General features: G+C 43.2%; 6 protein-coding genes across 8 annotated transcripts in view; 1 reads left to right on the plus strand and 5 right to left on the minus strand.

Moving 5' to 3' along the window:
• prrc2c (proline-rich coiled-coil 2C) overlaps positions 1-23,208 on the minus strand; it is a 44,832-nt gene extending 21,624 nt beyond the window's left edge. For all 3 annotated transcript variants that reach the window (XM_080723144.1, XM_080723145.1, XM_080723143.1), the window contains exons 1-17: positions 22,731-23,208; positions 17,837-18,009; positions 16,980-17,154; positions 16,292-16,404; positions 14,767-14,892; positions 13,967-14,262; positions 12,943-13,022; positions 11,942-12,078; positions 11,634-11,721; positions 11,397-11,538; positions 10,354-11,128; positions 9,784-9,956; positions 8,755-9,016; positions 7,687-7,897; positions 4,772-7,354; positions 2,027-2,190; positions 115-269 (exon numbers count right to left, since the gene is read on the minus strand). In XM_080723144.1, coding sequence (XP_080579270.1) covers positions 115-269; positions 2,027-2,190; positions 4,772-7,354; positions 7,687-7,897; positions 8,755-9,016; positions 9,784-9,956; positions 10,354-11,128; positions 11,397-11,538; positions 11,634-11,721; positions 11,942-12,078; positions 12,943-13,022; positions 13,967-14,262; positions 14,767-14,892; positions 16,292-16,404; positions 16,980-17,154; positions 17,837-17,954 — 5,598 coding nt within the window. In that variant the 5' untranslated portion in view covers positions 17,955-18,009; positions 22,731-23,208. The remainder of the gene's footprint in view (positions 1-114; positions 270-2,026; positions 2,191-4,771; positions 7,355-7,686; positions 7,898-8,754; positions 9,017-9,783; positions 9,957-10,353; positions 11,129-11,396; positions 11,539-11,633; positions 11,722-11,941; positions 12,079-12,942; positions 13,023-13,966; positions 14,263-14,766; positions 14,893-16,291; positions 16,405-16,979; positions 17,155-17,836; positions 18,010-22,730) is intronic.
• Positions 23,209-26,667: 3,459 nt separating this feature from the next.
• On the minus strand, positions 26,668-39,309 carry LOC308292220 (flavin-containing monooxygenase 5-like). The gene is made up of 11 exons (XM_080734516.1): positions 39,223-39,309; positions 36,897-37,035; positions 33,654-33,842; positions 32,153-32,318; positions 30,002-30,075; positions 29,502-29,570; positions 29,175-29,371; positions 28,855-29,002; positions 28,317-28,524; positions 28,138-28,210; positions 26,668-28,034 (listed from the first exon to the last, which is right to left on the minus strand). The coding sequence occupies exons 2-11, from the start codon at positions 37,026-37,028 to the stop codon at positions 27,617-27,619; spliced, it is 1,674 nt and encodes a 557-aa protein (XP_080590642.1). The 5' UTR covers positions 37,029-37,035; positions 39,223-39,309; the 3' UTR covers positions 26,668-27,616.
• Positions 39,310-54,479: 15,170 nt separating this feature from the next.
• On the minus strand, positions 54,480-65,127 carry LOC308288491 (flavin-containing monooxygenase 5-like; the record flags this gene model as incomplete). Its single annotated transcript, XM_080729944.1, has 10 exons — positions 65,087-65,127; positions 64,822-64,960; positions 60,605-60,793; positions 59,037-59,202; positions 58,611-58,753; positions 57,758-57,954; positions 57,107-57,242; positions 56,262-56,481; positions 55,569-55,641; positions 54,480-54,882 (listed from the first exon to the last, which is right to left on the minus strand). Exons 2-10 carry the CDS (start codon positions 64,951-64,953, stop codon positions 54,480-54,482), a joined length of 1,659 nt encoding a protein of 552 aa, XP_080586070.1. The 5' UTR covers positions 64,954-64,960; positions 65,087-65,127.
• A 213-nt stretch (positions 65,128-65,340) lies between these two features.
• Positions 65,341-89,764, minus strand: LOC308288500 (uncharacterized protein). Its single transcript, XM_080729956.1, has 21 exons — positions 89,703-89,764; positions 88,674-88,823; positions 88,141-88,329; positions 87,159-87,321; positions 85,726-85,868; positions 85,220-85,419; positions 84,913-85,048; positions 84,571-84,790; positions 84,019-84,091; positions 83,301-83,553; positions 82,637-82,792; positions 79,195-79,329; positions 78,027-78,215; positions 77,240-77,405; positions 76,923-77,065; positions 76,246-76,445; positions 70,724-70,957; positions 70,514-70,635; positions 70,305-70,377; positions 69,054-69,123; positions 65,341-68,487 (listed from the first exon to the last, which is right to left on the minus strand). The coding sequence occupies exons 2-21, from the start codon at positions 88,803-88,805 to the stop codon at positions 68,131-68,133; spliced, it is 3,354 nt and encodes a 1,117-aa protein (XP_080586082.1). The 5' UTR covers positions 88,806-88,823; positions 89,703-89,764; the 3' UTR covers positions 65,341-68,130.
• A 4,122-nt stretch (positions 89,765-93,886) lies between these two features.
• plpp6 (phospholipid phosphatase 6) lies at positions 93,887-108,369 on the minus strand. Its single transcript, XM_080734771.1, has 2 exons — positions 107,388-108,369; positions 93,887-98,133 (listed from the first exon to the last, which is right to left on the minus strand). Exons 1-2 carry the CDS (start codon positions 107,881-107,883, stop codon positions 97,766-97,768), a joined length of 864 nt encoding a protein of 287 aa, XP_080590897.1. The 5' UTR covers positions 107,884-108,369; the 3' UTR covers positions 93,887-97,765.
• A 135-nt stretch (positions 108,370-108,504) lies between these two features.
• prdx6 (peroxiredoxin 6) lies at positions 108,505-118,329 on the plus strand. Its single transcript, XM_080734783.1, has 5 exons — positions 108,505-108,661; positions 112,638-112,794; positions 115,247-115,393; positions 116,554-116,700; positions 117,484-118,329. Exons 1-5 carry the CDS (start codon positions 108,570-108,572, stop codon positions 117,607-117,609), a joined length of 669 nt encoding a protein of 222 aa, XP_080590909.1. The 5' UTR covers positions 108,505-108,569; the 3' UTR covers positions 117,610-118,329.
• Positions 118,330-144,179: the final 25,850 nt, after the last annotated feature.

The following is a 144,179-nucleotide window of genomic DNA, read 5'->3' on the forward strand; positions in this document are numbered from 1 at the left end:
CATAGTGTTTGTGGGGTTAGGGTTAGGCGTAGTTTTTGTGGAAGTTAAATGTTAGGGTTTAGACGCCACCTGGGCGACACACCAATGAAAGAGAGAGCCCCCCTTTTCTCTCACCTGGGTGGTTTGCTCCTCCTTTTTCCGTTTCTCCTCGTCCTGCAGGCGTTTCTGTTGTTTACGCGACACCACCTCGGTGAAACCGTCGTCGTTGGGGTTGGACTGGGAGTCCTCCATGGTGGTGACCTCTGGGTGGTCGTCAATAATCACAACACCTTCAGGGAAGAGACAGAGACGCGGACAATGGGGTCATGTTCACATAGTTTTAGGTAGCAGCAACAGATTATCAGCATGCACTTCAGGCCTTGGAGAGAAGCCCTAGTTCCTGCTGGCAGCGCTTAATTTCATTAACTGCGTTCACCTGGTATTCCTAAATGCATTCACCTGGTGTAACAGTTCTAGCTGTAAAATCCAAGCCCCCAGAAAACACAGTAGAACAGTGAAGCTGCTGTCGCCGGGTGGTCAAATCTGGGATAGCAAGCAGTGTGCCTGCTTGGTGCTCAAGCATTCCACATTCGGGCACAAAGATTTGGCGCTCAAATCAAGAAAAACTTTCATTGAAGTGAATAGCTGGGCGTGGGGCAGTCCATCATCTAGATATAAACTCTATGGTATAATTCGGGATTGTTTGAATCAACGTTAGCTGAGACCCTCGCAGTTGAGTGTGCTGGAATGTGGCCTAAGTAACGCCCTAATAAGTTATGTTGAGGCTTTATGGATCCGTTTACATTCCCTGTGCATGAAACCCAGAAGTCCCAGCCTATAGACAGACTCTCTGCATTAAGTCATAACCAGGCTTCTCTCCTCAGAGATGGGAAAGGATGGGAACGAGAAATCTGCTAGGTAACTGTAAGCACCAGCGGTTCTTGCATGATTTAAAAGAAAGTTGCTTTTTAAGAACCTAAATATAATTTCAGACCCACAAATTTCAAAATGTCAAAACAATTTCTCCCCTGTCCAAGCAGGGATTCCCTCTTGAAAGACCTGTAGAAATTTGGTCTCACTCGCTCAATGTTTGCGGTTTCACCCACTTCCTCATTATTCTAACCAAGAAGGAAAAAAATGTAACTTCCCGAATACTTTAAGTTCACTTTCTCCTAAATATATTCATCGCTAGCAACCATGAAAGGATAATTATGCAGCCGTGAACATTAGTCGCTACCGAACTTTAATATAACGTGATATAAAAACAACAAAGAACAAATTAATCAAATGCATTCTTCTTCCCATCATCAACCATCTGAATTAACGTCTGAAAATATAAAAACATTAATATCCCTGATTCTTTTCTAAGAGCTTTGAAGACTTCATTAAGGAACAACAGGAACCACTGATGCAAATGCTCATGTCTTGGTTTAGTTCTTATATACACACATGCATGATGAAAACAGAACACAGGTGTCTGCGTAGGCCACTGAAACCCACGCTACTTGTGAAAATGTGTCATCGTAAAAAAATGTGAATAAACTGAATTATCTACCATTCTGATCTTTTTCAAGAGGAAATCATGGAAGAAAATATGTAAACACTTGTATAAAGTCCACTCACTGGTAGGGCTGTCACGATATGACATTTTACATGACGATTAATTGTCACTCAAATAATTGGCGATTAACGATTTAATTGTGTTTTTGTCGTTGACAATTACATTTCTGTTTGGCTTTTATGCTTTGAAGTTGCACATGGCAGATATGACACATAACCTAAATATACAAAGAAATTGCTGACATATTTGACAACTTTATACTTTAAAAAGAACATTGATAGTGGAAATAGCCGATCTACAAGCTCACAACGCGTCACGATGCGACGCGTTGTGAGCTTGTAGATCGGCTATTTAATATATATGAAGATTTTTCAACATGGAAACGATTATGAAAAATAATCACGATTATGTCAAATAATCACAATTAGACGATTATGTAATAATTGTGACAGCCCTAATGTAAACACTTGTATAAAGTCCACTCACTGGCATAGTTGTTGAGGTCAAACTGCGAGAGTGCGTTCTCCTTAGGTTTCTTGGCAGCCTGCTTGGCTTCGTCTTTGCGGCGTGAAGACTGATCTTTAGCAGGCCTCTGGCCCGCGCCGCCTGCTGCGCCGCCCTGCGCTTCTGGGTTCTGCTGACCTCCAGCGCTGTAGGAGACAAACACAAGAGTTGAGTAGGGCTGTCACAATTATTACATAATCGTCTAATCGTGATTATTTGACATTATCGCAATTATTTTGTCATAATCGTGAATGTTGAAAAATGACCGAAATAGTGGAAATAGCAGATCTACAAGCTCACAACGCGTCGCATCGCGACACGTTGTGAGCTTGTAGATCGGCTATTTCCACTATCAAAGTAATTTTTTAAGTAGTCATATCTACCATGTACAACTTCAAAGCCTAAAAGCCAAACAGAAATGTAATTATCAACGACAAAAACACAATTAAATCGTTAATCGCCAATTATTTGAGTGACAATTAATCGTCATGTAAAATGTCATATCGTGACAGCCCTAGAGTTGAGCATAGTTTACACATCATAATGTATAAGCTATAGCTATGACTAGGATTGGGAACATTGGAGGAACCAGAATCTGTTCCATCACATTTGGATTTTTTTTTTTTTTATCACTCAGGAGCAGGTGGTTCTCAAACTTTAGAATTTCAAGGACCACCATAACTCTGTGAGTGAACTAATGGTTCCATGTGTACACTCTGAGTTACAGACAGACCTCTTAGGGTCCATTTGAAACCTCCCATAGGAAACGTTAAACGGAACCGTTAAGGAATGGTTCAAATAAGGACCCCAACCCTAGCTATGACTCGTGGCTTATCATAGCTCTGAACATTCATACTCAATGCTATGACTCACTGACCAGCATCCTGTCTCTTTGTGTTGGGGAAATCTCAACCCATGAATTAAGAGCTTTGTGATCAGCTCTATGGGAGTCGTACACACGGTTAAGTGTACTTCCTCACCTCCTCCGCCAGTCTCTCTTGGAACTGTCTTGTTATTATGACAATATCTAGGCTCCGACCAAGTACAGAAGCAGTTTATGATCTCCTTGAGCAACACAGAATTCTCCATATCCTCAGGCCAGTCAACCAATCAAAGCTGTAAGACGAGGATGAATAACATGGTGTGAGCTGCTAGAAAACTGTCAGGACACAAGAGCCAAGTAGCTCACAGCCTTAGATATGTTACAAATTACATCTACTGTATGAGTCTTCATCAGATCAGTGGAGCTCCATTTTGAATTAATAATTCTACAACCGTCTATAAACAAATTCACAGCACGCTGCCGTGGCGTGGTGCAAGGCGGTGCTGCTTGAAACTGCAGTTATGATTGCCGCGCTCTATGGATTCTTCTAGGTGGACGCAAACATGTCACGTGTTAAACCCAATTGAAAAGATATGGGGGATATTATATATTTTAAGAGACAGGAGAGATTGCAATTAATGAGGAAAGCAATTACAGACACAGTCATTAGCATGTCAAACAGTCAAATTGGATTTGGCAGAATGGACCTTCAATGCGTCTCGAGTACATTTAAAAATAGATTTTGCGCTCAATAATTTATCCACAGGATGAGTTACCAGGTGGAAACTGGCCAAATAGGTTCTTTGCTGTGGGTGAGGGTTAATAGTGTAGGAATTTAAGGAGACAAAGAACTCTTTTAGACAAAGAGGAAGTTGTTAAGCAGTAGCACATGACCTGAGTGACATTCATGTGATCATGAGAATAATTAAATTAAAACATAGGTCACATATACAAACACAAATCCAATCAGCCATTTTAACCAGGGTTAACCACTCAAAGAAATAACAAATACAAAGAGTATTCTATGGGCTATGGCAGTTTTTACTGTATTAATTGCCCCTCCCCCTGTGCAAGTGAACTTAAGTACACAGTATGTAACCGGAATAATTAGCTTAGTTTAATGGACATACAGTTCTACAGCAATGTTTACATTGCTATAGCCCTGCCTTTCCTCCGACTTCAGGGTCGATTTATGTTCCATGTCTGGTTATTTCCTTTCAGGAGCAGAAGATGACAAGCAAGGCACTGTGGCAAAACAAGAGCGTTGAGACGAGTTGGCCGAGGCACCAAGTGTTTTCATTCTATTCTCCAGCAGAAAGGCCACGGCTGAGAGCAGCAGTCTAAAAATAAGCACTGTCGACTATATATAACAAGACGAAACACTTTGATGGCCATTTATAACAGCAAACCCTGGAGAATGAGATATCGAGGGGGATCAAGAGAAAATGTTAAACAAACAGGGATGAAGGGAAATGTTGAGGGAGATTTATATTTTTGGCTTTCTGCCTTTGATAATACACAGTAGGAGATGGACACGAAACAGAGAGAGACGGGGAGCGACACGCAGCAAAGATTGCCGGCATCGGGACTCAAACCCGCGACACGCCACCAGGCATGTTCTACACAGCAACTTAAAGGCAAATATCACCGACAGGCAACCTCCATAGAATGTATGGAAAACATTAAATGAACGAAACTCGTGTTCTTCAGAGTAATGAAATCCATATGAATAACCTACAGGGAAATGCACTGCATGAACCACTATGCACTTGCTAATGTGGCTGAATAAACCTACAGTTGTATTCAGTGTACGCTGCTCAATGACTCTACTTCATTGTGTAATGTCAGCAGACAGTATTAAATGCTTTGGAAGAGACAATAGCACATTTTGTTGTGTAACTCACCCTCTGCGGCCAGCCCTGCCTCCTCCTCTCCTCTCTCCCTTTGCGCCCGCGTAGCTGCGGCCGCTTTTGGCCCCGCTGTTGCCTCTTCGGTTCGGTCTCTCCGTAGGCCTCTGGTTGGAGAAACTCCTCTTGGCTGCAGCAGGTCCAAGTTCACGTTTGGGAGTCACCCCACCTTCAGGTGAGGTTTTACTCGGGGTCACAGTTCCCTGAGGAGGTGCAGGTGCAGGAGGAGAGGAGGCAGCGGCTGCTGCGTTAGCAGCCTCTAGTGCACCCCTCCTCTCCTCGCGCTCCCTCCGCTCGTTGAAGTCACTGCTCTCCGAGGCAGTTTCCCACTCCTCGTTGGCTTGGTCTGAGGAGTTCTGATTGGACAGGTCAGGCGACTTGGTGCCGACGGCAGTGACAGTGGGGCTGCTCGTGTCAGGCAAGCAGGCTTCTACAGCGGAAGTAAGGTCGGGAGCAGAGGCAGTGGCCCCTACTTCTGCAGGCACAGTGACGGGGGTTCCCGGAGCTCTGGAAAGTGTCGGGGAGAGTGAAATGGGTCCAGCAGCAGAGGCGGCAGGCACCGGGGGCAGAGGGGCAGGGGGACCGGCGCCAGTCTCTCCAGCAGCCAGCCCCGCAGCCTCCCTTTCCTTCAGCCGACGGAAGCGAGGCGGTTTGTCTTGCCTTGGGGGGCGTGCTGGTCTGGGCCGCCGGGGCCTCTCCCTGTTGCTCTGGGGAGCTCCCTCACCAAACTTCTTGCTGTCATATTTGGGGGGTCGTCGGTCACGGTCCGGGTGAGGGTGATCGTATCTGGAGGACGTGGACTCTGCGTCCTCAGGTCTGAATGTCTCCATGGGTTTAGACGGCCATTGAGAGGATGACTCTCTAGCCGACGTCCGCCGGAGAGGAGCCGAACGAGGGGCGCCGCGCTCCCTGGCCCCTCCTCGTCTACTGTACAGCCCTCCCCTGCCTCGCCGGGAGGGCTCTCCTTTAGCGAGGAAGCCTGGCTTAGGCCTGCTTTCATCATCCCCTCGTGGCCCACCTTTCTCCGCCATGTGAGGAGGGCCAAAGCCCGGCTTGTGTGGGCCTGCAGGCCTCGCCTCCCCAGGCAATTCCCGCCTGAGTGGTCGGCTGGGTTTGGTGCTAGGCTCGCGGTCGGAAGGCCCGGTGTCGCTGGCGGACTCTCTCCCGCCTTCGCTTTCTGAATCCGTGTCAGAACCTCTGCGTCGCCTGCGTTTGGGCATGACCTCAAAGTCTGAGCTCTCGCTCCGTGTCTCGCTCTCCTCACGGTTGCGGAAAGCAGCGGAACCTCCAGGAGCCAGATCTGAGCGTAACCTGGGCTCCCGGTAAGGGTAGTCCCCTCGGCTGCGACCCCGGCCTCCCCTGCTCCTCCCCCCGTATGTCCCTCTATAGCTCCGCCCCCTTGAGTAGTATTCCCCTCGACCACGTGCCCCCCTTAAACTGGCATCAATTGGCCACTCCCTCTCTCTGTCCCTGTCCCTATCTCTCTCTCTGTCCATCTCCCTGTCCCTGGGATCTCTGTTCATCTCCCTGTCCCTGGGATCTCTGTTCATCTCCCTGTCCCTGGGATCTCTGTTCATCTCCCTGTCCCTATCTCTGTTCATCTCCCTATCTCGGTTCATCTCCCTCTCCCGTTCCCTCTCTCTCTCCTCTCGTCTGTAGGAGCGCGGAGGCAGATTGGACTCTTTCCTGGAGGGCAGTTTAGGCTCATGGTGCTTGTCATTGCTTGGTGGCTTGTCTGGTTTCTCTTCTTGAGAAGAGGAGGTCGGGGCTCCAGATGAAATCTGAATGTCTCTGGGTCTCTGAGAGATGGAGGGCGTTTCCTCTGCCTCAGCAGCCTCTCTCTTCCCCTCACCCTGAGGCCTGGAGCCCTCGGACACAGCCGCGGCTGCAGAGGGTGCTTTGGCCGCCATTTCCTTCTTAGGCCTCTCCCCCCTTTCCCCTCTCTCGTGCCGCTTCTCTCTCTCCTCCCTCTGCTCCCTCTCCTCTTTCATGTCCCTTAGAACAGGTTTCTTTATTGGCCCAGACCTGCGGAGAGGTCTCTCTCCCCCAGGTCCTTCCCTACGCCCAGTCCCAGACCTCCCACCCCAGCGCAGCTCAGCTTTTTGCTTATTAGGAGCCGGCAAGGGAAGCTTCTCGGCTTTGTGGAGGCCGTCAGCAGGAGGCGTAGCCCTGTTGTTGGTCACAGCAGGCTGGGAGAAGGAGTCATTTCGCGACTTATCGTCTGCCCTCTCCCCCGAGTCCTGGAGCTCAAGTGATTTTGCTCCCAGGGCAAGGCCTTCGAACCTAGGCTCATCCAACTTGAGGGAGTGGCTGGAGCCATGAGAGACACTCCTCTGGAGCATGGCCTGGCCGAGGGCTTCCACCTCTTCTCCACTGGGAAGGCCTGGCTCCTCGGGGTCAAAGCCAGAGCTGACCGGCGGCCTGTCTAGGGGCCCAGTGGCATCCTCTGGGACCTGGCCGAACACAGACAGGGACTCTGTGGGGTCCCGAAAGAAGTCATTTTTACGCGAGTCCATTGAGCTGTGGTCCTGTTGGTACATGGGTGGAAGTCCCCTGTCCAGATCTAACCCAGAGTCCATCCTGCAGACAGAAAAACAGGGGATGAGATGAGAGCTGTATTTAGAGATCTATCAAAAGGAGCAATCATTGACCCATTTAGACCTGGAAAGAATCTGTGTAACTTTAGATTTTAACTTGACCTATTCAAAAATAGCAGATATACAAGCTTATAGCGCGGCACCGAGTGTCGCGCTTTGAGCTTGTAGATCTTTTTTTTTATCATGAAAATTCATGCAAATCTTTGAGTATACATTTTTGAATAGGCCAAATACATATAATATTGGGGGTCCTTGACATGAAAAGGTTTGAGCAACACTGAAACAGAAACATTACGTTAGGATTAGGTTTCTCACCTGGGTTCCTTGCCGTCATCCCGTCCCATAGGGGGAGTGACGGACGGTAAGGGTTCTGAGGGAGGGTACGGGTCAGAGCCCCACACCATGCGTGGCTCCGAGGGCAGACCGTGGTCTCGGATGGGGCGGGTCAGGTGGTCGAAGGAGTCCGAACTGGAGCTGGAGTTGTCCCCTGGTTCCCTGCGCACAATCTGCTTAGGAGGCATCCTCCCTGTAGAGGACATGTCAGGACAACGGTATTTAACAGAGGATAACATTTACACACATTTCTTTGGTAGTGAGTTTCTACTGGAATGTCTGCTTTATTTTATAGGACAGTGTAGGATAGTGTGAGAATGACAAAATAAACGAACAGTTCGGGTCACGAGTTACGCATTATTATACATGCAAACTCTTACAGCTACCAACCAGGACTCACTGAATTTACCCTCAATGGGCTATCTGTACAGCAGCCATATTGGAAAGAAATTGGGACACTTCTTACTTCCTTCACAGGTGATGCTGATTAAGGTTGTGTTCCGTTGTGGTCAAAGAGTCAGGGTGCACATATTTTGAATGTTGACTCACTGGAAACACTCTGCTACACCAGTGGGTCTCAAAGTGTGGTCCAGGGACCCTCATGGTTCCTTGGGGGGTTCCAGATGGACCCTTACGGGTGTGTAACTCAACCAAATGGAAGAGTCCATTTGGTTCCATTTTACACTCAGAGTTATGGGGTCCTTGCAAATTAAAACGTTTGAGAACCTCTGTGCTACACTATAAGGAACAGAGCCTTCATTAGAACGTTGATAACACCTGTGAAGGAAATAAGGAAGGGGGCCCAATTCTGCCACTGCACAACCATGCAGCAAATTGTCGTTGTCGGGTGGAAACCTTGTATGTCCAAAACCTTTTGTTTTGTATTTATCATTTAAAAAAAACGTTTGTTTTGTATTTATCATTTTAAAAAATATTTAAACTAGTGAAAACAGCCGATCTACAAGCACACAACGCCTCGCACATGTACAAATCTGAAACTTGGAGATCCAAGGTTTCTGCCCGACAGTGACGATAGACTGTATCACTAACCGGGATGCATGTTAGGTGGCATGTCCATGGGCGGTCGGCCCGACATCATGCGGGGGTCCATGTAGGACTGCATCATGATCCAGCGGGGGTCGAAGCCCATAGAGGCCAGGTGTTGGTGGTGGGGACCCATGGGCTGGTACATGGAGCGGTGCTGCTGCTGCTGCTGGGACGGCGGGGCTACTCCACCACTAGAGGGCGAAACGGAGCGTCCAGTCTGCTGCTGCTGCTGCTGTTGTTGCCACTGCTGTTGTTTCATCTGCTCCTGTGTGACCGAGAGGGAAAGTTCAAGTTAAGATCCAAGGTAGAGCACTAAACTAAGGCCTAGGCCAGACGGAGCTGGATATTTCATATATCCCGGTTTTTCAGATATCCACATAGAAAAATATCTAGGTCCACACGACAAAGATATCTAGGTCTAAAATAATCTGAGTCCCCAGACCTTCACTAGGGGGACAAGCACACACACAGTAAAGTCTTCAGAGATATCCGGGTTACATGTCTACACGGATCCAGTGATTTGGATATTTTTCAATGTCTCCACTTATTTATCCGGTTTAAAAAATATCCAGCTTTGCGGCCAAAATATCCAGCTTTGTGTGGCTGCAAGCCCCAACCGCACAAAAAAGTTGTCTAGCAAATGACTAGCTTCAGAAATATCCAGCTCCGTGTAGCCGGCACCTTTATTGTAAGTAGCCACTAAAGTAAAGATTTAAAAAAAGAGAGTTATACTACAAGGAAGAAACAAAAACAAGTGCGGACCACTTCACTTCAGTAGACAATTTACAACTTAGGCATTAAACTTATATTCTTATCCAGAGAGAAAGTAATAGATCACAGTAAGTGGCATGAACTCTAGTCAACCAGCAACAAAGTATTATCTAAATGCCAAGAACTGATACAAAGAAATAAGGAGTGCTAGGGGGTGAGGTTGAGTCAGAGGAGTTTTGAGGGAGGGGGGGGGGGGGGGGTCATTCCGCAGCCAGGAGGTAGATAATAGTATAATAGTGTTGCTCTAAAAGACACACAAACCTGCTGCCTGAGGAAGCGAGGAGGCAGGGACTTCTGGAATTGTTTGGAGTAGCCCGAAGTAAGAGCGGGCCGCATGGCAGCCCCCGCCTCTCCCTCTAGCTCTGGAGGCACCACAGGGCCGTCCTCCCCGGTAGGGGGGTCCATACGCGGCAGGGACAGGTGGGGCTCATCCACTGTTAGAAGGAACACACACAAATACAGGTAACATAAATGTATTTTGGAATCAGTACAAGTAATATACTTAAATATATACTGATAATAAATATTGTATATCGTCGCTGTCGGGTGTAAACCAACCATGTCCAAAACTAACTTTTCAGGATTGAAATTCATGTATAGCAAAAGTAGCAGATCCACCAGCTCGAGACATGGCGCCAAGCATTGCGTTTTGAAACACATAACTCCGCGCCACATTTCGAGCTTGTAGATCTGCTACTTTTGATGCTTTTGTGTGACTCTGTAGTATGATCAAGTAGCGTATTCATTTAAAATGTAAAAGAGAGAATATAGAGATGGAGCAACAACGTATAAATCTTTCACAACAATGTCAGACTCCATGAGTGGGCTAACCTCTGCCGTCGTCCATGTTGAAATAGTCTCGGATAGGCATGGGTGTCCTGTCAGCTTGGTTCTCCTCCACCAGAGGCCCTTCCTCGGCCAGGGGGCCCTCGGGTCCACTCGGAGGCTCCGGGGTTACAGCGACGGGCCTCTGCACCGGGTCAGGGACAGGGAGAGGGGGGCTGGGCTGGCAGGGGACGAAGTGCACCTCCTCCTCCACACTGGGCTCCACTCTCTCCATCTCCCTCTCCCTCTCCATCTCCATCTCCATCTTCTCCCTCTCTCGCTCTGCCCGCTCTCGCTCTGCCATCTCCCTCTCTGCCATCTCCCTCTCTGCCCTCTCTCTTTCCACCAGCTCTCTCTCCCTGTCCGGCAGAGGAGCTTGCATGACTGGAGGCTGGGGCTGTGAAACCGGCACAGAGGGGGGAGAAGGGCTGGACACGGGTGCCGGAGCCGACAGCGGGGGCGTTTCCTCTCGAGCTGCTCCGCTTTCCTCGCTAGCGGCGTCGGTGGCGGCGGGCGTGGGTTTGGTCTCGGATACCGCAGGTCTGTGTTTCTCGTTGAGGCGTTTGAGTTTTTCGGCGCACGCGGCGAGCCGCTGCTCGTCCATGCGTCTCTCCTCCTCCTCTCGTCTCCGCCTGGCTCGTTCCACGGCTTCCGAGAGGTCTGATTGCTTCTTGCGCTTCAGCCGCCAGGCCTCCGAGTCCTCCTCCCCGGCAGGTGGCGCGGCGGTCAACGGTTTGGCACCGCGCGATGCAACACCACTCACCGAACGACCACCCTGACCCTGAAGAAGGGAAAATTAGTCAAAACTACTGATTCAAGCCGTCGTTGAAGTCTAACATTCGGAATTGCAGAGGTATTTCCAGCATAAAAGTCCGAATATGTCACAGGACATTTGGCATGTTACACAAACTAAGCCAACATTACCATTCACCTTCCCATTCACTGTTTTTAGAACATTTGAGCATCAAGGGGAGAGAAAAAGCAGTGATCACATTAAGTACATAATTGCTGTGTGCTATTTTTGTCAATGTTGTGCACATCAGTCCCACCTGATAGTCCTGTGGAGGTGCAGTCTTATTGTACTGCCCCATGCTGCCTGGAGATGGCCCTCGGTCCTCTGACCCTTCCTTCCGACCCTCCTGGTTTTCTGAGGTCCGAGACCTCATACGCTCCATTTTACCCATCCACTCCCTGGACGAGAAATAATTCTCAGTTTAAACTCCACCACCTAAAAAATGATCTGCTTTATGAGACAAACCGTAAATAAACAAGGCCAAATGGTTTACCAATTTTCTCCTTTCTCCTTAGCAGCTTGGTTCTCCTCATCATCACTGAAGTTAAGTTTTTCTGTGTAGTCCACCTCCATCTGGGCACCTGGACAGAAAGGGAAATACGAAATGGTATAAGACCAGAGGCCAGTTCCCCATCAACCTGACACCATTTTTTTGTATCAATGGGAAATGTACTGCTTGATTAGAACATTGTTACCCAGAATTAAATCCAGAGTATGCCTAGCTTTGTGTCTATTCACTAACCCAATAGTGGATAGAGATAATAAATATGCAAATGAATCAATCAATCCATAGCTACTGACCAGCCCAGCCCTCGTCAGCCTCCGTGTCCAGGTTGTCCAACTCTTTGAGCTCGGTGGCGCTGATGATGGAGGGTCTGTCAGGGTCCTGGTGCCAGGACTGAGGGGGACCCTGGGGAGGCCGAGTAGGCCGAGGGGCCCTGAATAAACAGCACAGAAGTTCTCATTTTGATGCAGCTTTTGTTTGGAATGAACATGTATATTAATTTGCCACAAAACTGTACAGCATGATGCCCCACACTAAGACAGGGGTCCTCAGAGTTACTAGAAGGGGGGGCCAACAAATCGTTTTGTCACAGGATTCTCTTTTTTACATTGACTCATTGTTGGCCACGTGACGAGTTTGACGAGCATAGGCTAGCTGTTCGCTAGCCTATGGGTCACCAATTATTTTCCGATTCTCCTGGACGTCACCGGACACGTTGATGACGTACAAAAAAAGATTTCCCCTTTTTTTGGAATTTAAAAAAAAAAAAAGTCTGGATGTGTAAGGGAGAGGGTCTGGACACTTTACTGGGTGGAACTTTAGCTAAAAATAGCAGATCTACAAGCTCACAACAACGCCTCACGCTGCGATGAGCTGCGAGCTTGTAGATCGGCTTTTCTTTATCGGCAATAGGTTTGGTGTAGAGGGGGGAAAAAAGAGCAGACCAACAACATGTTTTCTATATATTGAGTGTTTGAGTGGTTTACTGTCTGAAAATACAAATTAACATGAATGATAGTGCTGTCAAACAAGTCTATGTGTAGTGTGTGTGTGGGGGAGGTCCCTGCTTCATCTGCCTCTCTGCTAAGGGTCCTTGGCCTGAAGATCTTGGCAGAGACAGGCTCCTGACCAATGGGCCACATGGCTTGGGAACAGTTTGTTCCCAAGGCTACTTACTAGACGACATGTTTTCTAACATTTGTGTAATGGGGGCAGAAAGAAAAACGTATTAGTGTTCATTATGTAACAGTAGTTATCAGGTTAGGGCATTTGAATGTATGGAGGGCTGTGAACTCACTTGGCTCCATCTTGTTGCGAAGGGAATCTGAAGTTTGCTTGGCCTGGGGCAAACGGCATTCGAGGATAGGCATGGAACATCTACGCAAAAGCACAGGAACACCAATCTTTAGACCATCAACAAAGAGCTGTCAGACTGAGAATATGTACAGTACAGAGGTCACGCTAGGACTTTAAACTGCCAGCCAGAATGTCTAGACATTTGTCAGTTTTACTGGCCATATCAATTTTCAATGCATGCCATGAAACACACTGTAGTGCTACGGTGGTAAATAACCCATTAGAGCTTGAAGACGTTACATAGCTCAACAATGCGCTTAACTGTGGAGCTTACAAGCATCGACACTGTACATTCACATGAGTTCAAATTTGAGAAATCATTGCAAAACACGCATATTACCACTGCACAGCATGGGGGTTTACAAGATACACAAAGCTAAGCAAGGTCAAAGAGAAGTGGTTCCAAGGGGTGCCCAGCAAAATGTGTCAATACATCATCACAATCATTTTAACCACTTCATTCATTTCTTGAAAATCTTGAAACTAGGGATGTGAGAGTGGGGGAGGGAGAGCGAGTGAGACCAAACCTCCATGTGTGATACACTCGCCTGGGTACCAGCCTGCTTGCTAACGCTACGTTCCATGTCACTACGCTTCTTAAGTTCTAGTCTCTCAAGAACAGCCTCCATGCTAACGCAAAGAAGAGCAATCATTTATTATCTGCGTTCTAAACCTGATGGCATAAGTTGTTTTGATTAAAGTAATGCGCCGTTGTGCTCTCCTCTCAGCTGCTGCTTAGCGCAAAAAAATAAAATAAAGAAAAAATAAATCGTTTGACATGTCGATTTTCGGCTTCGACACGTCAATTCGCAAATAATGAGTCGTTTAACATCCCTACTTGTCATAAAAATGTTAATAAAAATCCAGAAATGACCGGCCTAAAGTGACATCTGGCACAACATATGATATGATTTAAGAACTACCTCACACAGGAGAACCTGTTAGTTCATTATGTTGCCACTTACGTAAGGTGGCATCATACTCCGGAACGGAGGGTGGAGCTGTGGTGCTACACCTACACCAGCAGGAGGCTGCTGCCCCCCGTTGAGTTTGGGCTGAGGGGGACCCGACGGGGGCATCCTCTCCCTGGCCTCCCTCTTGCCATCACTGGCCAGGGTCCGGCCCTGCTCGTCAGTCTCCCCGGGGGGCGAGGAGGTGCCGGGGCCTGTGCTGACCTCCTCCGGTGCCCTGCTCTCCATCTCAGGGGTGCTGGGTGCAGTGATCAGATTCCTCCCGCCTCCCTCGCGCCAGCTGCCCACATCTAGGGAGAAATTGAGAATGCACAGAATATTGATTTTTGCTTGACCTAATCCCATTGTCAAGGAGAGAGCACGGTCCCCGAGCAGCAGGCAAATAGGAAGCGATCAATAAACATGCACTGAGACAATGTTTATGTGAGACAATGTACATCCTGTGTGTATTGCGGGTAGGGATGGGACGATATGAAAATGTCAAATCACAATTATTGTGACAAAAGAAATCGTGATTTGCGATATCATTTTTTGGCAAAGACATTTGATAGAGTGAAAAAAAGACAAGTACGTATATTATAAGTACCTTTACCAATTATAGAAGGTTTAAGTGGTACCGGATATGCAGCTTGGCAAATAAAAGGTGAATTGATCCATGACGGAGGACGCTATCACAATAAATTAAATCTCCACAATACGATTATCGTGAGTGTTTTTTTATCACGATACACGATAATATCGCTTATCGTCCCATCCCTAATTGCAGGTTTGTGTGCAGATGTAGGCAGCCATACTTTGAGGTCTAAGGCTGGGGCCAGGTCCATAGGGCTCCTCGTCTTGACCGTCCCCTTTCTCCGCCTCACCGGCCGCCTGCAAGCTGGGGAACTCCTGTTGGAACTGGCTGCTCACACGGGGAGCCCCTGTACAAGACAGCCGTGACAAAAGTAGAAGAATCACACAACACTCACAGAAATATGCTTTGGCTACGTTTTTATTTAGTTGGGTAAAGGCAGCCTAGAAATGCCATTTCGGCCATTTCGGCCTCAGCATTGTGTTATGAACACAGCACTTGAGATTTAAATTATTTGGCATTTGAGCTGATGCAATCATTACACACCGTTTGGTATCCAGTGGAAAAATGTAGCCGAACTCCAACACAGGTAGTCATTGTTTAAAAGATATCTTTATGGCATTTCCGTTTCATGATGCAATAGAGTAGCGACAGGCGATAGAGCTAGGCTTTAGGCCTGATTCAAATCCATGCCATCACAACAGTCACTATTGTGAGATTGAGCACCATTTTCATGATGAACAATCCATGACTAGGGTTGGACACGGTAACCGCCGTACCGCCGTACCGCCGTACCGCGGTAAACCGAGGTCTACCGCGGTGTCAGTGTGCTTACCGCGGTAAAAAAAGACAAAAAAAAAAAACAAGCGAGTTTTAAAACAGGGGAGAAGCGAGGACCGCATGCGCTCCATGCCGCTCTGCTCTGGGCCGTGTACCACATGTTGGAAGCCACATACGTCACTCTCACTCTCAGAGACACAGAGTCAGGCCAGGGCACCACAGCAGCCGCGAGAGGAGTACAGAGCAGCGTAAACTTTCTCTGTAATCCACACAACACAAGGATGTTAAATGTACATACCTTGTGTTGTGGCATATGTTTTTTTATTCATACGGATTACTGGCGGAGCGCGGGACGCGTGGACTAAAACCGAAAATGAAACTATTTTACTTTTTCCACCGCGTCGCACGTTTTGCCCCGTCCGGCGGCGCGTCGGCGATTTTATAACCTTTTCTTGTAACTAAAACCTGTATATAGCAGCACTCAATCACTGCGATTTGAGAGTTGAGACGTGACGTGAGTTTACAGAATCACTGTACACGATCTGACTACCCGTCCTCTTCTGGTTTGTTCACACAGCTGTTTGTGTCTGAAAAGCTAAGTAGCTAGCCTACGTTACTATGGTAACCCGACAGTACAGATCTAAAAGCTCAGAATGCGTCCCGGATGCGATGTGTTGTGAGCTTGTAGATCTGCTCCTTTCAAAGCCATACCCGCTGTGCTGTACGGAGAAGTATAACTCGGGCAGTCAGGCTGTGAGGCGACTTTAGGGAAGATGATTGCAATATTTTGGCTTATCGCCGAACCTTAATTAATAGATACGGGGGTGCGGTAATTACCGCAGTACCGGCGGTAAATGGGAAGACGGTAATCGCGGTAACAAAATGTTGATACCGCCCCAGGCCTATCCATGACGTTATGTGAGCACTGCAGGTTTGACACCGGGGGAAGAATTCAGGATGCTACTCACCTTCTGGCTGTGTCTGTGGCTTGCTGTTGGCCCAGGAGCGGCTACCCCCAATGGAAAGCTCCTGAGGTGGGGGGGCTGGTGCTTTGGTCGGGGGCGGGGGAGTCTCCGTCTGCCTGTGGTGCAAAAACAACAATGGGGGTTGGAAGTCAGAGAGAAATAAAGAAGGGGTCGCATTTCCAGTGGGGCAAGAGCTGCATCGTATGTAGGTGTGTTTGTGTGCGTGTTAATATGGCCCACTTCAGTGCATACACACATACAAGTTGTCTGCTGCCTCAGTTTAGGAGGTACAGTATCAGGGCTTGGTCGACTGCATGGCAAGTAAATAAAACGTTTGGGTAAGTGGAGTTTGCTTTCAAGTTTCCCGACGGGCAAGTGCATCCCGTCTACGTTAAATATTAGAGACCATTTATGCAAAACGCAGCTACCTTTTTACAACTTGCATTTGCGCCACTCAGCAGTTAGCAATTGGATTTAACATTAATTTCTTCTTCAAGCGCAAATATTACCTATCATTTTATAACGGATGATTTACTTTTCGGGCAAGTGGGCATGACCTTTGGTGCAAGTGCCATGACCTGTACTTGCCCGACAGGCGAGTGCCTCTGAGACCTCAAGTGTCAACCCCTGTACAGTATATGTGAAGGTGTTTGGTTTCGTATTGTATACGTGTTCATGTCATTCATGTCACCTCTCCTCCGCTCCCTCAGGTCGAGATGCCCAGCCGCTGCCGTCCTTGGGGACGATGTTAACGTTTGGGTCGTTGCCCTTGTTCTCCGCCTTTAAGCTGGGCAGGCTGGCCGGAGGGGGCATGCGCCGGCTGCCAGCAACTTTGCCCAAACTCTGGAGCCCATGTCTGGCAGCCACTGCAGTCAGGGACAAAACAGATTAGAATGTAAAGAAAGACGTTGCGTGAGATTACTTCATACTTGTGCCAAGATTTCAACCCGATCCAACTGCCTTTGACTACCATTATAAAATGAAAGTTAGGCATTTCATAAAATAAAAAACCTAAGTGGAAAGAATTGTGCATACAAAATGTAGTGCTTATCTGTGGTTTGCGAGATTAGCCCCGGACAAACAAAACACACAACCAGACAGTCAGACACATTTGTAGACCGCTCGCCTCCTACAGAGCCACACCGTAAAGATAACTATCCTTTTTCTTGATTTCATGCCATTTTATAATATTATCCAGCAAGGCAGTATACAGTGAGGATTGTGGATAGAGTGACGTGCATGTTTGCAATGCGTACAAATAGATGTTCTATCTCATGATTCATGACTATGCCTTATGAGTTGAGCAAGACAGGCTTCTGACATTGAATGTGTGTAATGAAACAAAACCAGGGTCTACACGCCATCAATGAATGCAAGCACGGGGTCACGGTTCACTCACTGGCAATTGCTATTCTGCCATTTCTAGTGTGTGTGTGTGTGTGTGTGTGTGTGTGTGTGTGTGTGTGTGTGTGTGTGTGTGTGTGTGTGTGTGTGTACAGTATGCATGCACATATCCGTGTGCAGATAAGAGTGGCAGTGTGAACTCACCTGCAGTTTTCTGGGTTTCCAGAGATTTGCCCTTGTAGGTATTGAAGAGGCTAAGGGTTGCATACTTTGTCTTGCCATCCTTTGCCTTGGTGCTGCTCTGCCCTGACTTCTCTGACATTTCGCTGGAAACTCATCGAGTCTGGTCCTCTGGTCACACCCCCAGAACCAGCCTCCTAAAGGCACCAGGTGGAAGACACACAGGAGGTAAGGTCAGATAAAAGTGTAGACATGAAGGAAGACTGGAATTAGTTCCCAGCCAGCTTCTTATATTCATGATTTGGCAGACTTTTCGGTCCATATACTTTGCTTACAAGACCTCACTGTAAGAAAAATGTACACTGGAAGGTCAGGCAATAACAAAATATGCACCCAAGAAACGATATCAGTTGCCAGCCGCTTTCCATTCAAGCTGTGCTGAGACCAGGCCAACTTAAAACCACTTGCTCTGCTAAGAACACACAGGGCTGAAAAGCCACACTGCATGGAGATATAATACGGAGTCATACAGCTGCAGAGAAGCTGCTCTGACTGAGTTATTGTGGTGAAGGAATGAAACAAGTACGATGGGAGAGGGAGAGAGATAGAAGTGATTCTTCCCATAACCAGAATGATACCTTCTCTCTGCTCATAGGGGCATGTCCTGTTGCCATGCCTGCACAACCTACGACAACAGGCAGAGTAGCCAATGGAGAGAGGCTGGGAGGAGGAATAGAGTGAAAACCAGCAGGGGATGAGAAGGAAGAGGAGTTTGTGTGTGTGTGTGGAGTGGGCAAGAGGTAGAGCAGACGGAAAAAGCCTGAAGCAAGACAGAAAGTGAGCATTAGAGTACACATGAGAAAAGTAAAAGGACAAGAGATGTTGCATTTGGAGCTTCCGTCTCTTTCCCAGAGTCACACAGGGGTAATTTATAATTGATGGAGAGTGGTCCTGTTGGCTAGGAGAGACAGTGGAGCACCTGATAGTCTTTCTCTGAACAGTTTGCCCATACAGCATGCAAGTCCTCATACAGGAGGCATGGGGACTTCTACTCAGATGTAGGGATGGGATGATATGAAAATGTCATGTCACAATGTCAAAATTGTGATTTACAATATTAATCAAAACATTCATTAACATTCATTAATAATAGCGATTAAAGATTTAATTGTGTTTTTGTCGTTGACAATTGCATTTCTGTCTGGCTTGTAGGCTTTGAAGTTGCATAACCTAAATATACAAAGAAATTACTGACATATTTGACAACTTAATACTTATAAAGAACGTTGATAATGGAAATTGCCAATCTACAAGCTTGTGACGCATTGTGAGCTTGTAGATCTGCCATTTCCACTATTTTTGTTCAGAATGTTTGAAAATATGTGAACATTTTTTATGACAAAATAATTGCGATCATGTCAATTAATTGCGATTAGATGATTACCGGTATGTAATAATTGTGACAGGCCTATGTGACTTAACAAAAAAGGTCAGCCGGTTTGTGCCAAAATGTTTGGCGTGTGTTGGGAGGTGTTATGGAAAGAGGTTGATAAGATGCAAGGCAGACAGAGTCAGTGATAATGGTCCACGTCCGTTCTACAACCAACAGAGGAACCACGGCCGAATCCTGGGTACATGGGGTCAGCCAAGGACATGCTGTGATTGCCAAGGTTACTTAACATCAAACCTCTCCTCTACTTCTCAGACGGTTTTATCAGCTCAAACCTTCTTGGGGGTGCAAGGGAAGAATCTTTATCAAAACAAATACCACTTCCTGACCCTCAACTGGTTAAGTCCAACCTCTGGCTGTTAGGGATGGGACGATATGAACATTTCATGTAAAAAAGAATTGTGATTTACGGTGTTATCGCGACAATCAAAATATCCCCAACAAGCCAACATCCATGACCCCGGTGCAGAACATTTGCCAGAAATGTGTAGATATCTACAAAGTCACAACGCGTCACGAGCTTGTAGATCGGCTATTTTTTGGCAAAGAGATTTGGTAGAGTGTGGAACAAAAGACTATCAAGTACGTTATTTCCAGGTCCGTTTTACCAATTATAATGTGTAAATGGTACCAGATATGCAGCTCGGCAAATAAAAGGTAAATTGATCCCAGTGCATGACAGGGGATAATTTCACGATAAATTTACATCTCCACGATACGATTATTGTGAGTGTTTATCACGATAATAATAACGATTATCATCCCATCCCTACTGGCTGTTCCCATTGCCCGATACCTAGATTGACTTCCTCCCAGCAGTCACTCCATTACATTAAAAGTAAACCTTTCTTGGTGTCCTCCTTTCTTCCCATGTCCAGCAGCCAATACACATCAAAAAGGTGTTTCTGCTAAGGAAGATCTGTTAAGCGAATAGGAGTGTTTTTGAGTGTGTGTTGACTTCACCTCCTCAGCCACACACTGGCACTTATTGGCGACAAATTTGGTCCATTTCAACCGCAGTTTGGGAGCCCACTTTGGAATTTGAAATGGCTGGTACAATTTCAACCCATTAGCCTTGGCCACTGTGGCAAATTAATTAAAACATTGGTTTCCTGCCCTGGTCAGGATGCCACCCCTCTACAGGAAGGAACCACATATCATGTGTCACACACCATCACTGCTCACTTCACAGGGAGACTGGTCAGCGAGCGAGTACCATTGTTGTCTGAATAGGCTCCCTCCACACTCTGTTACAACTAGCAGGTTTAAAAAAAAATGCATTGATTAAAAGTTTTTAATAATGACATTTTGAACTACATGGGAGTCAGCCAATGACATTTGTTTCTACATTTCTAAACAAATGACTGCAGACGATGCAGTGAAACAGAGACAGTCGAGAAGTCCAATATCTCCAGTTTATATTCTTCTGAGTCATCTACTGTAAGTACTAAGTAGGTGGATATTATCAACTGAGTCACTCACCAGTCCCTCTCATTCTCTCTCCCATACAGTATGATGGTCAGAAAGGGACAATGCAGTGAGTGACCGCCACTCCAACTTCCATGTATAAGGCTCCATTTAGTCTATTGCTCTATGAAGATTTTGAGGTTGGACACGGTAGAAAGTACCATGTACTGCCATACCTACACTCCTCTTAAACGTTTTTTTATTGTCCCATGCAGAAGGACGGGGTGGTGAAAGATAAGGACCCTCAGCCAAACCTCAAACTATTGTGGTTCTGCCCTACCTGGCCCATCAATACCCCCGAGCGGGAGAGTCCCTTGTGAAGGGACTGTAATATCTCACTGCCTACCCAGATAGAGACAAGATATATAAAGGCACTGATGATTTAACCTCCTGCACTAATGAAAAACATGCTATGAAATATGAATGCCAGAAAGGAAAAACGCCAAAGAAAACAAAGTTCACAGAATGATTCAAATGGAAAGGCTGTCAGCTGCTTGATTTACATACTCGACTCAAGTTTAAATCCATTTTAGTCAAAAGGAAATGTCTAGCAATCTTGATTTTTGGCCCCATGTTTCTATATTTAATTAGGCCAATTTCTATCTCCGGCTGTACATCTATGATCTGATTAAATACAGTAGCTGACTTAAATCAATAACTCACTTCCATCAAATCACTTGTGCATTAAAAATGTTTTAACCTATAGATAAAAATCAAAGGCAACCCCTACATCAAAAAAGCAGGAAACGGCATAAATTCACTCATTCTCAAAGTTTACTGATGGAGATGTCATAATGATTCAATGACATTCACATTGAATCATTTCAAGACATCCACTCCCCAGTCTCCCTAGGCCTGGGGCCAGACTCGTGAGCTGTTCATTAATGCACTAAAAATGTGCCCCCCGTGTAGGGAAATCTTGAATGCTTCCTGTACCATCTTGAGGGATTGTGGGATTGACAAATCATAGTGCTCATCAATAATACAGATAATTATGCCCAACATCCAAATGTGGAAATCCAACAGCAACGCAATAGTCGGAGACAGACACCTTTAGGTCTGGCCGCTCATATGACTAGCTCAAAATTCTATTTTCGTTCATGTTTCTGCAAAATCAGTGTCATTGATGAGTCAGGCCATCTTGCTTCATGGACTACTAGAATCTAGATTATACTGGGGTGGTGAGCACTGAGCAGGGTGGTTCACAGACACAGGGGCCTCTCCTCCTCTCCGCCGGGAACTCACCCGGCCCAAAATAATGCCGACACCGCAGCGACGTTATCAGCAGACGGCCAAAACGCCTCAGCCCTGCCGGCAAGCCACACACACACACACACACACAGAGGCAGGTTTTGATTCCAGATGTGCAACGTGGTGCTGAGCGGCAGGCAGAGAGCAGAGGCCAGGCGGCGTGCATCGCTTTTTAACATCCTTTCGGTTTTCTCCCGGTCGCCATCACATACACACACTCCTTTAGCTCTGTGGTTTTCAAACAGTGGTCCGGGGACCACCAGTAGTCCCTGAGGGGGGTTCCAGGTGGTCCTCAGCTAAATGATGGAGTTGGTTACCAAATGGATCGTTATAGATCTTTAACTCTTGAGAAGAGTAACATTGTTAAACATCTTCATTACTTACTGTATAAGAAGTCTACACAATTACAGAATGTAAAAGAATTTACCTGTATCTATCCTATGAGATGGTACCACATCAATACAGTATGGAATTGTGGACAGAATCAAATCCAAACGACAACAAAATCGTCTAAAGGCTTTGGGTCTGACAGAGGCTAAATCTCATCAGATGGTGTTCCGTGGCTCAAATGCCGAATAAATAACGGGCCTTGAGATGTGAAAAGGGTTGAAAAACCACTGCATTTAGCTCTCATCGCGACCACCACAGCAGGCTGGCTAACCAGCTAGCATGAGGCATTTCACCAGAAAAGAAACCCACCGACACAACTCAAGTCAGTACAACATCCCTGACGTGCCAACGCCAACCCACCTGCAGCCGCCGGTCTCTTCTTTCTTTGTCCGCTTGTGTCTCTTGTTGTTGGCCTGTTGGGACTATAGAAGTCTGAATGTTGGCCTGGGGTTTGTGTCGTGAACAGTGTGTACGTGTGTGACTATGTGTGTGTGTCACACACCGTGTGAGTGTGTGTGTGGCCGGCGGATTACAAAAGCTGCGGCTAGCCTGCTAGCCTGGCTCGGCTAACGGTGGTTAGCTGGTTTAGCTCGCCGCGGTGCCACCAGCAAGCTTTTGCTCTAGCTTCTAACGACTCGTCCTCGTCCCCAGCCTTTCTTCTTGTCGTTATAATGCGTCCCTTTCGGACTGCCGCTCCGTCCTCTCGCTCGTTCGGACGGACGTTTGAACGCCGGGGGAATAATGGGGTACGGCTCGGCTCTTGTGTCTTCCCTCCGTCACCCCGTTGTTATCTCGTGCGAGACGAGTTTGTCTCTCCTGGTTGAGTGAGGCCCCGCTGCTCGCGCCGCGGCCTGTCTGTCTCACAATCAAAGATGGCAGACCCAGGGTTGCCAGATTTATCGACCGTTATCGCCTTTTCTGGGACGCCAAATCGTACACAGAAAAGGGGATTTGTTTATTTTATTATATTATGCCTCGTTATTTTACGCCAGTGGTTCTCAAACGTTTTCATGTGATGTCAAGGACCCCCATATTGACACTTATTAGCCCGTGGACCCATTTGAATAGATAGAGGGACCCCCCCATAAGAGAAGATTTTTTACGCCTCTATTTTAATATCAAGGACTCCCAGTTTGTCTATCTCTGAGACCCCGATTTATATTGTAAACTCAATGTTAATTTAACTCTGAGAGTGTACCGTTAGGGTCCATTTGTACACTCTGAGTTACATACCACAATGATCCATTTGTTCCTAACTATCATCAAGGACCACTGGGGGTCCCCGGACCCCACTTTGAGAACCAATGTCTTATAGGCTACCTTTAGTTAAAGTTTAACATGGATCTGTCTGCTATGATAAATGCTGATCACACTAATAGTTCCCTTAAAGTGGACCTGGACATGTGATGATGTTACCCCAGTTTAGGAGACACTGACAGTAGGCCTAGTTTAATATCACAAATAATTAAATATAGGCTACTGTGTCTTAGAAAATGCCAGAAGAACTGTATCCAAGCTCTGACAGTCACAGTTTACTTTGACAGTTATGCCTGGCCTGCATAGTTTGATTGAACAAACGATCTTTTCAGATTGCTACTGTAACGTGTAACGTTTCTACCAATTAAGTTTTTAGACTATTATCTTAACAGAGACGCTATAAAAATAGATTATAGACCTATCTAATTATAATATGTCTATGTGTAATTGGCTAAATTAATACAATGTGTAAATAAGCTATAAATAATAAACATTTTGTAAAACATAAGCGCACTTATAAGACCCCAAAACGCTTTTTACCAAACCTGGCAACCCTATGCCGACAAGTTATGCGTGGACGGTTCCTTTTCCGGGGTCCTTGCAAGGAATATCTACAAGGAACAGACAACACCCGGAAGTTGGCACGCCGGGTGGCCACTTTTGGGTGGCGGAAGTGACGAAGTGCTCATAGACGCTAATGTTAATTTTGGGTGGCCAAAGTGTCATGGCGGCGTCCCATGGAGCCTGAAATGACGAAAATGACGTTGGTGTCCGTTCCTTCTTTGATCTTCCTTGGGTCCTTGGGTCCTGCTTCTGTGCGGCGGTTCATTTGAAAACTGTTCCACGATCAAACCTTTGGCCTTTGATTGATTGACTACTTTATTTGAAGTTTGCTTAGGAAAAGTACAAGACAGTACGCAATTCAGATAGGTCTACTAATAGGATTTAAACCACTGGTTCCCAAACACTGCATGGTCTGGAGTCTCGGGACACATTTGTGGGTCAGACAAATTTATAGGGGTCATGTCACAACTCGAATAAAAATCCCATTTCCTTTTCCTACATTAAAAAAAACATATAGGCCTGTATTTCAAAAGAACAAACAAACAAACAAACCCACAAAATACCATGAAAACAAAATAATATTAATTAAGAAGTAGTGAATAGCTGATCTACAAGCTCACAATGCGAAGCAGTAGTGAGCTTGTAGATCTGCTAGTTTCACTAGTTTGAGTCCCATGGCAAACATCAAATTTCTCTTTTGGGTCACAAGCTAAAAAGTTTGGGAACCACTGATTTAAACCACAAGAAAGCACAATGGCTTGTTTACATTGTGGTCCTTTTGTGCTCAATTCATATAAACATTAAGACAAATAAACACAGTAGGCCTACCATGCAAAAATAACATCATAAAACAGTAAAAAAAAATAAAAAAAATCCCACCATAATAAAAAGTAAATAGAAGCTAAATGTTCCTAAAACATTACAATATATATATATATACACACACACACACACACACACACACACACACACACACACACACACACACACACACACACACACACACACACACACACTAGTAGTCTTCTACATGGGTGTGGACAGTATATGAGTGACTGAATGTCCTTGAGGAGTCTCAGAAGTAATGTTAGAGAACCCAGACCATTGACGTCCAGTTGTGCAATACCCGTTGTATCCGTCTGTCTGTCTTTGTCCCTTTCATGCCTATATACATCATATGGAGATCTCTTATCTCTGTCTGTCTGGCTCTCTTTTGTGCCCATATATGCTGTTCCATGTTCAGGCCAGTCTGTGATGTCATCTCCACATTTGGGCACTTGCTTCATCATGTCAGACAGACATTATTTGGGCATTATTTGGGCATTGTTTCAGCATGCGGCTGTTTGTTTTTTGATTGATTGAAGACTTTATTAGAAGTTTGCATAGGAAAAGGTACAGTTTCATGACGGTACAGTTCACTGGTACAAGGTCTACTAAAAGGAGATCCTAGAAAAGACCAAGCTTATTTCCACAGGAAACCATTTAAGTATCTCATATAACATTGAATGACTGACCAATAGAACACAGTATGCAGTAGATATAGTCAGTAAAAAAAGAAAGAACAAAAAAACAGTAAGCCTATACAAACAGTAAGTATATACAAAGAAGGGGCAGAGTAGGGTAGGGCTGGGCTAGTACCAGTTGCCAACGGCTGCTGCCTGTGGTTTTTCAGGGCGATTTTAAAGGATGCTAGTGATCCACAGTCCTTTAAGACCTTCGGTAAGGCATTCCACATTTTTGTGGTATAGCAGAAGAACGAGTTTGACCCTTTCTTTGAGGTGACTCTGGGTTGTTGTTGTTACCATGGTGGCGACACTGTTTAGTATCAGTCAAGTCAGCATGTGGACAGATGGCTGACAGACATTCTGTAAATTGTGATTGCACCTGAAGCATCAGTGAGCATGTGATGTTACTGTTGTATATGTTATGTTACACTATGGGGGTATTTTCTCTCATCTCTGATTGTTTGTGAAATATTGGATTATTTTAACATTTATATTTGTTGGATGAGTTAACTCATCTGAAATATGACCTGTAGCCAGGCCTACTATTCTACACTGTAGACATCAAGACAACACATTTGCCTGAAAATACAATAATACAACAGTAGGCCAGTCGTGGAAGAAGTAAGCTACTCGGATATTTTACTTAGCTAGCCTATACTACAAAATACATTGTTACTCTGTCAAAATGTAAATGTACAAAGGTATTGGCATAAAAATGTATTTACAGCACTAAATGTAAAAGTAGCATATAGGACTCATCATGGATAATGATGAATGTTTTCATCACTTTTATGTTGGAATTGGTCCAGATGGGGATCTCTAAACATCAAAGAAAATGTGGTAAATAAAAAAAGTAAAATATTTGCCTCTGAGATGTTGAAGATATTTTGTGATGCGATGCCCATTGCCTTGTGCTATTTCAGGATAAACAGAGAACACATTAAAAAGGACATAATATATTAGACCGCAAATGCTTTATTTTCCACAGTGTATCTAGCTATGATTATTAGAAGAAAAAACACTTTATATTAAGTTCCTTCTAAATTGTCTTCTAGAATCTGTGATACAATGGCTGTGGCTGAAAACATCCAGGAATGGCTACATTACAATTTAGGCAGTTGGCAGATGCTCAGAATAACTTATAAAGTGGAAGTAAAAGGCATTAACCCTATAGTCAACAAATGACAGGATATTGCTTCATACAGTGTACCGTATATACCAGTGTACAATAAGACACCCTGAATATTCTTTGATAAAGTGGTTCTTAATTATATGTGACTACCGTATATGACCTGTAATGGTGACCCATTGTCTGCTCAGTGATTTCTTTGTGAATTATTAGTGTTATAGTCTTATAGTCAATATTGGTGCCATTGCATTGGTCCGAAGGTTCATTAGTCCGAAGGTTCATTAGTCCGAATTTACATTACATAAATGTCAGATTAGAACAAAAGAAAAATCACAACAATGTTGCTGAAAATTTTACCAGAGAAGTAAATTGTGCCTTCCATGACACAGACAGGTAAGAATCAGAAGAACCTTAAATAATTTAATGTAGCTTATATATAACATTTGCAATCTGTAGAGAGCAAGTTATGCTGAGTTTGATGTAACACAAAACCATTGACAAGATGGATGTTCCCTTTAAAATATCGTATTTATTAAAATAGAATTTCACTGTAGCCATATGCTACACATTGAAGATTTGCAAGCATGCACAGGATTGATCAGACTTCACACCTCTAGATGGCGACATTTCCTTGTGTATTATGATTTTTACAGCACGTTCAGGCAGATTAATGTAATGTTAAAGGGAACATTAGTCAGTTAATTATTAAACAAGTTGGAGTTGTCAAGAAACTGAGCCATGTTATACAATGAGAATCATCTGGGTTCATCCGAGTCAAGCAGGTTAATTAATTACTGTCCAGGCAGATAGACCTTTAACCTGTCCAGCAGAGCACTTGGCTCTTGTAGGAAAGTTGGGAGGCCGTTTCTGTTGTAATATGCAGCCAGGCCAAGGGCAGTGGCTGCCAGAACCAAAGGAAGCATCACAGAGCGCTTAGGCTCATGTAATTGATCAGTTGGTCTCGTCTTCATGGGTTGAGCAACCCTCTCCCACTGAGTAAGGATGGCCTGACGGGCCCCTGCCCACTTTCCTGGCCCTCTTAGCCGGTAGTGGTATGGGGTGCAAGGACCCAGGAACAGACTCAGGCCCAGCCTGGGATCCATCAGTAGCGACCAAACAATATTGGGCCGAACCCCTAAGAGGTCTGCCAACTCATCCATGTAGGAGATGTAGTCAACCTGGATGGTGTGCCTGTTACTAGTGACGTACCTGAAATAAAGTTCAGAGGTAGACCTGGGTTAGACAGGACCATTTCATCAGACATCTGTTTGGTCCTGAACAGAAACGGAATTTAGTAAATCCACTGTAGTACCTTTTAGCCATGGTTTCCTGTTTGCATTTCACATCCTTAAGCATGGCAGCCACTGAGGGAAGCTTGTTGCAGCCTGTGTGTATTGAAGTCAGAATTTACATAATTAACTTCCCCATTACTCCTGAAGCATTCTTTGAAGCATAGTAGTGTGATATAAAAAGAGGTACATCCTGTATCACCTTTAAAGACACGTGTGGCCAATCTAGCTTGCATCTCAGAGATGGGCATGATGGCTCCCAGCGGCTGTACCAGGCCAATAATGGCCAGTGTAGGGCGATCCAACTCAGGGGGGAATACATACTTGTACAGAGATGCCTTGTTTCCAGACACTGGGAGCACATGTGATTCCAGGAAGGGAAAAGAGAAGTTGTAACCTGTGGCAAATACCTGCAAGACAGAAGGTATGTACAGTACATCAATGAACAGCAGTAGCGCAGTTCCAGTTCAACCCCTACTCCTCCTGGCAGTAGGTACCATGTCAAGGTGTCCTTGAGAAAGACACGGAATCCCTAACAGTTCAGTCCAATTCAGGCGGCCTCTTGACATACTGTACTCATCTACTGCCGTTTGAAGGAGAGAGACAGAAAGGGAGACATTACTGTATCTGTGTACTACCAAAGACTCCAAAAATGGGACCCCATGCCTCCCAGGAGATAAGCTCCTGCCCTATAGGCTTCAAGGCTCGGCAAGGCTTACTTTTGATACTATTACACTTACCACCAAGTCAATGTCTTCCACCACACTCCCATCATCAAATTCCACAGTGGATCCCTGAATTCGGCGGATGTTGGGTTTCACCTGAATGGTTCCAGATAGAATACGGTTGGGCAGCTCATCGTTCACCGTGGGATGCTGACTGAACAATCTGATATTAATATTCAGATGTGTGTTAATAAGATACTGAGCAAGATACTGAGCAATGACAATACTTTGAGGGGAAAAAAATGTGGTACTAAAACCCTTCGTTTTCACAAGCTTTGTTGTAACTGTTATGTAATACATAAAAGCATGCATAGGTAATACACATTTTAAGATACCTGTGTTTTGGCTTCAGGTTGTACAGACTGTGGCAGAATTTTTGGTTGAGTCTGTTCTCCACTAGGCCGCAGAAAAAGTTAAAGGGGAGAAGATGCTTCAACATTTCTGCCAACCTGTTGAACTGCATGTCTAAGGGGATCCCGTAATCCCCCACTCGGTTTAAAATCCAGGCACCCCTCCGAGTGCTCAGGAAAACCTGGGAAAAGATGGTGAGAAGTGGGATCAACCAGAATCGCCACAAATATCTGAATGAATTGAATCAGATTAACATCACATTATTAGTGTGCATGCCTGGGGAAACATGCATATTTTACAAACTGACAAACCTGCTTGGTAACTCTGCTTAGCTCAACGGCAATGTCTCCTCCAGAGTTTCCAATTCCAATCACCACAACCTTTTGGTGATACAATATTTTCATTCGATTTTGAGACACAAACTAATTTACAATTAGCGACGCTCCAGAACGATTTACAGTGAGCAAGGTAAACATGAGGTAATGCATAGAGATGGTATCTAGGATTATGTCCAGGATCAGGTAAACCAGGAACCTATCATCAATCTCTAAACAGTAATATAAAAAAAGATTACGTACATTGAAACTATACTGTACAAACTGTAGGTCAACAGATTAACCTGGCGTCTGTCTAAATAACATGTTATTTAATTACATTTTAATCTTTGCATAAGCCTGCAAGGTCATCAAGGCTAGGGCAAGTGCTACGGGCTAAGGGGTGGAGTCAAGAGGTGAGTCTTCAGATTACGGCAGAAGTAGGACATTAGGAAATAGAACATTGGACACAACAGAAATCTAGGGGGAAAAATAACCTTTTTATTCCGCCATTCCTCAGCAGTCTTGTAGTCCCGGCTGTGAAAGTACTTTCCTTTGAATGTGTCAATTCCTGAAAGATAAACGCATAGTTGACGTTTCATTTCTTTCCAGGGCTGTCATTATTTATTATAGTGTTAGTTGTAAATTAGTATTAGTGTAGTAGCCCTGCCCATTTCAAGCTTAATTTATACTCTGTCCTACAACGGTTTAAAAAATAATTCACAAAAATAGCATATATAGAAGCTCACAACACGTGTCATTGCAACACATTGTAAGCTTGGTCATTTTTGGCATGCAACACTAGTGCTCAAGTATAAATGAGGCTTCAAAAAACACTTATTATGTTAGAGTGTCATCAGGGGCCTGAGTAAGAGTTGAACTGAATATGAAACAGTTCATCTGAAATATTGTCAGACAGAATCATAAATCAAGTTACCAAACACCATACTTGGATTTCATCATGTGTGGCTGACATACACCTGCTGTAACTACACACAATCCTCATCTCAAATGGGGAAATCATTGACTATTACAGGGTGAGATTTCACACTGGATCCCAATTTAAAACAAGTGTTTAGTGACTTCATAACAGCATTGTAGTCTTTTATGTGACAAATTTATGCTACAGTTGTAATGGAGAATCTAAGTTAAAAGATCAAACCTATTAGTTTCAGCTGATGAAATCGTTTGAATTTATGTCGTGCACTTCCCATGAAGCATACAGTTTCAATTTGTATGACATGCAGTATACAAACAAACTTTGGACTTTGGATGTTATCAACAAAACCATGTCTTTGTTTTTATTTTGCACGGTTTGTATCAGTGATTCCCAAACTCCAATTTTAAGGGTTGCGAGTAAATATTCCCCTTTTTGCATAAAATAAAATCATTTTCCAGAAGAATTACAGAAATAAACTAGAAGCAGTGCTCTTCCTAGCACAGGTCTCCACCAGGCCAGGCGTCCTGACTCCTGATGGTGCTATAATAGGCCAATGTAAAAAGCGTGGCATGTGTTCTTAGACCTTTCATGGCAGTCGGACGCTGCATGCATAATTTGAGGCATTGTGTTCCAAAAATGTGTTTGGCTAAAGTTTACCTGCTGGTGGCGCTAGGGTAGCATTTGTTCCTTGACGTAGTGGGAATATGTGTGGCAAATTTCACGGTAATAGCAATACAAGCTGCGTTGATGATTTGAGGCATTTTGTTCAAAAACAGAGCAATCCTGCAAACTTTGGAAGCCAATATTATCCAATTAGGATGGAATATGAAATATCAGACGGATCAGACTTGACTATAGAGATACTGTGTACTGATTTGCATGATTGTTGGAGAAACAATAATAGCAAAGAATGTGTTTTACATAAGTTGTCCTCCTGGTGGCGCTATAAAGGCAAATGTGAAAAATGCAGGGCAAAGGTTTATCCTTAGCCTCTAGGGAGTGCACATACAAAGTTTTGCACTTATCGGTGGAGTTAAAGGTAAAAACACAAATTGCCCTGTTATAGCGCCACCATGAGGCTGATTTGAGAAATTTGAAGTGGCATTCTTTTCCTCAGCCTAGTGGGAACGTGCGGCGCGCCCAATTTCACCAAGATTGCACGCTGTGTTCATGATTTGAGGCATTTTGTTCAAAACGGAGCAATCCTGCAAACTTTGGGAGCCAATTGTAGCCAATCAGGATGGAATATGGAAAATCGGACAGATCCATGTTGATCACATGACTGTAGAGATACTGTCTATCGATTTGTAGGATTTGTGGACAAAATCTCTAAGAGTAGTGTACAGAAATGTGTTTTGCAAACATCGGCCGATCTGTGTGCTCATTTTGGCAGCGACCGGGCCAACGGCGCCGGAGATTAGGGGTAACAAACTGGATGGACGGACGGAGGCGAAAACATACTCTCCCCCATGCCTTCGGCTGACAGATGGACGGACGCATGCACCGACGGACGGAGGCGAAAACATACTCTCCCCCATGCCTTCAGCTGGTGGAGACAATAAAAGATCTACAAGTTGCATCGCAACGTTTTGTGAGCTTATAAATTGTGTGTGTGTGTGTGTGTGTGTGTTTTTTTTTTTAAATAGGGCTTAAAGTTATGGGTCCCAGGGAGACAAACAAACACAATTCTCTTTTGGGTCTCAGATACCAGGGAAGTCTTGGAGAGGCATGTTGGGGTGACAGTGGTGTCCGATGCAGATCATCACAGCGTCGTAGATGTGCCTCTCCTTCTTCCCATCATGGTTCTCCGTCTCCACGTCCCACTGGCCTGAACGAGAGAAATCATTTCTCTGCTTCACGTGCAGGACTTTGGTCTGACAACAGAGAGGCAGAATAAAGAACACTCAAGACCTTGCTGGTTATACAACACAGTGATTCTCAACCCTTCTCATTTCAAAGACCACCAGTTTGATATGCATTAGAGGGGGGCAGAATCCCATTTTATATCTCCTGGAGACCCAGAATCTACACTGTAAAATCGCATTTATGCTGTGTTAATTTAGGGTCCATTAGGTTCCATTTGTACACTCTCTGAGTTACAGGTCCATAATGGCATCAGATTCCTAATAGAGCATTAGGATAAATAATATTACACAGGAAAATACAGAATTTGAATCTGTGCAAAAATGCATCCGTTTCTTACACATTTGGTTTCCCATGTTCAACTTGTGCAACATTGTTTAGTTGGTTGCCGTTTCTTTTTCTCTCTCTCTTTTTGTAAACAATAAAACAAAACAAAAAGTGTAAATGTACAGTAGATTAAAAGACTATAAGCAGGCAAGTAGGCAAAACGGTAAACAACAAACCAAAGAATTACCTGCACACTGCCAGCTTGCACGACGCATGAAGCAATGTTTCGGTCCCGTACAGAGGTAATTTCCCTTTTATTTGAAAGCAATCCAGTCCAACCTTCCTCATGCCTGAGGAAGGTTGTGTTTGACCGAAATGTTGCTTCTAATAAATGTACTGTGCAAGCTGGCAGTGTGCGCCTGTGCGGGTAATTCTTTTAGCGTTGCTCCTGGAAGCTATAGCTCCAACATCTGGCTTTGTCCGGTCAAAAACCAATGGGAAAACGCGTTCAAAAATGTCCTGGCTTAAGTAAACTGAAGCCTACATCCTGGCACAAATAGTTCAAAGTTTTGTTGTCCGGTCGAAAACCTGTGGGGAAAAAAACGTGTTCAAAAAATGTCCGGGCCAAGCTCGGGTCCCCATTGGCCAAGCTTCGCAGGAAACGCTGTGATTGGCTAGCGGGACGCTTGATGAACTCATACATAGCACTGCTCATTTCACACTAGGGGCTATTACTATTATGATCCAGGTCTTATGCCTTATGCCTTAACTTCTTTGCCTTTTTTTACTATATATACATATTTTTTTTAAATATTTCAAATAGCTGATCTGCAAGCTCACAACGTGCAGATGTAGATCAGCATTTGAAGTATTTAAAAATGTTTTTCAAAATAGTAAAAAAAAGGCAAAGAAGTTAAGGCATAAGACCTGGATCATAATAGAGCCCTAGGTGTGATTTTTTATAGTTTTTACTTTAAAATACATATTCTATATGCTATTGGAGAACTACAGTATTTCAAGGGCATAAAATAGCTCTCGTCAAACTTGTTACTGCAAGATATTCAATGTGGCCTCCTCACTTTGAAGCGTATGTACTTGGTGAGCTGGAAGTGAGCCGCGTACATCCGGAAGTAGTCCATGATGAGGGAGTTGTGCATGTAGTTGGGGTAGTGTGCAGGGATAGGATAGTCACTGAAACACATCATCTCCTTGGAGGTGTTGATGATGACGGAATGGTAGATGCTGGCCCTGTCCGCCTCTGGGTTCTCCTGCAAGTTAGGACAGAGAGATGGGAGATGGTTCACTTATAAAGAGAGATCACAGTAACATAGATTAATATACATCTAAATCAGTTTAACCAATTTGACTGTCAATAGAAAATAGACAATCTACAAGCTCACAACGTTTTGCATCGTGGCACGTTTTTAACTAGTAGATTGCCCATTTTTATGAATCTTGAACATTTTGGAATATTTTTTAACCCATTATGGACGGGTACACATTTTTGTGTATTACGCCCTCAGGCCGGGAACACATTTTTGTGTATTACAGTAGGTACAGTATGAAGTACAGTAATTTCTGATTTTTTTCCCCTTTTTTTTCTGATTGTTTTCTATGAAAGCCAAAGGTGTAAGCTATCAAATAGTTTGGAATTTTGTTTCTAGCTGCTACAGAGGCTGAGTAATAGTTTTCCAGAAAACAGTGGGTAATTTTCAAATCGGACATAGGTTTTTATTGCTTTTTTCAAATCGGACTTAGGCCTAATATATCCAAATCTTGATAGGGGGTCGCTGGCATAATTTCTTTATCTGCCTGTTGACATAAGAATCATAAAATAAAGTAAGTGAGTCAAGGGTCAAGATACATTTTCAGATTCAGATTCACTTTATTGTCACTTAGATGCACTGTTTTGGTACATGCATGTGAAAAACCTATGCTCGGAAGCTCCAATACAATAAAAACATCATCATAAAAACATAATAATAAAACACTAATTACGCCATAAACACAGGGCAAGAATATCGGTCAAAGAAAGTGCATAGTGCAGAATGCAAGGGTTAATGTTGTTTTCACTGTAATAATTTAACAGTCTGATGGCCTGTGGGGGGAAAAACACTGTTGCTCAGCCTGCTAGTGCGCAGATTGCGCGCTTTGAGGATCTTGTATCCCTTCACCATTTTGGACTTTAGAGGGGAGCAGTGTTGCATTGGTGATTCATTGTTTTGGGGGACACATAAAGGACAAATTAGTTTTTTTTACAATAAGGGTTCATAGTTTAGATTGTAATTAGAGAAAAGAAAAGATTAGTGTTTCTATTGTTTTAGCGATTTTAACGATTTTGATTTTTGTATACTTTCAATCATGCACAAATAGTACATTATGAGATACTAGAAGCTCGGCCGCCCGAAGGCCAACTCGGGAACAATGTAAATAGGGGATGAATGCCCCGCCCTTTAATGCAAACCCCATTATACCTGTTGTCATAGGATCTGTTTTGACCATCTGTTTGCGTGTGTCCATTTATGCCCATATATGGGGATATCTGTCTGTCTATGTCCATTTTATGTCCATATATGGAGATCTCTGTAGGACCTGTTTTGACCATCTGTTTGCCTGTGTCCATTTATGCCCATATATGGAGTTATCTGTTTGTCTGCGTCCATTTTATGCCCATATATGGAGATCTCTGTAGGACCTGTATTGACCATCTGTTTGCCTGTGTCCATTTATGCCCATATATGGAGATCTCTGTATCTGTTTGTCTGTGTCCCTTTATGCCCATTATGGAGATCTCTGTATCTGTCTGTGCCTCCGACTGTGTTGCAGACACAGTGCTGGTTCCCCCTTTAATGCAAACCCCATTATACCTGTTGTCATATGACCCGTTTTGACCATCTGTTTGCCTGTGTCCATTTATGCCCATATATGGAGATATCTGTATCTGTCTTTTTGCGTCCATTTTATGCCCATATATGGAGATCTTTGACCATCTGTTTGCCTGTGTCCATTTATGCTCATATATGGAGATATCCGTATCTGTCTGTCTGCATCCATTTTATGCCCATAAATGGAGATCTAGGGTTAGGGTTATGGTTAGGGTTAGACATCAGAATCCGAACCTTTCGTGCTGGTTCCAGAAAATCACAAAATGTTTTCAGATGGGGGTCAGTCAGTCATTTTAATTTAGTGGTCCTTGACATGAAAGTTTCAGAACCACTGAACTAAAAAGAAACAACTTAAACAGGGGCAGAGGTCATCGCCATGCTAGCTTGTGGTCGACATTTTTGTCAAAATTCTATTTAGCCATGGACATGCAGGTCTATAATTCTGTGTACAACCAAATGGACCCATTTTGTTCCATTTGTACACTCTCAGAGTTATGGGGGTCCTTGCAAATAAAACGTTTGAAAACCAAAAGTACTCGTGGACTCACAATGGGCCATACATAGTTTCTAGCCGCAAATTGCAACACTAGATTGTTTTTTAATCGGATGAATCTAGGGTTTCAATACCTCCCATTGGCAGCCAATGCATCAAAACAGTTTTATGCTATCTGATTGTATTAAACGACATCAAACTCACCAATATTGGGGCTGTATGGAAAGCTTGGAGTATCCGCTTTCTATCTGCAAAGTGTTTGTTTCATAAAAACCTAGCGTAGACATGTTATGAGTTATATCTGTCAATAAATCCGAGCAGACATGTTTTTTTTCTAAGTGTTGAACTTCGGAAGCGCTCGTCTTCTACAACGCCATGTCAAACTGCCTCCTGCATTAGGCTATGTGACATTTAGAACCAGCTGGTACACAGGACCACTGAGTGACTTCCCACGAGCGCTTCCAAACTCTAGCACTTAGAAAAATAATCACCTGAACAGGATTCTTTTGATAGAAAGGAGCTCATAACATGTATACAGTGGATTTCTCTGAACAAACACTTTGCAGATAGAAAGAGGATTATGCAAGCTTTCCATAGAGCCACAATATTGGTGAGTTTGATGTTGTTTGGTTTAATACAATCAAATAGCAAAAAAAAAAAAAAAAAAACGTTTTGATGCATTGGCTGCCTATGGGAAGAATTGCAACCCTTTCATCCGATTAAAAAAAATCTAGTGTTGCAATTTGCGGCTACATAGTGTCATAGTAAATCAGTGTCATACATACATAAGAAAACCCGGAGACTTGACATTCAGTATTATGGGTCTTATGATCAAAATAAGAACATTATAATGGTGTGTATGTAAAACAGAAAATCTTTGCCACGGACACATCAGTCTGTGTATCCTACGGACATATTGATGACCCCTGGTGTGGTGGACTCACCTTAAACCTCCACAGACCACCAATGTCATCACTGCTCTCAAAGCAGACAGGTTCCAGTCCCTCGTCCAGACATGTCTTGATGCAGGTCAGACCTGAGCTGCCGCCCCCGACGATTGCAACGCGCCGGACCATCGTGGACCTGTTCAGGCAAGGTGAAGTTGGTCGTACATTAGAGCAGTGGTGGAAGAAGTACCGTTTTACTTAAAGGAGTAGTTCACCACTTTTCAACCTGTCTTCATATAATAGGTCCTCACTAATGTTCATAATAAAATAGCACAATTATTTTCTATTCAGTCTGGGTCTCGTAGGAGAGCTGTCAAATCCTTCCTACAGGTGACATCATCGTTTGACAAAAAAAATACAAATAAATAAATAAATATATATATATATATATATATATATATATATATATATATATTATCACGAGAACAATGGCTTCCACTTTAACATTGCAACTTTTTCAGGAATAGAAAACCTGCAGTTTCTATTAGCTTGCATTTCCCATTGATGATGCCACCGGTAGGAAGGATTTGACCCACCCACAGCTCTCCTAAACTGAGTAGAAAAAAAATTGTGATATTTTATCATGAACATTAGTGAGGACCTATTATATGAAGATAGGTTGAAAAGTGGTGGAGTGCCCCTTTAAGTAAAAGTATCAATACCACAACGTAAAAACACTCTGTTACAAGTAAATGTCCTGCGTTCAAAATGTTACTCGAGTAAAACTACAAAGGTAGCCTATTGGCATCAAAATATACTTTCTATTTTTATAATTAGAAAGTACTAAAATGTTTGATAATAGCCGATCTACAAGCTCAGTTAGATGGGAGCATATTTTCAAACAGCCTATGTTTACATAAAGTGGTTAATACACGTTTTATAATATACTAATGTATATCTGCAAAGTAACTAAAGTTTTCAAATAATTATAGTAGAGTTAAGTAGCCTAGGCCTACAATATACGACTGTACAGTTCAGATACAAGGTCTACTAGGATTTAAACCCAAGAAATCACAATCCTTTTGTATTCAATTAATTGAGACATTAAATGACAGACATATTCTCTCTCTCTCTCTCTCTCTCTCTCTCTCTCTCTCTCTCTCTCTCTCACTCTCATAAAGTTTAACAATAATCCTCAAAAGTGTACTTTTCACCACTGCATTAGAGAGACTTTCACAAGAAGTAAAACATTTCTGGTTTTGGACAGCTATGTCCATTTGAAGTAGGCTACATTTTGACACCAATAACTTTGTACTTTTACTTGTAGCCTACATTTTGAATTCCGGAGAATCCTTGACTTGCTTGTAGCATAGTTTTGATTGATTGATTGAAGACTTTATTAGAAGTTTGCATAGGAAAAGGTACAGTTTCATGACGGTATAGTTCACTGGTACAAGGTCAACTAAAAGGAGATCCATGAAAAGACTAAGCTTATTTCCACAGGAAACCATTTAAGTATCTCATATAACATTGAATGAAAGACAGATAGAACACAGTACTATGCAGTAGATATGTAAAGAAAAACAAACAAGAAAACAGTAAGTCTAAACAAACAGTAGACTATATACAAAGAAGGGGCAGGGGAGGGTAGGGTTGGGCTAGGTTCGTTTTTTTCAGGGCAATTTTAAAGGATGCTAGTGATCCACACTCCTTTATGGCCTTCGGTAAGGCTTTCCACATTTTGGTGGTATAGCAGAAAAACGAGTTTGACCCTTTGTTGGTTTTGACTCTGGGTTGGAAGTGATATGTATAGCGCTGCCTCTGGTGTTGTAATTATGGAGATACTAGTGATACTTTTACTTACAGTAAGTAAAACGTTTGAGTTACTTTTTCCACCACAGCGAGAAAGCACTACCAAAAGAACTCACGCGAATAACAATAATCAATCACACATAGACTAACAATAACATAAGGAATTGCAAATATCGATATTGATGTAAACAGCCCTGCAGCCCTGCATACATTTTGATTCGCAATGTATGTTTTCAAGCGCATGGTGTCGCCCTTTGTTTGGTTGTAAAAGTTTTGTTTTCGCGTATAAACCACTAAAGCTAAGCTCGACGCAAGTTTGAGCTCATCTAATGACTTAGCCATAAATTATAACTTCCAGCAGAGATCGCTAATATTCGGACGTTGTGTCTCTCACAACGTCCGAATATTAGCGATCTCTGCTGGAAGTTATAATTTATGGCTACTAATGACTAATGGTACGAACAGTCACTACACTTGATATTAGCCAAAAGGCACATTTGATTATTGTGCACTAGAGGTGACTGAAATCGGACCGTGACGATATGTCATACGTTTATTTAAGTTATCCTACCTGTTGCTCCGCTGCAGTCCGAAGAAAACAACGTTTCTTCCTGACCCAGATGGTGGGCGGAATAAGGGAAAACTTGGGGGAGGCCGAACCATAGGGGCTGAACTTGACAGAACAACACGATCTAATTAGAAGACTCCCTGTTTCCCAAACACTGGGTCGGGACCCATTTGTGGGTCGAAGACAGATTTGTATGGGTCCCTTTGTTTTTTGTTTGTATTATTATTAAAAATAATAATAATAATAATATTTTAAAAAAATGATTAATTAAAGGGATATTCCACTTAAAAAAAACTTTTGGTCATTTTATGGATTAGATGATAAAACGAGCAAACGTTTTTTTTTTTAAAGTGAAATATCCCTTTAACCCTCTAAGGCCCACGGTTGTAATATTACAACGTTTGTATTTTATCCAAAAAAAGGTTTAAATCATTTTATTTTAGCTCCCCCTACCACCTAAACACCACCATTGGATTCTATTGTTTAGTATTACAATGCCATTGGCCACAATATTTGCATATAAATACCCCCCACAGGGGCTGACATTCACACCCGCCACACCCGCTGAAATTCCAGAGTTTTGACGAACAACATCTCACTTTTTCATGGAAGCTATACCTAAAAAAAACATAAGTAAAATGCCTGTACTATTTTTTGGGTGATCATTAGAATGTCTAGAACATGTACATATGTTATTATTTTGAAAAATATCCCCCATATGTAAATTAGATCATGATTTATGATTTTGGATTTATGGCTATAAAATCTTACAAAAACATTTTTTTGAAAAAAACATTACATTTTCCTCTTAATAGGACTCCTACAACACCATCTGATTTTTTTCAATTTTTTATTTCAAGTATTTCTTAATGCGGGCCTTAGAGGGTTAAAACCAAAATTCAATGATTACCCCCCCCCCCCCCTGTTACATCACTGCAAATTGGGTCAATGTCCAAAACTCTATACATTTACCCTATAATGAATGTAGACGATGTCAACAGCGACATCTTGAGGCCGTAAAACAACAACAGGAATTGACCTAAAGTGCTTTCCAGCTGAGGATGACCAACAACAGCAACATTGATTGATTGATTGATTGATTGATTGATTGATTGATTGATTGAATAATTGAAGACTTTCTAAGAAGTTTGCATAGGAAAAGGTACATGACTGTACAGTTCACTGATACAAGGTCAACTAAAAGGATAAACACCACAAGAAAGCATTTTGTCTTGTTTAGATTAGGGTCCTTTTTTTAACTAATACACATTAAATGACAGACAAATAGAACACAGTGCAGAAAATATTATCAAAAAAACAGTCTAAAAACAAAATAAAAGAAGGGTTAGGTATTTACAGAAAGGTCAGGGGGAGGTAAGGATAGGCTTTGTCTTTTTAGTTTACCAGTTTTGAGTAGCAGGCAGCCACCTGTAAGTGACTGTTCAGAGCGGTTTTAAAGGAGGGTAGGGATTTACACTCCTTTAAGGCCTCCTATAGGGCGTTCCACATTTTTGCGGCATAACAGGAGAAATGTAAACCTTTGTTTGAGCCAAATCGGGGTTGGATCAGATGTGATCTGTGGAGCTGCCTCTGGTGTTGTAATTGTGAACATCCTTGACATTTTGGAAGTAGGCTACTTTGTCAGGTACACGGGTATGTTAGTGGTATGTTAGTGGTGTGGCGTATCTTGTACGCCAGGCCCATTGCAAGATGCTGTATTGGGCCTACTGTAAGCTACCGCGAGCCACCCCACATACATAGTGCCGTTTCAAACTGTTTTCAGCAAGACCACGTGACTTACTGTATCATAACATGTGTTCTTTAGAAGCAGCTGAACAAGAACACATTAAAGGACAACTTTAGTTTTTTACAACAAGGGTTCATATTTTAGATTGTAACCAGTAAGACTCCCTAATCGGGAGATGAATGAATGAATGGTTTTTATTTCGGTTCAAGGTTAAAATAATTGTAAAAACAATAACAACATAAAATAAAAAAATAAACAATAATTCAACCGAAGCTTATAGTGCCTACCCTTTTTGTCCTTTCTATAATTTTACATTCTTAAATCATAAACAAAGTCTTTGTAATGTTATAACAAAACAACACAAAAAACAAAAGAAAAAATTTAACAATTTGCATTTCTCGCATTAATAAAATATTTCATCTTTTACAAAACAGTTTTTGCGACCGTAGGTCGCATTTACTACCAAAACCTCCACGGGCTGTCTGTCTGTCTGTCAGTGAGTGAGTCCGTCACACTTTTGCCCTGCTCATATCTCCACAACCGTTGCCCCCATCCATGCCAAATTTTGCACACACACTCCTTGACTGCCAAACTACAACCTCAAAGGACCCCCGGAGCCCCAGGGACCCCCAGGTCCCTGGGGGACCCCCAGATGTAAAAAATTACCAAATGTGCTCACACGTCACACGTCACACTTTTTCCCTGCTTATATCTCCGCACCCGTTGACCCGATCCATGCCAGATTTTACACACACACTCCTTGCCTGCCAAACTACAACCTCCAAGGACCCCCGGAGCCCCAGGGACCCCCAGGTCCCTGGGGGACCCCCAGATGTAAAAAATGACCAAATGTGCAAAAATGACCAAATGACCACCCCAACGGGGCTGCTCACGGGGAATTCCCGGGGACCACCGACTCCTGGTGCTCCAGAACGGATGCAAAAGTGGTGGCGCCCCCAGTGGAGGACCCCCTGCCACTGCAGCGCACATAAAATGCCGTAACTCGGGCTAGGAGCGTCCGGGAGAGCCGGGGCCGGTACCTATTCGTCCGCCAAGGCAACGCGGAGACCCCACCCCTCATTTCTCACATGGCCCTATTCTAGCGCCACCTTCAGGCCGATTTTTAAAACACATTTTTGGACACTGCTCCTACAGTTTTTGCCCTAAAATCACGAATATCACTACACAGCATGTCTACACTCATGTCATCAACATGGATCAGGAAGATTTTGGAAAAACACATTTTTGCCCTATTTGTGGAGATAAGCCACCTACGGTCGCTTATCTCCCGATTAGGGAGTCTTACTGGTATACATATTTACTACATTATCTTTAAAGTTTTTCTTGAACAGGTAAATAGAACTACACATTTTAAGGTCATTATGACAATTATTCCATATTTCTCGTGCTCTAAATGATGTACATCTCTTCTTAATGTTTGTTCTAGGAGTCTCCATTTCAAACATGCTTTTGGCCCTCAGCTCATACTTGGTTTCTTTGATTTGGAACAATTTCTGAATGCAGAATGGCAGTGATTAAATAGTGATTAGATAAGCGACCGTAGGTCGCTTATCGGCATTTTATGTGAGCTGCAGTGGAGGGGGTCCTCCACTGGGGGCGTCACCACTTTTGCATCCGTTCTGGAGCACGAGGAGTGGGTGGTCCCCGGGAATTCCCCGTGAGCAGCCCCGTTGGGGTGGTCATTTGGTCATTTTTGCACATTTGGTCATTTTTTACACTTGGGGGTCCCCCAGGGAGCTGGGGGTCCCTGGGGCTCGGGGGGTCCTTGGAGGTTGTAGTTTGGCAGGCAAGGAGTGTGTGTGCAAAATGTGGCATGGATCGGGTCAACGGTTGCGGAGATATGAGCAGGGAAAAAGTGTGACGTGTGACCACATTTGGTCATTTTTTACATCTGGGGGTCCCTGGGGCTCCGGGGGTCCTTGGAGGTTGTAGTTTGGCAGTCAAGGAGTGTGTGTGCAAATTTTGGCATGGATGGGGGCAACGGTTGTGGAGATATGAGCAGGGCAAAAGTGTGACGGACTCACTGACTGACTCACTCACTCACTCACTCACAGACAGCCTGTGGAGGTTTTGGTAGTAAATGCGACCTACGGTCGCAATTAGAGAAAAGAAAAAGTGAGTGTTAAAATGGTTTCATTTGCTTCGTTCTATTGTTTTATCACGTTTACCGTGCTAAAATGTGGGGCATGCGTACAAATGGGGGCATGCGTACAAGTGGCTGAATATGTCTTTTTAGACATAATAAGCCAGCAGTTTCTTTATTGCTATTTACAGTAACACTTCTAGCCCCCATAAGTCACATCCAACCATGAAAGGTTGCGTTGTATCTTGGGAATGGGCTTATTCTGTGTAAAATGGCATATTTAAGCCACTTGTACGCATGCCCCCAACCACTGAGATAAGAATCTCTAAAACAATAGAAAGAATTAAATGAAATCATTTTAACTCTCATCTTTTATATTCTTTAATTACAATCTAAAATATGAACTCTTGTTGTAAAAAACTAAAGTTGTCCTTTAAAACTTTGCACACTCTCTGAGTTACAGATCCATAATGGTATTAGATTCCTAATAAACCATTGAGATAAAATATTACTGAAAATACAGTATTTGAATCTGTGCAAAATTGCATCTGTTTCTTACACCTTTGGCTTCACATATTCAGCTATTGAGCAACATTGTTTAGTTGGTTGCTCCTTCTCTTTTTTAACTGTTTATATACAAATGTCAATATATTTTTCTTAAGGTGTCACAAACTGAAAATGTATTGCATTTTTTTGTCTCATTTCAGGCTGTGACAACAGGTTGTGGATTTTATTTTTGAGAATTAGTCACCATCATTCAAGGCAAACAGGAATGCATGTCTTTGTTCATCTCCCATAGACAGACGTTTTTCCTAAAGTCTATGTTGCCTTGCCATCTAGTGGTTAGGCCTACTGGTGGTATTGCTATGTGAGGTCATGTAGCAATACATATCGTTCTGTCAATGCAATGTGACCTGCCACATTACAAGATCAAGTTAAGAGGAAAATATCACTCAGTTCTTAAATCCTTTCCTTAGACTGGAAATCAATTGATTTACTACTGTTGTCTATAAAGATTTGAATGCCAAAATACATTTCTGATCTTGTGTGATATTACGAACCATCCATCCAGACCTCTTCGGTCATCTGGGAAAGGTCTGCCTTCCGTCCCCAACACAGAGAAGCGTCATTACGTTTTCATGGACCACGGAACAAACTCCCAGAAAACTGCAGGTTTGCTGCCACTCTTATTTTCACAGCCAAAGACCTTTGTTTGATGCTGCCTTTCAGAGTTATTTATTTCTCTGCCCTGTAATTGTAGTTATTGTTATATTGTTTGTATCCCATCATTTAATGTGTTACCTTACTTTGCTTGTTGTGTAAAGCACAATGCATTGTAGTTAAAATGTGCTGTACAAAATGCCATGCCAAAGCTGCCAACCTAACCTGAGGTCCATTGACCTTATTGGGTGGCTGGCTCACCATTAGTATACGCCCAGATGGAATCCCAGCCATTAGGTCTTATAGGCTACATGTGGGCATGTTGGCCTATGGGTGGCACTAAAGGCCATGGGGAATCAACAAAATCAATGTCTTTTCCAGGGAGCATGAAGGAGCTCAGCAAGTTCCATGGCAAGCTGACCATTTTAGACAAGGTTGTTTTGGGACCAAATAAGTGATGAATGGACTGCCCATTATTATAGTGTCCCACTGCTGGGACTCAAGGGCCCCCTACCATTTCACCAACCAGAAGCCACATAAAAATACTACAAATAAAAATAAAGTACAACCATAGGTAAATATCCTTGGTGTTGCCATAGTCAATAGATAGTACACAACCCAGTATTATGGGTGGCTATGTAGTGCATTTTCAAATGTCTTAGCCATGTCAGCTTTAGTCAATAAGGCACTCTCTGACCCGAGTCTGAACCCCAATACATGGATGGCATTACAATGAAACACAAAATACTAAACCAGTTAGACTCCCGAGATAAGCGACCGTTAGGTCGCATGTAAAAATTGGCCTGAATCCCAAGACATTTTTATGATTAAGTAAATACAAAATACCCTTGGTATAGCGACTCTCTGAATGAATGCACAGCCAAGGCAGAGCAATGTAGAGCTCAGTGGCACATGATGTAATGAAGGCATGATGGCCTTGGTTTAGAACTACTCTGACCAACTGCTGGTGTGCTAGGTCTTTACTGCTGCCTTGCCAGTGGTGGATCTTTACCTGCTGTTGGGGCAGCCCCCAGTTTAACACAACAGACTAAACCCAAGAATAATGGAAAGCACTTTTATTTTACAATATACTGTACATGGTCCAATAATAGCATTTGCATTGTAGGAACCTCCCAAGTTGTTCATCTGAAAGCAGATAAAAAAAAAAGTAGTTTGTGCATAATCAAGTGCATAATCATAATCAAGTACACTTGAACATCCATACAGGCCTACTGCCTGCAGCAATATTTACCTACTTTCTAGTCATTTACAGACATGCCTTGCCATTACATGCATAAAAAGTGGATAAAGTGAAGAAACACTCACCTATCTGCCATAGTGCAGATCACTTGGATAACCATAGTAGCCAGATAGGGGCACAAAGGGCCATGGCTGCACCGGCACCTTTTCGTCGTCAGGCTGTTTGGGCAACTGGGGCTTTTGTGGTTGGGGCACCTCTGGCCTTGGCTGAGGCTGGTAGGGCTTAGCCGGCTGGGGCACCTCTGGCCTTGGCTGAGGCTGGTAGGGCTTAGCCGGCTGGGGCACCTCTGGCCTTTGCTGAGGCTGAGGGTGTGGGCGGTAGTAGGGCATCTCCGGCCTTGGCTGCGGCTGAGCCGGCTGGGCCACCTCTGGCCTTGGCTGCTGGGGAAGTGAGTGGGGATAGTGGGGCTGCGCAGGATTGTAGCCAGATGGCAGCTGCTGGACAGGCTTGGGCACCGCTGGACCTGGCTGGTATGGCCCTTGCTGGTATGGCATAACCGGCTGGGCCACCTCTGGCCTTGGCTGCTGGGGAAACTGGGGATATGAGTGGTGGTAGAAGGGCACCTCTGGCCTTGGCTGCGGCTGCTTAGCCGGCTGGGCCACCTCTGGCCTTGGCTGAGGCTGGTAGCGGGGCACCTCTGGTCTTGGCAGTGGCTGCTGGGGCTGGTAGGGATTAACTGGCTGAGGCACCTCTGGCAGTGGCTGCTGGGGCTGGTAGGGCTTAGCCAGCTGGGGCACCTGAGGCCTGGGCTGAGGTTGGTAGAGGGGCACCTCTGGCCTTGGCAGTGGCTGCTGGGGCTGGTAGGGATTAACTGGCTGAGGCACCCATGGCAGTGGCTGCTGGGGCTGGTAGGGCTTAGCCGGCTGGGCCACCTCTGGCCTTGGAGGGTAGTAGGGAGGCATCTCTGGCCTTGGCTGCGGCTGCTGGGGCTGCACAGGGGGCCTGTAGGGAGACGGCTGCTGAGGCTGCACAGGGGGCCGGTAGGGAGACGGCTGCTGAGGCTGCACAGGGGGCTGGTAGGGAGACGGCTGCTGAGGCTGCTGAGGCTGCACAGGGGGCCTGTAGGGAGACGGCTGCTGAGGCTGCACAGGGGGCCGGTAGGGAGACGGCTGCTGAGGCTGCACAGGGGGCTGGTAGGGAGACGGCTGCTGAGGCTGCTGAGGCTGCACAGGGGGCCTGTAGGGAGACGGCTGCTGAGGCTGCACAGGGGGCCTGTAGGGAGACGGCTGCTGAGGCTGCACAGGGGGCTGGTAGGGAGACGGCTGCACAGGGGGCCTGTAGGGAGACGGCTGCTGTGGGGGCCTGTAGGGAGACGGCTGCTGGGGCTGCACAGGGGGCCTGTAGGGAGACGGTTGCTGGGGCTGCACAGGGGGCCTGTAGGGAGACGGTTGCTGGGGCTGCACAGGGGGCCTGTAGGGAGACGGCTGCTGAGGCTGCACAGGGGGCCTGTAGGGAGACGGCTGCTGAGGCTGCTGTGGGGGCCTGTAGGCAGGTGGCCGCTGGGGCTGCTGTGGGGGTTTGTAGAAAGGTGGCCCCTGGGGCTGCTGCGGGGGCTTAGACGGCTGCAGGGGAACCTGAGGGCTCGGTGGCTGGGGTTTGCCCGGGCTTGGGGCCTGGGTGCTCTGATTCTGAGACAGTATGTCACAGTTACACAGTACAGTAATGGTGGTCTGAGAGCGAGAAACAGGAGATTTTGGGACACCTGGGTGATCCTCAGGCAGTACGTCACAGTTACACAGCACAGATACATCATCAGACTGTGCATCCACACCCGGAAGAGACGGATGAAATTTGATGCGGGTGACTTTAGTTTGAGCTATGAGAAAAAGCAAAACGATTTGATTTAGTCAAAACCAGTGGTTGAAAAAGTACCCACATACTCAAGTAAAAGTATCAATACTATAATGTAGAAGTTCTGTTACAACTTACAAGTATAAAAGTCCATACTTCAAAATGCACTTGAGTAAAAGTACAAATGTATTTGTATCAAAATGTACTTGTAGTAAAGTAAGTAGGCCTACTCATTATGCAGAATGTCCCAACTCATGTTCAAGTGTAGAAATATTTTGAAAATAGCAGATCTACAAGCTCACAATTCGTCATGCATTGTAAGCTTGTAGATTGGCCAATTTCAAAGGGCTGGAACATTATAGGGCTGAAGTGGTTAATCAAGGTTTTGTAATAAAAATCCAAATCTACAAAGTAACTAGTAACTAAACCTTTCAAATAAATGCAATGTAGTAAAAGTACAATCAATTTGGATCTGAGATGTGGAGTAGAAATAAAAGTACAAATACCTTAAAATTGTATTTAAGTACAGTACTTAAGTAAACATATTTAGTTACTTCACACCACTGGTCAAAACTCAACACATTTCCCAAAGGGGACACTAGAGTTTAATCAAGTTTAAACTCACCATGTGCGGTATAATGTCCTACAACCAGCAATGCGAAAAACACCACCCTAGAGAAAATTAAATGAACCAATTATACACTTAACCAATACATAAACTCTGTCAAATCTGTCAAAATGTTAAACTTTAAACACAAAAAAATGTAGGCCTACCTCATGAAAAGCCCCATGGCTGCCTGTGGAGCTGTGGTCCAACAAAACAAATAAAAGAAGTGCTAACTTGCTTCCACCAAATGGAGACCTGTTGAGCAGTCACACCAAACCAGCACTTTAAGCTTAGCTCTGATGTCCCTTAAATGAAACGACAGCCAATCACCTTCCCTGCTGAGTAATTGGCTAATTGGAAACAGGTTGGTCAAAAGGGGGTGTGCCATTGGATATTTGTGCCACACAGAAGTTGGCATTGAATAAGGCTCACATGATAATACAACCAAACATTATTCATTTTATAGATTGCCCTAATATTTTATCAGATTACCACTGGGATGTTTTAACATGCAAATCAAATGATTTGGTGAAAATCTATTAAAGCTTCACATCTACAGAGAATATAAAATGTAAATATATATTTTGAAATAATATGTAGGGAAGTTACTGAACCCCATTTCTGTCCTTTTTCTTTCTTTCTTTTTTTCAAAATTTTCCCCATTTCTGAGCATAGTTGTGTATGATTGCAACCCCTGTGTGCACTGCACAGCAACCACCACAGAGGCAATGCCTGACACCTGTGTTTGATGTGTGGCTTGGGCCAATGTGAAATGGCCCTTAAAGGAGTAGTTCACCCCCAAAATGACTATTTTTCTATTGATTACTCATGCCATGGAGACTTGAGTTCAATAATATTTTTTTGTATTTGTTGCATTCCTAAGACAAAAATTTGATTATAGTAAATTTACCCCCATTTATTCCGGATGGGGACCCGGATGCAGTCAGGTCCCCATCCAGAATCAATGGGGGTAAATTTATTCCTACTCCTTTAAAGGCCACTTTTCCCACACTGCCTGGCAATTTATGGATTGATACCGGCATAATTATGAAAATAAAGAAGATATTTGTACATATCAAAAGGATAAAACGCAAAAAGCCAGAGACAAAGGGCCCTGCCGGTGCCTAAACCAAAATCGTATTTATTTTGAAAAGCATTTTTAAATAGTTCAAATAGCCAGCCGATCTACATGCTCAAAATGTGTCAATGATCGGAGGTATCTTAACCCTTAAGTGCTGTTCGGGTCATTTTGACCCGTTTTACATTTTCATTTGGAAAAAAAAGGTAGAAGTTAAAAATGTTTCCACCTGAAACTCACTGGCCTTAAAGATTCTTCTGAGATGAACATGTAAAAAAAATATTTTTGCACTACACCCATGCTACACCCCCCTCATATTTTTTGAACCTTAAGTGCTGTTCGGGTCATTTTGACCCGGAAGCACAGAAATACACAGTATTATGCCAAAACACAGACACACAGTCACCCCCACTTCTAACACCCCCCTTCCGAAGCCCCATTCCGAACCCTCCCCCCCTTCCTATAAGCATGAGCAATATTGCCCAGTATTAAATGAAGTAGTTTTTTTACATGGATTTCAGCTAAATCAGTAAAAACGCCTAGCTCTTTCAGTGTTTAATGTGATATAGCAAAGCAGAAATGCAAACATTTACCAAATATATCATATGAATTGTTTGGTATTGAGTCAAAGTCAATGTATCATGATGATTTGTTAAGTTAAAATTTATATTAGTGTTGTTTTTTTTAAACCAAATATCCACCGGGTCAAAATGACCCGAACAGAACGAAGGTGTAGTGAATCTGAACAGAACTTAAGGGTTAAAGTGTTTTTCTAAATAGTAAAAAAAAAAGGCAAAAAGGTTTAGAATAGCTGAGCTTGTAGATCAGTCATTTTCACTTTTACATAGGGCTAAACTGATTCATGAAATTAATGTAACGGTACCAATACCAGTGTTTGATTGAATCCTTTATTGACAGTTTGCAAAAAGTACAGAGGTACAGTTATTCAACAATGCTATAAAAGGATAACACAAACAGCCCTGCGGGCTTGTTTCCATTGTGGTCCTATGTATTCAATTCACCACGAGCTACAGAGGAAAAACCAGATAACCACTGAACATGTTGTGGTTGCCTTCATCATCATAGAGCTTGAACCCCACAGGCAAACGCATGTCAACGTTGTCTCCCGTCTCCAGCTCTACGATGATTCCATTGGTAATGTATTCATACCATTTGTGGCTGTTGAACCCGAAGTTATAAAACAGTCTCTGCTCGTTTTTGTACATCTTGATGTCTATCGACATTGGCGATATACCGGCAGCCGCAGTGAATCTGAAGTGGTAGACTCCTTTCACAGGTGCAGTGAAGACGCCTATAGGAGAGGAAGAACAAAACAGCAACAATTCAACCAATTCAATGAAATCTCAACCCATTTAGTCCAGTCCACGACAATGCAACCAACTCCTTGGCAGCTCCTTGCAACAACACCATTTTAAGGCCATTCCACACCAATGCAATTCATTTGCAACTGCCATTTGGGATAATGGTTGCAAGTAGTTGCAAGGAATTGCATGTTGCATCATTTGGGGTGCACGGAATGAGAGTATCAAGGGTGTACTGTATATCAATATGTCTCTGTCTCACAATGCAGTAGTAGACCATAATGGAAACACACACACACCACACACACACACACACACACACACACACACACACACACACACACACACACACACACACACACACACACACACACACACACTATTGATTTAGATGGGAAACACACAACTTTTGTCTGATAGCCTGATATACTGTAGTATATCGTCCTGGTGGAAACCAAAACAGTTCTACAAGCAGATCTACAAGCTCACAATGCGTTGCATCACGACACACTGTGAGCTTTAGATCACAGCCTTTTTTTCACAACTTTTACGTGACGCTGTTTGACAAAGTGCATTAAGGGCAGAAAAAGCAACATAAAAAGTTGAAGAAATTGAGTTGGAGATGCATACAAGTTTTCTAGTAACAGTTGGTAAAGGCCAATTGATTCTGTAAAGTTCATTGACATGACTTAACTGCCACCTACAGTACCTGTAGCTGGATTGTATGCCTTGCCGATGTTAGTGAAGACTTTGGTGTAGACCAGAGTGCGATCGGAATCAAATGGTCCAACGGATCCAGAATCAGTCAAACCAGCAGAGAAGGCCACCTTTAGTTTGTCTGTCAACACAAGAGCATTATCAAATCGTTTTTAATAATATTATATAAAACCATATTATACTATTAAGCCAATACACCAGTGTTTCCCAACCTTTTTTCTGCCAGGGCACACCTTTCATAGCCAAAAGATCCCAGGGTACACATATTATATGGTGTGTGAGTGGCTATTTTCAAAATGTTTGCCTCTTTCTTATATTACGATATTTTACAATTTGGCCAGTGTTGTACCAGTTTTTATATAGTTTGTTGATTACTTTTGATGCAGTGTTGTCTTTTTTCTTTTCTTTATTGAGGTATTAAAAAGTCCTTAAATTGTGATTTCACTGTCAATTTTCAAAGGGAACACCAAAGCATCTCAAAGGGCCCACCAAAGGTCCGCAGCACACTGGTTGAGAAACACTCCAATACACCAATCACATTATTAATCTGTTCTCTTGCTGTAGCAGATGGACACTGATTACTAGATTCAGATATTTTTTTTGTTTTTTATGCAAGTCCGAGGAATATAATCACAGATATTCACTCTGCATTTTAAAACATGAATGTAGAATACCTGCATTCTGTCTCTTCAGTTCGGCCACTTCACTCTCGCTGGTGGACAACCTCATTTCTACCATGGACAGCTTGGCAAGATGGGCTGAAATCAACAATATAAGCGGTCAAGGTCAAGTCAGTCATAAATATTCATATTTCTTTTGAGTGGGAAAGATTTCCCATGTGTATTAATTGGATCAGATATACAGTAAATTGCTTTATCTTTCTACTCAGTATCTATATTCTCTGAGCTCAACTGATAACTAGCAGATGTGTATAGTACATGTACTCAATTACTGTACAATTTTGAGGTATTTTTGCTTTACCGGAGTATGGCTTATTTACAATTTTCTGTACTTTTACTTCTACACTACCACTACATCGCGAAGGCAAATATTGTACTTTTACTCCACTACAATTAGTTGAAAACTTTAGTTATAGTTAGTTTGCAGATTTTGATTATTATTACAAAACATACATTAACCACTTCAGCCTATATACTATATACATTTCGGCTATTTGAGCCTTGTAGATGTGCTATTTTCAAAAGATTTGTATACATTTTTTGGGATTTGAAAACCGGTGAAACAGAACATTCTGCATAATGAGTACTTTCTACTTTTGGTACTTTAAGTACTAATACTTTTGTACTTTTACTCAAGTACAAACAGAGTATTTCCACATTGCGGTATTGATACTTTTACTTAAGTAAAAACAAATAGTACCGCTACTGTTAATAAACACCAAAGGAAGTCATTTGTCAACACTACCCTCTGCTACTGTACCTGCAGTCACTGAACATTATTCCACTTTTTTCACAGCAAGCATGCAGCCTCTTCTTGACCATTCTGACCTGCATTTTCCTTCTCTCTTTCAGTTTTGGTGACGCTCAGCTCTGCCTGCAGATCAGTCACCATGTTCTTCAGCTCCTTCAGCTCAGTAAGGAATGATGCCAGGTGTGGAGGAGTGGAGACCTGGTCCAAACTCTCTCCCAGAACGCCGGGCTCAGACAGACAGAACAGTAAGGCAAACAAGGCCAGAGAACCCTTCATTCTGAAACTGCACTGTGTAGTGTCTGAGTCACTACAGATATGCAGCCACCTTTTATACTCACACACCCAACTGGACACGCTGTTGATCCAGTGGAAACTAGATGCTAATACTTGTAAAGTCATTTGGGAGCTCCAACATGTGGCACGTGATAAGAGCTGTCAAGGTTGCATGTCTTGGCTCTGAAAAGAATGGGTGCGAATGTATTTAATGTAAACAGCTGTTATTTAAAAGAATGTGTAGAGTTTAGAGAGTGTGCCTTGACATGTTCAGGCGTTCAGAAATATTGATGCAGGCTATGGAGCCTGTCTCTGAGCAAGAGAATATTGATAAGTGTCATTATTTAGGCTATAAAAGAATCAATACAAGCAACAAATACATAGAGATATGGTTAGAAAAAATCTTTCTGATCCTTTAAACTCCAAAAGTCTCTGACAAAATATACAGCAAGTATGGGCAGTGAGTTTAGCCTTGAATACACTTTTTTAATAGAAAAATCTTGAAATCTATGTTGTATGCAGACTACATACATACTATACGTGCCATCACAAGTGTAAAAGTAGCACCGCCAAACCTTCTCACCAAGCACATTATGGTGCATACTTTATAACTGTAACCAAACTTGTGCAGGACCCTTCGTTATGCTAATTATTGCAGTTTTCAGTTATAATTCCCCAAATGTTGCTGAAAGATCACATGTCTGACATGTGTCAGAGGCTAATGCATTTAGACATGAATGGATATTCTACCGTAAATCGATACTGAAGCATTTGCCTTTAAATTATTGCACAGCCCCCAAAATAACATTTTGCCCCTCTTGGAAGAAAGCCCAGAAAGTTGTTTACCTTTCCTGCTTTTTAGCAGCCAGCAGCAAGCAGATAGAAGAGAGTATAGTAGGTCATACCCCTCGGGCTGCCAGCATAAAAAGTACATTAAAAAGATATTTTTTCTCTCCTCATGAACATAACATAATAATCGTCCCCCATCAAGAGCAATGTAGAGAGGATAAATGTAACAAAATATGGGAAAACATGAATGTATACTGTGTCATGATGCTGGGTGCATTTTGTTGCGTTTAAAATATGTGATAAATAGGTCTATATTGTGATAGTAATCATTGTTTAGTGTGTTCAGTAACTAGGGGTCTGTCAACCTGTCTCTCCAGCTCTTCAGTAACACAGGAAATGGGTTTTCATTTACGAATACCAATTTGATCTAATCAGGAGAGATTACTCACACAGGATAACCAAGTGAGCTGACGGATCCAGAACATTAAAACTGAAGCTGATAAATGGTTATTCTCTCATGTATTTTCTGTTTATTAAAGAGCTGAAGAAACAGGGAAACACTGCAATGAATAGAATATAGAATATTGGTTTTATTTTAACCAATATATATATCACTTAGGCTACTCTCTTTAAAATACCACATAAAGTAAGATGTCAGTTAACTGAGCAGTTTCCATACAGTATAGGAAGCTCCTTTCAAGCAGGGACAAAAGCTGTCAAAAGTTCAATATTGCTGCCAACATGCTGTGGCTGTTCCATTCTGCACACTTCCTGTGGGAACTATCTTCCTATTCCCTTTAAATACCACACTAGCCAACTCAACATGTTAATCCAAATTGTTTATTTGTAAGACACACTTTAAAAAGATGTAAAAGTACATGATCAAAAACAACACCAATTTGGCATTAGATTCCCAAGCAAAAATATACCCAACCCTTAATTTTATCCTTGTTAAAATGTCTTTACAGAATCATGGAGCTTATTGAGAATATCTGTTGAATGGGACAGCTGAGAGGATAGAGGAGAGGCTGTCTTTGGTGTAGAGGGAACAGCACAGCAGCAGCGCTATCCCCGACACAGCCAGCATCGTGCTCGGTCTAGAAGAGCGCCTGGCTTCTGGTTCTGGTATCACTCTTGTGTGGAAAGGCTGGGTCACCCGCTCCCACTGAGTGAGGATGGCCTGACGGGCTCCGGACCATTGGCCCGGCCCGCTCAGGCGGTACTGGTAGGGGGTGCAGGGCCCCGCGAACACCTGTAGTGCTAGCCTGGGGTCCTTTATCAAAAGCCAATGAATGTTGGGTAGAGCCCCTATTTTCTCTGCCAGAGAGTCCATGTAATACATGTAGTTCACCTGAAGGGGGTTCCGGTGAGAGCAGTTAAATCTATAGGAAAAGAAGACACACATTGATCAACAGCTTGAAAAACCTCAGCATGTTAAAATGGTTAATAGTACCTCTAGCTCCAGAAATGTACTGTACCCTGAACTGGTTTATGGTTAAATCCCAGTAATAAACCTCTCATCTCTTCATTTTTTTTAATTCTTTTTTTGTAACCTATTTTTCCACACACTTGCAGTGAATTATTTTCAGTCATTTAAATATGTTAGTAGGGGTGCAACAGTTAATCAAACAAATCAATGTAATCAATTATAAAATAAATAAATACATTATAATATCATAAAATAATCCCTATTGATCACTATTTTGGTGATGTCATTATATGCAAAGTTTGAAAGTTTGAAAAACAAAATAAAAACAGTTAATCAACAAGCTCGCAACGCAGCTTGTAGATCAGCTATCTTCAATATGTTTGCATGACACCCTTGGACTATGAAGCATAACATAAAGTGGTTATTCGATTTGCTGGTATAGAACAAAAACATGCTTCTAGAGTCAAATCGATTAACCACTTTATGTTATGCTTCATAGTCCAATGGTGTCATGCAAAAATATTGAGTCTAGAATCTCTAGACTATTCGATAAATCAAAAGAATTATCAATAGAATAATCAAAAAATATATATATATGTAATCCTTACTAATAATTGCCAAGATGACACTATTGCCTACCTCTGATTCATGATTTCGGTGTCTTTCTCAATGTGTTGTAGCATAGTTTCCTCTGCTGGCAGAGTCAATAAACCTTGGGGAAAATTTATTCAGAAATACATTGACATGCAATTACTACTGTATATACTGTTACAGCAAAATCCAGGGTAAGGACAACATCCACCATATACTGTGTGTGTGTGTGTGTGTGTGTGTGTGTGTGTGTGTGTGTGTGTGTGTGTGTGTGTGTGTGTGTGTGTGTGTGTGTGTGTGTGTGTGTGTGTGTGTGTGTGTGTGTGTGTGTGTGTGTTAGGGCATTCACGAATAGTGATTTTTAGTATTCAAATTATTCGACCTCAAAGTAAGACAGGACTGGCCAAACTGTCAAATATTAAGTAAGCAAGAGGCAAACATTGTGAAAATAGCCGATCTACATGCTCACAACGCCTCGCGTTGGGAGGCGTTGTGAGCAAGTAGATCTACTATTTTCACAATATTTATCTGCGGAACCGAGTCACATTAAATGTAATGCCTACAATTCCAAGTGCTTGTCAGGGTGGGGGTCCCCAGTTCAAATATGTTTATTTTGGGGTTCACGGCCTAAAAAGGTTTGAGAACCCCTGGTATAGAGCATTAACAAATTCAACAGCTTATTCTTATGACTTCCTATCTAGGAAGGTGTGTGTGTGTGTGTGTGTGTGTGTGTGTGTGTACCTTTAAATACTCTGGTGACCCAGCGAGCCTGCATCTCAGCCAGAGGGTTGATGGCACCGAGGGCATGGATGAAGCCCACCACCGCCAGGGTAGGGTGGGACAGCCCTGGAGGGAACACGTGCTGGTAGAGACGCAGCCGGTGAGCGCTCTTAGCTCGCAGGGCTGGAGGCAGGAAGGGGAAACTGTAGTCGTATCCTGTGGCGAACACCACCACGTCCACCTTTATGACACGGATAAATAGACTGCAACAATGAGGAGTTTGGAATGTAAAGCCAAGCGCCAGATTTATTTGTAGAGCACATTGCAATTTACGCTATACCGGTACATGCAGCGAAACTTAACTCAATGAAATTTCCATACAGATGAAAGAATGCATCATATCGTCGTTGTCAGATGAAAACCTTGTATGTCCAAAACCGTTCGTTTTGCATTTATCATTTTAAAAATGATTAAACTAGTGAAAACAGCCGATCTACAAGCACACAACGCCTCGAGGCGTTGTGTGCTTGTAGATCTGCTGTTTTCACTACTTTTGTGCGATGACCTTGTATGATGAAGCAGGGCTTTACTTTGCGAAAGAACGTACAAATTTGAAACTTGGAGATACGAGGTTTCCACCCGACAAGGCGATATATAACCCTGTGCAGTTTGGTGTATTTTTAAATTGAACTGACTTTGAACCTAGATCCAGCAGCCAATAGAATGTGTATAATATGGAAACAGCATCAGGGGGTATCATTATCCATATACTTTCAGTGTTATAATATCCTCTTTGTAATATACAATATAACCCTGACTGCTGATCTAATACCTGGGGAAATGATTTAATACTAATAGTTACACACCTCATTTACAACACTGCCATCATCCATGATCACACTGGAACCATGGAATTGCTTTACATTGGGCCTTATCTGAACCCGACCTGAAATGATCCGTCCTGGCAGCTCATCGTTCACAACTGGGATCTGTGCAGAAAACCTGCAAATATGACAGTAAAGAACAATACTACCGTATTTATACAGCATGTATGGGATCAGCCTCACATTTGAACCAAAATACATCCATAATTAACAACCAAGGCAATGGGAGTCCATGATTAATAACAACCAATGCAGATGATGTTTTACACAATTATTAATTGACCTGCTATTGTAGTGAGGTAGTCAGCATGTCACTGGCAGATTTTGACACCAGAGTTCAACTATGCACACCTCTAGGTTGTCTTGACAGTTTTAGCCCAGTTTTATAGTTTTTATAGTTCCCCTTCACAATCCTTAAAAAGTATAGTTCCTTGATGATGGAGTTTAACTATCAATCATTTTGCCTTGGACCCCCGCAAGGACTTAATGGAATAGCAAATGAAAAATCTTATACTTCTTGATCACATGTCGGAAAGATAATTGTGCTTGCTTGGCCTGAGAAAGGTTACTTTATCGGTTACTGTTCCATAACAAATGGTTTGTCCTTTATGTTATGATATTTTCCATCGTTACCCATGTTTAGGCTTCAGGCCGTAGAGCCTATGGTCAAATCCTTGGTTCAGTTTCTTCTCCAGCATCTTTGCACTCCATGAGGGGAGGAGTCTATATATCATATTATCCAATCGGGACGTCCCCACCAGGTCACCTGGGAGCCCACGCTCCCCTACACGGCCGACGACCCAAGCCCCGCTCCTGGTACTGAGGTACACCTGTGTGTAAAGTTCAACATAGAAAAACTGTCTTTTATTTGTATTTGTTTGTGTTTAAAGTCCCTCTCCCCTGAAAACAACAACAAAAACTTGTTTGCTACATTTACCTACTCTTGGGGTCATGATTTTGACTATACTGTACATCAAATCTACATCATAAACCCACATTTTATATAAAACCCTTATTTTGCCTACACACAGAACACACCATGTGACCAGGATTTAAACAAAGGCTGCCTGTAAGGTCTGATGATCTTTTCTTCTTTCACCAGGAAAAGAAAAATGGTATCCACTATCATCCGTACTTATGGTCTGTTAATGAACTACACAAGTCTTGATTCCTTCTCAGTACATATCATTAGCAATTAGCAAAATCGGCAATCACATCAGAAATCACTATGCTTGTGGTGGTGGGCCTGAGATATTCGTGTATTTGAATATTCACACAGTACATACGGAATTTCTCAACCAGGGACAAAGAGTAGATGTGCTTCCAAACCCTTTTCAGAGTTTCTTTTAACTTTTTATGTGGGAAAACCATTTTAAACAACAACTTTTTACATGTGGCTAACTCAAATAGATTTCTGGAGGGGGGATTTAAGGATTGGTTTGTGTTGGAAACAACCCAGAGATTGGAACTCATGTAGATTGGGTACCTTATCAGCAACTCGACTGATATCCACAGCAATATCTCCTCCAGAATTTCCAATCCCAATCACCACCACTCTTTTCCCTTCCAGGCCCTCAGCATTGCGATATTCCCAACTATGGAAATATCTGCCTTTGAAGCTCTCAATACCTGAAGCAGGGAATCAGAGACAACAACCCAAACAAGAAGTTACTCACCACAATATTACCATACAGTTAAATCCTCACTGTTCATTTACAAATATGGTTCCATCTGTGCTATTGAGGAAAACTTGAAAACAACAACAAAATGTTTATGTTGTAAACAGGAAGTGGTTAGTTTAAGGTTCAAGGTGTTTATTGTCACAGAAATTAATCACACAATCACCTGAATATGTATTTGAAAGTATACTACTTAATAGCAGGTAGGTACATGTACACTTACAGTACATTACCTGGGAAGTCACTGAGTGGTAGGTGAGGCTTGGTGAAGTGTCCAGTGCAGCATATGACTGCATCGAAGACATGAGTCTCCATCTGCTCATCTCTTCCCTCTGTCTCCACCTCCCACTGGCCTGTCACTGAGAAGTCTGGACTCTGCCTCACACTGACCACAGTTGTCTACAACGTGGACGCGCACATGCACACGCACGCACGCACGCACGCACGCACGCACGCACGCACGCACGCACGCACGCACGCACGCACGCACGCACGCACGCACGCACGCACGCACACACACACACACACACACACACACACACACACACACACACACACACACACACACACACACACACACACACACACACACACACACACACACACACACACACACACACACACACACACACACACAATAAATGTGACGTTCATGCACACAGTTGCTAAACATACGGTATATAAGCTGGTCATGTTACTATCATATCATAAATTATATGACTTCTGAGGTTTTTACTGTAAAACATTTCTGGAATTTACACTATGTTTAGGGACATGTTAAAGCAGCACTGTGTTTGTTTGGGGTATCAGTGGCCAAAAAATAGCCGATCTAAAAGCTCTCAACGCCTCGCGCTCCGAGGCGTTGAGAGCTTTTAGATCGGCTATTTTCAGCAAAGTGGTTTGGTGTAGAGGTCAAAAAGAGCAGACCAAGTACATAGTGAAAGGTCAAGTTTACTAAGTATCTTTGATTTAAGTGGCTAAATGTCCGAAAAAAACATTAAACACGAATCCAACATAGACTGATGACAATGGTGTCAAACAAGTCGATGAAAATCTGCATAACGCATGTATACAACTAGAGGGTCACGGCCCTTCGGGCCGCTCCCATCTAGTTAAAAAAAAAAAAAAAAAAAAAAAAAACGTTTCCGGTCGGACCCATTTGATCGCCGGACGCACTTCCGGTTTAGAACTCCGTGTGCCACGTGATCAGTCCTAGCCAATTGGAGTGCTGCATTTGGTCGTGTCTGAGTGATCCACATCCACAAACTGACAAAAACCGCTGGCTGCAGTTCTAAAATGTAGGTATAGATATGTAGAGGGGGTCCCTGCTTCATCTCTCTCCCAGCTAAGGGGTCCTTGGCCTGAAAACGTCGAAGACCCCTGTGCCATATAGTTGTTAAAAAGTGACATAGTGGTGCTTTAACCCATTTAGGCCTAAAATTATTGGATGCTTTAACTATTAAAAAATAGCAGATATACGAGCTTGTAGATCTGCTATTTTTGAAAAAGTCTCTCAAGAACAGACTAACTGAGCTCCATTTAAGTGAAAAGGACCTTTTCTTTGACGATGGCTATAGTCAGATTGCTGACACAGAAACAGGTTTTTCAAAAAATCTTTCAAAAGACACTTATAGAAACGGGTCAAAATTCAAATTTTCATGATTTTTCTAAAATAGCAGATCTACAAGCTCGCAGCGCGGCACCGAGTGCCACGCTGCGAGCTTGTATATCTGCTATTTTTCAATAGTTAAAGCATAAAATAATGATACACAAAATACACTGAATGCTTGCTCTGACAGACCTTGAAGCGTACGTGCTGCAGCAGGTTGAAGGCCTGGGCGTACTGCCGCAGGTAGAGCAGCACCTCAGAGTGGTGCATGTTGTTGGGGAGGCGAGCCGGAGGAGGGAAGTCACTGAATGACATCATCTCTTTGGAACTGTTGACTATCACAGCCTGGTAGATGTTGGCCCTGCCAGGCTCTGGCGGCTCCTGCAAGACAGAGCAGATTGTCAATGATTCATCATCACAGAGGTCAATTATTCATCACTTTATTTATGCTTAGAAAAGAAAATGGTTCATTATTCATTATTGAGTGTCTGTCTGTTAATCTGTGTCATGCTATTGCAGGAATGCATTTCAGGAATGACGCGCCTTTGAACTGAATTAAGAAGAGAGAGATACAAGACTAGAGTAAACTCAAACGGATGCTAATTAATCATTGCTGCTGAGCCATTGTTCATATCTCTCTGCCATATCTGGTAGAAACCAGCAAAGTCCAATTAGATTTTTATTTTCCCCCAAAGTTGGAGTTGGGTTGTTTGACCAACAGTTTGAGGATCCAATGGATTTAGGAGGTTTTTAATTGATTTGATATTTTATTAGACAGAAATGTAAAACAGCACGAGTACAGTCAAAACACTCAGTCTAAAAGGATTACACCAAAAAAGTCCCTGTGGGTTTGTGTCCATTCATTAACATATAAAGTGGCACCAAAAACATTCAATATGTTTAGTCTTAAAGTGGGCACATTTTTGATACTTTTCAATGGTTCAATATTTGTAAAATCCACACACAGAAATAAAAGGTGTTTAATAGCACCGATTTATTACAAAAAAAGTTGGAATTCTGTGACTTTCAGCGACGATACGGGATCTCTTCATGTTCTGAGGTTTTGAGGATTTGTTGTTGTGAATGGTTCTCCTCTTCTGAGAGTTTCATTTATTTATTTGTATATTAAATGTCTAATTCTGCATTATATTGTTTTGAACAATCACATTCTCAGAGACTTGATGGCCCTATTAATTTATCCATGACCCCTTTTAACCCTCCTGACTATTATTTTCCAGTATGAAACAAAATGCAGGCCTTAATTGCTGGTAAACATATAATGGAAAATGCAGCTTTATATTTTCCACAAATATTGTCCAGGTCAATTTGACCTGGAAGTGAAGGTGGAGCCTTAAAGGGGTCAAAGGCAGTATATTTACAGTATCTATTTCTTTGCAATATGACATAAGATATTATGTCCTACTACTACTCCCTCCCAATTTATTTCACCGTACACGCACGCACGCAAGCACGCACGCACGCAAGCACGCACACACACACACACACACACACACACGCACGCACGCACGCACGCACGCACGCACGCACGCACGCACGCACGCACGCACGCACGCACGCACGCACACACACCCCTGCTAGAAAAACCAGCACAGACCAGCACAATTTTCATGCTGGTCTGTGCTGGTCTATGCTGGTTTATGCTGGTTCATGCTGGTCTGTGCTGGTGCTGGTCTATGCTGGTCTGTGCTGGTCCCATGCTGGTCCACCAGCACAGACCAGCACCAGCACCAGCACAGACCAGCATGAACCAGCATAAACCAGCAGAGACCAGCACAGACCAGTACAGACCAGCACCAGCACAAACCAGCACATGTTGTGTTTTACTGCTGGTCTGTGCTGGTGCTGGTGCTGGTCCAGCATAGACCAGCACCAGCACCAGCACAGACCAGCATGAACCAGCATAGACCAGCACAGACCAGCACCAGCACAAACCAGCACATGTTGTGTTTTACTGCTGGTCTGTGCTGGTGCTGGTGCTGGTGCAGCACAGACCAGCATGAACCAGCATAGACCAGCACAGACCAGCACCAGCACAAACCAGCACATGTTGTGTTTTACTGCTGGTCTGTGCTGGTGCTGGTGCTGGTCCAGCACAGACCAGCATGAACCAGCATAGACCAGCACAGACCAGCACCAGCACAAACCAGCACATGTTGTGTTTTACTGCTGGTCTGTGCTGGTGCTGGTGCTGGTCCAGCACAGACCAGCATGAACCAGCATAAACCAGCACAGACCAGCACCAGCACAAACCAGCACATGTTGGTTTGTGCTGGTGCTGGTCTGTGCTGGTCTGTGCTGGTCTAAGCTGGTCATATACAAATAGGGACAAACACCCATATTAACTAACAGGTTCCAGTGGCGCCGAGGATAAGTGCAGGACTGAAGTGCCAGAGGTAGTAAGTTCGAATCCCACTCACACCCACAATGTCAAAAATAATATCACAATCTAATATGGTCAAATACAGAACAGGATTCAAGCACCAGAGCAAAGAGCAAATTAAACCAGCAAAGACCTGGTCCACTTCTCAGGGGGGTCCCCCGGGGGTCCCTGACCACACCAGCACAGACCAGCAGTAAGCGCTGGTTTGTGCTGGTGCTGGTCTGTGCTGGTTCATGCTGGTTTAGATGGTGGGACCAGCACCAAAACACAACATGTGCTGGTCTTGTGCTGGTTTTTCTAGCAGGGACACACACACACACACACAACCCCCCACCCCACCCCCTACATGCACACTTTTCCTTTTTTATGGGAAACATGTAACCTAAATACCCCCATCTCCTTTTTTTCTGTTTCCATCTGTGAGAGTCTGAATGCAATGTGCAAACATTATAATGGGATTGGGAACCATCACCCCATGGGGAGAAAAATATTATCAAAGCATTTTTAATTGATAATTATAAGGGAACCCATATCACTGCAATATTGGTTGAATGTTCAGTAAAGGATGTAAGTAAAAGGTTTATTAGGCTTTTTGTTTTGACAACTTGTAGATGATTAAACATGCACTGGGTGGTTTTGACCCAGGAACATTTTTGCTGTTCCTGATAACCAGACATCTTAGGCATTTTTGTTCTTGGTAGCAAAGCGCACATTCTGTTCCGAGTATGAGTAGGAGATAAATTAGTAACTGAAGTCAAAGGCTAAAAGCAGTAATGTATCAGTACACACAGAGCTGTCTTTGAATCTAACAGGTTTGGGAACCGTTCCCAACCCGGGAAGAGAGCCAGGGAGCTCCTTTTTTCCCTTTCTCTGTTGTTTCATAGCAGTAAGCAAAGGGATCAAGGTGTTCCGTCAAGATTCTGCATGTGGTTTGTTGAATATCCATAATTACTTTTACAGCTACAAGCAAAATCCCCAGTAGGCCTATTAAAGGGATAGTTCAACCCAAAAATATGCTTTTTTCTATCGATTACTCACCCCATGGGGACTTGAATATTAATAGTGATATGTTTTTGTTTTTGTCTCATTCCTAAGCCAATAATTTGATGATCAGCAGTGGTTCCCTATGGAGACTCAAAGAGCCTCCTTTGTTCCATATGGAGACACAAAGAGTCTGGCTTAGGAATGCACAAAAACGAAGAAATATCCACAAATTCAAGTCTGCATGTGGTGAGTAATCGATAGAAAAAATTTCCTTTTGGGGGTGAACTATCCCTTTAGCTGTTTTAACTTCAACTCCCCTGCTTGTGAAAACACGATAGTTAAATGGCACAGTACATTAAATGTTTTAGTCATATATTAAAAGCCATTTAACAGTTTGAATAAATGTGCATGCATGTTTGAGCAAATAGCCTATATGCCAGGGAGATCTGCTGTATCAGGGGGAATGTGCTGTGCTGCTGGGCTCAGGTCCAACAGGGATGACCAGGCTCCATCGATCACCACGATGAATTGAGTGCCCATTATTACTTCACTCTGACTCCCCCAAGGCATTTAGATGAATTCAATACTCATTGTGCTGCTCTCAGGACTTTAGGACATCTACACACAGGCTACTCTATACCTTGGAAAGTGACAAGCTGTGCAAAACTAGATTTTATCATCCTTGATGTGTAGGGAATACAAATTATTCCAATTTAGCTCCAGAAATATCTGGAGAAATTTCCAATAAGGGAAGGATTCCAAATAAGGCTGATGGCTTCTTCCTTTCCTCGAGTCGCACTGTATTTCGTTCCCATGTATATGTAATGTTACATGCTTTATATGATGTGCTAATAAACTAAACTAAACTAAACTAATGACTGATAAAGGCCTTGTGACTATTATGTTGCTTGGTATATGGATTCAGTGAAATGTTGAATGTAAATGTGTCACAATTAATTTCCACCCAGCCTATAGGTATTTTATATAACATGTATTTGGTTAACATACTGTATACCATCCCCACCTTGAACCTCCAGAGTCCCCCGATGTCATTGCTGCTCTCGAAGCAGGTGGGCTCCAGACCCTCATCCAGACAAGCCTTGATGCTGGTCAGACCAGAGGGTCCTGATCCGATCACTGCCACCCTGCGCACCATGTTAGAGCTGAGGGAGGGGCAGAGCAGAGATGGAATCGTTGTGCTTGATCCAAAGTGTCTTTGTATATTACTGTGAACTACACAGCCCAGCAGATAGAATTACTAGTAGGCTATATAATCAGATTGTACTCACAAATCAATATAAAGCGTACTGGCTACCAACCAATTGCAACCGCTGAGTCTTGCTTCTGTGTCCTATGGGGAAAGATATTGACTAAAAACACACAATCTCCTTGCAACCTCCATGGAGTCTTAAAACTTGTAAATGTGTAATCAGGAAGTTTACCTAAGCACAAGTTGATGATTACTGTGACTGACTGACTGACAAGAGTAAAAAGAGACCTGCACAATACTGCAAGAAAAAAGTTCTATTAAAGTACTAGAACTATGGAATATATTTATTTGGAATGTCAGATAACTCAATTCACGAGATAAATCCACTTTTGTGAATCTCATAACACTGGCCTGTATAGGGTAGACCCTCCAGAAAAACGCAGGCAAAAATCCTTGATTATACAGACTAAAATCATTGATTATCAGGCAAAAATCCTTGATTCTGCGATGAAATGTGCAGGGTTTTAAGTGATTTTACTTTTTTCTGGTGGGTCTAATAGGGGAACAAGTTGAAGTTCATTTATTGTTTGTCCCCGGAGGGCGATTTGGTTGCAGCAATATATAAAAGCATTCATCTGTCACAAAGGACACATAAAATCACATAGGACACATAAAACAATAAAAACAGGGTAGCAGTTCGTCATCTCAGCCAAAAGTAAAGAAAACAAAAAAGAAAAAGCAGCAATCATAGGCCATATATTTAAATTCACATCATATTCATTTCATACTTTAGAAATTTAAATTAAGTCTCCCAAGCAACAGATTACCTCCTCCTCATATCAGCATTTAAAGCCTTTATTGAAGCAGGCACAAAGGAAAACTTATGCCTATTTGTTGTGGCCACTGCACACTCCAGGCGAAGGCCAGAAGGAAGCAGCTTGTACTCACAGGACTTCCTGATCACGTTATCTCCCGTTGCATTCTGGGAATTAGAGTGCTTCTCTTCAGCCACCCCATACATATCAGACGTGTCAATAGCCGGGGATCCAGTCCCTCAAAATGGGAGGGGACCTGTGATGTTCTGCCGCACTTTTTATTTCTGTTTTATCTATTAGTTTGGTCATTAAGGTCCACAGAATGAGAGGCCTGCTCTGCTGGAAACACAGCGAAAAAAGGTTATGGCCATTTGTATATTCACTGTCCCATTGACTCCACTACACAGGAAAGGGAATATATTATAAACAAGAAAAAATCTGCTTTAAGTAGCATGTGAGGGATCAAAATGGAGGGTTTTCATGATTCTGAATCCATTGCAAGCATTTGTTTAGCACAAAAAACTAGGGATGGTCCGATCAGGTTTTTTGGAACCGATCACCGAGCACCGATCACAAAAGTTTGATCACCCGATACCGATCAATCACCGATCCGATCAAGTTATTATTTATATATTCTAAATGTTAATGTTTTAACTTTAATTAATTAATTAATTCACTCATGAATTAATTTATATATTTGCCTTATAGTTATTTACCAGCATTACTATGTATTTATTATCATAGCAGTAACTAATTATTCCTTCAGCACTGTGAAAATCAATACTCCAAAATGGCCTCAAGTGGGCATACTGAACGGCTGGTTGATCGGATGCACCGATCGGATCGGATCGGTGAATTTACCTTTTGATCTAAACCACCGATTATCGCCGATCACGCTTTGATCGGCCCGATCCGATCCATTGCCGATTGATCGGTAACATCTCTACAAAAAACATTCCTTGGACTAGAAAACAAACCAACAAAAGTGTGAAAAGTGATGACTCATCACTGTGATGACTGTGAAAAGTGACACACTTTAGTTGGTTCGTTTTCTAGCCCAAGGAATATTTTTTGTGCAAAACAAATGCTTGCAATGGATTCACAAACATGAAAACTCTCCATTTTGACCCCTCACATGCTACTTAAAGCAGACTTTTTCTTGTTTATAATATATTTCCTTTCCTGTGTAGTGGAGTCAATGGGACACTGAATATACAAATGGCCATAACTTTTTTTCGCGATGTTTCCGGCAGAGCAGGCCTCTCATTCTGTGGACCTTAATGACCAAACTAATAGATAAAACAGAAATAAAAAGTGCGGCAGAACATCACAGGTTCAACCCTATTCCTTGAGCTTTTGGGCATGTGGATCCCCGACTACAAACACGTCGTGGGCACTGGGAGATATTGACGAGTTTGACGTGTGGGCACGTTGTGGGCATCAAATGAGTTGGAAACGAATAGTGTGTTAATGTCAATAAGTTAGTACAAACATAATTATGTAAATATGTAGGAATACTAGGTTTACTGTGTCACATATCTACATAGGTGACTGTATGCATGATGTACAATTTAGGCATTTAGCAGATCCTCCATATCCAGACTCCAGAGCGATGTAGAATCATATTTGTTAAAAGAAGTAACAGGACTCATGTTCCTAAGGGGACAATACAAGTACAAGGTACATCTTTCATATATAACTACTCAACACATGGGCCTGAGATCGATTGGTTACAGTACTAATCAGTCTACCAGCTATTAACACAGGAGACAGTTGGAGTTATAATTCTCAATTACCTCAATGCACAACCCAGTTCAGTTTAATTAGTTGCTCTCAGGCCAAGCAGGCATGCCTGCTTATAGACATCATCACCAACCCTACAGTCCCCTTTATGGAGAAAGTAAGCTGAGCAGTGTATTTCTCTGTGATTCATCTACTTTCTTTGGGATATACAGATGGTCTAATCAAGATCAGACAAAAGATGAAGAAGCTTTGCGTAGGTCTGTGAATATGGCAAATTGTTGGCCCTTTTGGTGCTACACCCCAAAAAATACAAATAAGCATTTCTATCACATTGGGCAGTATGTCAACCAAGTTTCATGTATTATAATTGTATTATTGTACTGTAATCAAAGAATGATTTCACTCTTAAACCCCGATCTATGGTCAGTGTCCATGGGCGTGCTTCATTTACTTGAATCCCATATCACAGCATTTTCCTATTCATTCATTCAACAAAATCTATAAAATGTGTCACCCTTTAAGACAGGAATATACAGTTCAATCCATATTTTGCGTACTTCAGTGTCTACCAGAAGCCCCCTAGCAACGTGTTGAGTCTATCCAGAATCTGAGCTGGTTCCTCCAGCAGGGTATGTAGTTTATACTGGGAGAACAGCACAACCACCATAACGGCTCCCCCAGATAGTGTGAGCAGCTGTGGGGAGGAGAGTGCGAGCCGCCTGGCTTCAGGTTCTGGTACGACTCTGGTCTTGAACGGCTGGGCCACCCGCTCCCACTGAGTGAGGATGGCCTGGCGGGCTCCGGACCACCAGCCCGGCCCGCTCAGACGGTACTGGTAAGGAGTGCAGGGGCCAAGCAACACCTTCAGGCCCAGCACTGGGTCTCTCAGCAGAAGTCCTGGGATGTTCGGTCGAACCCCTATCTGTGATTATAGAAAGATATTATGACGAATGAGCCTTTACATACAGTAGACCTACGTGTGGAAACAAAACAATCCTTTTATCTAGACCCTAGAATAGATAATGGGTTGTTTTGTTTACACAGCATGCTCTAGAACAGTAGTTCTCAACGTGTGGGTCGGGACCCCCAGGGGGGTCTCCAAATTATTTTGGGGGGTCCTCAGCAACATTGTTTTCTCACTCAACAGTGAACAAACCAACATAAAGTTAAAGTGTATAGACTAGGGTATATGCACATTTCTAAAGTGACAATCTAAGGACTTTTTAATACCTCTAAAATGACAAATTGTCAAATATTAGAGGCAGAAATTGTGAAAATAGCCGATCTACATTGAGCATGTAAATCTGCAATTTGCACAATAGAACAGTGTTATAAATGTAATGTCTCAACTCTTAGTGCTCGTCAGGGTGGGTGGGTGGGGGTGGGGTCCCCAGTTCAAATATGATTATCTTAGGGGTCGTGGCCTGAAAAGGTTGAGGACCACTGCTCTAGAATAGATTATACGACGATGCTGATGTGTGGACTGACCTCCTCAGCCATGAAATCCAGGTTGGGGATGTAGTCCACCTGGAGAGCAGCCTGCCGTGGACAAGAGTAGCTGAGAAAACCAGACAAAAGCGTGGATAAAGTGATTGGCCATTATACAAAAATACACCCCACTAGGAGTGTAAAAACGGACCTGCAAAGTATTCAAACTACTACTATCTACCATGATGACTCAGCTTCTTAAAGGGCCTACACCATGCTTTTAAAACTATATTTTTTGTATAAATATATGCTCAAAATTGAGTCTTAGACAGGTTTTAACCCTCAACAAACACTCTGACCATTCTTTTTGTTTGTTCTAGCTCTACTATAATGAGGCTCTCCAGCTGCAATACCAAAACGGCCTCTGTTTGCTCAGGGGCGCATCTAGTGGGGTTTTTCCAGAAAAAAAAAAAGTTTTTTGAAAAAAAAAGTTTTTTGAAAAAAAAAGTTTTTTGAAAAAAAAAGTTTTTGAAAAAAAAGTTTTTTTTTAAAAAAAAGTTTTTGAAAAAAAAAGTTTCTTGAAAAGAAATTTTGAAAAAAAGTTTTGAAAAAAAAACTTTCAAAAAACTTTTTTTTTCAAAAACTTTTTTTTTTTTACTTTTTGACAATTTTTGAAAAAAAAATTGAAAAAAAAAATTCTTTTGAAAAAAATTTTTTTTTTTGAAAAACATTTTTTTTAACTTTTTGACAGTTTTTGAAAAAAAAAATTTGAAAACATTTTTTTTTGAAAAAAAAAAGTTTTGAAAAAAAAAAGTTTTGAAAAAAAAAAAAAAAAAAATTTTTTTTTTTTTTTTACTCTGAAAAAAAAAACGGGAAACGCGTGTGACGTCACATGCGTCAACTCTCAGAACAGCACTGTTCTGAGAACCCGTGGAAGCTTTTCATCTCTGTCTTCCCAAAACCAGAGAAAGACACAATGTACAGAAATAGGACTTTGTGAGGATAGAAGGTGCCAGTGGGACCCCAAAAAAAGGTTTTAAAATAGAAAAAGTGAAAATTCATGGTGTAGGTCCTTTAAAGATGTTTAAGACAAGGCATGTTGTATAATTCTATTGCACATTTCAATACAAAAGGGGAAATCAAGGTGTTGTACAGGTTTGAAGGTGTGCTTGAGGTCTAAACGATTTAATTATTTCCAGACTATATCAACAATATATCTTTCTGCTCAAATGCCCTTTTTAAAAAGATTCAGCGCCATCAGAAAACACAATTATAAGACATTTGGTTTATAATTGTCTCATGGTTAACTACCTCCTCATGTTTCTCTTCAGCTCATACTCAACGACGCTCTTCATGGACTCCTTGGATGGAAGATTGTTCAGACCTTACAAAAAACAAAGAAAATTGCCAAATTATATTTTTCTTATTATGAATTAATGTGTGTGTGTGTGTGTGTGTGTGTGTGTGTGTGTGTGTGTGTGTGTGTGTGTGTGTGTGTGTGTGTGTGTGTGTGTGTTTACCAGCAAAGACCCTGACGGCCCATCGGGCCTGCATCTCCGCTGTGGGCATAATCGGTCCTTTTTGCTGGACCAGGCCGATGACAGCCAGTGTGGGGCGTTCTAGAGAAGACGGGAACACGCGCCTGTAATGAGGATTTAAACGTGTGATCATAAATAGACAGTGAAAGTTGACAGTGATCGAGCACAATGTATTTATAATATCATACCTACTTGTACAAGGTCACCTCTCCTCCGGGCCCCTCAGCCAGAGATGGAGGCAGGAATGGGAAAGTGATGTTGTAGCCGGTACAGAAGACCACAGCGTCAATGTTCGGCTCCACTGTGCCGTCTGCAAACACAAGTCCAGAGCCCTGGAACCCCTTAAGGTTAGGTTTCATCACCAGCGCCCCCTGAAGGATTCGACCAGGAAGGTCATCATTGATCATTGGCTTCTTCTCCAAAAGCCTGGGAAAGATGGCGGATGTAAATAAAAACAAAAATAACAATAAGGGCGAGAAGTAGAATTCGAGAAGTGGAATTCATAGGATAATCCTTATTATTTTCTTAAGGATTATCCTATCAATGAATTTTCTGATTGTCGAATCACAGACGTCTTGTGAGCTTTTTGACAAAAGTCTCACCTCTGCTAGTAACCTAATGCAGGAGTCTTCAAGAGGGGGTTCGGGACTCCTAGGACTCGGAGGTTCTCAAAGTTACTACAGTGTGATAGGATCTTTTTAGTTTTTTGTTTGTTGCACTAACCACTTGAACTCTAGCATCCCTATTCTGAGGTGAACTTGAGCCAAAATAGCAGATCTTGTAGATCGGCTATTTTCGTTGAAGGTTTATTTGGTGTAGTGGGAAAGAAGAACAGACCAAGTACAGAGTGAAAGTTTGACAGTTTAAGTGGTTAAATGTGTGAAAATACACATTAATATGAATCGAACACAACGCCTGACAGTGCTGTCAAACAAGTCTATGGAGCCATCTATATTGTATTTTAGATGAATCAGGAGTCCCTGCTTCATCTCTCTCTCTCAGCTAAGGGGTTCTTGGCCTGAAATACGTTGAAGACCCCTGGTCTAATATGTGTCTATATTATGGACCTGGTGCCTCCCTGTAATCCACCCATGGCCTGAGATCCTCTGAGGAGGCCCTCCTAGAAGTCCCCAAAACACACAGGTAGTCACAAAAGATGATCAGGCCTTTGCTGCACCAGCACCTAGGCTATGGCACGCCCTACCTGTGGCAATCAGAAAAGCTAATTCCCTGGCATCTTTTTAAACTCTTCTAAAAACACACCTGTTCAGGAAAGCCTTCGCCTCGATCACCTCATTTGCCTTAACTGTATTGTGTATGCTGTGTATGACTTTATCTGTTTATCCGTTGTTATTTGCACTGAGACCAAAGCTCTTTTGGTTTCCTTTTTGATCTACTAAGTAAGCAATTTACCCCGAGTGAGAGGACATTATGCTCTCATAATGTCCGCAGTGAGGGTGTTATCGGACGAGGCGCAGCCGAGTCCGATAACAACCTCACTCAGGACATTATGAGAGCATAATGTCCGACCCCGAGTGGTAAATAGCTTTTCTACCACTTTTTCCCGTATACATGAAAGAAAACACATAGTTGTAACTTGCAAGGATCTTAAGTTACAATCATTATTGCCTATAAAACTTCCGCGAGACAGCAGATAGTTCCACCAACAACATCTTCTACTCACCAACAGATGGCGCCAACTCCATACTAATCCATGCGTCTAGCTTACAGCTAAGCTAACGTCAGTTAAAAGCACCGTTCCGGCCGTAAATAGAGGCTGTTCGCTTCCAGAAAGGCATAGGTTCAGAGAAAAGGGGCTTTAAAGTTGGCGGATTGCATTGGATCCAAATAAATCGGCGACGATAGTACGCACGTTAGTAAACATAGGACCGCTGCGACCTTCATTTGTTGGTTGGGGGAAACTACCTCCTGAAGTCCCCGGATGTACACTGAGGCGCATTGATCTCGGACACACAACGTTGCGGCAGTTGTCCTCTCATAACCTCCGGAATTTAGCCAATCAGAATCCAGTATTTGAACACGTGACTCGAAAAAGTGGTAGAAATGTGTTTTTACTGCTTGTCAGAACTGAATGTGTTGCTAATTTACGTTAAGTCCATTGACTTTTTTAAACCTGTATGATATGTTTTACTGCGGTTCAGCACTTCATTCTGTGCCAATGACGGCTTATGACGGTTTTTTTCCAATAGCCCTGTGTGCCAATGGCGGCTTATGACGGTTTTTGTGTTTTTTTACATAGAAAAAAAATAAATCTTTTTTTTTTTTTTTTAAGATGTCAAAATGACCTGAGATCAGAGAGATGCTTTTCTCTGTTTGTGTGTTCGCTCCCTCGTTTAGCTGATTGAGAAAATGTGTGTTCATGTGTGTACAAAAGTCCACACTGGACAGTCCCTCCCCCTACTCCTGGATTGGATCCACCCCTCAATTGTCACACCTGTGCTCAATAACCACTCATCACTGGCCTGCTATAAATACAGCATGTTTTCCCTCAGTTCTGTTTGGCACCAGCAGCAACCACACTCCCTCTGAGAGCCCTGACCAGGGAGTCTCAGCAGGCCCTCATTATGATAAATGAAATAAAATCATAACCACAACCGTGAAGCCTTCATGACTCCTTGCCCTTCCAATTGCTTGTATGTGCAACGGACTAATAAAAGGCTTAAACGGACCATACTGTGTCATACATTCTGATAGATGTACCATGGTAAATGGTAAATGGTAAATGGTGCATTTATATAGCACTTTTAATCCAAAGCGCTTTACATAGATTGTGCATTACATTCACCCATTCACACACACATTCATACACCAGTGGCGGAGGAAGCCATGCAAGGCACCAACCTACTCACCGGAGGCAATTAGGGGTTCAGAGTCTTGCCCAAGGACCCTTCGACATTAACTCAGGGGGAGCCCGGATTCGAACTGGGAACCCTTCGGGATTTATACCCTTCGTGCTCTAATACCAGTTTCTCTACCCCTGAGCTATGCTGCCCCTGGTGATGGTGATGGTGATGGTGATGACTACTATTCCTTGAACCAATAACTATTCTACATGTGGTCCTTCGATCCCGGATAATTGTCATTGCCATGAATGGAGAGGAGCTAACCAAATCATCTCCTACTCCGCCTCCTGCAGCCCGGCACCCTTCTAGTCTATTACTCGCCCTCAACACTCCCACCGCCTGCCTCAAAGCCTGGAGGGCTTCGAGGTGGGGTTTGTTACAGGCCCAGACCACACATACGAGCAATCGGAAGAGCATGAAGAAGAGCATGAGGAAGAGCATGAAGAAGAGCATGAAGAAGAGCATGAAGAAGAGGAAGGGGAAGAGCATGAAGAAGAGGAACACCCTGAAGAGGAGGTTGAACATCCGAACAATGTTCAACCCTCCCCAAGTTCAAGTAGAGCACCAGAAGGCACCCCAGAGCTTAGCCAAGCAATGAAAATCGATTACCTTTTTGAACAGATGAAGCTGCAAGCAGAGCAGGTGAAGCAGCAAGCAGAGCAGATGAAGCAGCAAGGAGAGCTTTTGCAGCGCCTTTGTTCTGAGCGCGATGCAGCTCCCAGACAAAGCAGTACAATCTTATCCACCTTTCTGAATGGCTGCAACTCGAGTCCCGTTGCCAACCTCGTGACTGCCCTGGGCAAAACCCCCCTCGACCCCACCGACCACAAGCACCTACTTATTCTACGACCATATATCATGGAGCTGACTCTGGTGAGCATCTTGAACCGTAGGTTCCCCCTGTGTCCTCCTAGTCTCCTACTCCGCCTCCTGCAGCCCGGCACCCTCCTAGTCTCCTACTCCGCCTCCTGCAGCCCGGCACCCTTCTAGTCTCCTACTCCGCCTCCTGCAGCCCGGCACCCTTCTAGTCTCCTACCCCGCCTCCTGCAGCCCGGCACCCTTCTAGTCTCCTACTCCGCCTCCTGCAGCCCGGCACCCTTCTAGTCTCCTACTCCGCCTCCTGCAGCCCGGCACCCTCCTAGTCTCCTACCCCGCCTCCTGCAGCCCGGCACCCTCCTAGTCTCCTACTCCGCCTCCTGCAGCCCGGCACCCTTCTAGTCTCCTACTCCGCCTCCTGCAGCCCGGCACCCTTCTAGTCTCCTACCCCGCCTCCTGCAGCCCGGCACCCTTCTAGTCTCCTACTCCGCCTCCTGCAGCCCGGCACCCTTCTAGTCTCCTACTCCGCCTCCTGCAGCCCGGCACCCTCCTAGTCTCCTACCCCGCCTCCTGCAGCCCGGCACCCTCCTAGTCTCCGCCTCCTACAGCCCGGCACCCTTCTAGTCTCCTACTCCGCCTCCTGCAGCCCGGCACCCTCCTAGTCTCCTACTCCGCCTCCTGCAGCCCGGCACCCTTCTAGTCTCCTACCCCGCCTCCTGCAGCCCGGCACCCTCCTAGTCTCCTACTCCGCCTCCTGCAGCCCGGCACCCTTCTAGTCTCCTACTCCGCCTCCTGCAGCCTGGCACTCTCCTAGTCTCCTACTCCGCCTCCTGCAGCCCGGCACCCTTCTAGTCTCCTACCCCGCCTCCTGCAGCCCGGCACTCTTCTAGTCTCCTACTCCGCCTCCTGCAGCCCGGCACCCTCCTAGTCTCCTACTCCGCCTCCTGCAGCCCGGCACCCTTCTAGTCTATTACTCCGCCTCCTGCAGCCCGGCACTCTTCTAGTCTCCTACTCCGCCTCCTGCAGCCCGGCACCCTCCTAGTCTCCTACTCCGCCTCCTGCAGCCCGGCACCCTTCTAGTCTCCTACTCCGCCTCCTGCAGCCCGGCACCCTCCTAGTCTCCTACTCCGCCTCCTGCAGCCCGGCACCCTTCTAGTCTCCATTCCGCCTCCTGCAGCCCGGCACCCTCCTAGTCTCCTACTCCGCCTCCTGCAGCCCGGCACCCTCCTAGTCTCCTACTCCGCCTCCTGCAGCCCGGCACTCTTCTAGTCTCCTACCCCGCCTCCTGCAGCCCGGCACCCTCCTAGTCTCCGCCTCCTGCAGCCCGGCACCCTTCTAGTCTCCTACTCCGCCTCCTGCAGCCCGGCTCCCTCCTAGTCTCCTCCACTACCTCCTGCCGTGAAGCCAGTGTGACTTTTTTGGTTCAAATCTTTGCAGATTTGGGGCGGCTGTACAAAAGTCCACACTGGACAGTCCCTCCCCCTACTCCTGGATTGGATCCACCCCTCAATTGTCACACCTGTGCTCAATAACCACTCATCACTGGCCTGCTATAAATACAGCATGTTTTCCCTCAGTTCTGTTTGGCACCAGCAGCAACCACACTCCCTCTGAGAGCCCTGACCAGGGAGTCTCAGCAGGCCCTCATTATGATAAATGAAATAAAATCATAACCACAACCGTGAAGCCTTCATGACTCCTTGCCCTTCCAATTGCTTGTATGTGCAACGGACTAATAAAAGGCTTAAACGGACCATACTGTGTCATACATTCTGATAGATGTACCATGGTGATGACTACTATTCCTTGAACCAATAACTATTCTACAGTGTGTGTCCATTCTAAAAATTATTTAAAAAAAAATCATTTTTTTTCATTGCATAGTAAAGAAAAACATACACAATCTCAGCACAGCTACCTTGGAGCCATTTTGGCATCTGGCACAGAATGAGTTAACCATTGTTTTGAAAAATGCTATATAAATAAAGTTATTATTATTATTATTATTATCATCAAAGTTGCAGCAGTTGTCACCTGTGTTTGGGCATCAGCCCATATAATCTGTGGTCATATTTGTGGTTCAGATCCCTCTCTGCCACCCAGCAGAGCAGAGCCTTTGGCAGCAGCCGGGTCAGAATGTTGCTGAACCTGGTGATCCATGTCATGTCCAGAGGAAGCCCAGAGTTGGACATTCGACCAATCACCCAGGTCCCCTGACGTGTACTGAGGAATGTCTGGAAGAGAATATGACACAGAAAGGTACTAATAAGTGCCAAGTACTGATTATCTTACAATTATTGTGTTCATTGGAGCACCATGCGCATAGTCTACTAATACTCCATTGACAATATGAAGGGTCTGAGGGGCTCATATGACACTCCCGGATTACCCTCTGCTTCACTGTCTGTTTCATGAGTGCAACACTGGGCTACTACCATCAAGAGAGTGTTAACAATAGCTCAAATAACGTCGTCATAGCTCGGTTAGGGTTAGGACTAGGGTTAGTAATGGGGCGAGTCGCCATTGTCGCGCACCAAAAATAGCTGATCTACAAGTTTGCAACGTGTCGCATCAGTTTGGCTATTTTAGGTCCGCCAAACAGTGCGCAACCAAGTATAAAGTAAATCAAGCCTAACCCCAGCTGATCAACCTGATCACATCAAACTAAAGTTGTGTTTTTAGTGTGTTTTTCTGTTCTTCTTCCACCTCACCTTGTCTGCAGACCTGCTAATCTCCACAGCAATGTCTCCCGCTGAGTTTCCGATGCCAACCACCACAACCCTCTTCCCTCTGAAGGCATCTGCATCTTTGTATTCCCAGCTGTGGTGGCAGCTTCCAGGAAATGTTTCAGAGCCTGGGGTGGAACACAGGGGTAGTCCTTAAGCTTAGGAGAAAGTCTCAAATATCACAATAATTGCCTTTGTATACTGTGCCTAATTTGACACCAAACAATATCAAGCTCCTTGAACAAAATTTCAATTTGAGTGGAAATGGTGAATATAGTCTGATTATGTTTGTGTTTACGGACCTGGAAGGTCTCCTAGGGGTAGGACAGGGTGTGTGTAATGGCCTGAACACACCAGAACAGCATCAAAGACCAGCCTGTCCTCCTGTCCAACTCGGTTCTCAGTCACCACCTCCCACTGACCAGACGCAGAGAAATCTGGCCTTTGCCTTACACTTCGCACTGTGGTCTTAAAGACATGTGCAAGAACAGACCCATGACGTTATATACACACCTGTTTACACACATGTATAAATACAGAGACTTACAAACTAAACAAAATTATGATTTGATTTCTATTTAAAGGATAGCCCCTTGAGATGCAGCATCTCCTTTTCCAGGGGATCCCATAAAACATCAACAACAGACAGATACGTATAATACAAGTAAACAGATTCCCACCCCACCAACCACCACACCATCAGTTGTTAAACAACAGAAGAGAAAGAAGGCTACAGTAAAATACATCAGTGTACTGTGTATATCCTTAAATAGAGTCCATTTAGAAGCAGCAGAAACTAGTTGTATCAAGATGTGAATAATAGGGAAGTGACAATGAATTTAATAGGTAGAGGAAGATTATTCCAATCAAATGTAGCAGAATGACCTCTTTAAAGATTTGTGGGACAACAAAGTAAGGATATTGCAGGTGTCTAAGTGGATATGATGATGTGCATGGAACCAAATACGGTTTGAAATAAGAATGAAGTAGAAGAAGACTTTTTAAATTGACATGACATTATATAAAACAGATAAAGTTGCAGTAGCACTAGCGCACGGAGGGGGAACGGTAGGATCAGGGGAGAACAACCTGGAAACGAATGTGCCTGCGCAGGTCAAAGTGCTCAGCGTACAGCCTGAAGTACTGCAGCAGCTGGGAGTGGTGCGTGTAGTTTGGGTAGTCGGCAGGCATGGGGAAGTCACTGAAACACATCATCTCCTTGGAGGTGTTGACCACCAATGAGCGGTAGATACTAGAACGCTCTGGCTCAGGCGACTCCTGCATGTGGAAACAGACAGGAGCAGACAATGGTGTTGATGATTGGTATGAGTAACAATAGACTGCAAGGGAGGGTCTCCAGAGATCACATGACAGTGGAGTGACAATTTAAAGACTTTTAAGACCTTTTTAATTGGTGCATCAAAAATAATCAACAAACTATATATAAACATTTGCCAAATTGTCAAATAATATAAGAGGAAAGAAAAACAAAAATTTGAGCTTGTAGATCTGCTATTTTCACAATACTTATCTGTGGAAACGAAAATGTTATGATTTGACCTACATTGGCCATGTGGCCATGTGCTTATCAGGGTGCGGGGGTCCCCAGTTCCAATATGATTATTGTGGGAGGGGTCACGAGTCGTGAAAAGGTTGAGAACCACTGCAATAGAGTCTCTGCGCTAGACTTTAGACAACCAGTCAGAGCTGGACTGGTATATCGGGCTTTTCTCGCTCCTTCTAGATAGTAATGAGCAGCACACCTATTTAAGGCCAGATAAGGGCAAGCAGCCTACATTTGGTAATTATGCAACATGGGTGTTGTACAGGTGTACGTAAGGCCTTAATTAAGTCTATCTATGATATTTATCCTGTGTTTCTTAAACTCCCTGACTCTTACCTGTACCTAGCCCATTTTTCATGCTTAGGCCTGCCATAAAGGGCCTTAGTATCAATACTGCAATGTAGAAACTCAAGTCCAGAATAAAACATTTACTTGAGTAAAAGTACAAAAGTACAAAAATGTACTTAAAGAACCAAAAGTAGAAAGTACTCATTGTGCAGAATGTCCCATTTCACAAGTTTTAAAACAAGTAAAATGTGTACAAATATTTTGAAAATAGCAGATCTACAAGCTCACAATGCGTCGCATTGTGACAAATTGTGAGAAACGAGTTCATATCTTGCATTTGAGTGTCACATCTCATAAAGGTCTTTCCTCCTGCCTTTAAAAAGACGCGGTGTCCTCCTCACCCACCTTGAACCTCCACAGACCACCAATGTCGTCACTGCTCTCAAAGCAGACAGGTTCCAGTCCCTCGTCCAGACATGTCTTGATGCAGACCAGACCTGAGCTTCCACCTCCGATTACTGCCACGCGCCGGGCCATTATTGTTTACCTGCACAGGGAAGGGTGCAGGTTTAGTGCTCAGACACAGTTCAATAAACTGGTGTCAGCAAAACATAAGGGACATTTTGTCAAGAAGGTAAATTATAAGTATGAACTTGCTATAAGTGTTTGTGTTTGGGCAATGTCCTAAGTTCATTTCCTGCCAAGGCTTTGGGTCATCCCTCCTCTAAATGCCAATAAAACACGTTACAATTTAGGCATTTAACACTAACAGTCTCATTCATAGTGACTTATAAAGTGTGAAGCTGGAGGAAATGCCAAGAAACAAAAATGGTGGTAAAGGAATTAGTTGTGTTTGCTAGGAGAAAACAAATAGTAGGCCTATATAGAAATAGAAAAAACAATAACTGCATGTTAGTACAGTATGCTATGTCAACTTAAATTGGGTGAGAGAAGAGGGACCATAGGCTATATAGGGGAGCACAATTAATCCAAATGCAAGTGCATGTGTTTCAATAACACCCATAATAACCTAGTTTGTGATCCCACCTCCACATGAGGTCATCGATGATGTAATCATTTTAACACATATTACACAACATCATGATCTTAGTCTCAATGCATGAAATCTGCTCTTACCTTCACAGTAGGCTACCTCTGAGTCTTGTGTACAGATAAGCTTCTTCTTCTTCTTTTTGTCGTTTTACTGCAGTTGGCATCCACATTTGCAGCTAAGCTTGTTGTGCTGGAGAAGCCTCTCTAGTTTGAAATGTCTTGTTGTTGAACATTAACTTCTATCCAGTCAGTCAGGCAGTCAGGCAGTCAGCAGAACGAAGGAAGAGACTTTGACCCAGTAACCCTGCTGGGAGAAGGGAATTAGTTTTACTTGAGTGCTGTGGTGGGGTTAACATTTTCTATCTTCCCATGAAGTTCTATAGTCCCTGAACACTCACCTTCTCACAGTTAGAATCTGCAACATGTCCCCAGTCCTCACAGATATGAATATCTGAAAACTACAACTCAAAGGAAAACAAAGGGGAGTTTTCTTTAACCCTTTATTTGCATGTCTAGACAGATCACCCTGGATCAGAAACAGCACCACCTTTTGACCAAAATGAATGACTGATGCTGCATATTCTGCTCATTTCCTCATCAGCAATACATTGTCTTTCATTCAGTCATTTCACAGATATTGTTATTATTATGGCAAGAGTGTCCAAAATCCTTTTTCAAAGCTGGGCCATGGGACATGAAAATATGAAAAGACCCTAGTGCTGACTTCATGTACTACTGTCATACTGTACCTCTGGACCATAAACAAGGTCACATACAAATAATGCATCATTTTACAACCGTTTTAATAGTGCAATATAGTCTTTCGCTGGCAATACAGCCAAATGTAAGCTATTCATCGAGTGCTGTGCACAAAACAAAAACATATTTAATCATGCACAAGCAGTGTTATTATATTTACAGTGCAATATATTTGTCTTTTGTTCAAAGGAAGTGTAATTCAAATTTTAACAAAGTGTCAAAAGGTTTCTACAAAGCTTTGAAATAATGGTAGCCTGTCGTTATTTCACATCTTAGAATGAGACAACACAAGCAGCAAGCATTTAGAAAGCCATACAAATTCTGAAAAATAGACTATTTGTCTAGGTTAATTTCAAAACACTCAAACTTCACTTCGTGTGAATTTTACGACTATACTGGCAGCCTGTGGCAGGCTATAAATAATTTTGGACGGTGGCCAATGTCTGTCCTATTGGAGTGTCAGCCCTCAATTCCCCACCTCCCCCCAAAAAATATGTTTTTCATAATACATGGTCATTATGTGGGCCTACGGCAAGTTCAAGATAAGAGCATGTCCAAGAAACCATCTGGGCAAGTGCTGCACAAAATAGAAAGGTCCAGAGAAAATAAAACGGTTCACACACACTGCAGGGAGTCAGTTTGTGGGATCCATTAAAATTGTGCATTGTGCAAACTCATGATTCCTACTATTAAGTGTTTAATTTGGTGTTCCGCAGGGCACCATACTTTGGACGCTTCTTTCTCTTATAAATGCAAAATTAAAGTCGACGGTAACACATTTGGGGGTAACATTGGACCAGTCCTTGTCAGGAGAGGACATTACGATTAGCATGATTTCTAAATGTGCAAATTGAAGGCCTATATAGAAACATTGTGTAAATAAAACAAAGATGCTATTGGTGTCTGCGTTGATCCATTTTCACCTCAGACTATGCCTGTTCTGCTTGGTACAGTGGTGTATCAGTGAGATTAAGGGATAGGTAGGTTACAGATGGTACAAAACATTAGATACCAAGAGTCAAGGTTGTGGCAAGAGTTGTGTATTTACACACATTTCTCATTGGAATTTACACACCTCTTTGGAATGAAGTGCCTCTGTGTGTCAGGCAGTCTCAATCCAAACAGTTACATAGTGTGGAAAAAACTGTTATGGCAAAAGCTACAGGCTAGTGATGCACTTTAATTTGGGCTTTTATGGTTTGATTATAGGTGGTTTTCAATGGCTGTTAATGACTATTGATGCAATGCAATTTATTGGACTTTTTAGTTATGTTTAGGCAATCATAGGAGAAGGGTGCATACCAGTATTGTGCTGCTGACCTTGTAAAGTCTAAAAGAGAAGAAAGGCTGCAGCTATGCTGCAGGATAATCTATTGAATACCAACAGTTTGACCTGTTAAAAAGAGTCTTCGTCTGGGATTGTTATTCTGCTGGAGCATATTGGAAACAAGTGTTTTGTTATGCTTTAATGTGTCGTCCTGTATTTAAGTTATATCGTGACTTACTTGCATGTCTTACCAAAATCAAACTGTTCTACAAAATGTGGACAGAGGGTTTAAACAGTACATTTTATTAAACCGTTGCATGCAGTATACATAGACATTTGAAAAATACAGTTATAAGTTAAATAGTGTGCTACAGAGGTCAAGTGCTTTTCAGTGTAGTTCTCTGTATAAAATACAGCTTTTTGTGAAGCCTGTAGGCCTAAATCCCAACATATCTTGTGAATTAAAATGTGATGAAAGCCAGTCAGTCATATAGGCTTTGAGTCTGGAACTACAAATTCATAACATATTCATTATAAGGATACGCAATAAGCATCCCCAATTACCAGAACCTACGTGGGAGGAATACTGAGAATAAAACATTCAATTTCATGAATCCTAAGTGAAAAACATAGTAAACCTATGCAGACATATATACAGAATGAGCATTTATACAGATTGAGATGCATCAGTGATCCTGCAAGCAGGAGCAAATAACTTTGCCCAGTGGTTTGTGAGTTGGCTTCTTCATGTCAAGTGTAGCATATTCAGATGGTCTGTGGACGGATTTTGGCCAGGAGGGAGGGGAAGGTGGAGGGATCACGCCTATGAACGTAGTAGACAACAGCTCCTCCGGCCATAACAGTCAGACTATACTTGACCAGACGGCCAGCGACGCACATCCAGCATGTCTTGGGCTCTTCCACCTGGCAAGAAACAGACACAACTTCAGTTACTAAAGAAAACCACATGCAGAATCCAATTATAAACTTTCCTAGGGAGCATACTGGGGAAAAGGGGGTGTGTCATTTATGGGCATCACTTCCCGTTAGACATTTCAATTCATTTGATCCTTGTCATGTTGCTCCACACAGCCGATTAAAAATTAATGATCAATGTTACATATAGTATAGCTTTCAGTGTTTCTCAAAGAGAGGTTATTATTAATAACCAAATTTCTCTGCGGTGTACAAATGGAACAACAGTATATTTATGTCACGAGTTATGGGGATCCATGTATACCAAACTGAGTCCCTTGTGGTTTAAAAACCTATACTCTTCATCGGTTTTTAAATGAGATCAGCCCTTTTCACTAGTTTGGGTCCCAAACTATAGGGACACATCAAATGTCTCTTTTGGGTCTGGAGCTAAACGCTGCATTGAGGGGTAAACATAATCATGAAATTCATGAATAGCATGCAAACGACTGCTCACCTTTCTTGTCTTCAGGGGCTGGAGCATGCGGTCAAACTGCGTGAAGATGGCCCGGCGGGCTCCGTCCCACTTCCCTGGTCCCATCACGCGGTACTGGTACATGGTCACAGGCCCCCACAGGATCTTCTTAAACAGCGCGTAGTCTGTGAAGAAGAGCTTGAGCAGGCTGGGCCGCGCACCGATCTCACCAGACAGGTCATCCATGTAACTGACAAAATCCACCTGAATTGGTGTCAGTTTGGATACATTGTAGCTGCGAGGAGGTAAGATAAGAAAGAATGCATGTCAATGAGTCAATACTGTAGAGCAGTGGTTCCCAATTGATTCTTCACTCGATAATTAACAAAACATACAGTATAAGTGTATACAGGATATCTGCACTTTTTCAATTTAATGACTTAAGACCAAATTGGCCAACTAGTACGCAAGAAAGAGACAAACATTGTGAAACTAATCAATCTACAAGTTCACAACGCCTCTGTGGAACCGAGTCAAACTAAATGTAATACCAAGTGCTTGTCAGAGTGGTAGTGGGGGGGGTCCCCAAGTTCAAATATTATTTTGGGTGGACCTGAAACCATTGGGAACCCTTGCAGTAGAGTAGATGCAGACGAATAATAAACTATTGCTTCAGAGGTGGAATTAGGCAAGTTTGAGCATTTACACTAATTATAGGTGGTGGTGGTTATAATATTAATGATGCAAATTAAGTTCATACTTTTTGCCCATGTCCTCGGTGTCAGCATCCACAGCCTTTATCATGGCGTCTTTGGAAGGCAGCTTATTTAACCCTGTGGAACAAGAGACCGTAAAATGAGATAAACATGGCAAAGTGGTAAGCACATGAGGTTGCATGAGGTTATACTAACAGATATATGCACATTGTGGTAAATAGTAAAACGTTTTAGCCCGATTTCAGCAGTCCACAGAGAGTGGGCGGGTCTACAGTATGGGCTGGAACCAGGCTAAAATTTTTAATTGTCCAGAAATATTGACCACCCAACAACAAAATGATTCTAAATTAATTGCTCTAATCGTTTTTATTTTCATCTATGACATGGCCAAGAAGTTAAGACCTAAACATCAAACAAAAAGTTCAGATACTTGAGTTTGGTAGATTATGTCTGTAGTAAAAATGTTTCTTGCCAATAACCTTTATAGGGACACCAGTTTGAAAGTGGTTATATGACTGCCAATTATGTGTAAAACAAGGTACTATAAAAATGCATTATATATTATAAATACGGGTATACGGAAATGGAATCCTCACCTTTGAAGACGCGTGTGACCCAGCGAGCCTGCATCTCAGCCTGGGGCATGATGGCTCCCAGGGCGTGGATGAAGCCCACCACAGCCAGGGTAGGATGTTCCAGGTTGGGGGGGAACACATGCTTGTACATACCCACACGATGACCAGATTTGCGCAGAGCGCTCGAGGGCAGGAACGGGAAACCGTAGGTGTATCCTGTGGCGAACACGATGACATCCACCTAGAACACGCACGATTTGGGAAGATATTTTCAGTTTTCAGCCATAAGACTGATAATATTCATGCTTGACATCATGATGTCCAGGTAAAGGTCATAACTCATTTAAAGCATATTCTTCTGACCTTCTCGACAACAGTGCCGTCCTCAAACACAACAGTGGAGCCCTGGATCTCCTTCACGTTTGGCTTGATGACCACACTCCCCATCAGGATCTTGATGGGCAGGTCATCATTGATCACTGGGATCTGACTGAACAGCCTGGTGGCAGTGCGCAACAACCCAACATACAGTAGATTAAACCATCACATTTAGACATGAGGCCAGCTGCCCAAAATACCAGCCTATAAATTATTAATTGACCTAGAAAATGACAAAGGCTTGCTGCAATGTCATTGTAACTTTACGTGATAAGAGAAACAGAGGCGTTACCTGTGTTTGGGCTTGAGGGCGTACATGGTGTGGTCGTACATGGCGTTGAGCATGCCCTCCCCTATGGAGTTGAGGATCCTCATGGGCAGCAGCTGGAACAGGATGTGGACGAAGCGCGTGTTGTAACTCATGTCCACCGGCCAGCCGTAGTCCGAACACTGGCGGATGACCCACGCCCCGCTACGAGTACTCATGTACATCTTCAGAGGCCACCGAGAGAAGCAGAGAAATGGATGCTGTTAGCTTAGGTCACAGATTCTTGTGGGCCGTGAGGAGATTACAAATGGGACCTAAACTGGCAAAACACTAATATTTTAACATAAGAATATTTAAGGACGACTCAACATGGCAGTCAAAAGGCTGCCATGTTAAGTGGCAAATGGGTGAGTCGTGAACACTCAGATTTTCAAGTGGGCCCTGATCCTGCATGAAAAGATAAAGAACCACTAGCTTAGGTCAATCACACATACAGAGAATAACAATATGAAGGAAGATTAGTTCCCAACCTCCTCCGCCACTCTGCTGCCTTCGACAGCAATGTCACCCCCGGAGTTGCCAATGCCGATGACCACCACTCTCTTCCCGTGCATCTCCTCAGGCCCCTTGTAGTCCCAGCTGTGAAAATACTTGCCCTCAAAAGTCTCAATACCTGCAACACATGTGCACACGTTACAAAGTCATGAATTATATATTTGATGTTTTGTCGTTTTGTTGAATTTTATTATAAAAACCTAGGACAACTGGATACACAGTATATTTTAAAAAGTGATGGATCCATTATTTGATATCACTAAAGTCAAGATAAAGACATTTGTTGTGTTCACCTGGGAAGTCTTTCAGTGGTAGGTGAGGGTAGGTGTAATGGCATAAGGTTTACCTGGGAAGTCTTTCAGTGGTAGGTGAGGGTAGGTGTAATGGCATAAGGTTTACCTGGGAAGTCTTTCAGTGGTAGGTGAGGGTAGGTGTAATGGCATAAGGTTTACCTGGGAAGTCTTTCAGTGGTAGGTGAGGGTAGGTGTAATGGCATAAGGTTTACCTGGGAAGTCTTTCAGTGGTAGGTGAGGGTAGGTGTAATGGCGTAAGGTTTACCTGGGAAGTCTTTCAGTGGTAGGTGAGGGTAGGTGTAATGGCATAAGGTTTACCTGGGAAGTCTTTCAGTGGTAGGTGAGGGTATGTGTAATGGCGTAAGGTTTACCTGGGAAGTCTTTCAGTGGTAGGTGAGGGTAGGTGTAATGGCGTAAGGTTTACCTGGGAAGTCTTTCAGTGGTAGGTGAGGGTAGGTGTAATGGCGTAAGGTTTACCTGGGAAGTCTTTCAGTGGTAGGTGAGGGTAGGTGTAATGGCGTAAGGTTTACCTGGGAAGTCTTTCAGTGGTAGGTGAGGGTAGGTGTAATGGCGTAAGGTTTACCTGGGAAGTCTTTCAGTGGTAGGTGAGGGTAGGTGTAATGGCATAAGGTTTACCTGGGAAGTCTTTCAGTGGTAGGTGAGGGTAGGTGTAATGGCATAAGGTTTACCTGGGAAGTCTTTCAGTGGTAGGTGAGGGTAGGTGTAATGGCATAAGGTTTACCTGGGAAGTCTTTCAGTGGTAGGTGAGGGTATGTGTGTAATGGCATAAGGTTTACCTGGGAAGTCTTTCAGTGGTAGGTGAGGGTAGGTGTAATGGCATAAGGTTTACCTGGGAAGTCTTTCAGTGGTAGGTGAGGGTAGGTGTAATGGCATAAGGTTTACCTGGGAAGTCTTTCAGTGGTAGGTGAGGGTAGGTGTAATGGCGTAAGGTTTACCTGGGAAGTCTTTCAGTGGTAGGTGAGGGTAGGTGTAATGGCGTAAGGTTTACCTGGGAAGTCTTTCAGTGGTAGGTGAGGGTATGTGTAATGGCATAAGGTTTACCTGGGAAGTCTTTCAGTGGTAGGTGAGGGTAGGTGTAATGGCGTAAGGTTTACCTGGGAAGTCTTTCAGTGGTAGGTGAGGGTAGGTGTAATGGCCGGCACAGCACATGACTGCATCAAAGACATGCCTCTCCTCCTGTCCGTCCTTCTCGGTCACCACCTCCCACTGACCAGTGCGAGCATAATCTGACCTCTGATTGACGCTTTTCACTTTGGTCTGAAATGGAAACAAAAATGTAATGTTCAGGTAATATTGATATCCATTATCCAAGTAGCAGTTCAGTCACCTTAAAACAACTATTGTGACACAAGTGTCACAATAGAATATAAACTAGAAGCAGTGCTCTTCCGAGCACAGGTCTCCACCAGGCCACACAAATCGGCCTGTTATAGCGCCACCATGAGGCTGATTTAAAAAATGTGGGGCAGAGGTTCTGAATTAGCATCCAGGGAGTGTGTGTGCTCAGTTTGGCAGCGATCGGGCCAACAGCGCCGGAGATTAGCTGGTAACAACCAGGCCACACAAATCGGCCTGTTATAGCGCCACCATGAGGCTGATTTGAAAAATGTGGGGCAGAGGTTCTAGATTGGCATCCAGGGAGTGTGTGTGCTCAGTTTGGCAGCGTTCGGGCCAACGGTGACTGAGATTAGCTGCACACAAACTGCGAGGACACACGGACACACGGACGGACGGACGGACGCACGGACGGACGGACGGAGGGGAAAACATACTCTCCCTCAGCCTTCGGCTGGTGGAGACAATTATAGGGTACTGTAGAAGATCAATTTTATACTTCTGTACATATTGTCTGTCAGGAAACATCATGTCCAAAACTGTTACTTTTTCAAAAGAAGCAGATCGACAAGCTCAAAATGAGTCGCTTCATGCTGCGTTTTGAGCTTGCAGATCTGCTACTTTTAATACTTTTAAGTCGCTCTGTAGTATGATCAAGTAGGTGTTAATTTACGAACGAAAAGTTAGAATATGGTTAATAAGGTTTCTGCCCGACAGCAATGGTATGTTGGTCTTGGTTACCTGGTAGCGGATGTGTTGCAGCAGTTTGAAGTGCTCTGCATACATCCTGAAGTATTTGAGGATCTTAGAATGGTGCATGTAGTTTGGGTAGTCAGCAGGGATGGGAAAGTCACTGAAACACATCATCTCCTTAGAGATGTTGATGGTCAGGGAGCGGTAGATACTGGCCCTCTCAGGCTCCGACACTTCCTGGAGAAGAACAACAGTTTTTTGGTCAATGATGTAGGTCTCCATCCATTTTATATCAAGTACTGTACTTCTCAAAGCAACAAATTGGTTAGAAAATGTAAATAATTTAAATGATAAAATCTTATGAAGCAGGATAAATACAAAAATTGCCAATAAACAAGACATTATGAATAAGCCATCCTGAAAATATGCATTTTATGAAAATACAAAACATGTTTTTAATGTGGTGGAGAAACGGTCTTGAAAATTAAGAATACAGAGTCCATTTGCTGTATTGCTGTCTCTAGTCTACAGTGTAGTATAGGGCATTTACATAGTAGTCTACATAGAGACATTAGCCTTGCCTTGAACTTCCACAGTCCACCCATGTCGTCACTGGTTTCAAAGCAGGTGGGCACCATGCCCTCATCCAGACAAGCCTTCATGCTGGCGAGGCCAGAGGGGCCTGCCCCTATCACTGCCACTCTGTGTACCATGTTGGAACTGGAGGTGAACTGCAACACAAACAAAACAGTTACCAGGCTAATTTGCCCATGTTTGCTGATTCCTCGACCCCACCCCCACTTGCTAGTTCATCTCAGGTCCACTTCATGGTGTATTCAAAGTACTCAGATCCTTTAGGTAAAAGTACCAAAAACAATGTGAACTACTCCAATTACAAATAAGTGATTTTTTTTTAATTATTAGCAGTACAAGTAAATAAGTATTAGAAGCAAAAACTCAAAAAGTGGAAGGCATATGGAGTTAATTCCATGTGAAGACAACACATACATACAAATGTTTAGCCTTTATCAGACATAAGTGATGGCGATTAGTCATCAAGAGTAGAATAGGCAATACAAAATGAGAAGCAGCAGAGAGGGAGAACAAGTCAACCAGCTTGTCATAGTTACAAAAGCAGAGTAATCCTGTTGTGTAGAAAACTGATATAGCCTATTGGGTGTGAATGGTTTTATGTTCCAATAATATTCCCATAAGAGTTGGGTATACAAACTAGATGTACAAAATGGGGACAATAACTGTTGATCATGTGATATTAAATGCCACCTATTGTCCTGGAGGGAAAAAGGCCACAACAGCGTTTAACAAATCCTTCCTTTAGGACATTTCATTAGCTTGATAGCCCCACTTAAAACCTTATCTAAACCACTCTGGCATTCAACAGTGCAGTAGGCTACCCGAAGCACTGCAGAAGAATATTAATGATAAGACTGTATAAAACAGAATTAATTAATGCTGATTATGCCCTGGAAGATATTCAACACTCTGCCTCTGACATTTATAATATGAAAATAAAAAAATGTACTTGCAATGAAGCTAATAAGTCTATCAAGTCTATCATAAGTCCACAGTGTAAAACAGCTCTGTCTTACCTTGATCTAGCTGGTGAGATCTGTGGGTCTGTCAAGTGGGATGAGCCCAGCTGCTGCCTTTTATACAGTGTGATTGGGCCAATTCACCTAAGCCTACTCCTTTTTATCATGGTGTTCATTCAGGCTACCTCTTTTATTGATCCAAGTGCAATTATTGCAGGTGACAGATTGGTCATGATGACTCATGAATTAAACTATGTAGGGCAACTAAATACTAGATGCCCTACATTTTACCAATGGGGTTCAGATCCCTGCACAGGGGAATGACACATTTCTACCACATGCAACCAGTTTTGAACCCTTCAAACCCTTTCACTACTAAATTAAGCATGTCCTGATCATGCATAAAGTCATTTTTCAGGTACCAACAGTTAACATCAGACATTTGGCCATTTCAAACAGCTTCTGTGGGAAACATGCCTCAAAATTAGTATTTATACAGGGAAGACAAACTTTACTCGCTGCAACTCATTGCTGAAATGTGTCCTAAAACATTTGGTGGTCAATGAGTTAAGTTACCCAATAAATCAGTCAATGAGATCAATGAGGCGGTCAATGAGTTAAAGGAGTAGTTCACCCCCCAAATGACTTTTTTTTTTACTGATTACTCATGTCATGGAAACTTGAGTTCAATAATATCTTTTTGTATGTTTTGCATTCCTATAACAGACAAATGGATTATAGTACATTTCCTAAGACAATAATTTCATAAATGTACCCGCATTGATTCCAGATCTGGAATCAATGCGGGTACATTTATGAAATTATTGTCTTAGGAATGCGATTAAAACAAAAGAATAGTATTGAACTCAAGTCTCCATGGTAATAGAAAAATAATCATTTTGGGGGTAGATAGATAGTTAGATAGATAACTTTATTAAAATCAGTTGCCCGGAGGCAGCACAGCAGTTTAACGTTATTTACAAAGTTACAGAGAAGTATGAAAAGAAGTCAGTGCAAAAACATCTAAATAAAACAAGAAAGGGTGACAGAGCAAGGCGCCCATGAAAGCCCTCCCTGGAAAGGTCCTCCGAGGTCAGAGTCAGTACAACTACAATCTGGCCAGCCATTGTCAAAGAAAAGGTCGATCCTGAGCTCAGTTTTAACTCAAGCTCAGTTAGGCTGTTCTTGAGAGACTAGTACAACTATAGTTCCAGTTAAATTAGGTTACAGTTGTCCTATATAGGTTGGGTAGGTAGTGAACTACTCCTTTAAGCACCCTTCCCTGTACATTCACTGTTATCAGTCTCATGTTACAAACCGGTTCATTTAGGGACACAATTTCCTTGCCAGTCTTTAGCTCAGCCTTGAATGACCTTGAAACCAAGTATGGAATACTAAGGTTATATGTGCAGTAACTGCAGCCCCCACCAGAGCGCCCCATTTTGATAGAAATTGTATAATTAGATTACAAAGCTTTACATAAATGTGTGCATTTACTATTCCCACCAGTTGAAGTAATATGAGTGGTGGTAAATCAATACTGCATACTTCCTGCACAAGCACATGCATTACAATTAGGGATGCCCCGATCAGGGTTTTTTTGCTCCCGATCCGATACCGATCAAATATTATTGCTTCCGATTCGATCCCGATCTTTCCCGATCCGATCTTTTGGCAAGGCATTAAGAAGAAAAAAAAATTCTATTCATTCTATCACTTGGTTCTCAACCTTTTCAGGCCGTGACCCCCAAAATAATCATATTTTAACTGGGGACCCCCGACCCTGAAGAGTTGAGGAAGTATATTTTGTATAACACGGTTCTATTGTGAAAATAGCAGATCTACATGCTCACAACGCCTCGCAACGCGAGGAGTTGTGAGCATGTAGATCGGCTATTTTCACAATTTCTGGCTTTAATATTTGACAATTTGGCCAATGTTTAATTTGTCATTTTAGAGGTATTAAAAAGTCCTTAATTTTTCACTTTCAAATGTGCAGATACCCTCTATACACTTAAACTTTATGTTGATTTGTTTACTGTTGAGAGAGAAAACAATGTTGCACATTAAGTTAATCATCTGGGGACCCCCCCTGGGGGTCCCGACCCACAGGTTGAGAACCACTGAGCTAGTTGACAGTGCAGAGAGACATAATTGCCTTCCTTTGATCCATTAGCAAGGGGCCAATTACTACTTATTGGCATCAGCTGCCAGCTGTACACAGAGTCTGACACAATCACCTTCCCTCTGCAGTGCTCTGTCTGTCTCATTTCTCCAAAAGCCCTTGAATATGATTGAAAATGATTAAGGATTACTGTGATTATGGTAAGCTTACATGTCATATCGCATTCACCTTACCTGTAACTTTCAGTACTCCCAGAAAATATTTTTTTGAAAAAAAAAAAAAAAAAAAAAAAAACTTTTTTTTTTTTTTCGATTTTTTTTTCCCCGATCTCCGATCTTATAAAAACGGCCATATCGGCGGCCGATCCGATCACGTGATCGGGATCGGGCAACACTAATTACAATATATAAAACATCTGCCTGTGCTACCACCAGTTGTGCTACCCAGTTACAAAGCATCCATGCATCACCTTGCATTGTTTCAGTTTCATAAGCTGAGGTCACAAGAAACAGTATCAGAGTTGTAGTTAATCACTTGATTTGAAGAATAAACAAGACACTACAGCATACAGAAATATCAACTTTGAGCTTCACATGCACGAGGGAAGGCATTTGGAAATTCTGCATTCTTGAGTAACCAGACTGTCCACTTGCTTTGTAGCCTAGTTCCAGACCCTGAATCGCTAGCCACACCCCTTTAATATTTTTGTTTTGGCGATAATGGAGTGAAACGAAATGTCAATTCAGGCTGAGTGTCAGGCTACTTGCTTTGCAATGTACAGATATTTTGCAATGTTACCTTGCAGCTGCAATCTATCAACCTTGATTAACAGGAAGTGGACCATGGTAGTCTAAAGACAGATTATTTTAAACCTGGGGCCGTATTGATGGAATTAATAAAACACAGTAACACATTTGCTTCCATTTATTGAGAAAGAAATACACATACAGTGCAGTCTTTATGGCATAGGTAAATCTCCCCAATTCACATTAAACAGAAAACGACTATCAACCCCAAATAACATTTCACAATATATTCAAATGACTACATTGGTCTGTGTGTATGTGTGTGTGTATACCACACGTATGTGTGTGTGTATACCACACAATAAAATAGCTAAACAACTTAAAATCTACAGCTGGTGGGCCACTACAGCATAGTAAGTTATGTGATGAAGCAGCGGTCCGCTTAGAACAATCAAATATATTGGGAATGTATGTAAAAAAAGACAGCTACTGAGAGGTAGCAAAACAGGAGAATGCGTGCACAATCACGGAAAATTTAAATCTAGGTCAAGAGTGGCTATTGCAGAGAGAAGGTGAAGCATGAAAGAGTGCAATAAAACAGTAGGCCTCGTGGACCAATGCACCAAAGAACAGTCTCTTGAGTCTCTTCAATTACTCTCACTAACTGGTACACTGGACTGAAGCTCAAATTCAAAACACTTTTGGACAGCTTGAGATTTGTTTAACGACTTAAGCCCTGTTTTATACTTTGTTGTTCAATAATGTCACACAAAACAGCGAAAGACATTACAACCCAGCAAGCACGTCAGGACCTGGACCAATCAGTGACGTCTCGATTGGGGCCAGATCACAGCCCATATGGGGATGATCTTGACATCATTACCAGGACGTCATATGGACTTTTTGTTAGACAGGATTCTTTTTATTATTTGTAATGTTAGTTGAAATATGAGCATATAAGATATATTCTGGGACATATCTAGCTAGTTATGATATTTATCTGGCCTAGAACATCACCTGATTTCAACCAACATAAATCCTGTCAAACAAAAAGGTCCTTATGACGTCCCGGTAATGACGTCAAGATCATCCCCATATGGGCTGTGATCTGGCCCCAATCGAGGTGTCACAGATTGGTCCAGGTCCTGACCGTGCTTGCTGGGAAGCCAACACTGCAATGTGTTTTGCGAGCTTGTATTGTACTGCACTGCTTGTACTGTATTGCTATTTTCAAAAATAAATTGAACATTTTCGCCTATAATTCATGCTCAAGGACACCAGGTTGACTTTAAAGTGAACATATTAGAGTATAGAGTCAGGGCAAATGGCCTGCTTATCCATTTTTAAATCAATATGGAAGTACTGTAGGTGACCACTTGACGAAATACGTTGCCTAATAAAAAATAACGTAAAGAAATGGTCAATGCACATTAACACAACACTATACAGAACTACGTATCAAGAATCAACTTTATTGTCACATCACAGATTTACAGATGTTGGTGAAATTCGTAATTTGTTTTGTGCAAGCTTCACTTCACTTCAAAGAAAGAAGCAAAAGAAGAGGTGACATATGTACTCTGCTCCGTTCCTCTACCTCACAATCAAAGATTTAAATATATTTCTCAGCACTACAATGAAAATACACAATTTCAGGGTGAAAATGGTGCATTGATCAGGTTTCCTCAGTCTGAATGTACTTAAATTTTCTCTCCAACATTTGCAGGTCAAAGATTTTTCCAACCTACTTTTTGGGGCTGCCAAAAAGTAGTCAGTATTGTGATATCAGTTTTTCAATTAAACCTATTGCCTGTGTAACTTGTCATCCCAACACAGAAATGTTCCCCATACCCATGCAGCAGCATTTACATCCATATTTATTTTTTTTATAACCAATTAGCCCTCATATTGAGCCATAATAATATAAGCCAAGGTCAAAAGAAATGCATGCCTTATTTAAAAGGTATTTATTTTTAACAAGTTCAATTTGATTGTGCAACAGGTGTCTCCCCATATAGCCTACTGCTGTGTAGCCTTGCGTAGCCAAGATTTACTCTTCTGCGAAGAGAAAAGCCTGGTGACAATATGAGGCAGAGACCGTTCTAGGAGGTGGGGCTGAATTTTCCCGGAAGTTGTATTTTTTCACAGTGCGGTGTTCCTGCAAACGTATTCCCCGCTGGAAAAAATCTGGTCTACGTCTCCTGCTCCGTCAGTTGCGCTCACAATAAACAATATACAAACAAAAACATTGATTCAGGCAATGTTGCACCTATTAAGAGTGAGTTAAGAGCTACAATCTATTTTTGTTTTTTCGCTGGGGAATGTAAACAGACCCGCACCGCATGACGTAACTTCCGTTAAACGAAGCACTTCCGCTAGAGATCTTGGAAACAACCGGAAGGCATATTGTGTACAGGGTGACTGTTGTGTAGTACCTCTAGGTACAGGTGGGGATAACAGGTGGGATACATTATGGTGGAAGGTTAATTGTTCTACCCTCTCTGGACCCTCAGGTCTGCTGTGGATTATACCTCGAAAGTAGGACCTCAGGTGATCTGGTCATAGGAAAGAAATGTGCCCTAATATCCAGATAAATTATTCAAGATGCTGCAACAGCGGCGGCATACTGCGACAGTTCTTCTATTCCTGAACTGCACCTCCATGTGACAACAATCCTGGCAGAACCCAGGAGGACGCAGCTCAGTCGGTTCTTTCTGTCCTGGGTAATGCAGAATTGCAGATGGTAGCAGATACTATTTTTGTACTGACCTGACGGAACAGGAGAATAACATGCCTGAAGTCAGGTCTTTTACTCTTATTCTCTTTGAGCCCATTTAGACCAGAAGGCATTTAATCTTCTTAAACAGTTTTTCAAAAAAAAAAAAAAAAAAAAAATTATGTTGCTATATACAGGTATATAGCTAAAATCTAAAATGACACAGATTTCTGGGATTGAATGAGTTAAAGTGATGCTTATTTTAAATCGACCGGTAAAACATTTCAGTTGTCTAACACTTGCCTTAGCATGTCTGGTGATCATCATTATTATTCATTAATATTATATATATTAAGAATATAGCTCGAATTACCATTCGCCATTGTTTTGATAATTGCAAAAAATAAAAAAGCAATATAAACTATTGAAAAAGACTAACACGTCTCAACTCATTGTGTGTGAGATGAGATGTCATGACAGCTACTCAAGGACATCCCCCAATATTGGGTGGCCAACTGCCCATTCACCCACGTAGGGATGTGCAGGCCAAAAACAACAAATGTTATACCTAAAGCCAATGAAACGTCATGTTAACTTAAGATAAAAAGCAGTACAGCGCGTGTGGTGACATGTCCCAAACACCCACACAGTGGGTTGACAGCCTCTGTGCCGCCAGTTACATCTTGACCGATTAAACTCCTAGAAACCTTAGTGATGGTAAAAGTATTCGGCTGCATAATATGACAGACACATACGCATGCACACACACACACGTGCATGCATATACTGATCCACATGTGTAAGTGGACCGGTGTGTTTGGGCAGCTCTCAGAAATAGCAAAAGATGCAGCACAGAGCAAGAGACCTTGCTGGATGCAGGACACAAAAATAGAACATCAAACACAACACGTCTCAATATCGACACCCAGACATTTTCATTGATGCCATTGTCAGCATCAATGATCAGCTGCTCGCAGACGGACAGTCAGAGATACGCACAGACAGACAGGCAGACTGACGGACGGACGGTTTCACAACATAATCAATCGCGCAGGGATAATAAATTAATTATTGCAAGTATCAAGTGATTTCAACCAGGAGTTATTATAGGTCAGTTCAACCTCACAGGAGCTCGTAAACACTACTGTTTCTGGCACGACTTTATCTGCAAGCACAAAGAGAATGTTTTTTTGTCCGGCAGAAAGCGACAACGCTATAAAACTCTGCCGTACAATTTCCCTGCCCGTCAATGATTGATAATCCTTGGCGCTACCGCAGGACGCTACGTAACAAATCAAACAGCTTGGTGTCCTTACTCGCCCTCCATGCTGATATGAAGCCATGTACCAACTTGATGCAAAGCCATCAATGTGTGGTAATTACATATCGTACACGTACATAGATCCAGTGTCAGGATTTCTACAAATGAATAATCCAAGAATAATGCCATCGACTTGAGAAACAAGATTGCCAAATGAAATAGTACAACACCTCCGTCTTGGCCATCCCACACACACACATGCACATTTTTGTCATAGGTACTACATGAAAGAATGCTACTTTAATTTCTACTTTATGTGCAACTATTTCACAGTGGTGCAGGGTAGACTGGTGCAAACAAAGCCCTGCTTTATGAAACAGACAATAACATAACTGGGGGTTAACCATCATCAATCAAATAAACAACCCTAACCATATATTTCAAGTACATACATTAAATCATATACATTCATTAGAGAGGAATGTAAAAGAACAGAATGAGTTGGTGAGTGTTGTTCCCAATTGAACCACAAGCTCCCAATTGAAGCGAGTGCCATTTTTGTTTCTTTTTCATACCGTGTTCTCTCTTAAGACCACTTGTTGGTGTCAGGTGGGTAAAGAGAGAGAGAAGGGGGGGGGGGCTTGTTGGAGTTTATTCTGGCCTATTAATTTCTCCCTGCCTTTGGTCAAGTCAATTCAAGCCCAACCATTATACTCTTCTCTCCTGTTTTGATGCATAATTGGAAGAAAGCATAGACTTTCATATAAAAGGAACAGTGCCTTTGTAAGTTCTTGTAAGACCCCATGGGAACGTTTAAATTGAATGTTTATTAATCGACGATAAACTACTATGGTTGGGGTTGTGGTCTCACTACCTTTGGTCAAGTTCAATCCCAATCATTATAGTTTCCTGTTTTCTTGATGGGTAATTGGAAGAAATTGAAGTCACATTTTCATAGAAATGGAACAATGCCTTTAACGGCCGGACTACACCAGAGAATCTGCGCGGACACGCACGCGAGTCTGGCATACGCACACACGCACTTTTAGGTCCAGTCCTATTTTAAAGCCTGCGTCTGCGGGGCTCGCGTATCCGCACGCCTGGTGTAGCGGTAGCCGGTCTCATTGATATCAATTGGATTCTTCCAAACACGCTGTACGCGTGCAACATGCGCTCACATGCGCTCCCTGAAAAGCCTGGTGTAGTCCGACCGTAAACCTCACACCATTGCTGACCACATCACCTCCTCCTCTACTCCTACAGTCACTCCTCTCAGGCCAGAGGCACCAGCAGTCCTTGCAGGCTTTGAGGCGAGAGCCAGAGCAGCTCCACCAGGTTGTACTGGCAGTATCCCATCCAGAACCCGAACAGCACATCCGTCACATTGTGACGGCCCAGCAGAACCCGGCTCAGCCCGACCAACGCGGCCCACAGCAGGACCAGGACGCGCAGCGGGGCGGCCAGCACCAGGTGCGCCAGGACGAAGCGGGCGCACATGGCGGCGCGCGTGGCATGGCCAGAAGGGAAGGAGTAGCGGTCCACAGAGAAGGTGGCGAACATGTCCATGCGGTTGTGGTTTGGCCTGCGCCGACGTACCAGCGCCTTCACGATGCCCACCAACACCAGGTCCAATAACAGGGCTACAGTAGGCAACGGGGGAAGAGAGAAGCAGAGTTAAATACTCACTATGAGCAAACAGAGTGTCAGGAAATTAAGTCCAGTACAACCCCCCTCTTCTTCTGCCCTTTCTTTCTTCTATGGAAAATATCTATAAAGGTGGGAATGATGCACAAAAACAAATTTCATCCACTTCTGTAAACCTATGATGTGACAAATCTGACAATTAAGCCGATTCTGATTCACCCATTGTTCACAAACCATATAATCAAAGCTTGGAATGACAACAGACATCTGCGAAGTACAGACATTAATTACGCTATAAACTCCATACACAAACAGTCATAGGCAAACAGAATGAGTCTGATTAAATATATAGAGGTAAAGAGGTAAGCTGGGGACATATGGTACTGTAGCTCCATGACAGTAACAGCCTGGGGTTGTCAACCTTTATTATTTACTTTAGTCAGTGACTATAAAAAGATTGCTTTAGCCTTAATAAGCAGGCCTGTCACTCATGTCTCTTTAATTGGGACTATATCAGCAGTCATGTGAGAGATGAAAAAGTCCTTTTATCTTTATCTTTCCTTTTGAACATGTGCACACATTAAAAGGAGCGCTTCAAGCCTTCACCCATTCCCAACCTTCTAAGATTGCACCATTTCATTTCATGTCTATTCACTCTGTGTCTTAGAGGTGGGCTGTGGACAGTTCAGAAACCCACATCATTTCAAGTGTCTTTTGAATCCTTCTAAGGTTTTTGGGAAAAAAAAACTATGTTTCTATGTCAGCAATCTGGCCAGCCATCGTCAAAGAAAAGGTCCTTTTCACTTGACTGGAGGTCTGGAGCTCAGTTAGTCTGTTCTTGAGAGACTACTATGTCAGTGGTAGGGTTACCAACCGTCCCGTAAAATACGGGATCGTCCCTTTTTTGGAAACTAAAAGACGTGTCCCGTATTGAACTGAAACGGGACGCTCTTTGTCCCGTATTTTAAGGTTGGGGGATAAATATGAATGACGGGATGATTTAATTGAGAAATGACAGCGATTCTGCCTGTCAGAGAGCTTCCACTTCCACTCTGCTCTCTCTCCTCTGAGACAAGTGCTGCATCCCATTGCTGTGAGAGGCGCTGGGCTGTTTGTAAGCAGCTGATTGGCTTATTAACATACGGCTCTGAGTGTTGCTAAGACACAGTCTCCGCCCCCTACACACTCCCTTCCCAAGCATGGGCTGTAGGTTCACTCCACACAAGTTGCCTGCTTTGATTGATTGATTGAAGGCTTTATTAGAAGTTTGCATAGGAAAATGTACAGATTCATGACGGTACAGTTCACTGGTACAAGGTCTACTAAAAGGAGATCCATGAAAAGACTAAGCTTATTTCAACAGGAAACCATTAAAGTATCTCATATAACATTGAATGACAGACAAATAGAACACAGTACTATGCAGTAGATATGTAAAGAAAAAAAGAAAACAGTAGGTCTATACAATCAGTAAGTACAGTATATACAATATATACAAGGAAGGGGCAGGTAACAGTAAGTCTAAACAATCAGTATGTACAGTATATACAAGGAAGGGGCAGGGAGGGTAGGGTCGGGCTAGGTTTTTACCAGTTGTGAACGGCTGCTGCCTGTAAGTGGTTTTTTAGGGCAATTTTAAAGGATGCTAGTGATCCACACTCCTTTATGGCCTTCGGTAAGGCATTCCACATTTTTGTGGTGTAGCAGAAGAACGAGTTCGACCCTTTCTTTGAGTTGACTCTGGGTTGAACGTGATCTGTGGCACTGCCTCTGGTGTTGTAATTATGGACATCCTTAACGTTTTTAAAGTATTTTGACAGGTACTTGGGTATCATAGTGGTGTAGTGTATCTTGTACACCAGGCCCATTGCAAGTTGCTGTACTCTGTCATCTACTCTGAGCCACCCCACTCTTAACTGGTGAGTAGCGGTGAGGTGAGTCTGATTGGGAAGGTTAAGCAGGACCCTAATTAGTTTATTTTGGGCTGTTTGGAGTTTAGTTTTTAGGGCTTGTGGGGCGTCACGATACCATACGTGGACTCCATAGTCAAAGAGGGGCTGGATTATTGCACCAGCTATGGTCTTCAGTGTGTTGAAGTTGACCATTGGGGCGATCCTCTGTAGGAAACGAGTTCGTTGGTTGATTTTTTGTATTACTTTTGAAGTCATCTTTTCGCTGGAAAGATTAGCTTCAAGGATACATCCTAAGTAGGAGATTTCGTTTTTTCGTGTTATGACCTTGTCACCCACTTTGATTGTGAAGTTCTCTACCTTTTTGAGGTTATGATTTGATCCAAAGAGGATGGACTCGGTTTTGCCCAGGTGAATTGATAATTTGTTGTCGTTAAGCCATGTGCAGATCTTACTCAGTTCAGAGTTAAGTGTCTTTTCAACCTGCAAGTGGTCCTTGCCCGAGACTAGGAGAGCCGAGTCATCCGCGAACAGGAACAGGTTGCAGTCGCAAGCAGATGCCATGTCGTTCACGTATATTAGGAACAACAGAGGTCCCAGTATGCTACCTTGGGGAACTCCACAGCTTACTGGGAGGGGGGGGGGACAGGGTACCGTTAATCTCCACCACCTGTTCCCTCCCCACCAGGTAAGATTGCATCCAGCTCACTGCTGCGCTGTCAAGACCGATGGCTTTTAGTTTCTCAATCAGAATAGCATGATCCACGGTGTCAAATGCCTTCTGGAGGTCCATCATGACCATGCCACTATACTGGCTCTCACTATGCGAGAGATGAAACGAGTGCGTGCGAGCGACCATACGACAGTGCTCGGCTCAGAACATTGTTTAATAATGTCTTAAAAAAACGTGTGACAGAAGATTGTGTACAAACATATTAGACATGAATCCATGATAGGTGATAGGCTAAACAAAAAGGTGAAAAAGCAGGCAAGCAACAGAAAATAAGCCATGGATATTGGTATTCCTGGGAACACTACAGTAATCTTGTCTGCCAACTAAAGCGACCCCAGACAGGCTGGTATGTGAAATAACATAAGCATGCGTTGATTTTGTTTTTAAAACCTAATGGTTATTGTTGTATGCCAATATGATTAAACTAGTGTTGGGTAACCAGAGAGTGGGCACATAAGGACCAGGTAGACCTAGGCGATATGTTTTGGAAAATTGAGACACCCGAATTAATATTGTGAAAGGAAAAATATGATTTAATAGAGGAAAATACACATTTTAGCCAACGTTATAACCGAAAATATCCGATTTTTCGGCCCAAAGACACCCGAATTATTATTGTGAAAGGAAAAATATGATTTAATATAGGAAAATGCCCGTTTTAGCCAACTTTATAACCGAAAATATCCGATTTTTCGGCCCAAAGACACCCGAATTATTATTGTGAAAGGAAAAATATGATTTAATATAGGAAAATGCCCGTTTTAGCCAACTTTATAACCGAAAATATGCGATTTTTCGGCGCCGCCTTTGGCGGCGCATGTTTCCTTAGAAAGTGTCCCGTATTTGAAACTCTGGGAGTTGGCAACCCTAGTCAGTGGTGCTCAAACCTTTTCATGTGAAGGACCCCCAAAATGATATTTATTTGGCCACGGACCCCCATTTCAAAATATCTAGTTCCAGGGACCACCCAGAAGCAAAATTTGTGTTACAAACGTTCGCTTTGAAAATACATATATTCAAAGATTTGCACACATTTTCACGACTGTAACTGCCGCCATGGCATCTATTTAGTCATTTATTTGTTGTTTTCTAAGTTTGTTAATATGTTTATTATTCTAAGCAAAGTAATGCACAGGAAGTTGCCTTTTACGTGTATTCCGGCTAGTTTACTATATGGTGTGCCGGTTAATGGCTTCCCAGCAGCTCAGTGTGTTGCACACGTCCGTGCGGACGGACGGACGGACGGACGGACGGACGGACGGACGGACGTGTGTTTGTTCGCAGCATGGTGCTGGCAAAGTTTGTGGCAAGTTCATGTACTCTTTGGGCATTTTGTACTCATTACCTTCATTGTCGTGGATGCAGCCAGTGAGGTAAATGGATTGTTATTCGTTTTGTATTATTTCCTTATGTTTATGAGTTACCTGTTAAGCTTTATGTTCTATTATTTACTTTGTCTTGTATTTATGCTTTATTTACAGTTTTACGTTGGTTTTGGAGACATTCAAGTGTGCCTTAATAAACCACCAGTCAACAGAACAACCTGACTCGTTTTTGTATCAATGAAGGCAGTGAAAGTAAAACTCAATGCATCGATCCGATCCACGGGCAGTTCCAAGTTAACAACTCAACCTGTGTGGAGGTCTCCGGACGGCAGCCGCTTCTGATCTGGTAGGCAGGAGCCCTGCTGCTGAACCGGGACCAAGCGACGCCCTCGCGGGCCGTTTTCGACTCAAACTCGCCGTTTCACGGAGCTGCACAGTGGACGATCAAATTCCCAAGTTCTCGCCCAAAGAGCACAGTAGAGCCACGCTACTTTGCCAGCTAAAGAAAGACACGCTTTTGTTCATCAAGACGCCTGAAGGTTAGTGCACACAGTTCAAAGCAAAAGTCGTAAAGGAACTGACTGTGGTGCTATACTACCATGTGCATTCAAGTGACATTCGTTCAAGAAAGAAGAGAAATCGCATTGTTATGCAAATGAGCCATGACTGAATTAAGGACCTTTTTATTCATAGTTTTGTAAGGTGCTCTTAAAGTGTTGCATAATGTTCAAGGTGTAAAGTGTCGAAATGAAGGTTAATTTGACATGGGACTAATGGTTTAAGTGTGTGGTTATAAGTTAAGTGTGTGGGTTAAAGTTAAAGATGTCAAAAGTTGAACAACTCGAGCAAGTGAGTTGACAAGGACATTTAAAGAACCTGCACAATCAAAGTTGCCTACACAAAGTTAAAGAACCAGTCCAACAAATGGAACCTTTTAAAGAAAGTTTGCAACCCGAAAGATCAAGGGTTTTGTTTTACAAGTTTGATTACGTTTATGATCACTGGAAAGTCCAAGCAAAAATAATCAAAAGGGGTGTCCTTAACCAGGCTCCAATTGAAAATTTGAGACAGGAAGTCAAAGCAATTGAAAAAGATCTTGAAGAATTAAATGGCATTTACAATGCATATTGTGAAATCGAAACTCCAACCAGTGACCTGTATTGCAGGCTTGATAAATGTAAGAAAGTCACAAAGTATATTGTCCAGACTGCTCAGGTCCACATTGATGGGAGGGATGAGGATTCTGAGTGGCCTGAGGAGAAGGAAGCTGCAGCCATACTGGCAGTTCTGCGGAGGGTGGCAGAGCAGGAGCAGCGACAAAGGGAGCTGGATCAGATGAAAGCGGAGTACCTTGCAAGAGAACATGCAATGGAGCAGATCCGGCAAGATATTGAGCGCTTGGAGGCACTTAAAAACCAATATGCCCCACAAGCTCTACCAGGCACCCCAACCCTGGTTAAGCCTAAATGCTCTGATGTTCCTTACTCTTCAGAGACTAACAAGACTGCAGACAAGGTGACTGTAAAGCAGCCTGTTGTTAAGATGGCAGTTAAAGCAAAGAAGCATGCTGCAAACAAGCAACCTGCAGCAGCTAAGAAGCCCAAGAAGATGGCAGCAAAGAAGCCAGCAGCTAAGAAGCCCAAGAAGGTGGCAGCCAAGAAGCCTGCTGCACCCAAGCAACCTGCAGCAGCTAAGAAGCCGAAGAAGGTGGCAGCAAAGAAGCCTGCAGCCACAAAGAAATCGCCCAAGAAAGCCAAGAAGCCTGCTGACAAGAAAGTAGCAGCTAAAAGCCACAAGTTCCCCCAAAGCTCCAAGAAAGATCAAGGCCATGAAATAAGGAACTGGAGAGGGAAGAAGAAAAGAGACAACTTTAGGGAGAACAGGAAAAAGGTTCTAAAAGATGCTAATGTGGAAGGCAAGAACAGTCGACCACCTGACTAAAGACTGCTGTGAAAACTGTTGCTCATTTGTGTTTTGACGTCCAAGGTCTCAAACAAGTCAAAGGTTGAAGCCATAATATTGGTGTCTATTGATCTTGAATTTATGTATTTGAATGGTTGTACATTGAAGAAATGATACACAATTTAAGGTTGTACAAAGGTTGTTATTTTACACATGCTTTTTGTATCACGTTGAAGGTCAACAATATTGAGTTCCATTGTGTGTGAGTTCAAGGTCATGTGAAATCCCAGAAGTGATTTGGTGGGGAGTGTAACTGCCGCCATGGCATCTATTTAGTCATTTATTTGTTGTTTTCTAAGTTTGTTAATATGTTTATTATTCTAAGCAAAGTAATGCACAGGAAGTTGCCTTTTACGTGTATTCCGGCTAGTTTACTATATGGTGTGCCGGTTAATGGCTTCCCAGCAGCTCAGTGTGTTGCACACGTCCGTGCGGACGGACGGACGGACGGACGGACGGACGGACGGACGGACGGACGGACGGACGGACGGACGGACGTGTGTTTGTTCGCAGCATGGTGCTGGCAAAGTTTGTGGCAAGTTCATGTACTCTTTGGGCATTTTGTACTCATTACCTTCATTGTCGTGGATGCAGCCAGTGAGGTAAATGGATTGTTATTCGTTTTGTATTATTTCCTTATGTTTATGAGTTACCTGTTAAGCTTTATGTTCTATTATTTACTTTGTCTTGTATTTATGCTTTATTTACAGTTTTACGTTGGTTTTGGAGACATTCAAGTGTGCCTTAATAAACCACCAGTCAACAGAACAACCTGACTCGTTTTTGTATCAATGAAGGCAGTGAAAACGACTTTTTCAAAAATAGCAGATCTACAAGCTCGCAGCGCGGCACTCGGTGCTGCGCTGTGAGCTTGTATATCTGCTATTTTTCACTGGTTAAAGCATTCAATAATTCTAGGCCTAAATGGGTTAAATATCTTATTGATGCAAGAACAATGACTTCTATTTCGGTACAATAACTTTAAGAGAAAGTCTGTAGTTTCTATTAGCTTGGAATCCCCATTGATGATGTCATTGGTAGGCAGGTTTATGAACTGTCCACAGCCCACCAATGTCATGCTGCGCGTTAGTGAGTAGATGGAAATGATGCCATGCCCTCTTTAATGAGAATTAATGAGGACCAATTATATAAAGATAAGGTTTAGAATGGGTGACGTTCTCCTTCAAACATAATACGTAACTGGTCATGTAGAATATCCCACGTCTGTGTCAGCCTCACAGTAGCCTCGGAAAGCCTCACAGAGACACAGAGGAACACACAGGGGCGTCACAAGGGGTAGGAAAGTGGGACTGAGTTACTAGGGCCCAATGTGGTGGAGGGCCAGGGGCCTTAATTATTTCATACTTTAGCTATTGAAAAATAGCAGATATACAAGCTCACAGCGCGGCACCGAGTGCCGCGCTGCGAGCTTGCAGATCTGCTATTTTTGTTTAAGTCGTGAACATGTGTGCAAATCTTTGAATATATGTATTTTTTAAGCGAACATTTGTAACTCAAATTTTGCTTCTGGGGGGTCCCTGGAACTAAATATTTTGAGATGGGGTTCCGTTAGAAACATAGGTTTAAAAAATAAAAACTCAGAAGGATTTGAAATATTCAAAGATTTTCATGATTTTTCAAAAATAGCAGATCTACAAGCTCGCAGCGCGGCACTCGGTGCCGCGCTGTGAGCTTGTATATCTGCTATTTTTCAATAGTTAAAGCACAGGGGCCCCGCAGTGAATCCTTGTACCCGGGGCCCAGAATTTGTTGCGACACCCCTGGGAACACCTGGCTATCTCTCATGTCTCTCCATCCAACCCCCCAGGGACAATAACCATATCGTCCAAACTGTGTGCTGATTGGAAAATATTTCTCAACACTGGCAGCCCTAATCAGATTTTTGGCTGTAATGGTTTCATTACATGGATGTAATTTGAATCACATCCCTTAGCCATAAAACCAATCCAACTCCAATCTGGATGCAAATCAAATTTGGGCTGCCAGTATTCATAAGGCCTTAGTCAGTGACTCAATGAGGCATGACATCGATTGATGTGATCTTTGTAAGATAAATACCATACATACTATTTGTACAATGGCTACCTGTAAGCTACCTGTAAGCACCCCCGCCCCCCCCCCCCCCCCCCTCTGCAAGGGGTTTCCTCGCTGTGCTCTTGTCTGCTTGGCATTCTGTGCTCTGCTCACAGAGGAGCAGTGTTCTGTCTGCAGGCTGCTACAGTGCTTATGGCTGGCTGTTAAGACTCCCTGTGAGAGGGTAGGGTAGGTATCATCAGACAATGCGGCAGTAGGCTACACAGTTTTACAGGAATATGCATTAGAGTGAGCGTGCACTGCTGCTCTGTGCGTTTAGGTGAGGATTGAGAAACTGAGATGACATCAGATTAGGGGCTGCTGCACAATGAATGAACAAGCAAAAGTCAAATGTAATCATGATGATTAAAACTTGCCAATTAATTAACATCTTATTTCGTCAGCTGTTGCACCTTGCCCGTCTCTTTACCATTACAAACACCAGAACACTCTCTCATCAGGCTCAATCAAATTAGAGTCTATTAACCTGTCAGTTTAGTTATATGTATAGTTAGTTGAGCTGTCATCATGAGACAACAGTCTGGTTTACTAGCAGAGCAATAATATTATATATACAGTCCAGAATGCAGATACATAGATAGTACACATAAGACATATTAAACAATACAGTAGCCTACTGTATGCTTGCTTACGTTGTACATTTAGGTATAGGAACAGAGTAAGTGGAAGATGTGCATTATCATTCTATTTGTTGAATGGAATGAGAATGGCAAAGATGGTTGGAAATGGAATACTTATGTAATGCAGAGAAAGCAGAGGAGAGGGAGCTGGGGAATGCCTGCAGTGTGCTGAGATGTCAGAACGAATGACAGGTGACATCTACAGGTGGAAGACGGCAATTACTGCGGGCATTATGACAGGAGGAGTGGTGGTGATGCTTGCACTTTGAATGGACGTGACAGCTCAGGACAGGGGTGGCACGCTGAACATGATGGCAGGGAGGGGAGGATAAAAGGGGTTCTGTCTGTGTGGGTGTGTGTGTGATGACAGAACTGCTTCATTCATATCGGTGGTGGGGCTACCCTGCCTACCGCATCGCATCTGCAAAGCAAACGCATGTCACCATGCAACAGTGCAAAATAAAAACATGAAGCATGGTTTTATGTCAGCTGAGCCTCTGCCATAAAGGGTAATGAAGATCAGTAGATGATCAAAACACGTTTGGTATAATTAAAACTCCAGAATCTAACAGGCTCTTGTCTTACCCATCAACAGATTGAGTATGACCTCTTGTCCCGCGGCGGTGTCGCTCTTGTACAGGCAGTAGGCGGTGCCCACCAGCCAGGGGATCCCGTGGCCCGACACCTCCACCAGCTTCATCAGCGGGCGGATGCTTCCCCAGGACGAGTCCTCGGAGGCGCACACCCCGAGCCGCTTGGAGAGCCACAGGTCGATGGCCAGCAGCGAGCTCAGCGCGATGCCATAGAACGAGGGGTTGAGTCGCATGCAGTCCTCCTCGGGCATGGAGCCCGTGGACGAGCCGGAGCCCCGGCGCCGCGTGGGGCTCCCCTCGGCCCGGAGGCGGGCTATATTGGCCGCGGCCACCGGGTCCGAGCCCTGGCGCTGGATGAGGTGCGGCGGAGGGGTTCTGTTCAGCGACACGAAGTCGTAGCGGGGTCCGTTGTTGCTGCCGCTGCTCGGGCTGCCAGAGCCGGAGCCTCCTCCGCTGCGCATGGGGTTCTTTGCTTTGGGAGACGGCATTATTTTGATTTCCTTTTGCTGTTGTTATTTACAGTAAAAGTATGATCCGGTGCTGCACGACCCCGTGTTAAAGTGTTCTGCAGCGCTGTTCCGCGATGTGTGTCCTCTAGTTATTATTTATTTATTTCATCGCTTTTTTTAAGACACTAGCGGATTCCCTTCACGTCCATGCGAAGCAGTCTTCAATGGAAGCAGCAACAGCTTTCCTCTGATTCGCCATGTTTGTTGTTCTTAATCTATCGCAAAGCATTTGGGGAAATGGAGTATTACTATGTGACGTGGATTTCTACACATGACCACAAAGCTAGGCTTGGTTGGTTGCTGTTGCTTTGCAAACAATATTAATAGAATAAATCAATCATAAAAAGTCCAGCGTGTAGTCATGTTGAAATAGCTTGCATGATTATAATATAATTTTTTATTTTTGTGGCAAAAATAAAAAAAAAATTTTGTCAAACCAACTCTACCTGTGACTGTACGCGTCTACTAGCGTTATTATGATTCACACCACAGTTTCATAACAATATTTTTTTTGTTTTGTTTTACCGTTATGATTGGTAGAGGTTTTTACGTAATTGAATCCATTGGCACGCCTCCTTCCTGCTAGTTTATCACGTTGTGAACCATTCTCATCCTTTCCCTTCTTTCTCTGACAGCCACAGGAGAGAGTGGACCAGAACACAGCCATGCCGGGCATTCTGCTGGGAGACGTGTTTCCTAACTTCGATGCTGACACCACCGTTGGCAAGATCAAGTTCCATGATTTCCTGGGAGACTCGTAAGTGTACGACGAGCTCCATGTAGCAGCTAGTAGCCTACATCAGTGCTTCTCTCAAAGTGGATTCCAGTGTGACTCTCTAGGTTCCTTTATGGGGGTCTAAATGGACCCATACAAATCTGTAACTATGCCAGTGTACAAATGGGGTCCATTTGGTTCCATTTTGTACACTGTCAGAGTTAAAGGGAGAATTCGAAATGCTAAAGTTTGAGAAACACTGGCCTACATGATGTAGGCTACTGCTATCTATGCCACATCTGTATTTTATCTTGCACGCTGGCTTGTTTGTTCCATGCATTGTTTTCATCAGGTCATGCATGCTCTCTGCTGGTCTGGGTTAGGTTGAATCTAAAGCCAGTGGTGGAAAAAGTATTCACAGCAATGTAAAAATGCTCTGTTACAAGTAAAAAGTCAATAATTCTAAACTTACTTGAGTAAAAGTATTGGTAAATGTACTTAAAGTACCAAAAGTAGGACGTCATTCATCATTATGCAGAATGTGATGTCCCATTTCAAGTTTGCAAATGTATAAAAATCCTTTGAAAATAGCAGAACTACAAGTTACTGCTATCTATGCCACACATATCTGTATTTTATCTGTCAATCTGTCTAACCTGCTTGCACGTTGGTTTGCCTGTTCCATGCATTGTTTTCATCAGGTCATGGCTCTCTGCTGGTCCGGGTAAGGTTTCATTGAAAGCATTCCAAAAACAAAGCTGTTCATTGTGGTGAGCATGGCACGGACTCCAGAGCAGCAGCAGCAGCCACCTGACCTGAGCGCCTGCAGCATGACTAATATGCACTGCAGCCGAGATATCATCAGTTTCATGCGACACCTGGCGGTTTTAGAAAATTATGCGTTACAGTGTATGATTAGTAAGGCATTAAATAGTCCACTTTGGGTTCAACATCTACTGTCAGAAGTCCAAGAGTCGAATCATGTATTAGCTGTAGATCAAAAGTTTGTTCACATAACTTCACCATAAAATTAGGAGGAATAAGAGTTTATGCTTAATAGAGACATTATGCAATCCATGCAGCAATAAAATTAATAAACGGGATTGTGTTTAGCTGGAGTTGGTTATTTAATGAGGCGTGAGAGCAGAGAGAACAAGGCATGCATTGTGTGTACGACCGTGCGTGGCGTGCGTATGCGAGCACGAGCAGACTATTCAGCACTTTTCTCCACTTTTGGCATCCAATCTTATGTGTCTATCTAATCCATGAATGGTTTACAAAACACTCACTCACTCGCTCACTCACTCACTCACTCACTCACTCACTCACTCACTCACTCACACACACACACACACACACACACACACACACACACACACACACACACACACACATCAACCTTTTGGGAATGAATGGACACAAGAAGCAAATAACCTTATGTGTGACAGACAGTTATAAAAAATAAATCACAGATTAACTTTCTAAGTTGTCCAGTACTTGTTCAGTACTATCTATACTAATATCCTATACAGATACATATGGGAGAGGTAGGGGTAGGGGTCATGGTCATTGTGTAACTGGGGTGGGTGGTATGGGCCCATGTTTTATAAGTGTGTGTGTTGGCGTGACCTACTCCCCACAACAACCCCTGAACTAGATGAAAGGTCTTGTAGAATAATCCAATTGTTTTGGGCGTTTTGGGAATTTCCCACCCTTCCTTTATTTGTTCCTGTTAAGGGTTTGGCTCTAACTGCACAAGCAATTCGGAGACATTATTGCAACACAGTGAACACACCCCTCACAAAAAAAGGTTGCATGCTTCCAACTGCATGCTTATTATCATTACTACTATTACTTATTATTTGATTGTGTATGGATTTTCCTGATGAGACCACCTGTTGTATGGTTAATTTGTCCAGCCCTGTTTTGCTATAGTTGTCTAAGAGTCATATATTAGAAACTACACTCAGAGTTTGCAGAAAGAAACTATAAGCCTGATTGTTTTGCTACGATGGAGACCAGCTCCTTTTTTATAGCCCGGTTGTTTTCAGATCCTTATCTGGGATCTAAAAATGTTCATTGCCCAACCATGACATTTCTTTTGCTTTATTAGGAAGCAGTTAGGAAAACTAGCCTTTTGTAACTTTGATAAAAAGGCTGTGATGTTCCATGATTCACAGCATTGGCTGCCTCACAATCAGTGGTGGAAAAAGTACTCAAATTTTACTTAAGTAAAGTATCAATACTGAAATTTAGGAATACTCTTTTAAAAGTAAAATTTCAGAATTCAACATTTACTTGAGTAAAAGTATTGGTATCAAAATGAACTTAAAATACCCGAAAAAGTAATGTAGTCATTATGCAGAATGTCCCATTTCACAAGTTTTCAAATGTATGAAATATATATACATATACAACATATACAAATATTTAGCATATAGCAGATCTACACACTCAGTCACAACGCATTGTGAACTTGTAGGTCGGCTATTTTCAAATGGCCCCTAAATGTATAGGGCTGAAGTGTTTAATGTATCTTTTGTAATAATAATCAAAATCTACAAAGTAACTAGAAACTAAATTTGTCAAATAATTATAGTGGAGTAAAAGTAAAATATTTGCCTCTGAGATGTAGTGGAGTAGAAGTAAAAGTGCTGAAAATTGGAGATACTCCAGTAAAGTAAAAATACCTCAGAATTTTACAGTACTTACTTGAGTAAATGTACTTGGTTGCATTAAACCACTGAAAACTAGCCTTTTTATCTTTGATAAAAGCCGATGCTATGGTGTTCCATCACAGCATTGGCTGCCTCCCAATCATGTGATTCTCTCCCCCTTTGAGCAGCTGGTCACAAGGCCTCTATTGAGACAAAGCGCCAGTGTTGTGATTTGCTGTTCTTGCCGCAACGCCCTGTGCTTAGTTGACCTCAAGCCAATGAACTCCCTCTTTAAGAGTAGTTGCAGATTAGATGGGCCACAATATCTGATGACTGAAGACTTCAGTGAAACAAGTGATTTATTCACATGCCTTGTTTTCATTGAACAAACACGTTGATCCAGAGTGAATCGTAATTTAAAAAAAGGCAAACTGCCAAAAGTGTACTATTGTGTCTGGACAATAGATTCAACATGAAGATGTAAAAAATAAAAATAATTAGTTGACAGTCATCAGAAGCTGCTGTAAAGTATTATATAACGCTTGCACACAATGACATGCTTGCGTAAGAACGAATATATAACTTCCATCCAATCTGTTCTCCCAGTCCTTATGCAGAACATGATATAACCCCAGGTTTATTTGGTACCGTTTAGTACCGAGTCTGCCAGATTCCCAGCCACCTGTTGCTCCAAATTTGAACTGTTGGTTCTGACATTTCCTCCAGAGACCCACGGTCTCCCCTTCTCTCCTCACCCAATTTATGGCTCTTCTGTTGCCTCAACTCCATCGTGTCCTGCTCTCATCAGTTTTGACAGATATTGCGAGAGAAATAAGCAACCAGGTGTGTGAAGACAAGCGACTATTAGGCCACGTGAGCACTCTGCTATTTGAAAATAGCATATATACAAGACAACAATGCGATGCGTTGTGTGCTTGTAGATCTGCTATTTTTTTTAACCCGTGAAATGAAATGTGGAATATTTGGAAGATTTTAGAAAAATAAATCTTGTACCGGTCTCCCCGACAGAACATTTCGGATGGGGGTTAGGGACAAATTACAAATGCATGTTCGTTTCAACGTGTATGTACAATTGTACATAATACACAAAATATTTGAGAACCCCTGGTTTAAAAGAATTACAAAATTGTGAAGCATGCCCAAATAAGCAACTACACATTAGAAACGAGCCCAAACAACCACAGCCCGCAACTAACTAATATTTACATGCAACTTTATGGAAAAATAACCCCAAAGTCACTTATAATAAGCAGACATGGCAGCACTGGCTCTCATGTCTGTCCTTTTCCTTTTAACCTACCTGCACTCAGTTCTGTTGCCCCCTGCTCTTTCTTGTGTAGATGGGGTGTCTTGTTCTCCCACCCGAGGGACTTCACTCCTGTGTGCACCACTGAGCTGGCCTGCGCTGCGAAGGTCAGTGACGAGTTCAAGAAAAGGAACGTCAAGATGATCGCCTTGTCCATTGACAGCGTGGCGGACCACCTTAGTTGGAGTAAGGTTAGTCGACACACACACACACACACACACACACACACACACACAAATACACCAAGTTATTCTCGACTCACCGTTTTCACCTGACTCTTTAACACGCTTTCTGGTCACGTCGTCACTTGCAAACAAAATAATTGCAGTTGGCATGTGGACCAAATTGAGGTGACAGTTCCGAATTGTTTACACTACACTGCCCTACAAAGCCAAAGTGTAGTAAGTATGTTTTGGACACCCCCAAAGGTCAAATTAGCCTTTAATTTTGGGGAAGAAATAATTGATTCAAAAACAGACATACAATATTATTGTATGCCGATATCTCATCTGGCTGACCAGTTGAAAGTTGAAACCCTTTTAAACCTCTCCACAATCTCCAGAGATTGTGGACCCCAGGAAGACTGGCGACCACTTTGCGGAAGCTAATGGCGATCCTAATAAAGATTAAAGTGCAGCTATTGAAGACTGGTCAGGAAATGTGGTTGGAACGTGAGCTTTTTACATGCATCATAACTATGGCTAATGCAGATTTACTACCGTAACCAAACTTTGGCAGCAGTTTCCAGTCATCATATTTTCTCCCTAATCCTCTTTTGGGAATGGGTCGAGGTTTTTCTCTTCTGGCCATGCTTAATGTTGTACAGATGGCTCTACAATCTGTCCCACTAGTTTCCCATGGACAATATTACCCTCTGGATACTGATAAAGGTGGTTTTCAAATTGAGGTTTTTTACAAACTGATTGAAATTAGCAGAAAATACACCCTTCCCTCCACTGCCCACCAAACCAATCACTCACACACATGAAATGCACTTTGACATAAAATAAGGACTCTAAAGACCTTTATGGTTTTATGGACTTTCGGTTAACAATCTTTTTCTCTAACTTTTTCTTTTGGTATATTGTCTTTGCACTGTTTTGATCGGGGTCGTTTGTCTCTTTCAACGTGTCCAGGTTAACCTCCTCCATAAACAGAACCACTGTGATTGGCTTTCAGCTGTGTTGCTAGGTTACAGGCAGCGCCTCCCCTCTTGACAGTCAGTGAGTGGTCCAACAGGGAGGGGAGTTGACTGGGAGCCAGCAAAAGTTCTGGAATTCTACACTAGGCCACTCCTGATTGGACAGAATGCTTGGTTACTAGGTTACATTCAGCACCGCCCACCTCAAAACTTCACATTAGATTTTCAAATCATTAACCCAGCTGTTGGCTACCGTTCAAAGTTTACGTTTTTCCAGAATATCATGAAATGAGAAATAAAGTAACTTTTGATTTAATCATCTGCCGTGGAAATGGGTTAGACTGTTGGTCTGTAGTTTTGGGAAGTGGGTCGGATATTTAGTATCGCTCATGGGAGTCCTAATCCCACCCCTTTTGTTTTTCTTTGTTGCTAGCTTCTAACACATAGGCAAAGACACAGACATTTGGCTGAACCCTTGCGAATAGAAAACGGACCGTTTTCCCACACTGAACTATTTACTTTGTCTGATGTCCAACTACTGATTATAACATCTGTTAAATTTCACTCATGTGGAAGACACAACAGTGAAACGTTGTCTTCACATATGAGACAAAATTTAAAATTGACTTACTAATACCATGATCCCAGCCTGCTACGAGAGCCTGCATAGACTACGGTAGTTACTTTTCTCACCAAAAGATAGTGCTTACTGCTTACCTTTGTCACAAAAAGAGATTTGCTTTGTCATTCTGAACAGGCAGAGTAGACACAGTTCAAGGTCCTCTCAGGTCCCAAGTCTTGTTTTAACCTATCTAGTTACAGCTGAACCCCTGTATGAATATTGTTCTGGCTACTGATAAGTAACATTTCCTCATCCTAGGGTTTATAGAAACTTTATACACAACAGAGCAAACAGTGAAACCTCCATATCTAATCAATCCAGACTAGGATGCAGCCATCCGTAAGGACTCTGAGGCATACATATGTATTACCTTGGCATGCTTGTGTGCTTGAATCTTACTACTAAGGCTGAGCAATATATCGAAAATGTCTCGATATCAAGGTATCAACATGCGAGGTATACATATCGACGAAGATGGCTTGAAATTAGGTATTGGTGTATGGGTCAAATTAATTAACAGACACACTGCATGCACGTAGCACATTCAAAAAAGCAGTCCATCTGTAACCAGTGTGGTTATTTCAATAAAACCTACTTAACCCTTCTATGTGTACTGTGCAATGTGCATTCATGGATATGCTATTACTTATCAGGGTTAGACAGGCAGTGGACCTAAAGCAGAAAAAAACATTAAAAATAATATAATGCAATTGTTTTGACTAATATCGTGAGTAATATCGATATCGAGGTATTCAACAACGTTATTGAATATCGAAGGTTTTCCTAATATCGCCCAGCCTTGCTACACACATCCACTTGTGGGAGAAACAAATGGAGTAATCTTTGTGTGAAATGATGTTTCCCCATCCCTGTGTTCCAGGACGTGATGGCTTTCAGAGGTGAGAAGGCTGACTGCCCTCTGCCATTCCCCATCATCGCTGACCACAAGCGAGAACTGTCAGTCCTGCTCGGCATGCTGGACCCTGATGAGTTGGACAAGGACGGGATGCCCCTCACTGCACGCTGTGTACGAGACATCCCCAACACTCACACTTCAACAACAACCTCTGTTGTTGTTTCTCTGTTGTCTTTCTCTCTCTCTCACTCGCTCACTTGCTCATTTCAATGTACTGTATAACCAACTATACAATCATCCTGTTAGGCATAGCGAATGGACAGTGTTGGCACACTAGTGTGACAAGCTTAATTTATACTCTTATCTCGCAACAGTGACCAAATCTAAAAGGCATCTACTCGCTGAATTGCGACACAATGGTCGATTTTAGGTCTGTTGTTCTTGTGACGCAGTCTCAAAAAGAGTGAAGTTGCAGGGCTCTTTTTTTTGGGGGTCTCATATTTGAAAAGGGTTACAATCGTGAGCAGCATTAGTTTGCTTGAATGTTGTCATTTACCTGCTGCTTATTGTAACTTGAACATTGAAGCAAACATGAGATGATCAGGTCGGCGCGAAGTTATTTGACCTGTGTGAAGAGGGCGTAAAGGCAAGATCAAAGAGTGTTCTGACCTTTTCAGTGGGGCTGAAACTCTGCTCTGCACTCTGTATGTCTGTCATAAGTCTGAGTCGTCTTCCATCGTTAAAAAATAAATCATTTTCATAAAGGTTATACAGCGGCGGGCATATAGGCAAAACACCAGAATGATTACTCTACTGCATTGTACTATAACTGAACAAGTTATAGTACAATGCAGAGTAACTTATAGAGTAACAAAGTCATGACGTCACTCGCTCATCACCTGGTTTGCGGAAGTAATTTCTCTATGGAGAATAACATTGAGTCATCTTAAAATCGTCTCATATAAGCTAAAGCATTATGGTCCAAAAATAAACAAACTGTCTCCGCGATATTGTTGGGGAGGTGGCTCTGTATGGTTTGATAGTCAATCACTAATATTTGATACAGTCTGTTTCTGGTGAAAATGTAACCAATTCGGCGACAGCAACATTAGCATTTTCTCACCATCAGTTGATTCTTCATATCCATAGTCAAACCACTGAGATCCTTCGTTTATGTTTGGAACACAGTTCTTATGACGCGATATGAAAAAAGTCTATGGGAATTCAGAATGGGGGGGGGATGTGTAAATGACGTCAAACTTCGTTACTCTATTATTGTCTGATTATAACAGAAGCTCACCTAATGCCTTTCTGAACTGTCTCCCCTGTAGGTGTTTGTCATTGGCCCAGACAAGAAACTGAAGCTGTCCATCCTCTACCCTGCCACCACTGGAAGGAACTTTGATGAGTTACTCCGCGTCATCGACTCCCTACAGCTCACCGCTCAGAAGAAGGTTGCCACGCCTGTGGACTGGAAGGTACCAGAACCCTTTATTTGTTTACGACTTAGAACCAACAAGCAGGAGATGTTGCCTCACTGATGGTCAAAAGTTCAGAACATCTGTCCATACAGACCCAAGTGCCTTCCTTCTGTGCCCCTTCGCCCTTTTAGCTGCACAAATAAATGATAAAATGGAAAGGAACATTTAAAGTGTACCACTCTCTTTTGGTGGAAAACATGCAAGTGTTATGTTCTACAATGATAATACCTTCTTTATTCATAACCATGCCCTGGACGTGCTCAGGCTTGTCTGCTTGTAGCAGAGAAGGTTGTCTGCTACAGAGCCACAAATCCCATGATTTTCCATGATATTTGAACCCGTGGTGAGAGACTGGTAGTCGACTACCTCCTTCAGGATCCCTTCCTTTAGAATAGTCTTTGCAGGGGCCCTGCATTTTGTGGTATACATATATACCTATTATGGTGAATAACGTCTTTGTCTGTGTCACTGCCAAGAAACCCTCATGGGATTTGGGTATTTTGGGGTCCCAATAGAACATCGCAACCCTTTTTGCAGCTGTCGCCACTGGGTCCTGCTTTCTTTCTCTCTCAGCTAAGGGGTCCTTGCCTGAATTTTTTTTTTTCTTTTGGCGTATTTCGGATTAAAAGAGAAAGAAAAAGAACGCACCAATGTGCAGCACAAAGTGTTACACAAATACAGCAAAGTTAGTTGGGAACAGGACTCGAACCCACGCTACTACTGTATAGGGGTTTAGTGGGTAACCTTTTGTCTGTCACATCTTTTGTCTCTCTCTCTTAGCCTGGTGACAAGTGCATGGTCATCCCCTCCCTCTCTGACGCAGAGGCGGCTGCCCTCTTCCCCAATGGTGTGACCACCACAGAGGTGCCTTCTGGGAAAAAATACCTGCGCTACACCCAGCCCTGAACGTGGACCATCATCCTTCAGCACACCCCCAATAGGCTCGGCAAGGACGGTAGTCTCCTGTAGTTTACTGTCGTTTCATTTAAAAGATCTCTGGACTGTGGGGAATCGCAGGTACACTGGCAGGTACTGTAACAGGTCATCACTAGGAGGATCTACATAAAAGTCTTCATTATTACTGGTGAATTACGTGCATTACAAAAGAAATGCAATAATCTTTACAAAATGTAAACTCTGTTTACTGTCCAGGTATGGATGGTGGACCTTTCTACCAGTTTCATAATGACTTATATGGCTTCTCAAGAAAATCTATTAATTTGACACTTATCTGGGCTGGAGTCTTCTCTACGCCAGAAAGTCTCATTGAGCTTCTCATAACTGAGCCCTACAGTACAACCTATACGTTTTTGCTTCCATATAGCAACATAAGCGGACGCAAAACACCTAACGGGAAATAACAGACCCACGTGGTATTGACTGACTGTTCAGAAAATAATATTCCGCAAAGAATTAAATGATTGGGATTTAGAAGTTATTGTAACCAGCAACGATGCAAATTCCTTGCACTGTTAATGTATGTAGAACTGACTCACTGTGAAACAGATGGCACTTATTCTGTTCCTGTATGATGCCTGTGGCTAATGTGAAGTGTTGGAGACATTCGTTATGTTATTACACAGTGCCTTAGTTTCCTTGAATAAAGGTGTTTTGTCACACACAGAAGTTAGTGATGTATTTCTTTTCAAATAGTTTCACGACACAGCTTTGTGGCTGATTCATTGAGCATGAAGTTGGTAGCCTTTATAACGATCAACTACATTTCACTCTGTTGACTTAGAAAAAGGCAACTTTTAGGCACCACCTTTTTACATGAAAGCTATGATGAATTACCAAAAGGCGACCGCTTACCGGCCACTTTAAGAAGGCTCTGATGAGGATGTCTCTCCTGGCCGAGAACGAGCACTTAGAAAAGTTGTCTGTTCAGTGTGTCTGGAGCAGCAAAGCTGACAGGCGGGGGAGGAACACAGACCTTGGTTCTCGTCTCTGGACGTTGTGTATTATCGTTGCTGCCGGGCATAAACCTCACATCTCTCATATTCGAACTCATTTTTCGTAAATGATTGCCTTACTTGATCATACTACTGGCGTCACACAAAAGCATCTGAGGTAGCAGATCTACAAGCTTGAAAAGCAGCGTGAAGCAACATGTTTTAAGCTTGTAGATCTACATTTGATACTTGAATTTGAATACTGTAAAGTAGCAGTTTTGGACATACTGCATGATGTTTCTACCTGACAGATGATATTAAATATTGATACAGTATAGGCAATAAATAGGCTCTCCACTTCCTGATTACATACACATTTACCCCTTATTAAATTCACTAAGTTAGAGTAATTGTTTCTGTCAGTCGTACAACCTTCCCCCTCTGCTTGCCCTCTTGTTTTTGTTGTCTTTTAATTTTAGCAGAAAGAGCTCTCTGGAAACTGTTTTGTTTCTTCGGCGGGTTCCCAGTCTATTAATCCACAACCCAGAACATCTTGGGTCCTCATCCACTGGTTGAAACGGCCCGTTGTGTAAAATGAACCGAACCGAAAGAATCATGAGGATAACTAGAAAGAAACAATTCTGGGAACGTGTGATTGCCGTTTTAGCATTTTCCCATTCAAGACAATGGGGAAAATGAATTCACTAATAAATGATCTCGACAACAACGAATCTCTTAGCAAAATGCAAGCACACGATTCCTGATGAAGTCAGTCGATTTGACAATTATGACTGTAGTGTGTTAACTGGGAGGAGTTACCAAAGTTACCAAAGAATAAAGTTGGACAAGTACTATAGTGTGTCCTATGGCAGCCACACTAATAAACATTGCCTTGTCTTATAATCAATTAACCTGACCGGTCAGCAACTCCAGTGCTTGCCCTTACCCAACCTCTGTACCAGCTCTTCTGAAAAGGCACTTGTCTGCAGTACTTCCTTCTGTCAATAGATGGCAATGCATACCACTATATCCCATGCGTTTCTGGCTGGTAGCCTGTGGTATCATGGCAGATGTTGTGGAAAACCTCCAGCTATGATCTGCTGATGGCAGCACTTGTTGGGAATCCTTTAAGAAACGGTCCCACACTATTTATCCTCAAATTGCCTCATGTAAAGCCAAGTCTCAACTCCATGGCATCACATTGCACATGAGGTCAGGGATTGCTTGCTCTGCAACTCCTCAGAGGCAGATTTACTAACCCTTAAGTGTCCCTGTTCTAGGCACAATAGACAACATGTAACAACATGTGAGCTTGTAGATCAGCCATTTTCGTGTAGAGAGAAAAAAAGGAGGCGACCAAGGATGGACCCCTGGATTTAAGTGTATAATGACGTCTTCTAGTGTTGCTATGTACTGAGCTGCTGATGAACTAGAAAAGTCAGCCTCAATACAAGGATAAACACGAATAGGGTGTTCTTTTTAACAGAGCCACATAGTACATACTGCTGCTAAGTAATAATTAGCAATTGCCACTAAAACGATACACAACCTACAGTAAAAGTAAAGTGTTCGATACAGCACACAGCTGGCATTAATGCCATAATCTCTAATGTTAAACTATAGAAGCCTTCAAATAACCTATACCCTTCAAATTACAAGCAAAGTTTCAGCAACCATTAGCTATACGGTAACTAAGGTGCTGAACTTGAGCTTGTCTTTAGGCTATTTTTGAAATGTGTTGACTTTCTCTTTTTGTGTGTGAAAGATAGGGACACAAATGGTTAGGTTATTATAACCAGACACATTAGAGTGAAATAAAGAACACACGTGTAGTGGGTGAGGACACTAGCCTGGTTAATAAACCAGACCGCACAACACCACCGAAGTGTGTGATAGAGTCTGGTTTATTAACCAGGCAATGAGGACACTGCTCAATGTGACCTCTTACAACGTGATAGTGTGAATGATTTGCAATAAGAAGTACCAGCAGTCAGCTGGTAATTGCTGGAGGTGGTCTAGGACCTGTGCCTCACCAAATTCTGGGCCCTGGGTACAAGGATTCACTGCAGGCCCCCCATGAATGTTCTTCATAGTGGGAGGGGACGCATTATTACGCATTATTTTTTGCTTTAACTATTGAGAAATAGCAGATATACAAGCTCACAGCGCGGCACTGAGTGCCATGCTACAAGCTTGTAGATCTGCAATTTAAAAACCTATGTTTCTACTGTATGTAGGTAGTGCTCAAACTTTTTCATGTGAAGGACCCCCAAAATGATATGTATTTGGCCACGGAACATCATCTCAAAATGTTTAGTTCCAGGGAAGCAAAATATGAGTTACAAATGTTCGCTTGAAAATACATATATTCAGATTTGCACACATTTTCACGACTTAAAAGCTCATAGTGCGAGCTTGTAGATCTGCTATTTTTCAATAGCTAAAGTATACAATAATTAAGGCCCCTCCACCTTGGGCCCTAGTACTTCAGTCCCACTTTTCCCCCCCTTGTGACACCCCTGGCAATTGCACCACATTTGTTTTATTTATCTAACTAAGAAAACGGAGGACCAAATGCATGACTCCTGGGGGACCCCGTTCAACCAAATGTATGGGGTTTAAGTGGGGAGTTTTATCACTCCTTTATGTTGGTCATAACGACACATACAGTAGTAATGACTCCTCAGAGGGTGCCTCATCACCGACCCATACGGTATAACTTACACTAGGTAGTTTGAAGCTTTATAGGACACTAATCAAGACACAGAGGGAGTAGTTAAACATATCTTCACGTAATCGGTCCTCACTAATGTTAGTTACAGTGTAACATGTCACCATTAGAGCTTGAGGTGCTGTGGACAGTTCCGAAACCTGCCTACCAGTGACATCATCGGTGGGCAGGTTTGGTTTATTTACTAATGCAAGAACAATGGCTTCTGTTTCAGCAATCTAACTTTCCAGGAAAACGAGAGGCTGTAGAAAGAATATCTAAATATAAGATAAAAGTCTACATGGCTGCAGCTGCAACTTGGCAGGGACTTTCCCAAACGCTCTCTCACAATACAACAGTATTCTATTATGTAGTTTGTGTTTGTTTACACAATAAACTTGTTTAACAGGTTTACAGGACATTATTAGGATTCTTTTCTCTTATTGAGACGAGACACAACCACAACCACATCAACATCACCATACACAGGACAAAACAAAAGAACATCACAAATGATAAAAAAGAAAAGAAAAAAAGGAAATCAAATAATAAAATAAACGTATTTCTACCAAATAAACTAGAAAGGAACATTGCTAGGAAAACTATGGCAGCCTACTTTTCATGTTCATGTGGTTCCATGTATACACTCTTAAGTTAAATGAACAATCATGGTTTTACAGTGTAGACTAGACCAGTCAGTGGTTCTCAAAGTGGCGTCCGGGGACCTTGAAGGGGTTCCGGGGGGCCCCAGCTAAATTAGTTAAAGGAGTGGTTCACCCCAAAAAACTATGGAGATTGTTTGATGACTGGCAGAAAGATGCTATACTGCTCCTACCGGAGACGCTGCCGATCATCAAATGATTGTCTTAGGAATACGTCACAAACTACAAAATCTCCATGAATTCAAGGCTTCATAGGATGTGTAATTGATAGAAAATAAGTATTAAAAAGGTCCCTGGCACATAACGTTTTCAGATGGGGTCCGCAGCTATATACACATTAATTTGGTGGTCCTCGACATGAGAATGTTTGAGAATCAGGAACTTTGAACTTTTTACAACAAGGGTTCATATTTTAGATTGTATTTAGAGAAAAGAGTTGCAAATAGTAATAAAGACATGTACTAATGTCTAAAAAGACATATTTAAAGGCCACTTGTACACACTGAAATCAAAATCGCTAAAATTGCTAAAATGATAAAAAGCCGTAAAAAAAAAAAGATTGATTTTGGGGTTTGTATTGTAAAGTACAATGTGTGATGTCATCAAGTTGTAATTTGCAATACAAACCCCAAAATCAATCCTCCAGTTCTAGGCAACACAGAAGAGGGGGAACTTTTTATTTATTTCGACACAACTCCTCTAAGGTATATTAATGACATAGTTCAATATTGGAAATGGGTGGTCTTCCCCTTTAAGGCTATTAATATAAACCAAAGTTGTCATTTAAGGCTATTAATGAAAAGCAAAGTTGTCCCTTAAGGCTATTAATGAATGACTGAATCCACCCAGCCTTTTGATCAACGGTAAACTTGGTCTGCCTGCACGAGAGCCTCTTCTAAAACAGGTCAGCAGTAACTGGAGACTAAAAGACACCAGAGCCTCCGCTCAGGTGTGGGTTTCCTCCCAGAGCCAGAGTTACTCAACCCTCAAAACTGAAGGGCCGATGGTCATATTAATTACATTAAGTAAGTGGTCCGAGGTTGATTGGACTCACGCCCATAGACACGCAGAGAAGCTTGCACACACACACACACACACACACACGCACGCACGCACGCACGCGCGCGCGCACACATGCACAGTGCACACTGGCCTGGAATGTGCTCAGTGGAATGCTGAGGTCAAACACAAAAGACGGGGATTCCCCCTGCAAGTGTAGATTGAGACCAGATAAAATGCCATTATTCGGGCTCCTCCCCACAATTGAATTCCGTTTCTAGACATCCTGAATAGAAGGACCTTCTCCTTTTTATTCGTTATTCATCCAACAGAATCTCCCATTACTCTCACACGGGCAAGCTCTGTGAATTCTGGCATTGTTTTGTTTTCTATGTGTGCAGCAACAATGGACAAAGTGCTTGTTGGGCCGCCCTGTCTTTCCTGTATCTGTCCTCTAGGCAGCGCTGCTGCCTTGTTCTGGAGGTGGTTCTCAAAGTGGGGTCCAGGGACTCTCAGGGTTCCTCGAGGGGGTTCTGAATTGACCCTTACAAGTCTGTAACTCTGATAGTGTACCAAATGGACCTGTTGAGGGGGGTCCTTGAAATTTGAAAGTTTGAGAACTGGTGCTGTAGGCCAGTGGTTCTCAACATGTGGGTCGGGACCCAAATAAATCTGAGGGGTCCCCAGATGTTTAGCTTAATGTGTAACATTTTTTTCTCACTCAACAGTAAACAAACCAACAACATGAAAGTGTATAGACTAGAGGGTATATGCACATTTCTAAAGTGACAATTTAAAGACTTTTTAATACATCTAAAATGGCAAATAAAACATTGGCCAAATTGCCAAATATTAGAGGCAGACATTGTGAAAATAGCCCATCTACATGTTCGCAACGCAAGGCGTTTTCACAATAGAACCGTGTTATACAAAATGTAATGCCTCAACTCTTAGTGCTCATAGGGTGGGGGGTTCCCCAGTTAAAATATGATTATTTTGGGGGGTCTCGGCCTGAAAAGGTTGAGAACCACTGCTGTAGGCTACAATATGGCTGATGATGGCACTTCTCAGTGCAGTCACAGTGCATGGTAGGCCTTAAGAAGTGCTTGCTGACAGATAGTGTAGTGTCGAGTCATATGAAGGACCCAAATGGGTCAGTTTGTGCACTATCTATCAGGCTTAAACTAACACTGAGGAATTGACTGTGCAATTGCATCCTTCTATCCATCCATCCATCCATCATCTTCCTCCTTGTTCTTCTCTATTCTCTCTGTGGTGGCGGCTTCTAAAAGCACACACACACACACACACACACACACACACACACACACGTGTGCACACGTGTGTGTGTGTGCACACACGCACGCATAGCCCGTTCTGTTGTGATCAAATGCATTTCTCAAATTCCAGACCACAATGGCCAGTGTCAAAGCACGTGAAGCACTTTGGGTGTCAGACAGCAAGGCTTCACCCAGTAACTCTGGTCACACACACACACACGCACGCATGCACACACACACACACACAGTGCTGTCGCACCAAATTCTGGGCCCTGGGCACAAGGATTCACTCACATTTTATGCTCTAAATATTGAAAAATTGCAGATCTACAAGCTCGCAGCGCGGCACCGAGTGCCGCGAGAAAACCGTGAAAATGTGTTTTTTGAAAAACCTGTTTCTATGTCAGTGGTGCTCAAACTTTTTCATGTGAAGGGCCCCCAAAGCCATGGACCCGCATCTCAAAATATTTAGTTTCAGGGACACCCCCCCCCCCCCAGAAGCAAAATCTGAGTTACAAATGTTCGCTTAAAAAATACATATATTCAAAGATTTGCACACATTTTCACGACTTTTCAAAAAATATACAAGCTCGCAGTGAGCTTGTATATCTGCTATTTTTCAATAGCTAAAGTATAAAATAATTAAGGCCCCTCCACCTTGGGCCCTAGTAACTCAGTCCCATCCCCCCCACCCCCCCTTGTGACGCCCCTGCGCACGCATACACATTACACACACACACACACACACACACACACACACACACACACACACACACACACACACACACACACACACACACACACCACTGATCGGGTCAGCCTACTAACATCACCATCCAGAGCCTCACTCACCCCACCTCACCCCAATCAGCACCAGCCGTGTAGAGAGGGGGTAACGCAACACCACTCCCCATGCCAAGTCTCTCTGGGCTAAAACACACAAACACTGAACCAGCTGCCGCTCTTTTAACACAGCACCCCAAGGGTTATTTGAACTCTCGGAGGGTGTAAAACTTGGCCCTGTGCGAGCTGTCCATTTTTACACTGTCACAGCTTAAATTAATACCGCATATATATCTCTCCAACGCCTTATTGCTTTATTTACGCTTGCCAGAAATAACTGACCTTTTCCTTGAAAATCGCTCATTTAAGTCTTCCAACGTTTTTTATTTTTTTTCAAGGCCAAGGACCCCTTAGCTGAGGGAGAGAGATGAGGCAGGGACCCCTGCTTCATCTGATAGAAAGCAGTAAAAGAAAACATTTTAACACTCATCTTTTCTCTCTAAAATATGAACCCATGTGGTAAGAAAAACAAAGTTGTCCTTTAAGGCTTAGCTGAGAGAGAGAGAGAGATGAAGCAGAGTGAGACTCCAACTACATATCGTCGTTGTCGGGTGAAAACCTCATATGTCCAAAACCGTTCGTTTTGCATTTATCATTTTTAAAATGATTTAATCTAGTGAAAACAGCCGATCTACAAGCACACAACGCCTCGCACTTGTAGATCTGCTGTTTTCACTACTTTTGTGCGACAGCCTTGTGTGATGAAGCAGGGCTTTACTTTGCGAAAGAACGTACTCGTTTGAAACTTGGAGATGCGAGTTTTCCACCCGACAACGACGTTATCGTATTGGCTACAGTTGTGTTGCAGATTAAACTGTTTTGCATATATATTTCATAGATAACTTCATGGGCTTGTTTGACTGTCATGTTGGATTCATGTTGCTGTGTATTCCCAGCCATTATACAGTAAAACCATGCATCAATACTTAGTAAACTTGACCTTTCACTCTGTACTTAGTCTGCTCTTCTTCTCCATCTATTCTACACCAAACCCCTTTGCCAAATAGTTGATCTACAAGCTCACAACGCCTCAAGATTTGGTAGCTCCCCCGTAGCAACTCTGAGGACCCCCTAGGTGTACGGGACCCCCTCTTGAAGACCCCTGATTTAGGCTTTGCTCTCTATCGTGTGTGTGTGTGTGTGTGTGTGTGTGTGTGTGTGTGTGTGTGTGTGTGTGTGTGTGTGTGTGTGTGTGTGTGTGTGTGTGTGTGTGTGTCTGTGTGTCTGTGTGTGTGTGTGTAATAGGTTATTATTCTAATGCTATGTACCAGGCATGCAGGCATTGACTTCCTCACCTGAAGCTGCCCTGACCTGTAGGTTAACAAGCCAGAGACCAGAGAAGCAAAACATCTAGAACACACACACACACACACACACACACACACCTACACACACACACACACACACACACACACACACACACACACACACACACACACACACACACACGGAGGCACAGCCTGATGCTTTCCAGACGCACCCCCCTCTCCCTCCTGCATTGCCTGGCACTCTAACCCTTACCACTCTATCAAGCCCCCTCCCACACACACACACACACACACACACACACACACACACACACACACACACACACACACACAACTCTTATCAAAGGCCGCCGGTACCTCTTTCGTCTCTCTGCCTTCACTTTCCCATGAACAGGCAAACTTAACTTTGGAGTCAAAAATCTCTCTCTTTGTGTGTTTGTGTATACTTTCATTTAAACGCAGCCTTTGTCAAATCACGCTGCGCCGACGCACTTCAAAGACGAGACCGAGGAGTTCTGAAGGCCTTATACTGCAACAACCATGCAACGATAAAAGACCACAGCCATTTTTTTTTATTTTTTTTGGGGGGGGGGGGGGGGGGGGGGGGTAGTGAGTGTCTGTTTATTTCTGTGCATGTTTATTTGCGTACGCCCCGGCTTTCAGCGCCGAGCAACGATCCAGACCTGAGTCGTTCAACCTCTGACCTTCTCCGAACCAAATCTCTGCAGACTCATCACACGCTAACAGTGTTGCATGCCAGACAGGCTGGCCTCCGGATCCACACAAATAAGACAGACAGTTAAAAGCCAGACATAGCCTTTACTTGGTCGTATTTGCCGAAAATAGACGATTTTACAAGCTCGGCGCGTTGTGAACTATGACTTTGTTTTAGTCTTTTGAATACATTTTCATTTAGTTTTAGTCACGTTTAAGTCATCTGAAATGTTAGTTGTAATGTTAATAGTTTTAGTTTAGTTTTAGTTAGCCTGGCATGGCCAGACTAATACTAGATATTAGTATGGAATCTCTATGTGGAACTTTCGTTTCCAAGGGGCGGATAAAAAGAAAATGCCTCTGGTGATGAACCCGTCCCATATTTGCATACTGGGCCCTGATTGGTCCCTCACTACTTCAGGGGGAGTGTAATCCAATCACAACTGAGCCAGACCAAATCTTCAGAGGGCATTTTTTCTTTTTCTTTTTTGCAATGGCAGATTTGCCTGGTTTCCAGGCTAGGTCTTAGTCGACTAAATATCATACGACTAGATCTACAGTTGATTTTGTAGACAGAAATCTATTTTGCCAGATTTTATACTTGATTACATCCTGAAAATAGCCGATCTACAAGCGTGTTTTGAGCTTGTAGATCGGCAATTTTCAGTGGGCAACAGAGGGACAGCGGCTTCTTTTAACGGCGGGCCGCAAAAAGAACTCGGCCTTGCTGGGGCAACACCCGATCGCAAACAAACATAAACCGACTTGTCTTTTAGTTTTACTGGATTTCTTCTCCACTAGTCCCTCTGAAACATTTAATCTAGTTCTTATTTGTTGATGAAATTGTCAATATATTTAGACTTAGTTTTAGTCATCATAGCTTAGTATTTATTTAGTTTTCGTCAGCGAAAAAAAGTAGTCGACGAAATCAACACTGCACGGCGAGCTGCTCCCGTCGTATGGTGAAGTACCCTATTGTAGAGCTGCTATTTTCTCAGGATGTTACAGTTTATATGACACAGAAGAGACACAAAATGTGACAGTGAGGCAGACACATGGAATGCATATAAAAGATAGTAAGTCCGATTCCTATAGAAACGGCTGTGGACCTCAGGTTTTGGTCAACTTTAAGGGACATTAAACTCTCTAGTCTAGTAAACTGGACCTGAGTTGGCTAGACTGCACTGGATTCTTCTCTTAGTGTACACTCTTGTCCTATATGTACTATATCTCTAACTTTACAGTATAAGGCTGTCAGACTCATTATCTTAGTTTCATGATTGTTTGAATATAGTTTGTTGCGTGTTATTCACTGTCTCAAAGTGGACCACAATGGAAACAAGCTTTGGCTTTTTTGTGTGTACTCGACATTGGAGTTTTTTTTAAATGGCAACATTGTTGTGATTTTTAAAACGGCCAATAAAAGTATTCTATTCTATTCTGTATTTGGACCGCTTTTTTCTTTCAACACCAAATCTCTTTGCCAAGAATAGCCGATCTACAAGCTACAAGATTGTGATTTTTAATGACAATTTTTTATTCCCCCCAGAATAAGGATGCTGGGGTTCAAGTTGTTAAGCTTGGCAGTGAAGCCCCTGAGCTCTCCTCATTCCTGCTCGTGTATGGGGTCATGGCATGCCCACGCACGCACGCACGCACACACACGTATGTGCACCAACACACACCAACACCACTGATCAGGTCAGCCTACTAACATCACCATCCAGAACCTCACCACACACACGCACACAGAAGCACACACACGTGCACACATACGGGAGGGGATAAGACATAGCGATAAAAGTGATGAAAGCGCATGATCCATGCAGTTAGATAAATGCCATTGTTTTGATGGCACCTCATAAATACGACATCTGGACAGGCTATTATTGCGGCCATATTCCAGGGCTCTCTTAAGGAACTAATGACCGTAGGTGAGGGCCAGTTAGTGCTCATGTGAAACGGGTTGATGAATTAGAAGGCAAAAGTGCAATCACTCTCTGCGCGTATCTTTATCCCTCGCTATCAATATTGCTCTCGTTTCTCCCCGCTCCCCCCTCCCCTCCCCCGCCCTCTATTAGACACATTGATCACCAACCAGTGGCATATCACCTGAGTAATGGCTAAGGGTGTCTGGGCTTTAAAACAACCTCGGTGTACCGTCAAGGGCTTTATCTCAGTGACAAGGCAAATGGCTGCCCACATAATAAAGTGGGGGTGCTTGTGTGCGTGCGCGCGCGTGTGTGCGCGCTCGTAGCACAGAGGACTTTGCCATTAAAAGGAGACATCAAACACAAACCAATAACACTCAGGGACCACCAGCTCTGCCACAGAGCCCAGCACTTTAGCTGCATGCAGACTACAGGGACAGTAAAAAGCCATTTATAATCTCTTCAGCGTGTGTGTGTGTGTGTGTGTGTGTGTGCGCGTGTGTGTGTGTGTGTGTGTGTGTGTGTGTGTGTGTGTGTGTGTGTGTGTGTGTGTGTGTGTGTGTGTGTGTGTGTGTGTGTGTGTGTGTGTGTGTGTGTGTGTGTGTGTGTGTGTGTGTGTGTGTGTGTGTGTGTGCACGCGCGCGTGCAATGCATTTGTATCTGTCCACTTTTGTGTGTGCATTCATACGGGCATAATTACATTTGAAGTGATACAAATCTTATTTTTCATGTGCCAGGCTCTTGTTATAATCCAATGGTTGATCTATTTTCACTGGCTAAAGTGCTTTAAATTAAAGAAAAAAAAAATATATATATATGACGAGAACCAGAGCTTGAGTTATTGAATCAAAGTTTTCTTTTCTGTTCTGGTTCAAGGCAGTACACTTAAAAAAAGAAAATCGCAAAGACCACCAGAGTCAAAGATGAGATTTCTTATTTTTTTCTAGATCTGATAAAGCTACATCCCCTGTGGCATTACACTTGTGTTTGCACAGTGCATAGAAACCTGGCTTCAACTGCTTGAACCCCATGGCATCTGTAGTGTGAGGAAAACCTTTGCAGAAAGCAGTGGTGGAAAAAGTACTCTCATGTTTTACTTAAGTAATACTGCAATGTAGAAATACTCTGTTACAATTAGAGGTCTGGAATTCTCGAGTAATGTACTCGAGTAAAAGTACAAAATTATTAAAATTATCAAATTATCAAAATGTATTTAAAGTACCAAAAGTACAAAATGTTTGAAAATAGCAGACCTACAAGCTCACAACACAAAGCGCCTTGGATAAAGGCGCTATACAAATTCACCATTTACCATGTAACGCGTCACAATGTGATATTTGGACCCGAGATGTAATGGAGTAGACGTAAATTGGAAATACTCAAGTAAAGTACAAATAATTCAGTACAGTACAGTACAGTACAGTACAGTACTTAAAGTGCCGCTGACACGCCCCGCTACGGGGAGTGGGTGGAAAAAGGTGGCAAGCCCCCCCGCTTTTAGAGCCCCGCTGCCCGGCGAGAGGCAACATCCTCTCGGTGAATTTTAGCGATTCCGCCAACAAATAAACATAAACAAACATATTCTCATATTCTCATGAACAAGGGGAATGTAACAACCAGATTTGTGTGGAAATACAATTTTTATATGTACACATTTATATACATTTTCGTGTCTTTAGCTTTAGCTTTAGTGCTAGCCCAGCCAGTAGCCCATGTGCGAGCAGAGGAAGTTGCTTTCTGTGGGCTGCGAGTGCGGCCCTGCGGGCGATGGGAAGAGAATACAGTACATTGTAGGTACAGTACATTATAACTCTATGGTACAGTACGGGCGCGCCGTGACGTCATCAACAGTATTTTTGCCAAAGATTGCCAAAGATTTACCTTGTTTTTTCGTGACACGCCCACTTTAAGTGAATGTACTTACAGTACAGTAATTAGTTTGCAGCACTGGCAGAAAGGTTTCAGGGAAGTTATTTTAAATGTAGAGTGAAAACAATTGTACAGTTTGAAGCCCTGGATGACTCTAGTACAGACCCCTGAGGGACTCCGGTCGACCACGGTATAAGTGGTTTAGGAAAGCCTTGCTGCTGGGAAAAGATTTAAAAAGTTACATGAGACAAAACAGCAAGAAAAATATGTTATAATTCACGCCCCCCCCCCCCCCCCCCTCCATTTTGCTTGTCCTTTCCATTGGTTTATTTTTCTCCAACCAGAGGGCAGCAGTGTGAGAGGGCAAGAGGAAGGTGGCCTGGTAGTGAAACTCTATCACTGGAGGAAAAGATGGAGTCACGTGTGTGTGTGTGTGTGTGTGTGTGTGTGTGTGTGTGTGTGTGTGTGTGCTGTGTGTGTGTGTGCACACGTGTGTGTGTGTGTGTGTGTGTGTGTGTGTCCGTCTGCTAGATCTGGTCTTTCTGAAAAATCGAATAACAATATTTAGTGGTATTGAAAAATGCTCAAATAACGTAAAAGTTCCTCAAGATTTTACTTTAGTGCGGGAGTTATACTTACCACCACTGGTGTGTGTGTGTGTGTGTGTGTGTGTGTGTGTGTGTGTGTGTGTGTGTGTGTGTGTGTGTCCGTCTGCTAGATCTGGTCTTTCTGAAAAATCGAATAACAATATTTAGTGGTATTGAAAAATGCTCAAATAACGTAAAAGTTCCTCAAGATTTTACTTTAGTGCGGGAGTTATACTTACCACCACTGGTGGGTGTGTGTGTGTGTGTGTGTGTGTGTGTGTGTGTGTGTGTGTGTGTGTGTGTGTGTGTGTGTGTGTGTGTGTGTGTGTGTGTGTGTGTGTGTGTGTGTGTGTGTGTGTGTGTGTGTGTGTGTGTGTGTGTGTGTGTGTGTGTGTGTGTGTGTGTGTGTGTGTGTGTGCGAGCGAGCGCACGTGAACACGTGTGTTTGTGTGTCTACGTTGCGGGCCGGGGAGGTGAAGGATGAGAAACTGAAGGAGAGAGAGGGGGAGAGAGAATAAGAAAGAGACTGAATAGAAAGAGGTGACTGGGTTGCCATGGTTTCTGTTTAGGGTTTGGATGATTTTCCAAACCATAATTTGCGAGCCTGGACCATAATGAAACCAGCCTGCCTTTCCTGGCTCTCACACCCAGGGTCACGTGTAGCCACACACTCACACACACACACACGCACGCACGCACGCACGCACACACACACACACACACACACACACAGCGTTGCTGTCGGGTGGAACCCCTGTATGTCCAAAACCGTTCCTTTTTTGTGGTGAAAATAGATCTACAAGCTCACAAAGTGTCTCATCTCGACACGTGAGCTTTTAGCTCGGCTATTTCCACTACCTTTGTGCAACACCCTTGTATGATGAAGTGGGGCGTTAATTTATGGAAGAATATTGAATTCACGCGCACGCACGCTCACACGCACACACGCACGCACGCACGCACGCACACACACACACACATGCAGACACACCAAAGACATGCTCGTGCACACTGAAAGTAACACATGTTTTGCTTTAGTGGTTGTTTATGTTCATCCAGCGATGGGGGGAGGAGGCCCCACGCTTAACTATCAATTAAAGAGATGATCATAAAACAAACATTTGTAAACAAACATTGCCAAGCTCACAAAGATAAATGGCCTGAGAGAGACAGAGATGGAGCGATGGAGGGACAAAAAGGCACCGAGATGAGCACAAAACAGGCAGAAGTAATTATCCTTTCAGCGCAAAGATACTCCTATAACTTCTTGTGAAGATAACACTCGGGCTGCAGTACTGTATGTACACTAAAACTAGTGTGTAACACTTCACTTAAAGGTCGGGTCTATGCATTTATAATCGTATTTATGATGCATTATTATAAAGGGACACAGGTAGACAGACAGACAGACAGTCAGACAGACAGACACAGAGATCTCCATATATGGGCACAAAAGGGACAAAGACAGACGGGTACAACGGGTACTCTGACAAAGCCCTCGACACTACTGTGTGACTCAAACATTATATTGTCACTGTCGGGCAGAAACCTCGTATCTCCAAGTTTCACATTTGTACGTTTTTTCGTAAAGTAAAGCCCTGCTTCATCATACAAGACTGCCGAACAAAGCTAGTGAAAATAGCCGATCTACAAGCACACAGCGCCTCGCGGTGCGAGGCGTTGTGTGCTTGTAGATCGGCTATTTTCACTAGTGTAGATCATTTTTAACGATAAATACAAAACGAACGGTTTCGGACATACAAGGTTTCCGCCCGACAACGACGATATGTTTGAGTCGTTGAGTATCGGTCGGATCAGCGGTGCAATGCAGGCGTGAGGCCCGAACTCTAGATGTGAGAGCCGCGTAGCAGCTGAAACGTCTTGTATTATAAATGTACATACAGACATTCCTCCTCAATAATATTTCTTATACACCAGTGGTTCTCAACCAGTGGTCCGGGGTCGATTTGGGGGTCCTTGACAAAAGTGTTTGAGAACAGTTTCAACAACAGGACACTGCAACGTCCAATATTTACAAGCTATTTTACAGAAAAACAAGCCCAAGGCAGCCTAGAATACACAGACATGGCAACACTGATAAATCCACGTGAAAGTTTGAGCTTGAGTTTCACAAGTTACAAAGTGCTGAACGTTCGCAGCGCAAGGTTTATTGTACCAGAGAGCAGACAACCATAGACTTTCCCATGTTGTTATGGTATAGCTAGAAAGGCCCCGGGCTGCCTTGCCACCAGAAAACCTAGTGAGAACCCAGGTCTCTCTGGGCGCACTGGTTCCAATAAGTACATGTGTAAAATTGTGTGTGCTAATGGGGCCTCGCGGTAATAAGCCGCCATGTGTTGCACCGAGGAGGGGGTAATAGGTCTCTGTGTGTGCGTTAAATACGTTGGTGCACGCCTGGGCGCGTGTTACCAGAGTGTGCATGATTGCAATAAAGTTGGTGAGAGCATGGGGCCTGTGTATAATAGCGTGCGCACGGGTGCATGTGTGCCCGTATCGGTGAGAGCCTGTATCTGTGCGTGCGCGCGTGTGTGTGTGTGTGTGCGCGCGTGTCTATGTGTGTGTGTGTGTGTGTGTGTGTGTGTGTGTGTGTGTGTGTGTGTGTGTGTGTGTGTGTGTGTGTGTGTGTGTGTGTGTGTGTGTGTGTGTGTGTGTGTGTGTGTGTGTGTGTGTCCATGTGTGTGTGTGTGTGTGTGTGTGTGTGTGTGTGTGTGTGTTAATGTCTCCTCTGTTTGAGTATAATGAGTTCCCCTGGGCCTCCCTCACCCCCCGTTCCCCAGCCCCCCTCCCGCCATCTTTCCCCTTTCTTTCCCTAAACTTGGCCCTATTAACCCCTCACTTCCCTTGGACATGTTTATTTAGGTACGGGGAGGCTGGAGATGGAAAGGTGAGTGGCCCGCCTGTACACATGTTTATTTATACACAGGCAGGTCCCAGGGTTCCAGAGTGCTGAGGGGGTGCAGGCGCTGCTCGGTTCTCAACCTTTTCTGGAGCTGCATGATGGGGCCCACTTGAAAATCTCCAAAAGCTTCGCGGCCCACCCATTCTGACCAGTTGGGGCCGCGTGCATTTTCAGGGCATGTTCATTTTAATCAGTGGTTTTCAACCCTTCTCACATCAAGGTCCATCATTTATTGGGCATTTGAGCCATGGACCACCTTTTGATCAGACCCGAAACATTGAATATTTTGTTATCGTTGGATAAGATCTTGTCCACAATTCCATGCTGTATTGATGTTGGTACCATATCAGAGATGGCAGGCAAACGTTGATAGAAATAACAATTCTTCTACACTCTCTAATTGTGTAGACTTCTTGTAAATTAAGTAATGCAGCTGTTTAAAAAGAAAGGAACTCTTGAGAGTTTTGGATTCATTTTACACTCTCAAGAGTTAAATATCTACATAAAAAAATATGTAAAGATCTATAAGGGTCCATTTGGTTTACCAACTCTGCATCATTTAGCTGGGGATCACCTGGAACCCCCTCAAGGACCACTGGTGGTCCCCAGAGCACTGAAAACCACTGATTTTAATGATCAATCAATGGATTAGTTGGGGAGTAACAATGTATTTTTGTGGCTAACATGCATGTTGGAGGTGAGCTGATACAACATTTATGTATGGGCTGATGGCTAAAAACCATGCAAGATGGTCATTGGTCACACCCCAGACATGACCTATGGGCTGTGATGCTGAGGTCAGTATACCGAGTCTCACGTCTGATACACAGGAGAGGGGAGTGGGGGGACGACCGGGCAGAGAGTTTGTGAAGTGGCTCTTCGTTACCTCATGGGGGTTATATTATGAGGAGGACGGGCCGGCTTGATGGACGTGCTTTAGGTGCTACGGCACAGGGCACCGTGCTTGGGGGGCACCAAACAGCGGGGAGAAAGTGAAAGAAGACTGAACTATCGCCGCAAAAGTGCCTAAATCTTGAAGCAAAGGCTGCTGAAGGAGCGCTAAAACGGTGAAACACCTCTGCAAAGCGCCTATTTTCCGTTCCTGGGGGGCATCATGAAGGGTTAATCCGGCACTCGAGGCAGAACCCTTTGATTGTAATATCATTTACTTGAATATCGTTGCCGTCAAGCAGAAACCTCCATAATAGTCTCCATATTGTAACTTTTTGTGTTTTTCATAAATGAATGTCCTACTCGATCATATTACAGCGTCACACAAAAGCATCAAAAGTAGCAGATCTGCAAGCTCGAAGCTTGTAGATCTGGTACTTTTGCTGTTTTTGAATTTGAATCCATAAGAGTTTTGGACATAATATGAGGTTTCCACCCAACAGACGATATGATTGCGTTCAGGACAAGGACGCGTGCATCAAACTCTTGTGGTCACGGGATGCTGACCAGACAGGAGGAGGGCTCACTGCTCTGGGTGACATTGAAGAACAGCACGTGCCTTTCATTGCCATGGGTTGCAGAGCTGCCTGCAGGGACGTGCTGGGCCCCTGATTCAGCCAGGGAAAAAGAGTTGGAGAGGCCCTCATTGCGCGCTATAGAGAGAGATCTCTCTCTATAGCGCTGCTGCTACTCAAAGATTTGCCATTTCAGATCATGTCAAGTGACAAGCCAGTGGGCCAATTACATGAGTTATATTTCGTTATTGTCGGGTGGAAACCATGTATGTCCAAAACCGTTTGTTTTGTATTTATCATTTTAAAAATGATTTAAACTAGTGAAAACAGCCGATCTACAGGCACACAACGCCTTGCACCGCGAGGCGTTGTGTGCTTGTAGATCTGCTGTTTTCACTACTTTTGTGCAAACAGTTTAATTTTTACTTTTGTGCAAACAGTTTACTTTTTTCCTAATGGCCCGGCCTGGACCGGCCAGGAATGAACCGGCCGTTCCGGAGTTGTCCCGCTTTTCCCAATGGCCAGCTCGTCCCTGGCTGCCTGCCTGGCCCCCATGCAGGGGGACCGATAACAACCTCAAACCTTCTTCATCTTCATTGTTTTGACCACACTGAATTGCGTTTCATGACTGAGTTCATTTGGGTTTATGTAAACACTACCCTCCTTCTTCTAACATGCTGTATTGTGTTGAGTCAGCAAGGCATAAGATAAACTAAACTAAAAAGGTGACATGTCGAAAAACCGATGGGAACTGAGTGCCCGAGCAAAGAATGGCCACTGACCTCGGTAAATACCATTTAATCTTATTGCCGTTCTCGTGAAATTCTCATGAAATCTGTGTCAGAGCTAATATCAACCTCACATGGGCCAAACTCTATATCGATATCTCTGACATTTCTTCCTTCCAGTAGGGAAGTAGGAACATTTGAACCAGATTGCAGTTATGCAATTCAGCAGCATCCCATATTCTGTTATTAGATTACATTGCCGACCTCCAACCATTACCCTTCATAGCCCATTTTTGTATTCTTACATTTTTCATTAAATGTATGCGATTAAAAGTGTTGCCCGTACAGTACATTGTATTTCTTTGTGTATGGAACGAGCAACACAAATGGAGATACATTTGTGTTGATGAATTGATGATCATTTGTATAATCTGAACTATGGGCAGATGTTTAACAAAGATGTACTCTTGAGAGTGTAAAATGAATTCATTTTACATGCTCAAGAGTTAAAGATCAAGGGTCCATTTGGTTACCAACTCTCCATCATTTAGCTCTCAAGGACCACTGGTGGTCACACTGGTTGCGAACCACTGCTGTAGAGCTAAAGATCCTGATGCTAGATACTGTAGGAGGGAGAGAGTTTTGGCTATTCTGCATCACATCATGTTGTCAAATTCATGTTGAATGTTCTTCTTTGGTCTTTCATTTATGGAGAAGCCTGCTTCGGCCAGATGTAGCAATGCGCATGAATAAAATAGGTCTTGTTTATTTGCCCAGCTTTGGGAATAACATATAACATATAACATATATTATATATAGCTGCAGTAAATTCCCGGACGTCTCACATCTATCACCTCTCATTGTGGTGGTGTATTTGGTTTATTGCATTAAGCAGATATGCTAAGGAAGTGGTCACAAGTGGAGATAAAGTGATTAACTCTAAATAAGCTCAGTGTAACATTCTTTGGCCCTGTGTTAACTCCAATACTCAAAAGAAGCTCAAATAAGAACGTCAAACACTGCGTCGAATGCCAAAGATCTCTCACACGGGTTAGACACGTGCATTCTGGGAAAATGGAAATGTGATTTACTGTAAACCGATTAAAGAGAATGTAATTATGATTTCTTATGAAAGTTTACTGTTACTAGACTTATGCCTCCCAAATTCAGCCATGTGCCCTCGTGTCAGACCTATGCAGTAGGTCAGTAGACTTGATTTATAGCTTTAGAACTTTGTTCCATGGCAGTCGTTGTGAATATGGCACACGCACTGAAGTCAGGTTTAAGGTATTGTAGTCACTACAGTACCTTAAGCCTGACTTCAGTGACACAAGGGTGTAGCGTGTGGGTTGGATTAGGTGAATGGGAAAGTGCAGGACATTACTGTCTTGAACTGTTTGCGTGCGTGAGCGAGTACTCGCCTGTGTGCGTGTGTCCATCTCAACTATCATAAGCAGTTTGTCTATCTGGAGAAGATGATGTTTCATACTGTATGTCCTTGAATAACATATGTATTTTTTCATCTGTCACTTTTCATTATGGGCGTGTTATCTTTTTCCCCTCTGTGTGATAATAAGCATGTGCATCCAGTTCTATCTGTTTTGAACATAATGTAATCTTCTCCTGATAAGTGGTTGGATCTATGCATGCGCTTTTTGTGCAGATCCACATAAACGCATGATGTGTGTGACTGTGTGTGCACTGCACATGGGCATGCGTGCATGTGTGTGTGTGCGTGTGTGTGTGCGTGTGTGTGTGTGTGTGCGTGCGTGCGTGCGTGCGTGCGTGCGTGCGTGCGTGCGTGTATGTGTGTGTTTGTGTGCGTGCGTGCGCTCACATGCGTGCGTGTGTGGAGTTCTGTGAGTACTTAGGCTAGCACTGTACTTTGGCTGAAGGATCATGCTTCAGAACAGGGAGTGTGATCTCACCAGGGAATCCCCTGTCGCCTGACTCCCATTTCTCTTCCCTCCCTCCCTCCCTCCCTCCTCTCGTATCACCCAGCGCCGTTTTGTTGCTACGTGTGGTTCGGCTTTATTTATGCTGCATGGGGTGCGCTAACCCTTCTGTTGAGCCGTCCCACACTGATGACCTCACGGCCTCATTGTTGGGCGTAAAGCGCTGGTAATCGGACACAAATCCTGCAAGAGCTAAAACCATGCACAGAACACCTGCTCTCTCTCTCTCTCTCTCTGCCTCTCTGCGTCTCTGTGTTTCTCTCACAACTTCAACAATTCATTGGCATGCCAAATGAATGCCCTCACACACTTGTGCACGTGCACACTTGTGCACGCACGCACGCATGCACGCTCACACTTCCACGCCTGCCCCCGTGTTTGTTTTCTCCCGATCAACATCTGCAATCTGCTGTAGCAAAGGGCAAGGGCTATTTCTGAGGTGAAAATCCTCTCGCATGCTGGCAGCGAGCTGCCAAGATAAAGATTTATGATAGGGAGGGCAACGAGAGTGCGGCCCCGGGGCCTGAGGGAGAAGGAGGGAAGCAGACAGACAGGCAGACAAACGGACACGTACAGACGGAAAGCGACCGACACAGTGACAGCGAGGGACAGACTCGCTAAGACAGGGAGACGCCAGTAGGAAACAGACAGAGGTGGATGAAGGTGAAAGGCGGACAGAAAAACCCACAGAGGTCTTTTCAACCGGTGCCCGGTATTACTTAAGTCTCAGAGACCCTGCCAGTGCCCGAGCTCCCAGTGCCACTCCAGCACAGTAAGGCTTTGTCCCGCTGGTTCTCTCCGGAGCTTAGGGCAGATCCCTCTGGCATGTACCCAGGCAGGACTTCTCATGCCGGGGCATGGAGAATGGGCAAAGTAGGAATTTAGATGTGGCTCCCCCACCCAAGGAAGTAAGTGAAACGATTGTCTCTACTCTGTGCCGTTAAACAGGACGTGGAATCTAAAAGGAATCACCACTCCAACAGTTTAACGGCAAACAGAGGCCATTCTGAAAAAGGGGGTCTTTGTTTTATATCGTTCACCGTAGTTACGGCTCCGCTGGGACCGCTACGTAAACTAGAAACAATACTCGGACTGTACCAGCTAAATGGTGATGTCGACTATAATCCTGGCACTTTATGCAGAAAGAACCGTGTTTGTCAGCTTGAATTACTTAGGTTTTCAAATGCACAACTTGTTCACTTAAGCTGTTGATATTTCAAGTGAAACCCAGAATGGACTAGACCAGCTTTTCTCCACCAGTGGTCCCTGAAAATATTGAGGGATAGGGCTGGACAATATATATCAATATTGTATGGATGTCATAATATGAGACTAAATATCATCTGGGATTTTGCATATCATAATAGTGTGATATGGCAAAACTATTGTCTTTTCCTCAGTTGAAGTGCAAAATAGACGTACGACATCTCTGCACACGATGCTGGAGTTTAACCACAAGCCTTGACAAGGGGCCTTTTCCACCGTCAAAGAACTGGTTCCAGAACCAGTGCCGGTTCAACTTTCTTGGAACCTTGGTTCGTTCTTGGGAACCGGCTTGCGTTTCCACCAGATTGAAACATGATTGAACCAGAGGAACCAAGGATTTTGTGGTTCCCGTTCGGAACCAACTTTTACGGTTCGGAACCAACTCCGGTTCTCTGTGGAAAAGCTCACCTCTGGTTCATCCCATAGGCGGGAGAAGGAACCAGAACCTGTTCTTTGCCGGTGGAAAAGGCCCTTTAGAATCTCTCTTTAGACCAGTGGTTCTCAAACTTTGAAATGTGAAGGTCTCCCTTGAACTTTGACAGTGTACAAATGGAACCAAATGGACTTGTAAGGGTCAATTTAGACCCCCATAAAGGAACAGGAGAGTCCCTGAAATAGAAGATTGTGTTGTGAACGTGCAGATCTGCTATACTTTGGCGATCGACACTGGTAAGCAACAAAGTATAGAAATTAAGCATTACTATAATATTCCTGCTGCATTGGAGCCCAAAGGCTGAGTAATGGTCAGTGACTCTGTTTCTTTGGCTATGAAGTTGGAGGCTTATGTGAATCTGTGACCTTTGTGTTGTGGCTGCTGGTGAAGGTTTTGAGTTGTGACAGCATGACGGCTGCATTCCATTGTATGATTGGCCGTCGGTGGCAACACCTCTTGGTGTGTTTATTCATCTCTGATCCTCTCTCTCTCTCGCTGTCTCTCTCAAACACTCACACACGCACATGCACACGTGCGCACACACGCACACACACACTCTATAGTCTCCCCAGGCAAAAGCCAGGATTTCATCTGAGTGATAAAATAATAATAATAATACATTCTCATGCATCAGACCACGGTTTGAATCCCGGCTATAGTACATAAAAAACAGTAGTGTAAAGTAAGTACATTTAAGCACTTTGTCGGCATCGCTCCTGCATCACACTGTCAGCAGCGCTCCAACAGTCCAGTCCAACAGCACCTCTCTCTCTCTCTCCTGTCTGCCTCCTCCGCTCTCCATCTCTCCCCCCTCTTGAGATGAACTGATAGAGGGCAGACAATGCAGCTCTTTGAAAACACACACACACGAAGCCTAAAGCGATCCTTTCTCCCTTAATATGGCTTTTGTTTTGATGTTAATATTATAGATTCCACTGCAACCAGCATCATTGAATAATAATAATAATTAATTCCTATATAATGTTGGATCCAACAGGATAAAGTTGGTGTCTACTGTTAGGACTTCTGACTGCAGTCACTGCACTGTCTGTCTGTACGGACAGCTGACATTTTATTCATTTATTTATTTATTCAACTTTTGACTTGTCAACTTTTTGGTAAATGCCCTACTGCACACGTACACATGCATGTACACACACCGGTTCTTTGCTGGTGGAAAAGGCCCCAAAGAGTCTCCTCAAATTATTGGCTTAGGAATGCGACGAAAATTAAAACGATATCCATGGGTTGAGTAAAAGAAGTCTTTTTGGGGGGAACTATCCCTTTAAAGGAGTAGTTCACCCCCAAAATGACTTTTTTGAGTTGTTGTCGCATAATTTGATTATAGTAAATTTACCCCATTGATTCCGCGAATGGGGACCCAAATGCAAATATTATTGAATTAATAATAAAAAATAAAAAAAAACACACACACACACAAGAAGTGGAGATGCGATGTTTGTGCCTGCCTGTGAGTGTTGTGTGAGAGGTGTGTGACAGGGAGGGCAGGGAGGGACGGACCAGTGTGTTATCACCTATCTTTACGAGTCTTTGACAGGAAGTAAGACTACACTCTAAATTACACGTCTCTGCGTCCCTGATCCCTATCTGTCTATCTGCTGAGCAGAATACACTGTCCCTCTGCAACACAAAGCCTCTCACAGGTTTACGGTTTGACAAACAAGTTATTGCAAGTACACGCACACACATACACACACGCACACACACACACACACACACACACACACATTACAATATACAGTAACACTTAGAATTTAGGCATTTAGAAGACACTCTTAATCCAGAGCGATTTACAATAAGCAATAGGGCAGCGCAAGGTGATACACTAAATGCATTGAAATTGTAATATAAAAACACATTTAGACCAAGAAGCTATCATCAGTCTAACAGTAGAGGAATAACCCAAAAAATATAATGGATAATCTGTTCATGGAAGCTACCGTATACACACCTAGGATGCCAGGTCTACACAGACACATACTGACACTCAGCGAAGATGATTCCTGACACATTCAACACTCACGCGTATCGTGTACATATCTGAAGTTGTTTTGATACCGTGGGGATTATGCGGCGGCACATTTTGATACGTTATACTTGCGTGTTGATGTGTGCGTTCCACGCAGGCGCTACCCTACACACCCAGGCGGAGGCCATGCCAAGTTGTTGCACGCAGCGTTTTGGAGGAACGGGAGGGGAGAGGAGGGGACGTTTAAATGGAAAATGGCACCATGCCAAGTGGCAAAGTGCCCTTTCAGCTGTCTACTTGTTTTATACACACTTCTCCATTACAAACATCTCATCACTGAGGACACGCTTGAGTGTGTGTGCGTGTGTGTGTGTGTGTGCACGCGCGCACATGTTTTGTTTTGTTTAATTTGCTGCCAGTGACAATTTTTGACGGGTTATTTATTCTTTTACGCTGGATGGCGCTGTGCGCTAGCCTATGGGTCACCAAATATGTTATGATTCCGCGGTACGTCGCCGATGACGTCATGACACAACCGGAACCAAAACAACCTTTCCCTTTTTTCTTTGAAAAACCTGATAAAACCTCATGTTGTGCGTATTGGGAGAGGGGCTGGGCGCATGCTGGACTCCTGTATCTTTCAAATGGACGCTCGCGGTCGGACAATATTTTCCGATTCGACAAGACCCGCAGGGATGCTCCCTTGCGCGGATCTGAGCGACGCTGTCACCTACATGAAAAGTGAAACTGAAACTTAAGTGAAATCACTTACCCTACCTTTAAGAAAACCAGAAAAAGAAAGCCACATTGTGTGGACCTTTTTTCTGTTCCCCATGATTCATTTAACCACTCGAACCCCGGTATGCCTATTCTGAAGGGAACGTTCACCAAAAATAGCAGATCTACAAGCTCAAAACGGGTGATACTGTGTGTTTTGAGACAGATTTTTGGCTTGGAGATTTGGTGTAGACAGAAAACAGAGTTGTTAAGTTGTTAAATAGTTTGGGAGGTTAATGAGAGAGATATCTACAGACCTACTGTATGACCTGTGGGAAACTCTACTGTACTGTTTCCCAAAATGGGCCGGGACCCATTTGTGGGTCATGGACCAATGTTTATGGGTCACTAGGAGTAAACGAGGAAAAATCTAATACCCTTTTCTTTTTCCTACATTTAAAAACACATATAGATATTTCAAAAGAAGTTTTAGTTTTCATATTTCAAAAAAATATAAATATATCATTTTAAACAAACAATGTAAGAAATTCCATAAATAAAATAATAATAATTAAGAAGCCGCGTTGCGAGCTTGTAGATCTACGGTAGCTGTTTTCACTAGTTTGAGTCCTGCATGGCTGGGCAAAACGTCTACTCTCTCTCTTGGGTCTCTCTCGACCTGAAAGGTTTGGGAAGGACAGAGTCTACTGTAGCGTGTTATATCATTGCCCCTATGCTTACGCGTGGCCGTGGTTCATAGTGGTGGAGCACTAAGGAGGCTCTGTTCTCACAGGTGTAATCAGACCATCAGTGTACATCCTCCCACATAAAGACACACACCATTATCAACGTGATTGTACTTTGCTGTGGGGTGTGTTTCTGTTTGTGTGTGCGCGCGCGCGCGTGCGTGTGTGTGTGTGTTGATACAGAGTTTACGTTGCCTTAGAGATAATCATCTGATAAAGAACATATACAGATACAGTACAACCATTCGGTTGCAGATAACAGATGGGGAAGGGGAGAGGAGAGGAGAGGAGAGGAGAGGAGAGGAGAGGAGAGGAGAGGAGAGGAGAGGAGAGGAGAGGAGAGGAGAGGAGAGGAGAGGACGGTTTCTACCTAAAATGTTTTACTCTTACGTAGCTGCACACAAGATGTAACAATAAAGAACAACCTTGAACCTTGAGGAGACACTCTGGACTTACAGGGGGCAGATTTAACACTCAATAATTCTGATCAGAAACAAGCT

Source organism: Nannobrachium achirus (genome assembly GCF_963921795.1).
Source record: "Nannobrachium achirus genome assembly, chromosome: 1".
Taxonomy (NCBI): Eukaryota; Metazoa; Chordata; class Actinopteri; order Myctophiformes; family Myctophidae; genus Nannobrachium; species Nannobrachium achirus.

Excerpts from the sequence above, each read along its gene's own strand:
- LOC308292220 (XM_080734516.1), bottom strand. The coding sequence starts at position 37,028 with ATGGTCCGGCGCGTTGCAATCGTCGGGGGCGGCAGCTCAGGTCTGACC. Across the intron at positions 29,571-30,001 it reads AGGAATGGCGGAATAAAAAG|GTTGTGGTGATTGGAATTGG; the intron begins GTTATTTTTCCC and ends TATCACCAAAAG. Across the intron at positions 28,035-28,137 it reads CAGGAAACCATGGCTAAAAG|GTACGTCACTAGTAACAGGC; the intron begins GTACTACAGTGG and ends ACTTTATTTCAG.
- LOC308288500 (XM_080729956.1), bottom strand. The coding sequence starts at position 88,805 with ATGGTACACAGAGTGGCAGTGATAGGGGCAGGCCCCTCTGGCCTCGCC. Across the intron at positions 85,049-85,219 it reads GCCCTCAAGCCCAAACACAG|GCTGTTCAGTCAGATCCCAG; the intron begins GTAACGCCTCTG and ends CACTGCCACCAG. Across the intron at positions 84,791-84,912 it reads ACGGCACTGTTGTCGAGAAG|GTGGATGTCATCGTGTTCGC; the intron begins GTCAGAAGAATA and ends TGCGTGTTCTAG.
- plpp6 (XM_080734771.1), bottom strand. The coding sequence starts at position 107,883 with ATGCCGTCTCCCAAAGCAAAGAACCCCATGCGCAGCGGAGGAGGCTCC. Across the intron at positions 98,134-107,387 it reads CATACTCAATCTGTTGATGG|CCCTGTTATTGGACCTGGTG; the intron begins GTAAGACAAGAG and ends TGCCTACTGTAG.
- prdx6 (XM_080734783.1), top strand. The coding sequence starts at position 108,570 with ATGCCGGGCATTCTGCTGGGAGACGTGTTTCCTAACTTCGATGCTGAC. Across the intron at positions 108,662-112,637 it reads CATGATTTCCTGGGAGACTC|ATGGGGTGTCTTGTTCTCCC; the intron begins GTAAGTGTACGA and ends TTTCTTGTGTAG. Across the intron at positions 112,795-115,246 it reads ACCACCTTAGTTGGAGTAAG|GACGTGATGGCTTTCAGAGG; the intron begins GTTAGTCGACAC and ends CCTGTGTTCCAG.